The 104934-nt window shown below is 44.7% G+C and overlaps 5 protein-coding genes, 2 long non-coding RNA genes and 1 pseudogene across 64 annotated transcripts; 3 read left to right on the top strand and 5 right to left on the bottom strand.

Moving 5' to 3' along the window:
* Positions 1-10618: 10618 nt before the first annotated feature.
* Positions 10619-15912, bottom strand: LOC100425071 (polyunsaturated fatty acid lipoxygenase ALOX15-like; annotated as a pseudogene). The gene is made up of 10 exons (XR_013405862.1): positions 15885-15912; positions 15688-15721; positions 15149-15338; positions 14714-14915; positions 14335-14416; positions 14134-14256; positions 13639-13754; positions 13278-13438; positions 12162-12305; positions 10619-11022 (listed from the first exon to the last, which is right to left on the bottom strand). The product of XR_013405862.1 is annotated as a polyunsaturated fatty acid lipoxygenase ALOX15-like (transcript).
* A 547-nt stretch (positions 15913-16459) lies between these two features.
* On the bottom strand, positions 16460-20380 carry C16H17orf100 (chromosome 16 C17orf100 homolog). Its single transcript, XM_077970178.1, has one exon. It carries the CDS (start codon positions 20090-20092, stop codon positions 19715-19717), a length of 378 nt encoding a protein of 125 aa, XP_077826304.1. The 5' UTR covers positions 20093-20380; the 3' UTR covers positions 16460-19714.
* MED31 (mediator complex subunit 31) lies at positions 20377-28627 on the top strand. The gene is given in 4 exon segments (NM_001194236.2): positions 20377-20504; positions 21291-21368; positions 21649-21745; positions 27724-28627. Coding segments are annotated over 4 exon segments (396 nt in total). The 5' UTR covers positions 20377-20476; the 3' UTR covers positions 27917-28627.
* Positions 24486-31351, bottom strand: TXNDC17 (thioredoxin domain containing 17). 18 transcript variants are annotated; one of them, XM_077969281.1, is made up of 6 exons: positions 31140-31351; positions 30533-30614; positions 30049-30124; positions 26088-29416; positions 25733-25942; positions 24486-25684 (listed from the first exon to the last, which is right to left on the bottom strand). In XM_077969281.1, exons 1-4 carry the CDS (start codon positions 31282-31284, stop codon positions 29348-29350), a joined length of 372 nt encoding a protein of 123 aa, XP_077825407.1. In that variant the 5' UTR covers positions 31285-31351; the 3' UTR covers positions 24486-25684; positions 25733-25942; positions 26088-29347. The 18 variants fall into 18 exon arrangements, with proteins under 18 accessions (XP_077825407.1, XP_077825405.1, XP_077825404.1 ...); XM_077969279.1 differs by having other exon boundaries at positions 25733-25971; positions 26116-29416; XM_077969278.1 differs by having other exon boundaries at positions 25733-25990; positions 26136-29416.
* Positions 31352-31668: 317 nt separating this feature from the next.
* KIAA0753 lies at positions 31669-96045 on the top strand. Of its 40 annotated transcripts, XM_077970114.1 has the most exons (21): positions 31669-31722; positions 37066-37226; positions 39451-39576; positions 43467-44091; positions 47371-47477; positions 48231-48459; positions 48664-48726; positions 49179-49394; positions 51361-51571; positions 61696-61925; positions 63679-63845; positions 65366-65482; positions 66555-66644; positions 66882-66971; positions 73362-73440; positions 74857-74940; positions 78145-78330; positions 79436-79517; positions 83392-83512; positions 84018-84242; positions 94489-96045. In XM_077970114.1, exons 6-21 carry the CDS (start codon positions 48421-48423, stop codon positions 94604-94606), a joined length of 2118 nt encoding a protein of 705 aa, XP_077826240.1. In that variant the 5' UTR covers positions 31669-31722; positions 37066-37226; positions 39451-39576; positions 43467-44091; positions 47371-47477; positions 48231-48420; the 3' UTR covers positions 94607-96045. The 40 variants fall into 40 exon arrangements, 32 of the variants coding, with proteins under 32 accessions (XP_077826240.1, XP_014973884.3, XP_077826235.1 ...); XM_015118398.3 differs by lacking the exon at positions 39451-39576 and having other exon boundaries at positions 43915-44091; XM_077970109.1 differs by lacking the exon at positions 48231-48459.
* Positions 31926-35466, top strand: LOC144335294 (uncharacterized). The gene has a single exon (XM_077970102.1). It carries the CDS (start codon positions 32041-32043, stop codon positions 35464-35466), a length of 3426 nt encoding a protein of 1141 aa, XP_077826228.1. The 5' UTR covers positions 31926-32040.
* Positions 54623-56614, bottom strand: LOC144335300 (uncharacterized). Its single transcript, XR_013406051.1, has 2 exons — positions 56250-56614; positions 54623-55376 (listed from the first exon to the last, which is right to left on the bottom strand). It is a non-coding gene; the product is annotated as an uncharacterized LOC144335300 (long non-coding RNA).
* On the bottom strand, positions 71815-74332 carry LOC144335302 (uncharacterized). The gene is made up of 2 exons (XR_013406053.1): positions 73630-74332; positions 71815-73575 (listed from the first exon to the last, which is right to left on the bottom strand). It is a non-coding gene; the product is annotated as an uncharacterized LOC144335302 (long non-coding RNA).
* Positions 96046-104934: the final 8889 nt, after the last annotated feature.

The raw sequence follows: 104934 nt of genomic DNA, 5'->3' as shown, positions 1-104934 counted from the left end.
TCAATGATACCTCTTGGTGTAGTTGATGGTGTGTGACGACATGGGCATGTGTTAGTTCAGCCTTTCTCAAAAGTAAAATAAAAATACACATGCGAAGTCTTAAAACATGCCTGTACCCTATGATGTAGGAATCTAAGCTAAGAGAAAAATCAAATCAAATTGTGGACAAAAATTTACGCATAAAGATGCTGACTTTAGTATGTTTTGTTTTGTTTTTGAGACGGAGTCTCACTCTGTCACCGAGGCTGGAGTGCAGTGGGGCGATCTTGGCTCACTGCAAACTCTGCCTCCTAGGCTCAAGTGATCCTCCCCCCTCGGCCTCCCCCACTCCAGCCCCCAAGTAGCTGGGACTACAGGTGTGAGTCACCATGCCCAGTTTTTTTTTTTTTTTTTGAGATGGAGTCTTACTCTGTCCCCTGGCAGGAGTGCAGTGGCGTGATCTCAGCTCACTGCAACCCCTCCACCCCGCCGAGTTCAAGCGATTCTCCTGCCTCAGCCTCCCAAGTAGCTGGGATTACAGGCGCCTGCCACTGCGCCCAGCTAATTTTTGTATTTTTAGTAGAGACAGGGTTTCACCATGTTGGTCAAGCTGGTCTCAAACTCCTGACCTCAAGTGATCCGCCCACCTCGGCCTCCCAAAGTGCTGGGATTACAGGCGTGAGCCACGACGACTGTCCCAAGATGTTTACTTTGGTATGTTTTTATATCCTTGAAAAACTGAAAATATACATGCCTAACATTTAGGTAATAGTAGTTAAGGTGTGTCAGCTCAAAAGACTATTATGCAGTCATTAACAGTGTTTTTAAAGACTATTTCGTTATATTGAAAATGCGTATAATCTGAGGTAAATAAAGCAGATACAGAATCACATATAATGTATGATCTCAGTGATAATAAAAATATGTGAGCATAGAAAAGGTTGATATTGAAATAGAATAGCAGTTATCTTTGATGAACTGATAGGAGGATTAATATTTTCTCCTTTACAGTTTTCTGTATTTTCCAAATATCCCAGAAACAGGCATGCATTACTTGTATAATTTTTTAAAAGCTTAACGTTAAAGTGTTAAATAAAATGAGAGGGTAGGGTCGGGTGTGGTGGCCTGTAATCCCAGCACTTTGGGAGGCTGAGGCAGGTGGATCACGAGGTCAGGAGTTCAAGATCAGCCTGGCCAATATGGTGAAACCCCGTCTCTATTAAAACATAGAAAAATTAGCTGGGCATGGTGGCGCACACCTGTAGTCCCAGCTACTTGGGAGGCTGAGGCAGGAGAATCACTGGAACCCGGGAGGCGGAGCTTGCAGTGAGCCAAGATCATGCCACTGCACTACAGCCTGGGCGACAGAGCGAGACTCCGTCTCAAAAACACCAAAAAAAAAAAGAAAGAAAAGAAAAAGAAAAAAGGGAGGGTAGAACTTTATGTCAGAGTTCCCTTCTGGCTATAATCAATTTACTATTCTAATGGGCTGGGACCACCCACAGGGGCTGAGAGAACACTGTAGAGAGCCCTCAAGACCTGCCTGTCTTAAAGACAAACAGCAACAGGGCAGGTCCAGAGCCTGGAGTCAGCAGCTCACTGACCATGAGGATTCACCAAGTACATCTGCAGCGTTCCCTTGAAGCCGGCAGCCTTCCTAAAGTCCATCTGAAACTTTCCCAAGTGTTGAAGACTCTTCAGTGCCATCGAAAGTGGGCAGTGTGAGAGCCCTGCTCTGACCCTGCTAAACCATGGGGACTTGGCGGCCCCCTGTCCACCTGGTGCCAAGTGGGGTTTGGCCTGAGAGGTGAGCTCTTTCTGCCACTTCAGGTAAGGGACTCGTTGGAGAAGGTAGGCAGGCTGAGCCATTTTCACCTCCGTGGACCTCTCTGCTGTCCACACATCTGGACTTTGGGGACGCCACTCTCTGGCTCTTTCAGACCACACATCCCCAACGGCCAGGACACACAACACTGTCTGGTGAGTTGTCCTGAGGGTGGGGCATCTGGAACACTTCCTAAGAGGGAGTCACTGAGGGACAGCCTGCTCACTCCCAGCTACTTCTGGGATCTCAGAATCACTGGATCCAATCCAGCAGGTCAGCCCAGGTGAGGCTACCTGGAGAAAGGAAAGGGGCCTTTGGTGAGGCCCTGGTGGAAGGAAGGGCACCATGTGAGTTTACAGAGGGAGCTCCCCAGGGAGGGAGCCCTTGGAGGCAGGAGCCTAGAGCCCTGTGCTCAGAACCCTGCGCCCAGCCTCTAGTCTGCGGCTTGTCAGGGCTTGGCTAGGACCTCCAGGAACCAGCTCCACGCCTGGCCAGTTAGAAACCAGAGAAAGTCAGAGGAATCAGAGGGCTAAGACACTGAGACAGACAGGCTTAGAGAGATAGTAAGAACGACAGTCGGCGGGAGGCAGGCAGAGGTGTGGGGAGACACAGGCTGAGAAACAGACAGTGCCTGAGACAGGGCGGAGAGGCCCCCGCGAGGCAGACTGTGCACATCAGCACCTCCAAACAGGCTGCCCCTCACAATCATCAGGGAACGCAAATTAAAGTACCCCTGATGTGCCATTCATTTCGCACCTACGAAATTAGCAAACATTAACACAATTATAATGTCTCATGCTGTTGAAGCTGTGGCGAAACCAGCTTACACACACTGCCAGTGGCAATGTAAATTAACACCGCCTGTTTAGGGAAGAAATTGGGCAATACGCTTCCCGAGCTATGAAAACGTTCATACCTTTTAATGTGGTGATTCTGCTCCTGGAAACGTGTTGTCAGGAAGTCATTCGACGGAACCATGAAAGATGTGTATCTAAAGACGATGAGGGCAGTGCTCTCTGCTATATCCCGTGGGCTCCAGTATGGCCACCATGAATATTTTTTAAAACAGGGAATATTAAGACTATAGGCTGGGCGTGGTGGCTTGAGCCTGTAATCCCAGCAGTTTGGGAGGCCGAGGTGGGTGGATCACCTGAAGTCAGGGGTTCGAGACCAACCTGGCCGACATGGCAAAACCCCGTCTCTACTAAAAATACAAAAATTAGCCAGATGTGGTAGCAGGCGCCTGTAATCCCAGCTACTCAGGAGGCTGAGGCAGGAGAATTGCTTGAACCCGGGAGGTGGAGGTTGCAGTGAGCTGAGATTGCGTCACTGCACTCCAGCCTGGGTGACAGAGAAAGATTCTGTCTCAAAAAAAAAAAAAAAAAAAGACTATATAGTATAACATTTAAGGGTTCTTAGAATATCTGAAAATAAGCAGAAAATAAAACCATCTTACATTAAAATTAATAATTCCATAAAACAGCTGCCTGAAAGCTCAGGGCAGCCCCACCCTTGCTGGTCTAGGGTGAATGGGTCTTGATTCCCGGCTGGCCATACAGACACTTCTGTCTTCCCACTGAGGGGCCTGCCCTGCCGCTCCCTGTCTGGAGCCACCCCAGTCATGAAGCCTAATCCGCAGACCTCAGACCGGTGGGGAGACAGGCTCAGCAAAGCCTGCCCACCTGGCCAGCTCATGGGGGGTGACCCTGGGGAGTCTGAGTGGTGCTCACTGAGTCACATCTGCTGAGGCGTGACTCTGATGTCACACCTACAGAAGCCAAACCAGAAAGGGAAAAAAGAGATGGTGGGGTTGGGTCTTCCTTTAAGAAAGGGATACAGTGATTCTGCAAGTTCTGAAGTGTCTTGCTAGTTGCAAGCACAGCGGTCTGTTTAAGCTAGCTGACGTCTGGACTCCCAGCTGGCGCATCACCGGCTGAAGACAATTTAGAATAGATTGAAGGCAAAGGAAGAAGGGATCCTGGGGTCACCCCTCCTCCACTGCCCCGACAGTAGGCACGATCTCATGCTAAACGTGATCGTCCAGTTCTGCATATTCCCCACCACTGTTACCCATCACAGAAGCTGGCACTGAACGGGAACTCAGTGAATTGTGGGTGAATGAAAAGGTGAGAATTTGACATATTCTAAGACCACGTAGTATAATGACCATGTAGTATGAATGGGTACGTGTCACCAGACAATTCCATGTCTATCCAAAGCCTGTCTAGCTTTCCAAATGTGCCCTTCATTGTGTTCTGGGGATGCTATGCCCCTTGGCCTGCCCTGCTAACTGCCAAGGGGAGGCCCTTCCTTACAGAGGCCAAGAACATTCAGGGACCGTGCCCAGGTCCAGACAAGCCCAACCTTGTTCATTTGCTCCACGGATAGCTACGGGACACAAAGAGGCTTTGTGACAGGCCTGCCCTTGATGTGCTTTCAATCTCACGGGAGAGACAAGAGTAAACAACAAAGAATCATTCACGGAGTGACCACATGGGTGCTATAAAAACAGGCGGCAGCAGTGGGGAGTGAGAACACCCAGGAAGTGGGCTCAGAGTCAAGGACTGGGCAAGTCTCCTTGGGGAGGTGGAAATGGAGCAGGAATTTGAGGACAAACAGGAGTTTATCGGACAGAAGGAGCAACTGAGGTCAGGGGCAAGTGTGAGTTCGCCTCAGCCTTCCCCAGCGTCTCATCAGTGAACCACTGGCAAGAAATTCATCCCGACCTTTCCTTCATTCATTCATTTGTTCCTTCCACCAACACTTACTGCATTCTGGCTCTGCGCCAGATGCTGTTCCAGGTTTGGGGATATAGGAGCAAACAAGTCCAAGTGCTTACCCTCCCGTGGGGAACACAGATCATAAACAATTAAGCAACGAATAAATAATATCAAGTCCCATTTTAGTAGGTGCTATAGAGAAATAGAAAAGGTTGACCAGGCACAGTGGCTCACACCTGTAATCCCACCACTTTGGGAGGCCGAGGCAGGCAGATCACCTGAGGTCAGGAGTTCGAGACCAGCCTGGCCAACATGGTGAAACCCTGGCTCTACTAAAAATACAAAAATTAGCCGGGCATGGTGGTGCATACCTGTCATTCCAGCTACTCAGAAGGCTGAGGCAGGAGAATCGCTTGAACCCAGCAGGCGGAGGTTGCAGTGAGCTGAGATTGTGCCACTGCACTTCAGCCTGGGTGACAAGAGTGACACTCCGTTTCCAAAAAAAAAAAAAGAAGAAGCAGCATTTTACTTTTTATTTTATTTATTTTATTTTTTTGAGATGGAGTGTCACTCTTGTTGCTTAGGCTGGTATGCAATGGCACAATCTTGGCTCACTGCAACCTCTGCCTCCTGGGTTCAAGCTATTCTCCTGCTTCAGCCTCCCGAGTAGCTGGGATTACAGGCACCCGCCACCACAGCTGGCTAATTTTTGTAGTTATAGTATAGACGGGGTTTCAGCATGTTTGTCAGGCTGGTCTCGAGCTCCCGATCTCAGGTGATCCACCCACCTTAGCCTCCCAAAGTGCTGGGATTATACGCATAAGCCACCGTGCCTTGGCCTAGAAGCATTTTAGAAATAGATCAGAAGAAGGGAAAGGAGACTGGGCAAAGAGATGATGAAACCCTGAACTAGGGCAATGGCTTTGGGGCCAGTTTCAAGAGACAAAGCAGGTAGATCCCCTGGGTTGACTTGTATGGTGGGGACAGCAGGTAAATGTGAGAGAAAAGTCAAAGATAGTGGCGGCTTCTACCAGGTGACTGGGCAGATGGTGTCCCTCACTGAGGAAATGCAGGCCGATGTGTGTGGGAATGTGGCCAAAGTTACAGTGGGGAGCTGGGGACATGGGGCAGATGGGCATTTTGGATGCTCTGAATAAAAGATAAATCTAAGCTGGGCATGGTAGCTCACACCTGTAACCTCAGCACTTTGGGAGTCTGCAGCAGGCAGATCACGAGGTCAGAAGTTCAAGACCGGTCTGGCCAATATGGTGAAATCCTGTCTCTACTAAAAATACAAAAAATTAGCCAGATATGGTCGTGTGCGCCTGTAATTCCAGCTACTCAGGAGGCTGAGGCAGGAGAATCGCATGAACCTGAGAGGCTGAGGTTGCAGTGAGCGAGATGGCGTCATTGCACTCCAGCCTGGGCGACAGTGTGAGACTCCATCTCAAAACAACAACAACAACGACAATGAAACTAATTAATCCAGAACAAGATGCTGAGCCCATGAGAGGTTGGTGCTCAGGATAGAGGCCTGGGCGAAAGGGATATCCGCAGTCAGGCAGTGGCTAAGGCAGAGGAAAGGATTCTGGGGACCATTGACATTTGCTGGGTGTGGGGGAAAGGGAGAGAGAGTTCAGGCTTATGGAGAAAAACAGAGGAAAAACTTCTGAGGAGGAGGGAATTTTCCCCAGAGCCAAATGCTATAGAAAGGTCAGAGAGATTGGGGGTCGAGAAGAAGCCATTGGATTGGGAACGGGAAACTGCAAGAAGTTACATTGGGAAGGACAGATTTGGTGAGGCTGCAGTGCAAGGACAGGGAAAAATGATCAGGACGGGGATGCGTGAGCAGCGAGTGTAGACGCTTTTTGAAGAGCCTGGGAAATAAAATGAACTATGGCTTAGGGTGTGCAGGGTTGGGCAAGAGGCAGAGAAAAGGCAGTCCAGTTAGGGCAGAGGGGAGATGAGACATTTTTGTTGACCTAGGCAAGGGACCAGGAGGAGAGGGAAAAGCTAAAGACTCTAAGGAGAAAGCTGTGACCCAGGGACTTCCCACTGCTTCCTTCCCACCCCTTCAAACTCGGGCTACCTGGGACCCCCAAGTTTCCTGTCCAACGCCAAGCCAAATGTCCTCTGTGGCACCTGCCCTCGCAGTGGGTGCCCAGTGTTTGTTGGCTCTTGCTAAGAAGACAGAGTGCTCACCATCACAGGGCTGCCTCAACTGTGAGAATGGTTTCCCTGGAGATCTGACACAGACGTGGCACGGTGTTGGGGTTTCAAAGGGGCTTTGATGGATATGGTTTCCTATGTTTATCTGTAAAATATTTTTTTTTTGGATGAGGTCTCACTCTGTCACCCAAGCTGGAGTGCAGTGGTGCAATCTCGGCTCACTGCAACCTCCGTCCCCCGGGCTCAAGCAATTCTCCTGCCTCAGCCTCCTGAGCAGCTGAGATTACAGGTGGCTGCCACTGTACCCGGCTAATTTTTGTATTTTTAGTAGACATGGGGTTTCACCATCTTGGCCAGCTGGTCTTGAACTCCTGACCTCGTGATCCACCTGCCTCAGCCTCCCAAAGTGCTGGGATTACAGGTGTGAGCCATCGCGCCCGGCCAGATTTTATAGTACATTTTTTAAAGTCTTTTTTTTTTTTTTTTCCTGAGCTGAAATCCTCCTAGCTTTTCACCATTTGATTCTAGTTCTGCTCTTGAGGCTGCCTCTGACAAAGACAGCCCTTCAGATAGCAGAATGGTGTCTACCCATTCTTCCTGTCTTAGGCTTGAATATCCCCTGCTCTTCCGATGGCCTCCAGGGTTTCTCCTAACCACATCACACCCTCAGTATCCTTAGAAGTAGATACAGTAAGTAGAAGACTAGGCATTTATTCCTCTTGTACCAACAGTGGCTGGTGGTTAAGAGCATAAACTCTGGAGCCAGCTGGCCTGGGTTTGGATCCTGGCTCTGCTTCTTCCTAGCCAGGAATGCTGGGTAAGTCACCTAACTTTCTCAATCCCCAGCGTCCTGACCTACCTCATCTAGGTGCGAGGAGTGCATGAGTCAGTACATGTAGAGTGCTGCCAACAGTGCCTGGGGGAGACTGAGAGCTCAGTGTGTGTTCGCTGCTCTTCAATATTAAAGCTTCAGGCCAGGTGCAGTGACTCACATCTGTAATCCCTTTGCGCTTTGGGAGGCTGAGCCAGGCGAATCACCTGAGGTCAGGAGTTCAAGACCAGCCTGGCCAACATGGCAAAACCCTGTCTCTACTCAAAATACAAAAATTAGCCGGGCGTGGTGGTGCACACCTGTAGTCCCAGCTACTCGAGGGGGCTGAGGCAGGAGAATCGCTTGAATCCGGGAGGTAGAGGTTGCAGTGAGCTGAGATCACGCCATTGCACTCCAGACTGGGCGACAGGATGAAGATGGTTTTACAGGACCTTGGCTTAAAAGTAACTAGACACAGCCGGGCGTGGTGGTTCACGCCTGTAATCCCACACTTCGGGAGGCCGAGGCGGGTGGATCCCTTGAGGTCAGGAGTTTGAGACCAGCCTGGCCAACATGGCGAAACCCTGTCTCTACTAAAACTACGAAAAGTTAGCCGGATGTCGTGGCGCACGCCTGTAATCCCAGCTACTCAGGAGGCCGAGGCAGGAGAATCACTTGAACCTGGGAGGCGGGGGTTGCAGTGAGCCGAGATTGCGCCACTGCACTCCAGCCTGAGCAACAATAGTGAAACTCCATCTCAAAAAAAAAAAAAAAAAGAAAGAAAGAAAAATGTAACTAGACTAACTAGACACCTGAAGTATCCCCAGGGAGGTGAAAAATATCCAAAGACAAGGATCCAGCCTGCGAATGGCGACTGGAAAGTGGCTGCGGTCATATCACACAGAGAGTGCTGCGATGCCCAGGAGGACGGGGTACTTGTGCCCTGTCTCTTTCAGAAGCTTCAGGCCTGGCTTCAGGCTTCCATCCTGCTTGGCATTCCCCTGCGGTTTCCAACTCCTCCAAAGTCCAGCCTTTGCTGCTGTGTGGGGATTGTCTGCCCTCTACTGTACATTGTCTGTCATGGCACACGCTTGACAGATGGCCAGGAACTCAAGAGGGGGCGCTCACTAATTGGGAGACGCACTTTTCTCCAACTCTTTTGACCATGACTCCCAGAAATATATTTTACACTGTGATTCCAAACAAAAAAGTTTCACAAAATAATTTTTACCAACCAGGCACCATGGCTCACGCCTGTAATCCCAGCACTTTGGGAGGCCGAGGCAGGTGGATCACCTGAGGTCAGGAGTTTGAGACCAGCCTGGCCAACATGGTGAAACCCTGTCTCTACTAAAGATACAAAAATTAGCCGGGTGTGATGGTGCGTGCCTGTAATTCCAGCTACTCGGGAGGCTAAGGCAGGAGGATTGCTTCAACCTGGGAGGCAGAGGTTGCAGTGAGCCAAGATTGTGCCATTGCACTCCAGCCTGGGCGACAGAACAAAAATCCGTTTAAAAAAAAAAAAAGTTTTTTCTATATCAGTGAACATTACCTTGCACACCAGCAGTGGCCTGCATTTCTCACTTTGGGAATCACAGATTAGGAGATGTGTCCAAACACCTCATTTTACAGTGGGGACGGTAAGGCCCAGTGAGATGAATTCACTTATCTGAGGCCACCTACTCATCAGAGTAATTTCTCAGTCAATGGGAAGAAACAGGCCGGGGCAGTGGCTTACACCTGTAATCCCAGCACTTTGGGAGGCCGAGGCAGGCGGATCACCTGAGGTCAGGAGTTCGAGACCAGCCTGGCCAACACTGTGAAATCCCGTTTCTACTAAAAATAACAAACAAAAAAAAATTAGCTGGGTGTGATGGCGTGCACCTGTAATCTCAGCTACTTGGGAGGCTGAGGCAAGAGAATCGCTTGAACCCAGGAGGAGGAGGTTGCAGTGAGCCGAGATGGTTCCATTGCACTCCAGTCTGGGTGACAAAGCAAGACTCCATCTCAAAACAATAAAGTTTAAAAAAAGAAATGTATTGTCTTAGGCCACTCCTGGCCAAATGCTGTGCTGAATCTATTAGTCTTAGGACTTTCAGAGAGAAGGCCCCACACGATCATCTCCTCGGAGCCCGGATATCAGGGTAGAGGCACCTTGACAGAGCCATTCTGAGACCTTCCTAGGTCATACACATTCTTATTTTTGGAGATCTTATTTATGACGCATACTTTATGCACATCGGGACTTAGTCTATTTTGCATTGCTCTAAAGGAACACGTGAGGCTGGATTATTTGTAAAGAAAACAGATTTATTTGGTTCACAGTTCTACAGGCTGTACAAGAAGCATGGCACCATCCTCTGCTTCTGGCGAGGGCTTCAGGGGGCTTCTACTCATGGTAGAAGGCGAAGGGGAGCAGGCATCATAGGGCATCATAGGGAGAGAGCAAAGGAGCAAGAGAGAGGGGAGCAAGAGAGACGGGCAGATCACCTGAAGTCAGGAGTTCGAGACCAGTCTGGCCAACATGGTGAAACCCCGTCTCTACTAAAAATACAGAAATTAACTAGGCATGGTGGCACATGCCTGTAATCTCAGCTACTCGGGAGGCTGAGGCAGGACAATTTCTTGAGCCTGGGAGACGGAGGTTGCAGTGAGCCAAGGTCGTGCCACTGCACTCCAGCCTGGCTGAGAGAGTGAGACTGTTTCTAAAATAAAATAAAATAAAATAAAATAAAATGTTCTTTTCTATCTAACACAATGCAACTATTCTTCATAGAAATAAAGATGCTATTCGTCTCTCCTTGAGAAAAGAGACACACAAAGTCGCAAAAGTCACTGCATCCATCTCTGGGAGAGAGTAGTAATATTCATCTCTGAGCTATGATAATTACTCCATAAATGGAGTTGCCGTCCTGTCTGAATATTGTTATCTAAAAACTAAATTGTAAAGTTAATCTTCCACAAAATGTATATAAAATAATGAGGAAGAGACCTCCAGCTGAACTGAAGGAGCTGGATTTACCCTCTTGCCTGAAGTAACTGAAGAAACAGACAAAAGCGGGCCCCATAATTGCCGCAGCTTACTGCCTGGAGAAAGCTTTCCAGCTGCAGAGTAGGGAGGAGCAACCCTGGCAGAGTCCTATCATCTTCCTGAGTTAAGGAGACAGAGAGAGCTGGCAGTACTGGGAGGCCAATACAGCCAGAATAGACAGGGCAGCATGCTGAAATTGAGGGTGTTGTACAGAAAGAGAACTCTAGAGAAATCAAGTATTCAGCTGAATACAGGAGAGAAGGGGATAAGGTGTTACCTTGAAGATAGGATGTATTGATGGCAGGCACCTCATGGTGGCCACAGCAATGACCTCAGCCATCAAGCATCCCCTCAGAAGATGAGACTGCAGCTCATGGAGCTGGAAGCCAGAGCTGAGGACCCAGCATTTGGCTAGAAGCCAGACCATTGGAAGATCCGTGGGGAAGAAAAGGGGAGGTGGTGGGGATCCTGTGCTGGGCAGTTGGAGCTGGATCAGGGACAAGGTGTGGGAAGAGAAGGCATGAGTGCTGGGCACTCAGCGATTCCTGTCCCTCCTTGCATGTTAACCTTGCCGTTCGTCCTCCAAACGTGTTTCGCTTTCCCCATCTCACTGCTGCCGCTCCCTACAGCTCCCATTTCCTCCCCTCCCCTTCCTACCCGCTCGGTGCATTAGCACCCTGCAAGCTGCTTTGCCTCCAGCATTCTGCAGAAACTGCTCTTCTGGTGCCGCCTCCAGCCTCCATTTCCCCTTTCAGTCCCCACAGTGTGGAAAAGATTCAAACCACCTGCTTCCTTCATCCCACACTGTTTTTTCGAAATCTCATCTTTTGGCCCCACCTCTATACAAATGACTGAATCTCTTGTTCTCAGCTGCCTGCTGGACAATTTAAATGTCTTCCCATTACCTCAACATTGGCAAGACAAAAGTCTCCCGGGGCACCCTGTTCTCTTTATTGGTGCTATTTCTGCAGGCACCTGGCCTGGCTCCCTTTTCCCCTCTCCTTGATCTCCCTCTGCACTCGCATCCACCTGTCCTCTCCATCCTGATAATCACCACCCACATCTGAGCTCCCCTCCTCCTGGGGTCAGTGCTGGGGCATGTTGCCCCAGCCCCTGTTTCTAGCATCTCCCCTCTCCAACGCACCCTGAACACCACTGCCCACACCGTGTGCCCACAGCACGTTTCATCACAGCCTTCTCCAGCTTCCCACCTCATACTCCTTAGCCTGGCTTAGTCTGGCCCCAGTGCAACAGTCCCCTAGGAATCTCCTGACTCCTCTACCTCAGCCTCTGCCCAGTCTCTCTTGCCACTGAGGACTGGTCCTTCCTCTCCCTCCTGCTTGTCTGAGACCTGGCCCTCCTCCAAGGCTCATGACATCCCACCTCCCCTGATCCCTCCTGGGCTATCTCTGTCCACTTCCTCAGTCCCAGAGTCTGCAGACTGGCCCCAAGTGTCTCTCCAGCTACACTGCAAGGCCTTCGAATCAGAGACTTGGCGCATTTCCTCCTTTGGGGTCTCCCCGGTGCTCTAGCTCAGCGCCTTTGCAGATGGTGCTCAGTGAATTTCGATAAGGGGCTGAGCTAAGAAGGCTGGAGACTGGAAGCAGAAATCTTGAGTCCTCTCACCTGGATGACCATGGGCAAGAGTTTCCCATCAGGTTGCAGTTTCAGCATGATTAGAGGGGCAGCCATGTGCTGCTGGCTACAGAGAATAATGTTGGCCTTGATCCCATCCAGCAGGGAGAAGTCAGCTTCAAACAGTGTGCCTCCCTGGGTGGGGGGAAGAGGTCAAGGGCTGCTATCAGCATAAAGCATCTTCTTCCTACTCTGATTCCTCCGAGGGGGAAGAGAGAGAGAGAGGAGCTAACTTGTCTCCATCACCTACTTTGTTCCAGGTAATGGATCATGTGCTTATTCCCTCATATCATTGTTTTTTGTTTCTGAGCCAGGGTATAACTCTGTTGCCCAGGCTGGAGTGCTGTGGCAGGATCACCACGGCTCAATACAGCCTTGACTTCCTTGGGCCCAGGTGATCCTCCCACCTCAGCCTCCAAATAGATGGGACTACAGGTGCATGCCACTACACCAAAAATTACAGATGCTAATTTTTGTACTTTTGTAGAGACAGGGTTTCACCATGTTGCCTAGGCTGGCCTCCAACTTCTGGGCTCAGGTGATCCTCCCGCCTCGACCTCCCAAAGTGCTGGAATTACAGGTGCAAGCCACTGTGCCCAGTCTTATAATTTTTATACATAGTTGAATGAGCCTCAATTGCACAGAGGAAGAAACAGATAATCAGAGAGGTTGGGTATTTTGCTGAGGTCACACAGCTTACAAATAGCAGAACCAGGATTCACATCCAAGCCTGTCTGCCCTGGAATCCCATGAATTTCCTCTCTCTTGTTCCGTGTCGCCTCCTGATTAACAGCCACAGCAGTCTGACCCTGATTCTCTTACTCTGCACACTCCCTGAATCCCTAGCACCAAGGGCCAGTCACGTTTCTTCATTTGACCCTGTTTCTATCAACCATTCCACCTTGCACGCCCTCCCTCCGCAGCTAGTCTCATGTGGGAAGGAGGCCGAGCCGCTGAGCTTCTCCAGGATCCCTCAGGACCTCTCCTGCAGAATCCCGCCTTGCTGGCTGGCAGCAAGCCCGGCCCAGAGTGGTCCCGCAGCAGCATCATTGACGCTAGCCCACCCCACTGCACTGTTGAGCCTCCTCGGGGCTCTGATGTCCGTACCTCCAGCTCCTTCTCCAGCTGGGCCTGCAGTTCCTCCATGCCTGGAGGGAACACGAGGCGGGCAGGAAGGTGAGCGGAGAGCCTCAGCACCATGGGGTTGGCGCCGTTAAGAAACTGGTACCCAAATAAGGCATCCTCCTTCCAGGAGTCCCGCACGCGCTCTGGGGAAGGCAGTTGTTTAGCAAGTTGTGGGATCTGAGCTCTTGGTCCTTCCAACCCCACCAACCATGCTCCCTTGACTCCAGCCCACCAGAGGGACCCCAGTCTCTGGTCTCCACACCCTGCTTCTTTCAGTTCCCCTGGGTTGGGCGGGATCTGGGGGTAAGGGTCCTGGGAGACATATTGGGGTGGGTGGACTGACCAGCCACCTTGCTCTGGCCACACCAGAAAATCCAGTTGAAGTCATTCAGATGGCTCCAGCAAGTCAGATCATTATTTTATTTTATTTTTGAGACGGAGTCTTGCTCTGTCACCAGGCTGGAGTACAGCGGCACAATCTCAGCTCACTGCAATCTCCACCTCCCGGGTTCAAGCAATTGTCCTGCCTCAGACTCCCCAGTAGCTAGGACTACAGGCGCGCACCACCAAACCCAGCTAATTTTTGTATTTTTAGTAGAGACGGCGTTTCACCATATTGGCCAGGATGGTCTCGATTTCTTAATGTCATGATCTGCCCGCCTCAGTCTTTATAGGCATGAGCCACCATGGGCAAAGGGTTTGAGCATCATTCTGAGACTCCAACATGACCACCACAGGCACCGATCTTGGGCCAGTCCAGTGCAGTGCAGCCCATAAGCCCCTTGGCTTCCACTAGACCAGGACATCTCTCTCTCACCCAGCCTCCCCTTGCTCTCACCCCTTGGCCAGTGAAACCTCAAAGTCAACTCTCTTGTCTTCCAGAAATCACTCATCCACAGGGAGGTCACTTAGTTTCGTCCCAGCCACACTCAGAATTAACCCATCCTTCCAGTTTCCCCACCTGTGGGGCGGGAAGGAAATCAGGCGTGGGTGCTGGAAGCAGCAGCAGCTCACGTGGGGTCAGGGGAGGAGGGCTCACCGGTACAGCTTCCTTCTCTCTTCCAGCTCCTTTTCCTGGTGTTTCTGGAACAGGCCCTGAGGGTCATTGCCCACAGTGCGACCTAGAAGGGCAGGGGAGGGCTTGGCCAGTGACTTTTGGTGAGATCCTCTTCTCGCCCCTGCCGGGAGAGCCTCATCACCCCGTCCTTCTGTGTGGCCTCTCCCCGCTCAGCATCACGCCCCTTCCCCAGGCTCCAGCCACTCTGTGCCAGCTGCAGCCACCGCCCCTTCGACACCCCCAAAGACCCCGGCCCTCCAGGTTCCAGCACCTCCATGCTGCGCTCTCTTCTCCACAAGCGCATCCCCCCAGCTTCTCTCGCACCCCAGAGGCCTTCTGACACCCCCAGCCCCGCGGTCACCGGTGCCTTCGGGCAGGCTCAGGACGCCGTCGCCCTCCACCCAGCGGTAACAAGGGAACCGGACCTCGTCCCCGTCGCCGGGGCCCTGCACGGAGATCCAGCTGCAGAACCAGGCGTCGTCCTGAAGGAGGTGCCGTTTGCGCAGCTTCACAAACAGCAGCGGCCCCAGGTACTCGGGCACTTCCACCTTGACTTCTGTCTCCTGCGGGCGACATTAGAGGCTCAGCCCCGGCGGGGACGGGCGGGAGGGTCACCCGGCTGAGCCCTGCTCCTTCCAGAGCCCACGCCCTTCCTTGGAGGCTCTGAGAGAAGGAGACGTATCAGGGTCGGGGGACTGAGCCAGAGAGAGAGAGGGACCGCGCCGAGCAGGTGGCCCCAGGACTCCGTTCTGAGGGGACGGGGACGGCAGGTGGGAAGGTCCGCACCTGCTCTCACTTTCTCCTCCCTGTGGTCGTTGACTGTGCCAAGCGCTGAGCTGGGCCGGCGCCGCGCCTTGGACGAGCGCGCTGTGGAGCCGGGACGCGCTGGTGGCAATTCCTGCTGTGCGACCACCCCCTGCCCCCACCCCGCCCAAGGCTGAGGACCTGCAGGGGCCCCACCGGCCTGGGGACAACCTCCCGGAGACCTGAAGGCGGAAAGGGCTCAGCCAGGGAGAGTGAGAGAAAGGGAAGGCAGGGGAAAGGCGCGCCGGGCAGAGCAAGCAGCGGGGATGGGAGGGCGCGCAGCACCTTGGAGCTGGAGCTCAGAGCCCAGGTGTGGGGAGTCGGCAGGTCCGGAGGCTCTCGAAGGTGGCGCCAAGGGCTTTGGATTTGGTCCCGAGAACAAGCGGGAGCCATTCGAATGTGTTAAGCAGGGGGAGTGAATTAGGGAGAAATCATTCTGGCTTCAGAAGGGCTTGGAAGGTCTGCAGCAGAGGCGGCGAGGCCGCTGGAGGTTTGAAATGGCTTTTACAATAGAGAAAGCGGAGGACCTACGACGGCTCTGGCGACCAGTTTCCAGACACCAGAGCTGTGTGGAATGAGGGGCGCCCAGGGGCATCCCCTTAATTCCAAGGAGAGGGAGTAGCGGGAACATTTATTGAGCGTTTACTGTGTGTCACCAACTGCCCACCACAGGGAGGAAAAAAGGGAGGAGGGAGCGCCTTTCCACCTTCTGTGCCCCGTCCCCTCACCATGGAGTCGCGGGGCAACCCGCTCCATGCGCATTTTCTTTCTGGCTCCCTTCGCCAGCGACGCGGGAGATGATCAGGGTCTAGAACTGACTGCACCGGATTCTTGTTTAGAGGGACGTGAAGGGAGGGAGGAGGTGCGGGTGACACCGGGGGAGGCAGGAGGAGAGGGCTGGGAGGTGGGAAGAGGCGAGGACCTCTTTCGGGCATGTTCCTTTGACGTTCCCTGAGACAGACATCCGGATTTGGGGATCTGGGAGAGAGCTAGAGCAGTGATGGGAATTTGGGGTTTCGCGGAAGAAAAAAAGTAACAGGACCGGGTAGAACACCAGGTAGATATGACATGAGATATGACGGGAGGTAGGTCGGGAAATCGAGAGTGCTCTCCTGTCTTGACTCCCCACCCCAGGTGATAAAGCCCGAAAGGTCAGAGATCCAACAGCGCAAGCGGTTGAAACAGTTTTTTAAAATAGAGAAAGCGGGAGGACCCACGGCCGCTCGGGTGACCGCTGAGTTTCCAGACAAGGGAGCTCTGGGCAGTGAGGGGCGCACAGGAGCATCTCCCCAATTCCAAGGAGTTCAGGTAGCCGGAAATTTTATTAAGCGCTTTACTGTGTGCCACTTGCGTGTTTTCTGTCCAAATCAGAAAAGGATTTGGACAGAAAACAGGCAGGAAGAAGGAACCAACGCCTGGTACAGCAGGCAAGCGAGGCAGGGGTAGGACTTATGCACGTGTATGCAAGCCTGGATGGCTGGGAAGCCAACCTCCATGTAAAGGCAAGCGCGGTCACACAGATACACACACACGCCTCACAAGCTGGATTGCAAGAGAGGGTGAAGTGGGCGAGGAGACCCAGTCAGCCGTGGCATTTGAGGAAGGTACATTTAGGCCACCGAAATTCATTCCACCAACTTTGCACACTTGTCTTCCTTGTGCCACGCTCTGGGACTCATTCCTTTTGAGGGTAAAAGTCTCTGCCTCCCTGGGCTCCTGCCCCACAGGCGCTCCCACAGCCCGGCACCGCCCCCTCGCCATTCCGGAGCCAGCGCCAGCTGAGCGGGCCTGGCCGGAGCCACCGTCCCCTTACTTCTCCATGCCTCGGGACCCGGAGAGGGAGCCGTGGTTTCCGGAACTTCTCACACCCCTCCAGGCTTTTCCTCTGTTGGGCAGGTGACGAATCGGTGTCTTTGCTTGTTATGGCCCCTGCCATCGCCATGGAGACAGGTGAGTAGCGCTCTGAGCCTGGAGTCTCCGAAGACAGAGCTCTCCTTGTCACAGACCGCTTCTTCCGCTTCCCCGGGGCCTCCTTCCAGGCCTCACTCTCGGCAGGGTTAGTATTTGGACAGGGAGGAGAGAAGGCTCTTGTAGCATCTAGAAAGGCTAAGGTACTCTGCAGTTTTGCTAATTTGGTTTGTTCGCACATCTTTGCTATTCAAACACGACCCCACCAGCTTCCCAGCATGGGTGAGACTAAGGGAGAGGACTTGTGTCTTAAAGCATGTCCTCCTTGTGTCTTAAAGTGTGTCCTTGATTGGTTTTCTGCTTCTCATATGAGCTTGCATACGTTTGAAATATCGTCGCCAGACTTGTGTATCATTCTGCTACTTGTGCTTCTTACATATGATATGCTCCATCATCTTTTAGGCTCTTTGGAGTCTCTTGTTCAGTTTGCATCCTAAGTTTTTCTTAACTGACTCAGCAGGTAGCTTTTGCAAAACTTAATCACTGTTAACAATTGTTACAATGCATTATTAAAATAGGGGACGTCACAGTTATTACAGCCTACCTTAGTGATCACTGTTAAAATTCCTACACAGTGGCCCACAAGTGGTAGGTATTGTGTCCGATTTGTGCTGCTGTTTTCTTTAATGATTTCTCTTTACCTTTAAAGTCAACCCTCTTCCATGACTGTTTCTTAGGTCTCACTACAATCCTGCTATGTAGAAGTGGCATGCTGTCCTAATGGACCATGCTCTAGCTTTCCAAGCTGCTAGAACTGTGTTTCTCAGCCTCGGCACTATTGACATTTTGGGACCAGTGATTCTTCATTGTTGGCAGAGGGAAGGGTGTTGACCTGTGCACTGTAGGATATGAGGTGGCATCCCCAGCCTCTACCCACTAGGTGCCAGTAGCACCTAATGTGCTACCCACTCCCCCTAACTTGTCTACCAAACTAAAATGTCTCTAGAGGTTGCCATATATCCTCTGGGGTCAAAATCACACTTAGTTGAGGACCACTGTCCCACATAAAATGTAAATGGCATCATATCATTCCTCTGTTGAAAACCCTTCAATGTTTTCCTATTGACCTTAGAATAAATCTCAAATTCCTTTCTGTGGCTTAGAAGACCTTCTGTGGACTGGCCCCTGCTTGCTTCTAACTCCTCCCTTCAGTTCTGCTTCCATGTCTATATAATCGCCTCTCTCTCCCTCCAGCCACACTGGCCTTCTTTCTGTTCCTTGAACATTCAAAGCTTGTTCCCTTCTAGCTTTTGTATTTGCTGTTCTTCTGCCTAGAATGCACATGTTCCAGATCACTGTTCATTCACACATATCTCAGATTAAATGTTACCTAATCAGCAAGGACTTCCCCGACCATTTTATCAAAAGAAGCCTCTTACTTCCATTCTCTATCACATGACCCATATATTTCCTTCATAGTGCTAATCACAATAGAAAATTGTCTCGTTTTGTCATTGCTTGTCGGCCTTTTCACCAGAGTGTAAGCTCCACTACAGCTGGGACTTTGGTTTTTTTTACTGCTATAGCCCAAGTTCCCAGAATACAGGCAGTCCCCAACTTAAGATGGTTTGACTTATGATTTTTCGACTTTACAATGGTACAAAAGCGACCAGGAGAAATAGTACTTTGAGCACTCATACAACCATTGTTTTTCACTTTTAGTACAGTATGCAATAAATTACATGAGATATTCAACATTTTATTATAAAATGGGCTTTCTGTTAGATGATTTTGCTCAACGTTAGGTGTTCTGAGCATGTTTAAGGTAGGCTAGGCTAAGCTATGATGTTTAGTAGGTTAGGGATATTAAGTGCCTTTTCAAATTACCGTATTTTCAACTTACAATAGTTTTAATGGGAGGTAACCCCATTGTAAGTGGAGGAACATCTAGTACCTGGCACAGAGCAGGTTCTCAATAAATATGACTCTTCTCCATCTTCTTCAAACCTCAGACCAGGTTTCAATGGCCTCCTCTCACTTTCTCTTCTAAGATTATTTTTGCTTGCTGGTGGGTTTACTGTCATTTTTAACTACATCTAACCTACCTTTAAAAAGTGTATGGATGGGAGTGCCAGGTACAAAGACTTAGCATAAAGAAAACCACCAGTTACCTTGAAACATAAACAAAGGCCATTAATAATTTATGAGTCTGTTCCTTGCCCCTCAAGTTTCTAGCAGGCATGGAATCATTCCACAGGTCATGATTTCAGTTTGGTCTCTGTTCCTAAGGGGTGAAGGTCTTCTGAGGGCTGTGGATCCCAAACTCACCTGGCTCAGAGGCTCAAACAGCCTCTTTGTCCATCAAGCCAATTTAGACAGCATCCTGGGCATGAAAATCTTTTGTGCTGGCTTCAAGTGAAAATAGTTCACTGGGTCAAAAGTAGGCTGGTCCAAGACGCAGGATGGTCAATAAACGTTGGCTGTGTTCAGAAACTGCGGCTTGGCTGTTTCTTCCATTGATTTATGGTTTGTTTCCATGAAACCGAAAATGATTGGTCCACCTGGCAGCTGGCTGGCTGGCTGGCAACTGGAGGCCTTTCTGTCCTGGCTGAGGGCCCTGGCCCCTTGGTGGCCTTTGGGAAGCAGCATCTCATCGGGCCGGTTTTTCGTTCTGGCGGGCGGCCGGCTTGGCCCGCGGGGCTGGGCTCTCCGCGCAGTGCAGAGCCGTCTCCACCCTCAGGGACGAGGCCCTGATGTGGCGGGACGTCGTTTCCGTGCGCTGCGAGGAGGATTCCACGTGCCGGGAGGACGCCTCGAGGATGCCAGGGAGCCGCTTCCCCAAGGGGGAGAGGGAGGGCCCCTCGCTGCGGCGCTGGGAGGTCTCCACCCGCCGGGACGACGTCTCCACGCGGTGGGACGAGGTCTCCACACGGTGGGACGAGGTCTCCACGCGGACTGTGGACGTCTCTGTGTAGCGGGTGGTCCCCACCCGGGGAGAAGACTGCTTGGCCCCTCGGGCTGAGGCCATTCTGCCGGCGTGAGGGGGCCAAGGAGGCCTCGGGGCACCCCCCAGCCCAACGGTCACCGCAGGCAGAAGAGAGGAAAACTACGGTACTGCCATAGCCGGGAGCGCCACAACACGATGACGTGGAAACACCATGATCCTTCCAAGGCTAAAAACACTGGGCTCCTGCCCCTCAGGCGCTCCCACGGCCCGGGCCCCGCCCCCTCGCTATTTTGGAGCCAGCGCGGGTGGAGCCATCCCAGGGCTGGCGGGATGGGCGGAGCCGCCCGGCCCCATATCCCACAGTGCCCCGGGACCGGAAGAGAGAGCCGTGGTTTCCGGAACTTCCCCCGCCACTCTGGGCTTTTGCTCGGTCAGGCTGGTGGCGTTTTGGTGTCTTCGTTTGTTATGGCCGCTGCCGTCGCTATGGAGACAGGTGAGTAGCTCTCTGATCTTGGAGTCTTCGCAGATGGAACTCCCCTCGGTCCAGACGGCTTCCCCGTGGCCTCCTTCCAGGCCTTACTCTCGGCAGGGTTAATATTTGGACAAGGAGGTGAGAAGGCTCTTGTAGCGTCTAGAAAGACTAAGGTACTCTTTGCAGTTTTCCTAATTTGGTTTGTTCGCACATCTTTGCTATTCAGACACCACCCTACCAGCTCCCCGGCGTGGGTGAGACTAAGGGAGAGGACTTGTGTGTTAAACCGTCTCCTCCTTGATTGGTTTTCTGCTTCTCACATGAGCTTGCCTAAGTTTGAAATATCGTCGCCGGACTTTATGTGTCATTCTGCTACTGGTGCTTCTTATATGCATACGCTCCATGATCTTTTAGGCTCTGCGCAGTCTCTTGCATCCTAACTTTTTCTTAACTGATTCAGCACGTAGCTTTTGCAAAACTTAATCACTGTTAACAATTGTTATAACGCATTATTAACATAGGGGAAGCCATAGTTGTTACAGCCTACCTTAGTGATCTTAGGAATTCTCCGTTTGTGTTGCTGCTTTCTTTGATGATTTCTCTTTAATTTTAGAGAAACTTCTAACTCCTTTTAATCAGGGCTCCGCTTTTCTTAGATTTCGAAGAAAGGTTTATCTCCCCCAACTCCCAGTTTAGGAAGACCATCTCGGCATTAGTCAGGTTTCTTTATTGCTGTTTCCTTACTACAAATCAGTATTATATACAGTGACCCTTACTTTCCATGATTTTTGCTGTCTTGTCTCCTAGATGATGCTGGAAATCGACTTCGGTTTCAGTTGGAGTTGGAATTTGTGCAATGTTTAGCCAACCCAAATTACCTTAATTGTAAGTTGTTAAGCACCTCATTAAATTGAGTAGCTACTAATGATTTCTGACAGAAGAGTTGCAATTCAAAATAGTATCTACTTTTACACATTCTCAATTGAATGACATTACACTTATGCTGGTATATAGATATAATTGCGCACTGGGATTTGTGTTTTGAATTCAATGTGTGTTGGTGGTGGGGGTTTTATGTAAATAGATCCTTTACATTAGGGGTAACAAAGCATAGTTTAAAGATTGGTTTGACCTACAGACATTTTTTTTTTTTAATGCTTTTCAGTTCTTGCCCAAAGAGGTTACTTCAAAGACAAAGCTTTTGTTAATTATCTTAAATACTTGCTTTACTGGAAAGACCCAGAATATGCCAAGTATCTAAAGTAAGTTTAATTTTTATAATCCTAAGCATGTGTATACTTTATGATATGATAGATTTCTTCGTTTCACATTGGCAAAAATGTATTTGGAATCTCTCCACTTCTTTTCGTTGTCACCATCTTAACACAAGACACTCTCATCTCTAACTTGTATCACTGCAGTAATCTACTCCCTGGTTATCTCTGCTTCCACTTTTACCTTCCTGCCCCCCCCCCACCCCAAACCAAACCAAGCAAAACAGCTTTCTACACAGAAACCAACTTAGTCATTTAAAAATATAAATCAGAACACTTTACTTTCTTGCTTAGAACCTTTCCATGACTTTCCATACCATGCAGAATAAAATCCAGTCTCTTTTCTTGGGCTAAAGCCCTATATGATCTGGCCCTGCCTTGTCTGACCTTGTCTTTCACCACCCTCCCCATCTCACCAGGTTTCTGGTCCCGAAGAACTCACAGTCTGTAAATGAAGTGACATAAGCCATGGGCTGAAATTAAAAGAGGGTATCTGTAAGGAAGGTGTTTCTGGGGTTATTTGGAGGAGGTGATGTTAACCTGAGTCTTAGAGTTGCTATCTTTTATTTAAGGCCTCTTATGTGCCAGAAACAGTGCTAAATGCTTCATATGCATTAACTCATTTATATATATATATATATATATTTACCATTCAGGTCATTCAGCGACACTTTTGTGTTAAGGCTTACTGAATTGCAAGAAGCATATAACCACAAACCTATTCCCTTTTAATGATTAAAAAAAAAAAAAAAAAAACACCTTGAACTCATCCCTGCTTTGTCTTAAGCAGGTAGAAAGCAATAGTGAACCTTAAAAAAAAAAAAGTTTGAGAGGAAAATGTTTCAAACTTGTTTCGAAGTCACTTTTCTGTGTCCAATAACAATTGACTCACGAAGCATATACATCTTATATTGCCTTCAGGACCCTTTGCACCTTTTCTGGCTTTTTATCCATTTAATAATCCAAAGAAAAGACTTTTAAGAAAAATAGATTTCAACAAATGTTGTATGTATGTAGATTTACAGACTCAGTGTTGGAAGCCTTAGCCACCAACAAGTTTAATCTTACCCAAAACGTTGCCGAGAGATGGTCATCTACACTCTGGAGGTTTTCACTGAGCCCATGTTACTCTGTCAGGGACAGCTGATTTGATTGTTAGCCAGATGTTAGAAAGTTATTCCTTATATTGTGATATAATGTCTCTCCTTGTAGCTCTAGTCTGATTGTAGTGTTATCCTTCATCTATCTGCAGTCACATGAAGTCTATTTGTCCCACTACTGGTGACATTAATTTTGATAACTTGGTTGTCCCTGGATTGAGCTAGAACCATTCTATACCCTCTTGAGGACAACAACCTTCCAGATACTTACATTCAAGAGAGATTGCAGATTAGCCCCTTTTGGGCATTTTATTCAGTCTGCAGAAGATTTTAGTTTTTTTTTTTTTTTTAATACTTGCCAACATTTGAAGATCAGAAAGTTTTATATAACAAATGCAGATTTCCCGCTACTCTTTCAAATCTGGAAGATCTAGTAACCATAGATCTTAATTCTCCCAAGTCAACAACTGGCTGAAGCTGAGAGCAGCTGTCACTACTAGCTGCTTTCCAGCTGGTGGAAGGGACACTTTCTACCACTTGGCCTGCTTCGTTGGTAGCCAGTAGGTGTCACTATAACATCTCTCTCCATCTGTGTTTCTCAACTACCCTCAGCCGTTGTGCCGTGGTGTCCCGGAGTTCAGGTTCCCTCCGCTGGATGTTTGGCAGTGGTACTTTATGCAGTTCAGCCAGGAACTAAACACAGGCCTTCATGTGTGGTCAGAGTACAGTGGGCCAGAGGTCCTTTCTTTTCTTCACGTGGACATATACCTTATGTTACTTTTGAGGGTGGGGGTGGGAGAGGATCACATTGTTGACTTGCTGGGAGCATTACGTCAATTAAAATCCTTCAGTTATTTTCATCAATGTTCTCCCTATCTTGTTTATTTTTAAAAACACCGAATGTGGAACTTCCCTTTTATACTGCCGCTGTTTCATCTTGTGGACATGTAGCCTATCAGAGTACGATTCTTTACTGTCATCTAATGTATTCTGATGTAATCACTGCATGTCTGAATTCTAGTTACTGACTAAATGCTGCTTGAGACCATTCTCTTGGTTGTCACATTATTTTACAGTTGAAGAAACTGAACCTTAGGGAGGTTAAGTACCTTGTTGAAGGCCACCCGGCTGGAACTTACATCCTGGTTCATTTTAACTACTAATGCTGTCATGAAAGGGAGTTAGCCAGGGCAGGTGTGAATAGAGCATTCTAGCATAAGCAACCAACAATTAGAGCAACTGTGTATTTTCATTGCGTAGATAGCAAACCTTTAATGTCTTGGAAGTTACTATCTTAGAAGCATGTGTTAAGCCCTCTATTCAATGTGGTGTTCACATCATCAGCATTGGTTTCATTTGGGAGCTTTTTAGAAATGCAGAGCTCAGGCCCCACTCCAGGCCTAAGGAATCCATCAGCATTTTAAGAAGTGGTTCATATACACATTAAAGTTTTAGAATCATTGCTGTAGTATCCTATTTTCCACACTTGAGTCATTTGCATATCACTTGTGCAACTTTGGCTTTATCTGCTTTCTTCCTGAAGGGGGCCTGCCTCCCCACACCTGTGGTATTTCTCGTCAGGCGGAGACCAAAGACTGAGAAAAGAAATAAGACACAGAGACAAAGTATAGAGAAAGAACAGTGAGCCCAGGGGAACAGCACACTCAGCATGCGAGGACCTGCACCGGCGCCGGTCTCTGAGTTCCCTCAGTATTTATTGATCATTATTTTTACTATCTTGGTGAGGCGAGTGTAGCAGGGCAACAGGTAGGGAGAAGGTCAGCAGGGAAACATGTGAGCAAAGGAATCTGTATCATGAATAAGTTCAAGGAAAGGTGCTGTGCCTGGATGTGCACATAGGCTAGATTTATGTTTCACTTTCCACAAACATCTCAGTGTAGCACAGAGCAACAGAGCAGTATTGCTGCCAGCATGTCTCACCTCCAGCCACAGGGCGGTTTTCTCCTGTCTCAGAATAGAACGAATGGGAATGGTCGGCTTTACACTGAGACATTCCATTCTCAGGGACTAGCAGGAGACAGAAGCCTTCATCTTATCTCAGCTGCAAAGAGGCCCCCCTCTTTCACTCCTCCTCCTCAGCACAGACCTTTTACGGGTGTCGGGCTGGGGGCTGTAAGGTCTTTCCTTTCCCACGAGGTCATATCTCAGGTTGTCTCAGTGGGGGGAAACCTGGACAATTCCCAGGCTTTCTTGGGCAGGGGTCCCTGCGGCTTTCTGCAGTGCATTGTGCCCCTGGTTAATCAAGAATGGAGAATGGCGATGACTTTACCAAGCATACTGCCTGCAAACATATTGTTCACAAGGCACATCGTGCACAGCCCTAAATCTATTAAACCTTGATTCAATACAGCACATGTTTCTGTGAGCATGGGGCTGGGGCTAAAGGTACAGATTAACAGCATCTCAAAGCAGAACAATTTCTTAGTACAGATCAAAATGGAGTTTCTTATGCCTTCCTTTTCTACATAGACACAGTAACAATCTGATCTCTCTTTTCCCCACACTTCCTATATTTTAATGTATTTTAATTGTCTCAGTTAGTTTTTGTCTTTTCAACTTGAAATAATTTCACTTACAAAATAGCTGGAAAAATAGTAAAGATAATTCCTATATTTTCTTCACCCAGATATTCCAAATGTCTAACACTACAATCAGCAAAAATCAGCACATTAATATTGTTACCTAATCTACAGACCTCACTCACATTTTGCCAGTTGTTCTGCTGGGGTGCTGTATGTAGTACAGGATCCAGTCTAGGCTGTTGTCCTGCTGGGGTGCTGTATGTAGTACGGGCTTTAGTCCAGGCCTGTTGTCCTGCTGGGGTGCTGTATGTAGTATGGGCTTTAGTCCAGGCCTGTTGTCCTGCTGGGGTGCTGTATGTAGTACAGGATCCAGTCTAGGCTGTTGTCCTGCTGGGGTGCTGTATGTAGTATGGGCTTTAGTCCAGGCCTGTTGTCCTGCTGGGGTGCTGTATGTAGTATGGGCTTTAGTCCAGGCCTGTTGTCCTGCTGGGGTGCTGTATGTAGTATGGGCTTTAGTCCAGGCCTGTTGTCCTGCTGGGGTGCTGTATGTAGTATGGGCTTTAGTCCAGGCCTGTTGTCCTGCTGGGGTGCTGTATGTAGTATGGGCTTTAGTCCAGGCCTGTTGTCCTGCTGGGGTGCTGTATGTAGTATGGGCTTTAGTCCAGGCCTGTTGTCCTGCTGGGGTGCTGTATGTAGTATGGGCTTTAGTCCAGGCCTGTTGTCCTGCTGGGGTGCTGTATGTAGTACAGGATCCAATCTAGGCTGTTGTCCTGCTGGGGTGCTGTATGTAGTATGGGCTTTAGTCTAGGCCTGTTGTCCTGCTGGGGTGCTGTATGTAGTATGGGCTTTAGTCTAGGCCTGTTGTCCTGCTGGGGTGCTGTATGTAGTACAGGATCCAGTCTAGGCCTGTATGTTGCATTTTGCTGTCACATCTTAGTCTCCTTTCATCTCAGTGGTCTTTTCTTTTCCATGACTGTGACAGAAATGATTTTGTATCCTTCATGTATCTGCAGTCACATGAAGTCTATTTGTCCCACTACTGGTGACATTAATTTTGATAACTTGGTTGAGGGTGGTACCTTCTAGGTTTCTCCATATTAAGTTACTATTTTTCCTTATGTATTTAATAAGTATCTTATGGGGAAATCCTTTGAGACTATGTAAATATCATATTACATGCCCATTTTAGCATCTTTTGAAGATATTTGTTTGAAACATTTTTTACTGTGGTGATTTTCGAATTCTGTCATTCTGCATTTATTAGTTTGGAATTCGATTGTAAGGCAGTACATTCCCTTGTTTTCTATTTATTATTTTATTAAAGAAATTTACATCCATTTAGTATTTTATCCTGTGAATTAGAATTATGTATTTTCTTGCTCTGAGTATTCTAGATTTGGCCATTGGGAGTCCCTTCAAGTTGGTTCCTGAATACTTTTGATCGTCCCAATAATTTTTAGCACTTTTTCTTCTGGCACTACGTAATGTTCCAGGCTCATCTTGTACTTTCCCTCTCTTATCCCTGAATCACCCTTTTCTCCAAGGAAACCTGCTCCTTGGATACCACAATCTGGACATTGTGTGTTCATTAGTACCACAGTGTCATTGCTTCTAGGCCCTCTCAGTACACAAAGCTCAAGAACTCTATGTTTGTATGTGTATCCATGCACACATGTATACATCTGTTTATCCTGTCTACCTATATTAAAAGCCCTAAGTACATACTAATGTTTTCAATACCAGCTCAGTAACACAGGATTCATTCTAGCCTTTTTCCTTTCCTTGTCGAAATTTGGCTGTCCTTATCCACAGTATATTTACTTGTCCAATCCTAGAGTATATCTAATTTCAGAGTTGGTATATCCCTGTGGACAAGAAGAGTATAATGTATGTGCATAGTTCTCTTTCAAACCAACTCACTTTTAAATGAAAGTTGTCTTTTTATCACTATTGATGGAAAAACAAAGAACTATCAATTAAACACAGAATTAGTAAAATATGTTCATGTTCTTCACGTTGGAAACCACTAGAAGGGAATAGCATGGTTTGTCCCTACATTTTCACTCTGCTTACCAGTTACTGTGTTGTGTGGTCCTGAGCAAGTTTAAATTTAATCTTTCTGAACTTAAACCTTCTCACTTTCGAAAATATTGCTGAACACTGACCTTTGATGACCAATCAGGGAAAACACCCTATGCTGCCAGTGTGTACTAAGTTAAAGAAATGGTAGGCTACAAGATCATTTTTAAGAGAATAACTTAATTAGACCTTGGCATTATTTACTTAAATTATGTTGTTCATTTACTTATAAACTTAAACCCAGGTACCCTCAGTGTTTACACATGTTAGAGCTGCTCCAATACGAACACTTCCGAAAGGAGCTGGTGAATGCTCAGTGTGCGAAATTCATTGATGAACAGCAGATTCTACATTGGCAGCACTATTCCCGGAAGCGGATGCGCCTTCAGCAAGCCTTGGCAGAGCAGCAACAGCAAAATAACACATCGGGAAAATGAAAAACCGGATACAGATGAGGCTCTCAATACATGTATATAATGTATTTCTTTTGTACAGTGAAGACAAAAAATGAAAACTCTTCCTATCTACCTTTATTATGGTAGCCCCTAGAACCTTTAGTGTGCTTTTTAATCCAACTTTTTATTGTTAATAGACTATTTCTTTTAAACCTGAATTGGTCTACTTTGATTTCCCTGTGGATTTGTAAGGTGTTTTCTTTTGTATGCATTTAGCATAATCAGCTGATTAAGAATGGAAAAGTTAGGTGCTTTAGACCAAATGAGGCACTGGGGCATGGGGTAGGGGTGGGCCACCAAGTATACTGAATTCTAAGGCTAGCTCTTCCTGACATATAGTAGCGCAAGGCCATCTCCTGGAACCTTACTGTCTCTCAGATCAACTACTCTACCACTCTTATCTATGTAGTGAGAGTAGCGGAGTCAGTGACCTCTTTAAATCACAGGATAGGAACTGCATAAAGGTTCTCAAATTCTGCAGGACAGGAAATCCCTGTATTACCTGCTTTGCAAGGTGGCTTTAAGAATCACTGTGGCCTCATTTGACCTAGTCATGGCAGGACAACTAGTGGTTAATTACTAATTGGACTCTTGACTTTAGAACAAACATGAGGAGCCTCAAATACTTGTGCTCATTTGGGAAAACTAACATTGATTTGGGAGGTACCACATACCAGGTGCTATGTTAAGTGCTTCCTTGAATTCTCATTTTATTCTCAGAACCTTGTTTACAGAAGAGAAAACTGAGGTTTGGATGGGGCGGGTAACTTGCCTGTGGTTACACAGCTAGTAAGTGGTAGAATCAGTGTGACTGACTCCAGCTTGGAGTTCTTCCCACCACTGGGTTACACAGTCTCTCCAGCCCCTCGCCGCCACCTGCCTAATCCCAAGTAAAGCACGTTGAGAGAAGCCACAAAACGAACTGCCTCTAGTGCTCAGGGTCGGTTTTTTCATGAACAAAACAAAACTGCCTGAATTAAGCAGAGGCTGGATTAGAGGTAATATGCTTCCCTCAGTGGTGAGGTTAGGTTCTACGTTCCAAAATCAAAGAAGGGGTTTCAGGACTATCAGTTGCTTTGCAGATGCAGAGAATTTAAAATAAAAGATCCTGATCTTTTGAAAGATTTGGAAGGTGTGCTCTGCGCCTTTAGGAGTTTTTAGGTATTTCCGTCACCTTCAATGATACATTCCTTTGAGCCTTTACTGCTACTTCTGAAGACTTGTTTATATCTTAAAAATATCCATATATTACAGGCAAACTAAAGGTTCATGGGCATTTTAATAGCACCCTACTGTTTAGACACATGCCAGTTTTTTAACCTCATTTATTGCTAACATGTATTCAAAGCAATATACAGTTTATTGATACTAGAACAAATCAGGAAATCAAGACATGATTGCCATCATAAAATCTTAATCTTCAGAGAACAACATTTCCACCAGGTTGGCCTGAAGACACTCAGATTCTACCAGTTTTTGAGGCTGTAAGAGAAGAACAGTCAAATCTTCACTACTCCTATAAAACGTTATTAGGAGTGGAATAGGTTCTGCCTTGAATGACACTAATCTTTGAACACAGAAATTATGCAATTCAGAAACTATCAACTAGTTATAACAAGTTTTATGAAAGAATCAAGATATTTGCTGTAAGATGAATCACTAACATACTTGGCTGAAGAGACTTAAACCCCAAATACCATGAAGCTCCACAGACTAAAACAGGAAACAGCAAGCCCAGTGCCCTCTTCTTCCCCTCAACTCTTTAATTTAGGATCCCAGGGGCATGACTGAACTAGAAGAGGTGCCCTTACTTTTTAACCAGAATTATGAATTAAATAGAAAACAACTGTTGATGCCAGTGTTTTAAGGAATTATGAGTCAACCTACTTTCTGGCTATAGAATTTTTAAAGAGTGACTTAACATGAAAAAGACCTAATAGCTAGATATTTACATTATTAGTGTATTGGGATTGGCCATAGGAATGGACTTTCAGCAGCACTCTCAACAGCAATGGAATTGAGATAACATGCCAAGATCTTTTCAAATCTGGATCCACAGCAAGTTAAAAGTTTTGACAGTGAATTACAGGCCCAGCATATTTAAAGATACTTACTGTTCCATACTTAAGTAGTGTAGGCACTGCTGTTACTTTCAAGTTTTTTCTGAAGTCATTATTTGGATCTTTCCAACTGTTCCAAAAGAAAAAGTGATCATGAAAAAAATTTACTTGGTTTATTACGGTTTGCCTAATATTTGACATATTCCTACATTTAATTTTTTAGTAATCACTGTTCTTGCAAACACTTAAAAAACCTTGTGGACTATGGCTTAATTTGTTAATTACCCTGTGCAAAGTTTTAAAGTGTGACTAAGATATAAAAGTAAAGCCAGCTAAGTTCTGAGCTTACACCAGACCAAATTCGTTGAATTACCCTTACTTAATTCAGGTGGGCATTTTAAATTTGTATTTAATAGCTTCTAATTGTTGTGAGACATTGCCTTATAACACAGAAACTGGGTGCGTGTCCCTGAGGCCCTTCCCGCCTCAGTTTGCAATCTGTGCATGTCTGTGAAGTAGATTATACGTTGCCACTTACTAAGGCTTTTCTCCTACTTGGCAGTAGATGAACACACATCCTTCACTGATGTGCTTCAGCCCCTCTCGTACGACTGGTTCAGCTTTAAAAAAAGTTGAGATAAAATAATCGCACGTCAACTCCAGAATCAGGCACTGATAAACAGTGTTCTTTTCCCCTTCCCCCAGTCTTGGTAAGTACTCAGACTTTAACCTGCAGCTAACTGAAGCGGTCAGCAGAAGTCAGGTGTTCACTTCTGGTCTTAGAGCCACGTTAAGGGTAAGGACCAAATCCCAGTCCCGATTTGCCCCCGCACCACCGCGCCCATAACAATGGAAAGCACATGTATTTGCTGACCAACTCACGTATCCTGTAAGACTCTAATGGTACTGGGGGAGTGAGAAGTTTTAAGGAACTAGATTCCAAGATCATCCGGGTTAAATGGTAAAAGGAAGAGCGCTCTTGGCAGGACGGCGTAGAATTTAATAGGAGTTGACATGGGGACAGCTTAGATTGCCCCGCGGATGTCTGGAACCAAGACTCTGCCTCTGCTAAGCCCCCTTTCTGGTCGTAGGTTCGGCCTTCCTGCCATTTCCATTGGACAGCAGCCCCCGAATCCCGGCCTCACCCTGCACGCAGTCGGGGCACCAGCTTTTCCCTCCGGCGTCCTTAGAACCCGTAAAGTAGGCGAAAATGGTCTTGCCATTGTGCTCTTCCACGGCCCGGTGGAACTCCTCGAAGCCGGACACGCTCACCTCCTCGTAGCGGGCCATTGGCACGACGTGCAGCAGCTGCTGGAGGAGTGCACGTCTGGCTGCTGCAGGCGGGGCCCACGTGGGCGGGGCGAGGCTGTTTCCGGATGGGCGAGCGGGCGGAGCTTGCGGAAGCCAGCGCCGCTGAAGAGTACGGGAGCCTCTGAGGACCACAATCCATCCGCATGGCTTTCTGCTCTAGTTTCTAAGATTTTTCTGCGCTCGCTGCACTCCCAAACCCAGGCGTCTACCCTAATCTAGTCCCAGCTCCGACCCCATGGACACTGGCTGCAAAACTTAACGCCTGGCAACACCTGGATCCTTCAGTAGTTCGGCGTCTCAACGGCTCCCAAGCCGCCCTGCGCCTGTTGCTATGGCGACTGGGCGGGCGGCCGGAAGCGCGGCCTAGTTGGGGCCCCCCTTGCCCGCTTCCCGGTAGCGGCGCCTCGCCCCAGCCAGGTGGGCTCGGGATGGGGCTAGGGGGGATTCTGGGAAGCTGCTTTGAGTCATGGACCTGGGGGAGAGGAGATCTGACTCGGAAAGCTTTTGTTGTTTTGTCCCCCCAATTACCTTTTCTGCCGTCTAGGCTTTAGGGGGGCCTGGGACTGGGGGCGGGTTCCTGAGACTGGGCGGGGGTGGGATGGGTGAGGGGCTAGGAGGGAGAAAGGCTGCGAGGCCGGAGCTGAGTGTGTGAGTGCCTGTGTGGAGCAGCTTAGGGAGCGAGGTGCTAAGACAACCCAGGGCCGCGGTAGCGAGGAAGGGAACTGCTCTGGAGCTATGAGCCGGGCGACTGGCCGTGGGGCCTTGCCCAGGCTGCGCCGGGGAGAGCAGGCGGCTAAGATGCCGGGTCGCTGCGTGGGGCCCAGCAGGTCGGGGCGGGGAGTTCGGCGGCCGTGGGGGAAGAGACGGGGCGCAGGGACGTCCCGGGGCCGTGGTGCAAGGCGCCGGGCGAGGTCCTTGGAGTGGGAGACGCGCTGTGTGAGTGCAGAAAGGGCGCAGGGCTGTCAGCGCCCGTGGGGGACGAGACAAGCGGCGGAGACAGCCGATGCCGCCGGGGCGAATGAGGCTTTGGAAGCTCCTGGCCCCCCAGGCTCCATCGAGGCTGCAAGGGACCCTGGGGCTGTGTGGGTGAATGGGGCTGTTGGGGAGCCCCAGGTGGTGGGGCCTGCCGGGGCTGTGTGGGTGACCGGGTCTGGGGAGGAGGAGGCCGAAGATAGGAGTCCCCGGGGCTGCGAGGGAAAAGGTCGCCCGGGATCTCTGGGCCATGAGAGCATTCTGCACCTGTGGCTGAAGGTGCAGGCTATGAGGGCCGCCTCGGGATGTGGGGAAGGAAGTAGAGTCGAGCTCCATCCCGTGCCTGTCGGAGAGGGACCTGTCGAAAGGGGTGTTCCTGGCCGAGCTTCCTGGGTAGAGACAAGCCGTGGTGGTCTTACAGGGCCCTGGGTGAAGGGCCAGGCAAGGGGGATCCCTCGGGCCCCCTCAGGGCCTACAGTTCTGGGCTTAGGGGCTGCTTACGAGACAACCTTAGGCTTCTGTGGACAGGGACAGGCTGGGAGGATGCCTCCTCCTGTGAGTGTGCCTGGGGCTCTGGCGTCAGGTTCTGAGATGGCCCCGCACCTGTGGAGGGGACAAGCTGTGGGGATTCCTGGGACTGGGGAGGAGATAGGCTATGGGCTTGTCCCAGGCCCTTGTGAAAAAGAACAGGCTGTGGGCGAGCCTGGGACCGTGGGGTGGCCTGGGGCTGTGGGAGCGCCCAGAGCCGTGGAGGGAGAGCTCGGCTGCGGGGGTGCTGCAGGGCTGTGGGGGAAAGGACATTCCCCGCAGATTCCTGGGGCTCTGGCACATGAAGCAGTCTGTGGGGCCACCCCTGGCGTATGGGGGAGGGGACAGGCCATGGGGGTGTCCGATGCTGTGGAGGAGGAGCCTACTTCTGTGGGTGCCGCAGGTGTGTGTTACAGGAGACAGGCTGGGGAGGAGACAGACTCTGTGGGTATGCCTGGCCCGTGGGGCACGGGACACTCTGTTGGGGTGCCCTGTGCTACTGAAGAGGAAACTAGATGTGGAGGTGACCCAGGGTTCAGGGAAAGGGGACAGCCTGTGTGGGTGGAGACAGGCTCTGGGGGTGATCCAGGGTCACGGGGAGCTGCACAGACTGCAGAGCCATCATGTCCTGGGGAGCAGGCAGCAGGTTCTGGGGGTGCCCCAGGCCTGTGGGGGATAGAACAGGCTACAGGGGTACCCAGGGCCTTGGGGAAGGACACAGGCTGTGTGAATGTCCCAGGACTGTGGGGAGCGGGACAGGTGGTAGGGGTGCCCCAGGCTGTGGTAGTACCTGGAGCCCTGGGAGAAGAGCTGAGCCACAGCGGGGCCCTGGGCCTGTGGGATGGACAGCAAGTTCTTGCGGGGCCCCCAGCCGAGGCAGTGCCTGGGCTTGGAGAGGAGACCTGTGGTGGGAATGTCCTGAGCCTGTGGGAAAGGAGGCAGGCTGTGGGGGAGCCAGAGAGTCTGGGGCCTCCAGCTTTAGGGGTCCCTGGGTCTGTGGATCAGGAGGCTGGCTGTGGAGTTGTTTCATGTCTGTGTAGGAGGAGGCAGGCTGTGGGGGTGTCTGAGACGGTGGGCATACCCAGGGCAGCAGATGTGGCCCAGCACAGGTGTGCCACAGCAGGGGTCCCCGTGGCGCTGGGTGTGCCCGGCTCTGGAAAGGCGCCTGTCGGAGTGCCCGCTGCTGTGTGGGCGTCTGGCCCTGTGTGTCAGGAAGGCAACTCCAGAGACATTTGGAACCTGTGGGAAAGGGCTCGGGCTGCCAGAATCTCTCTGGCTTCAGGGGGACCTGTGGCTCGGGAGGAGCTGTGGTCTGGCGGGGAGGATTGTGATTCTGGGGCCTTCTCCGGCCCATGGGGAAGGAGACAGACTATTGGGGTTTCTGTGGCACCTGAGGGGCCTGGGCTTGGGGAGGAGACTGACTCTGGGGGTATCCCAAGACCTTGGGGATGGAGACAGAGGGTAAGGACTCCTGTGGCCACCGAAGTGCTTCTGGCCCCTAGGGCGCCTGGTTCTGTGGAGCTGGAGCCTGGCTCTGGGGGCTTCTCAGGCTTGTCGGGGAGGCAGCAAACTGCAGGAATGCCTGGCACTGTGGGGCTGTCTGCAGCTAGTGGGGTGCCCGTGGCTCCCAGGGTGCCTAGGCCTGTGCAAGAGGAAACTGGCTCAGAATTGTGGGGCAAAGGAGAGACAGTGGGTGGACCTGCAGATGCCAAGGGTCCCACAAGGATGGAGGTGCCCACCTCGACCAGGATGCCTGGGCCCATGGGGGAGAAGACTGGCTCTGGGGGTGTCTCAGGCTTGTTGGGAGGCAGACAGACTACAGGAGTGTCCATGGCTGTGCGGCTTCCGGGGTCTGTGGGGGAGGGGACCCTCTTTGAGCGTGTCTCTGGCCTGTCTGGAAGAAGGCAGACTGCTGGGAGGCCTGTAGCTGCCAGAGGTTCCATGGCTGTGGGAGTGCCCACAGCTCCTGGGCTCCCTGGGCCGATGTTAGGGGATACCGGCTCTGGGGATGACTGCTCAGGCATATGGGCAAGGACACTGGCCACTGAGGGGCCCACAGCTGCCAGGGTTCCTGGACCTGTGGAAGGGGAGACAGGCTCTGAAGGTGTCTCAGGCCTGTGGAGAAGGAGACACAGTGGAGCCATTCCCGAGGCCGGGAGGGTGCCTATGCCTCTGGGGGTGCTTGCAGCTGTAGGAGCTCCCATGGCAGGGCGCACACCTGCTGCGGTGTGGGTGACTGGGTCCTCGGGAGCAGAAGCGGATGTGGGTGTCTCAGGTGTGACCATGCTGAGGAGACAGTCCACAGGGGGAGTGGGGGCTTCAGAGGATGAGACAGGTGGTGGGAATATTCTGGGACTGGCCGGGAGCAGCCAGGCTGTGGGGGCATCTCACACTTATGTGCCCGGGACCAGGTTATGGAGTTGTCCAAGGTCTGTGGGGGAAGAAACAGCCTTTGAGAATGCTCTAGACATGTCAGGGACAAGAACAGCTGTGGGGGTACCCCCAGTTTCAAGAGAGGAAATAGGCCTTGGCCATTTCAGAGACCACCTACAGCCAAGTGGGAGGAGGCTGGCTGGAGAAGTGTCTGCAGTCAGAGTGAGAGGGAGCAATTTGGGAGAGAGTTATGTGGGGGAGGCTAGATTGAGGGGGGCGTTCCAGTAGTGTGTGTAGGGAAGAAGTTGGGGCTCTGTGGGAGGGAACAGGTTAGGGGGAGGTTCGTCCTGGGTTGTGGATGAAGCACAGGCTGTAAGGACATCTCGGCATGGGGGAGAGAGGGTTTTTGTGGAGATGCACCAGGGTATGTAGAGGGACAAATTGGGAAGTTTCCTGGAGCAGTGGGAAAGGGCCAGATTGCAAGGAGAGTCCCAGAACTTTGTATAGGGGGACAGTTTAGGGCTGGGTGTCCCTGGACTTTGTGCGTGTGTGTGTGTATGTGTGTATGTAGCATCACTTGAGGCATCCTGGAACTGTGGGGATCACCTAGTTTTTTTCTAGTGGAGAATGGACTGTTTGGCCCTTGGCACCTAGAAGCAGCCAGGGGAAAGTACTGACCATTCAGAAGTTGCAGATCCCTGGGCCCCATTTCTGCAGACTTCATTCTGCAACTCCAGCCGCGCAACCTGTGCCGATGTCAAGCCAGTTGGGATTGCCTCGCTCGTTTGCCTCCTCCCGTCTGCTTTTTTCACCGTGTGTCTACAGCCTTAGACATAAGGACTCTTAGAAGCTGTCTTTATATTCCTAAGAAGTATCTGTCTTTAAGCAAGTCTAGTCTGCAAATTTTGGATTTATTCAAAAGCTTAAATTAGGGGTTTTTTTTTAAACCTTGAATTTCCCAATTGATTTACTAGCAGATTTTTTGAGAGAACAAATTCCCCAGGGATTTAAAACTAGTCAGTTCACAGAAAATCGGCTTAACAAACGCTAAATCGTGTACTACGCTCAAAGCACTTTGTTATGGGAAATAGAAGAGCAAGACAAGTCCCTTCCCCTCAAGGTGCCTTGTCTGGCTGGGAAGATGCGACATACACGTGTGAAATAGGTAAATAACAGTATGAGACAACACTATACATGATCAGTATGTGAGTGGCAGGGATAGTAAAGTCTATAATGAGGCCTTCAGAGTAGGGCCAGGCAATGATAAGGGTATGGCCCTTGACAGCTTACCGAGTGCTTTCATATCTGTTATCTTGTATACCTATATGTAGGGTGGGGGAAAGATGGGGAGAAATGAAGATTGAAAGAGATGATTCAGCTCTCCAAATGGCAGATCCTGGCTTGAATCAAGGAATTCTGATGCTACAGGTTTACTTAGAGTCGTTGAGCGTTGTGTGCCTTTGGGCCACCCAGTAGAGTGAAGCATACTGCTTTCTGACTAGTATTAAGACTTGTTAATATAGACTGCGTGTCCAGAAACCACCCTGCTGGGACGTGCTAGTTTACCATGGCAAAGCTCTGTTTTGGGAATAACGTCTTGCTGGAGACCTTTGAGATTTGAAATTTGGAATGGAAAGGGATCAAGAGATTATTATTAAAATAGTAAGTGTTCCCCTATTTTTTTTTTGAAATTGGGAACTTCCGAAGTGCGGTTGTGTTTATAAATGGAAGAAACTGTCATTTACCTGTCTTTAAGCAATCACTCTCAGTATGAGGTTGCTATTGGCTACTTCTAGTATATTGCTACAGGCACATGGCACTGTGTTTTATCTATTCTCTTCCCTTGTTTGAACGCTGTTGGTCTGAAGTGGCTTTGCTTCGTTTTAGGAATGGTTTTAGGGAAGACTGTTGCCTGATGACAAGGCTGTCACTATTGTTGTGTACTACCTGCCATGATGGGACCAGGCCAGCCAGCTTCCACCTGTGTTCATCTAGCACCTAGGACCCAACTTGATGGGAGGAGTGATCCCACAGTTCTTCAGACCCAGGTAGTTCTGTTTTTGCCTGATTTTTTTAATTAAATATTTCAAACATAAAGAAAATTTGAGAGAAAAGGACAATGTAACACTCTTGAAATCACCTCCTAGATTCAGCAATTGCTGACAATTTTTTCTGTCGGTTTTTCTACCTACTCAACCATCTGTCTCTAAAATTTTTGCAGAATCACCCCAAAGTAACTTGCAGTCATGACACTTCTAAGTATTTGAGAATACTACTTCTAAAAATGAACTCTCCTACTTAATCATAATACTATTCTTAAACCTAAGAAAATAGACCCAAAAAATTCCCTGTTATCCAATAACCAGCCTTTATTCAGGTTTACTCAGTTGTCTCAAAAATGTCTTTTCCCCTAGCATTATATTATGAAAATCTTAAAAAATACAGCAAAGTTGAATTTTACAATGAACACCTAGATTCCATTATATTTCACTCATTTGTTTCATTGCATATCTGTCACTCAGTCATCCCTCTGGAGATCCATCCATCAATCCATCTTATTTTTTGACACATTTCAAAATCAATTGCAGACATGAATACCCGAACTACTTCCGCATGCATATTGCACATTAGAATTCACTCTGTTTAGGGCCGGGCGCAGTGGCTCACACCTGTAATCCCGGCACTTTTGGAGGTCGAGATGGGTGGATCACCTGAGGTCAGGAGTTCGAGACCAGCCTGACTAACATAGTGAAACCCCTGTCTCTCCTAAAAATACAAAAAGGTGTGGTGGTACACACCTATAATCGCGGCTACTCAGGAGGCTGGGGCAGGAGAATCGCTTGAACGTGGGAGGCGGAGGTTGCAGTGAGCCGAGATTGTGCCACTGCACTCTACCCTGGGTGACAGAGCAAGACTCCATCTCAAAAAAGAAGAAAAGAATTCACCCCATTTACTGATTTTTTTCTTTCAATATACATATTATATCAGAAATGGTGTAATGTACACATTACAATGTGTACATCTTTTCACATTTGCTGAGTTTTGACAAATGCATACATATGTGTAACCCATACCTCTATCAAGATTCAGATCATTTCTATTATCCTAAAAAGTTCTCTAAATGCCCCTTCCTAGTCAGTCCCCACTCCTCCCCTCCAGAGGCAGCCACTATTCTTATTTTTTCCATCACAGATCAGTTTTCTCTGATCTAGAACCTTATATAAATGGGATTTTTTTTTTTTTGGTGTTAAGACTTATTTCACTAGCTGTAAAGTATTTGAGATCCATCCATGTTATTGCATGTATCAGTAGTTTATTCCTTTTTAATCCTTTTTTCTCATTCCGTAGTATAAGTATACCACAGTTTGTTTATCCATTCTCCGATTAATGGATACCTGGGCTGCTTCCAATTTGGGATTATTATAAATAAAGCTGCTATGAACATTCTTATACAGATCTTTTTATGAACATGTTTTCATTTCTTTTGGGTAAATACCTAACAGTGAAATTGCTGAGTCATGGAGTAGGTGTGTATTTAGTTTTATAACAAACCACTGGACCTTTTTACAAAGTGGTGGTACCGTTTTACGTTCCTGCTGAGAATGTATGAGAGCTCCAGTTGCTCCACATCTTTGTCAACGCTTGTTGTTGTCTTTTTAACCATTCTGGTGAGTGTTTAATAATATCTTATCGTGGTGTACAAAGAAATTTAAAAAAATTTTTTGACATAATTTTTTGACATAAATTTCAGAATGAAATTTAAATTATGAAAAGTTGCAAGAATAGTCCACAGAATTCCTGGATACTCTTCTCCCAGATTCCTCAAATGCTAACATTTTGCTACATATTCCCTCCTTCTCTCTCTCACTATCTCTGTACACACATATATTATTTTCTAAACCATTTAAGAGTAAATTGCAGGCACGGTGCCCTTTTACCTCTAAGTATTTTTTTCCTAAAAATAAAGAATTCTGTTATATAACCATAGTACAATTATCAGAATCGGGAAATTAACATTAAGTGAATACTATCAGTTAATCTACAGACCTTACTGAGATTTTGTTAGTTGTCCCAATAGTGTCCTTTATAGCAAATGAAAATCCAAGATCATAACGTGCATTACATTGTCATGCCTCTGTAGTCTCCTTTAGTCTGATTCCTGGGTCTGTTTTTATGTTTTGTGACATTGATTTTTTTAAGAATATAGGCTAGTTATTTGTGGATTTTCTCTTAATTTAGATTTGCCTGATGTCTTCTCACAATTACGTTCAGGTCATGCACTTTTGGCAGGAGAACCACTGAATGATACTGAGTGCTTCTCAGTGCACCCTATCAGGAAGGACATGCTGCCAGTTTAGTCCCAGCACTAGCGGTGTGGACTTCCATCATTTGATTAAGGTGGTATCTGCCTAGTTTTTTCATTGTAAAGTTACTCCTTTGCTTTTTGTAATTATTTGTCTTGGAGACGATGTTAATGTCTCTTTAACACCTCAAACTTTCACCAACTACTTTTAGTATTTTTGCCTGAATCAGTTTTTTATTATGATGGTTGGCAAATGGGGATTTCTAATTTTACTCTTCCTTCTACATTTACTTGTTGCCTTACTACTATAAGGAAGAACTTTCCCTTCTTTTCCTAGTACTTACTTACTTAGTTCAGCACAGACTCAGTATTATTTTTTATTCCCATTATTTATTTTGTTGTGCAGATATTTATTTTGATGTTCAAATGGTCTTTGATTTAGCCAGTGAGAGCCACTTCGAGTTGGCCCCAGTGTCTCTTTGACGTGATCTCATCCGTCTTTGACCACTTTATGGTGTAAAAAGACACTCCAAGGCTGGGTGTGGTGGCTCATGCCTGTAATCCCAACACTTTGGGAGGCCAAGGCAGGAGGATCATTTGAGGTCAGGAGTTCAAGACCAGCCTGGCCAACATGGTGAAACCCCATCTTTACTAAAAAATACAAAAAAATTAGCCAAGCATGGTGGTGCACACCTATAATCTCAGCTACTTGGGAGTCCGAGGCAGGAGAATCACTTGAACCCAGGAGGCAGAGGTTGCAGTGAGCCAAGATTGCACCACTGCACTCCAGCCTGGGTGACTCCGTCTCATAAATAAATAAATAAATAAATAAATAAATAAATAAAAGCTGTTCCAGGCTCAGCTTGTCTTTTCCTTGTCCTGGCCCTGGAATTAACCGTTTATCCAAGGAGACTTTGATTCTTCAGTGGAGAATGAAATTTTAAAAATCACTATCTGGGGCTGGATGTGCTCCTTGATACTGTTTTGTCACTGTTTCTAGGCCCTCTCAGAGGACAAGTAGGAAATAGATGTATACTTGTGTGCATATACATACATGTACACACATTCATAAATGCACATCCATACTCACATATCTGTATGTACACTTTCTCATCTGCTTCCCCTTCCTTCCTTTCTTTCTTTCTCTTCCCTTCTTCCTTCTGTTTCTATGTATCTTTCTGTGTCTGTCTGCCTAGATGTTTGTATTAAAACTCACAAGTTCACACAAGTACTTCCAATTCAAATCCAACACTACGTATTTCCAACTCCCTTGTCCAAGAGCATGAAAGCTGGCTCTCATTATCCACAATATATTTACTTTTTTGCTCAATTCTAGAATGTACAAAAAGTCGTTTCTGAATTGTAATCTGTGTCTCTGCTCAAAACGAAGCCTGCAAAATTAGAGTTCAGTATTTGTTTAGAGTACATTTGTCTAAATTTAGCCTGATGGCATATAGTCCAAATACTATGTTCAAAAGTTACTGGGGTTAATTTTTTTCATATTCACTTTTTAGCATGGTTATGTTATTTATCTGAGATTCAGTTTGGTTCATTGGTTTCTGTTGGTATTTATTTGAGGGTTTTTCACTATCCTTAATGGATTTTTTTTCCCTTCCTTTCCTTCTTCCTCCCTGCGTTCATTCATTTCTTTCTTCCTGTCTCTCGTGTATATGTGAAACATTAACATGGTTCCAAATATACAAAACGATATATTCAGAAAAGTTATCTGCTACCCCATTCCCTCTGTCCTTTCCATCCTATTTCTACCGGTTACCTGTAGATAACTAGTCTCATTAGTCTCTGATTTTTGTTTTCTGTTTCTTTTTGCACAAGCCATTCAGACGCATATATATTTTCTTGTGTCTTTTTTTTATATGAAGGGTAGTATATTATAAGTATACTTTTTGCACTTAGTGCTTTCTGCTAAACAATATATTCCAATCTCGCCACATTAATTCATAGAAGTGTCACAGAGATCTTCCTCATTTTTTTTTACATCTTCGTTTTACTGCATTTTGTGGATAGACTATTGTTTATTTAGCTACTCTCCTCCATGGGGACTCAGATTGATTCTAGTAATTTACAATTACAAACAATATGGCACAGAGTAACCCTATACATATGTATTGTTGGCGGTGTATCTGCAGGGTAAATTCCTAGAAGTGAGACTCCTGGGTCAAAAGGTAAATGTGACACTTGTCCTCCAAGTTGCCTGCTTGGGTCTCTTTCAAGAGTCTTTTCTTTCTTTCCTGCTCTAAAGCTTTTTAATTAAAAAAAAAAAAAAAGTGATGAATGCGTGTGTTTTTGTTAGCGATTGCCAAATTCCCTTCCATAAGAATTATGCCAATTTGCATGACCACCAGCACCTCTTCTGTGAGGGTGCCTGCTTCCCACTGCCTCACCAACAGCGTGTATTACTATACTTTTAAATTTTTGCTAATCGATTGGGTAAGAGATGGTATTTCCATGTATTTTTAATTTGTGTTATGAGATTGAACATCTTTGTACGTACCTAAGGACCTTTTTTTTGGTAAATTACTCATATGTTTTTCCCTGTTTTTATTGAATTTTGATCTTTTTATACTTCAATAATTATAATTATTATTATTATTTAGACCGTCTTCTCTGTCACCCAGGCTTGACTGCAGTGGCTCGATCTCGGCTGACTGCAGCCTCCACCTCCCAGACTCAAGCAATTCTTGTGTCTTAGCCTCCTGAGTAGCTGGGATGACAGGCGTGCGCCATCACGCCTAGCTAATTTTTGTATTTTTTTAAGTAGAGATGGGGTTTTGCCATGTTGGCCAAGCTGGTCTCAAACTCCTGACCCCAAATGACCAACACTGTTCATCAGTCTATGTACCTTTCAGATGGTAACTACTTGTTTTCTCTTTAGTGAGCTTTTTAACTACTTTTAAAAAATCTGAAATACTTTCCTGAAGTTTTGTCACAATGGATTATTTTTAAGTGACCCTTGATGGCTGTGATTATATAAACACATTGATTGTGAGAGCTGGGGAGGTCATCTCCAAGGTCAAGGCATCACAGGACTGGGTTCATTGAATTTGTAGGCATGGATTCTCCTCATGCTATTGACCTGTCTTTGACAGGTTCATTCTGGAAGACCTAAGGAGGGTACATATTTAAAGCCTTAAAATTGTTTCTTTCCTTTAAACTGATAATCCCAGAACAGATCATTTATCCTAACGAAATAATTTTAAAAGGTTAAAAAACTAAATGCATGGAGATATTAATTGAGGTAATAGTTCTATTAGTGGAAAAACTGGAACAATCTAAATGTTTAATAATAACATTATAGTTAAGCATGAAAAGACCATTCATTGGTTTCAGAAAATGCAACAATGACAAATAAAAACTGTAGGGATATGGAAACATGCTTATGTTGAAGTGCAAAATGAAACAAAACTTGTATTTATTACGAGGAAAACTGACAAAAACTTGAGCCTGTGTAAGAAAGCATAAGTAGACTGTTTCAAGTGAGGTACACTTAGGGGCAGGGTAAAAGATGGATCCAGCCACCAAATGAAGTCTCAGGAAGACTTATGAAGAAGTATTATCAGATGGCTTGGGTCTATCCATGGAACAAATTTTAAGAAAGCTCCAATGGGTTATATTGGTCACTTGCTGGGGCCTGACATTTTGAAATAGGACAGAAGTCCATAACTGGGAAATTGAAGGACTTAGTGGTTGCTGCTTGAAACTTTCTGGGTCGACTTTTAGAAGTGGGTGCCAGTATGACATTAGTAAACAGAAGGATAATAGTATGGGACTGGATGATTGTAGGATAGAACCGGGGTATGTGATGAACCCAAGGGTGTAGGAGAGTGGCTGTGTCTATCAGTAAAATAGAAAAATGCCTCTTAGCACTAATGATCTCGTGGTGAAATTTTAGAAATTTGGTTATAGACATGTACCAACTGTGCAGTATGGAATTTTTCTGATGTCTGCTTTTATTTGCTTCTTAAAGAACCAGCTGCAGTTTAATAGGAATGTTCCTGCACATTCAAGCAACTTGGCAATCCGATATTCTTGCCCGCATGCCATTAGAATTGAAAAGCTGAAGCACTCATACAATGAATCATACCATTGTAAAGATGCAGATTGTAGAGTTGGTCCTGACCTAGGCAGTTCAGTTTCATTTTCTGTCATATCAGAAGAGAGACTTAGTTATGCTGTCCACCTAGCCAGAAGAGATGTGAAACGAAGACAATTTGAAGAACATATAAAAGAACATCATCTCAGAAGTCAGCCTCAAAGCTCTCGGAAGTGTGGACATACTAAGTGTAAAATACCTGACCACAGGGTGGAAAGGAAGGAATCAAAGAGTCAAGCAGCCTGTCAGTGCAGCCACCAGCCGTCCAAAGTAGAAATCTCCAGCTCGGGTGCCAAAGTATACCTTTACTCATCTCATCCAGGCCAGTCAGATCTCACTGTGCCAAATTCACCACCCACCCGTGATCCGGGACTTCAGCCTCATCCCAGGACGGGTGACCACAAAAGCATAAGTGAACAGAAAAGCCTGTTAGAAGTCCAGCGACTCCAGAAAGAACTGAGCAGTTGTATCCACAGAATTGAAGAGGTAACGAAAAAAGGTGAGAAAAATTAGATTCTTTTCTTCGATTTAAGGCTGTGAGTATGGGGTAGTTTAAATGCATTCCTTGAGGACCCTTAACCCCTACAGCAGTTTCATTCCTTCCTTCTGTGAGTTGGTTCACTGGAGTGTGAGCACTCAGGACAAGACAGTTAGGCTTAGAGTTTGAACAGTGTCTTCCCCCAGCTCCTCTTTCCAGCGGAGGGACATGAAAGAACTTTTTCACTGTGGCTGCCCTTCGAATGTGCACTGACTGAGGGCCCAGCCTAGGAGGTGGCGTTAATGTTGGCTGAACCTTAGGTCTTCTGGGACCTGAGTGCAAATTATCCTATAATGTTTTCCCTCTTCTGGGAAAATTATTTTTCGATTTGCTCAAAAAAAGAGCATAAAGTATTTATATTATAGGTAAAACCAGTTCTCACTTGGGCAGTATTTAGGTGAGTACACACCAGTGACAAGGGAAGTTGTGGGTATATGTGTAAAATGAGCACAGGGTAGGAAGGAAGAAGTTTAATCATTGTATATGGTTTTCTGCAGTTCTGCAGTGTTCTCAGGGCCCTTGCATTTCCCTGCTGAGTAGAAGACTGGTTCCATGTGGAGAATTTGGGGTTACCATAACTAACAAGTAGGGAATCAAGCCCAGCTTTCAGACTGCAAGGGGTATGGAGTTGAGCATCAAAAGAAACTGTTGCGCTAGGGCAGTACATAGTCTAGAATTATTTTTTGCATTTTCAATTTAATTTATGCATATGTACATATATGCATCTTATGTAAAGAATTTAAGGTACTTTAAGAAATACTTGTGATTGAATGAGATAAAACAAAAATGCACATGACGACATTGTGGCAGATGAAGCAAAAGGAAAGGAAAAGCATTTACTAGGGATGAGTCACAGATTTGCTTCCGAGCTTCCTAGGAGCCAGCTAAAGAGGGGACTTCAGTCACTTGGAGAATTTACAAAGTCTAAGACGGAAAAAAACAATTGTGTAAGGAAAACAGTGATTCCACATATTAAGGCCAGAAAGAAATTTCTCCTGCAGGTCTTCTTCAAGAGTGTGCTGTATAATATCATGAACAATTCAAAAACATTCCAGTATAAAAGTAACAGAAATGTTGTGGCTTGTTTCTCTTGACATTCCTTAGTGTCAGCCTGTGGCATGGCCCCCTGCACACTTTGGTTGAAGCCCTGCGAGCAGGGGAACAAAGCCACAAGGCGCACTGCTCCGGTGATCTGGCCTAATACCGGGGAGCTGTTAGAGGGGTGATCTGGCCTAATACCGGGAACTGTTAGAACAGAGCTTTCAAAGCCTCTGTGGGGAAGGACTGGGTTGGTTTATTTTATTTACATACATTTTCAGTGTGTCATAAGTCAGTACTTTGTGAACTATAATAAAAATGTCACGGTAGTGGCAAACTGCTATGGAAACACGTAAATGTATGCTTTAAATTTCTGTACCTAACCTTTCATGGACGAATAATAGTTTGCGATGGCCCCTGGCTGCAGACCCCCTTTAAAGTAGCCCCGAAGGCCCATTTGTGCTTCCCAATGCTGCTTTGTAGATAGCTGCAAGCGCTGCATCAGAAATCGTCTGCAATGAGCCTTCAAACCCCCCACCTAAGCCCGTTCCATTTGTGTTCGTATAAGTATGTGAATCCGGATTTCCTCCCTACCATGCAGCCCAAACGAGATGAAAATAATTAGAATATAAGGTCTCATGAGACTGCATCTGTATGTACAACTTCTGACTTCAGATTTTTGCTTTCTTCAAAACAGCCTTATATTCTTTGCATTGTTTGATGTTTTAAAGATTAAATATGAAAAATTTGAACTTATAAAATACACTTTTACTAATTGAAGATTCCCTTTTCTTTGATAATTGGACTATATTGGAGTTTTGTATAAGAATTTGTGTAAGTGTATTTGGAAACCACAGCCTGGAAGGAATAGATAGATTGCATCTCCTTCAGGCAGTTTTCCAGAAACAATTTCTTTGAACCAGTCTTTTGAAGATGTAGAGCACCAGTGTGTACAAGGGTATGCTTCCTGAGAAATGCATGAAGACTCTAGGCACTCAAATAATTTTAAGACTTGCTATCTTAATATGTTAGAGAAAGGACTTGTCTTTTGAAATCAAGATTAAGGCTGGGCATGGTGGCTCACACCTGTAATCCCAGCACTTTCGGAGGCTGAGGCAGGCGGATCACTTGAGGCCAGGAGTTTGAGACCAGCCTGGCCAACATGCCGAAACCCTATCTCTACTAAAAATACAAAAATTAGCTGGGTGTGGTGGTGTGGACCTGTAATCCCAGCTACTGAGGAGGCTGAGGCATGAGAATCACTTGGCCCGGGAGGTGGAGGTTGCAGTGTGAGACTGGTAACAGTGTGAGACTCTGCCTCAGAAAGAAAAAGAAAACAAAAGATTATGATAAGATGCTATCTTAGTATCTTTTTTTTCTTCTTCTTCTTCTCTTTTTTAAGACAGTCTCATTTTGTCACCCAGGCTGGAGTGTAGTGGCACAATCTGAGCTCACTACAACCTCCACCTCCTGGGTTCAGGCAATTCTCCTGCCTCAGCCTCCCGAGTAGCTGGGATTACAGGTGCACACCACCACACCTGGCTAATTTTTGTATTTTTAGTAGAGACAGGGTTTTGCCATGTTGGCCGGGCCGGCCTCGAACTCTTGACCTCAGGTGATCTGCCCGTCTCAGCCTCCCAAAGTGCTGGAATTACAGGGGTGAATCACCATGTCTGGCCAGGATTTCTCTTTTGAATTCGACATTTGATTATTCTCTATTAAACAGCAAAGAGTAAAGACCATGTTAAGTGTCTTTCAGGACATATTTAGTGGCTGATCAATAGGCATTTATTAATATCTTCTTTACATTGTAAAACTAATCTTGCTAAACATAACAACAGGCCAATAAAAAGTTTTTGAAAAAATAGCAAGAATAACAGATTTTGGCTCAATATAAAGAATTTTAAAATAGTAAGAGCTGCCTCATAGTGAAATCGTTGTCCAGTGGGAATTCTGGCTGGAGGGGAGCTTGATGGAGTAAATGCCTTCATATCCCTTCCATCTCTCAGTCAGTACACAGTACCAGTTACTGCTGGTTTCTTGGCTGATGAAAAATGAAATTTTGTGTTATGATAGCTTCATTTTTTTCTTAATAAAACCAGAGATTTTCAACTTTATTATTTCTGTAAGTAATCGAAGTCTTTGTAAGTTTTAATATATGGTTTATAATCCACTTTTGGGGAAAACTATTAATATTTTCAGGTAGACTAGAAGAAGCTTTGGATCCAGATGAAGAACGTCGAATCCGTGTCAGGAGACAGGAGCAAGCTGCTCGCTCTGCCCGAATGCTCTACGTGCTCCAGCAGCAGGTGTGAAAAGTTCAGGGAGAAGTAGGGCAGTCAGCCTTGTGTACTGCTTCCTTAGAGAGTCTCCGTTTTCCTTTGGTCTCAGAAAGATGAGCACTGGAGTATCCCATATGAGTTCTGAGAGATTTGTGAGGCTCAATTTCCTGAACACATGGGCAAATAATTCTCATTCTTTTTGTAATCTCTGTGTGTGTGTGTGTGTGTGTGTGTGTGTGCGCGTGGGTGTGGCCAAACTCCTTAAACAGTGGTTCTTGACTTTTTGAGGTCATAGACCTTTGAGAATCTATTAAAAGCCTCTCCTCCCCACCCCCAAGATGCTTATACGTTATATAGCACATATTTTTGCATAGGAAGTCAGGTGGATCAGTTACCCTGAACCCTTGGTCCTAGCTGTGGACCCCAGTCTTAGAGAAAAGGGACCTTGTTTGTTTCCCATCTATTTCATGTTTATAATGTATAGAAGCTTGTAATAGTAAATAATTTGGTAAACAGCAAAGAGTAAAGACCATGTTAAGTGTCTTTGAGGACACCTTTAGTGGCTGATACACAGGCATTTACATTCTTTACGTTGTGATGGATTTTAAAAAAGTGTTTGTTGTGACTTTCATGCCTTATACATTAGTAAGCCTTTTACTCATTTCTGGTCACTGAAGTCACATGTTAGCCTTATTGCTTGAACCAAAAACTGTACTTTTTCATTGAAAAGAGCATGCCTGAGTTAGGTTTTGCACTGTATTCTTTTGGGTTCTATTTCAGTTCTTATTCTACACTGCTGCCGTAGAGATTGCTCTAAAACATGAATCTTACCATGTCAGACCTCTGCTTCAAAGACTTTAGTGGCTCTCTGTAACTTAGAGGACGAAAGCTAAACTCTTCAGCGTGGCGTGTAAGACTTCACGATCCGGTCCGCCTGCGTTTCCAGAGTCACCTCCACCTTCACTCCTTCATGTTAAATTCCTATTACACTGGGGACCAAGGGATGAAGGTGAACACTGCCTATTTACCATCTTGAACTGGAAACCAGTAACTGTTTTTTGGGTACATGAATGAAGAGCCTTTTTTCATTTTCAAGTGACTTGAATTAATAATGGTTATATTTGGACAAGATGAGATATATCGATGTATCCTTTTCTACAAAAAAGATCCATGGAAAGGTATGAAGTTTTCTTTTTTCCCCTTTACAAAACAGGTAAAAGAAATCCAGGAAGAATTGGATAAATTGAGTCCACATAAAATTAAACACACTAAGAAGGTATGCTGCAATTAAATTATTTATTAAATTATTTATAAATTAAAAATATTTATAAATATGAATATTATAAATTACTTATAAATTACATTTCCCAGTGTTTTGTTAGTATTGTGTAGGGCCCTCTGCACTAATGTTATTTTCAGTACTTGTAGAAACCTGTTAGTGAGGGAGCGAGCACTTTAAATATTCTGAATATGGTTGCCTTCCAAGGAACAGGTTCTAAAAAACAGATTTTTATTTTTGTTGCTGCTGGTGTAAGAAATTGGGAATAGTAAGGAAAAGACTGTCACTGGAAAACTGTAAACTTTAAACTCACTTTACTATGAAAAAGTTTTCACAATAGAAAGCACTTTATACAGAAAGACGACAGGCTGTACATATTCTTAGAAGTTGGGTGATTGTTAGCAAGTTCTGAGTATGGAAATGACTTCTCTCATCTTGTTTATTACCAGTCATGGGCAATGTCTAAGCTGGCGGCTGCCCATCGAGGAGCCATTCGGGCCTTACAGATGTTTGTCACTCAGTTTACTGACCGAGGGGAGCATCCACTTCCTGCTCGGTGTAGGGAACTGGGCAGCCTTATTCGCCAGCTTTCGCTTTGTTCTGCCAAGCTGGATGCGGACCCTTCTGTTCCTGATGTGGTTATAGATATTCTGCAACAAATTGAGGTATGGAATTGATTTCAATTTTTGTTAGAGGTGTATCGGAAGTAATGCTTACTATTACCTAGTTTCGTTAGGATTTATGGAGAATACAAGACAAAGCCATTACCTAGTGAATTAAAAGCTTTGCAGAGGGCAGAAGAAACACTTATTTTTATTTTGTTATTTTTACAGTCTAGTCTATGTTATCGTATTTCACTACTTCAAAAATTGGTGACTTGAATATAAAACATATAACAACTTTAAACCAGGTTCATTAACTAAACGGAATGTGCCATTCCCTGGCCCATGCCATTTGAGAAAAAAATGTATTAGCATAGAAAAGGAAACCAGTAAAGCATTCTTAGATTAGAATATCAGTGTTTAATTTAGATGGATTTTAGAAAAGAAGAAACACTTAAAGGTACAGTATATGGAATCAGAACCTTAAATCTTGTGATATAGCTAGAGAGTTCTAGAAATCACAACTGGCATGCATTAGACAGGAATTGATAGTGTTCTTGCTCTTGTATTTCTCTAGATAGATGAGATCACCTATAAATCAGCGTGGACAAATCCAGTAAACTTTGTTTTGTTTCTTTTTTCACTGGTGACAAAGATACCTCAATTTTATAGCTCTCTGAAGTTTGCATGGTGGTACCATATAATTTTGCCATTTGAACCTGTCTTTGGCAGTATGCTTTGCAATGGGTTTTACTGCTGTTGTACGGATTAAGCTTTTTTAGAAAAGCAAAAGTTGGAGAGATGACAGTTATTTTTCTTGAGAGCTAGAGATCAAATTCTGTCTTCTGACTCCCATGCTAGTATTAGTTCCCCTACACCATATATTTTCATCCACAAATAGAAAGGTGATCTTTATGTTAGTGTGGCATAGTAAGCTGTTAGCTGTAGAAGAAAGGTGGATAGTGGAGAGAATTCTAGACTAAATGACACTCCGGTTCTACCACCATTAACCAGCTCTCGGTGGTCTTTAAGGCCCCTTCTGCCTTCACAGTTTCATTGTCAAGCAAATATGATTGTGATTTTCATTGGTTGCATTCGTGTATATAGAGCTCACTGTGAGGAATGCTGTTGACAAATGCAGACCTTAGAATTTCAGGCCGCATCTCAAGTCATGTGATGCTTTTTTAACATATCCATAAGAAACGTTTATTGGCCGAAATAACTTCATTTAGAGTACACATCTTCATAATCCTAGAAAGGATCTGAAGAGACTCTCTAGTCCCTCTTCTACATTGTGAGCTTGAATAAGAGTACCTTTAACATAATGTTTTTTCAACAGAATGTTTATCTCCCCTGCTTTTCAAAATGCAAGAAATGGGTTATTTTTCCTGTTGTGGCCCTACACCATCTCACGGTGTATTGTCTTACTATGTTACTACTCTCTGAACTAAATCTTCCTGACTGTGTTCAGTTGTCCTTAATCTGTACTGACCAGGTGGAGACTGGGCCCTGACTTCCCAGTAATGAATGGGTGGGAACTTATTAGAGGATATGCCTCTTTTTAGGAAGGTGAGACACAGATCTTCTACTCTTATTGACCTATTAAGTATTCTTTAGTTCATGAAAATGTATGTTAGATATAGTATGTGTGTCCACTTGAAAGACTATTTGAGTTTATGAGATTTTTGTTGATGATTAAAATGCTTTTGAAGCAGATGGGATAATGTTCTGAAGACTATTGTTAATTTCTAAAATGATGATCCTTTAAGATTTGGATGCCTTTAAAAGTAGTCATATTCGTTATGTCTTTGCTATTGGCTTTAGTGAGCTACACATCTGAAAGTACTTGCAGAAATTGTTATTAATTAGATATCCTAAATAATAACGTTTTTTAAATTAAGATTATATTAACTGTTAGAGATAGCCATTTAATAACACATTTCCCTGGAGTCCTTATTTTCAATTTTGTGATTAAAAGTCGTACTTTTCTGAGATAAACTAAGAGAATAATTGATTGTTTTTGTGGCAGGCTTTGGAATCTCTCCTGGAAAAGAAACTGTCACCAAAAAAGGTGAAAAAATGTTTCAGTGAAATTCGGAGCAGATTTCCTGTTGGTAGCCAAAAGGCCTTAGAGAGATGGCCAAGTATATCACCAAAGGGTGAGAGGAGGCCCCTCACAGCAAAGGGCACATGCCCACAGGAAACAAGTCAACCTTCCATGGCAAAGCAGCTTCTTGCCGGTATGTGTCTTAAAGTGTTTGTTGCAAGATATTTTATTCATTACAATTATCTGTGCTGTAACAGTTACTGCACTGAGGGGAAAGTCAGGATTTAGGACATAGCCCACAACAGATGAACTTTAAGTAGGATCAGTAGATAGCAACCAAGATGCTCCCTCAGGCTGGAGGCTGGAATATTCTATAGAGGAAGGTTGAGAAAGTAACATTTCCTTTTGCTACATCATAGTGTTTGGGCTACCCAAGGCAAATTCCCATAGAGCTGGAAGTTAGAACCCTACTTTAAAAAAAAGTTTATTTACAATGATAGAGATATATACACACACAGAGACACACACATACATTATATATATATATATATTTTTTTTTTTTTTTTTTTTTTTCCTCAGATAAGTTTTTGTTATTCTAAGAAGTGGAATTGTTAGGTGATACAGTATGCGCATTTAAACAGATACTGCCAACTTGCCCCTTAAAAGTGGGCACACATTTATGTCTTGACTAGCGGTGACATCAGTATGTATTTCCACTCATCTTCACCAAGTATGTTATATAAAAAAATTTTGAAAGCTTTCCAGTCTCAGTGGACAGTGGCATCTTCTTGTTTTCTGTTGCATTTCGTGATTCCTGGTGAGGGTTGTCGTTTCTTCGCATGCTCCTTAGCCGTGTTATTTCCTCTTCTGTAATTTGCCTGTTCATATTCTGTATCCATCTCCCTGCTTGGTTTTAAGTGTTTTGCTTATGGATGTGTATGTTAGGATACTGCATTTCGTTGGTCTGAGGTACACATTTGAATGCTCCTGAAATCATTATTAATTGATGACAACTTGTAGTTAATTGTAACAGTTTAAAATTGTAAACATTTTAAACATTTAAAAATTCCTGGTGAGGTATAAAATACTGATGTGTCTTATAATTGATGTTTTAGATTTGATGAAATATGGGACTTTGTTGGTTAACTCTTGTATTTCTCTAGATAGATGAGATCACCTATAAATAAGTATGGACAAATCCAGTAAACTTTTTTTTTTTCTTTTTTCTTTTTTTAATTAAAGTAGAACATACAAGTTGGGGGCGGTGGCTCACACCTGTAAACCCAGCACTTTGGAAGGCCAAGGCAGGTGGATCGCTTGAGCCCAGGAGTTTGAGACCAGCCTGGGCAACATAAGTAGACCCTGTCTCTACAAAAAATGCAAAGGTTAGCCAGGAGTGGTGACTCACGCCTGTGATCACAGCTACTTGGAAGGCTGACACAGGAGGATCACTTGAGCCTGGGAGGTGGAGGTTGCAGTGAGGTGAAATTGCACCACTGCGCTTCAGCCTGGGTGACACATACAGATAGAAAAGTACACAAAATAATGTAGATTTATAGCTCAATTAATTACCAGAAAACAAAAACATCTGTATAACTGCTATCCAGGTCAAGGAATAGAACATTACCGGCATCTAAGAAGTTCCCCTTTGAGTTACCCCTTCCAATGTTTATCTTCTTCATTTTCCCCAGATTATTCTGATTTTTTTTTTTTTTGAAGTGGAGTCGCACTCTGTTGTCCAGGCTGGAGTGCAGTGATGCGATCTCGGCTCACTGCAACCTCTGCCTCCCGGGTTCAAGCAATTCTCCTGCCTAGCCTCCTGAGTAGCTGGGATTACAGGTGCGCACCACCATGCCCAGCTAATTTTTGTATTTTTAGTAGAGATGTGGTTTTACCATGTTGGCCAGGCTGGTCTTGAACTCCTGACCTCAAGTGATCCAGCTGCCTCAGCCTTCCGAAGTGCTGGGATTACAGGCGTGAGCCACAGCGCCTGGCCTATTATTGGAGTTTTTAATTGTTTTAGAGTTCTGTATTCAATCTACTTACATTTAATGAGATTAATGACATATTTGAACTTTTTTCTGCCTGATTTTATGTTTCATTTGCCAAAGTTTTTTTCTTTGTTGTAATTTACTACATTAATCAAAATTTTATTTCATTTTTTCCTCATTGATTTGAAAGTTATATTTATCAGTCCAGAATTCAGTTGATTTATTTCTCAATCTGCCACTATTCTGTGGAACCTAAATAATTGAGTGTTCCACTTCTACCACAAGTGTAACTGTAAGAGACAGGAAAAACCAAACTGTTTTTCCTACTTACTTAAGACTGTCAATACTTCACCTCTGACACCAAATGAGTAGGGTTTTGCCATACCAAACAATTCTCCAGGGGACACCAACTGGGTATCCTGTAATTCAACTCAGTCCTGACACTGTCTCCCTGGAATTAGAGTCAGATACCACGGGTTAAGGTTCAGTCCCATAAGACAATCCAACTTCAGACACCAGTCACAAGTCCCAGGTTGTGACCTATGCTTCTGAGTGACAGGCTATAAAATTGGGGCTTCCTTGACCCCCTCCTGGGGTTTGCTAGGATGGCTCATAGAACTTAGAGAAACACTTTACTTATGTTTACCCATTTATCATAAAGGGTATTATGGAAGATACAGATGAACAACCAGATGGAAGAGATGTGTAGGACAAAGTGTAATATGTGGAAGGGCACAGAGCTTCCATGCCCTCTCCAGGGGAGCCACCCTCCAGGACCCCCCACATGTTCGCTATCCTGGGAGCTCCTCAAACCCTGCAGTTCTGGGATTTGTTTTTTTCTTTTTCTTTTTTTTTTTTGAAACAGAGTCTCGCTCTTGTTGCCCAGGCTGGAGTGCAGTGGCGCGATCTCGGCTCACCGCAACCTCCGCCTCCCGAGTTCAAGTGATTCTTCTGCCTCAGCCTCCCGAGTAGCTGGGATTACAGGCATGTACCACCTTGCCCGGCTAATTTTATATTTTTAGTAGAGACAGGGTTTCTCCATGTTGGTCAGGCTGGTCTTGAACTCCCATCCTTAGGTGATCCACTCGCCTCGGCCTCCCAGAGTGCTGGGATTACAGGCGTGAGCCACCGCACCCAGCTAGTTCTTGGATTTTTATGGAGACTTCATCACATAGGCATGATCGATGATGAACTCAATCTCCAGCCCCTCTCCCCTTCCTGTAGGATGGAGGATGGGACTGGGAGTTCCAAGCTTCTAATCATGGCATGGTCTTTCTGGTGACCAGCTCCAAGAGTCACCTCATTAGAGAAAAAAAAAAGAAAAATGCTTCCTTAGCCAGGAAATTCCAAGGGATAAGACCTCTGTGTCAGGTACTGGGGTTAAAGACCAAATATTAGGAAAAAAAGATGAACCTAGCGCCCCTATGCTAGGGAAATTAGAAGGGTTTTAGGAGCTCTGGGCCAGAAACTGGGCTCGAGACCAGATATTTATTTTTTATTATATTACAGTAAAAACCTAATTTGTTCATTTACTATTAGATATTTATTCACTTTAATGGGATGTTCGCTCTCCTTCGTTGGTAGGCAGGTAAAACTAATATAGTGTCTTCCTTCTAATTTAGAAGTCTGCCTTTGCCAGCCTTTTCCTTGAGGGTGGGTATCAGATTTATTTGTCCTTACGTCCTCTATGATGAGCCCAGCATCTGCCACATAGTTAGGCACTTAAGTGCTTGTTGAAAGACTCTATGAAGAAATGTAATTGAATAAGAAAAGATTTCTGAGTAGCAAATCATAGTAACTTGAGTTCGGGGTGCTAGGGAGCTCATTTTGATAGACTGGAGGAAATGGAGAGAACATTCCAGGCCAGCACACAGAGAAGTGTTTGCTAAAGGAGTTAGAAGATTTGAGGTGCTCATCAGCTGACTAGTGAAAAATGGAGACCAGTTTCAGAGAGAAGCTGGAAAACCTGCTAACCTAAAACTCATTACAGGAACAAATGTAGGAAAGCTGGGAGGCAGAGGGGAGAAATTTGGACCAAGGAGACCTAGATTCTAGGCCCACCTCTGCCAGTTTGTGAATCTGGGTTGACTTAATCTGTCTGAATCTTATTTATTTATTTATTTTGAGACATAGTCTTGCTTTGTCGCCCAGGCTGGAGTGCAGTGGCATGATCTCAGCTCACTGCAAACCCTGCCTCCTGAGTTCAAGCGGTTCTCCTGCCTCAGCCTCCGGAGTAGCTGGGATTATAGGCACGTTCCACCCTGCCTGGCTAATTTTTTGCATTTTTAGTAAAGATAGGGTTTTACCACGTTAGTTAGGCTGGTCTTGGACTCCTGACCTCAGGTGATCCACCTGCCTCGGCCTCCCAAAGTGCTGGGATTACAGGTGTGAGCCACCGCGCCCGGCCTGAATTTTTTCATCTATAAAATGGGAAGGATAGTCTTTGTGTTTTGTGACTGACTTAGTTGTTGTAAGTGGCAAATTATCTAGTTGCTAAATGCTGTAAAAATCTAAGGTGGCATTTTTAGTTTTAATAATAGCACTAAGTTATTAAGAAAAGGCTAGATTATGTTAGGCATTTTCTAACTAAGGAAACAAATCTTTGGTGGCTATTTTAAAAGGAGTTTTGGGCCAGGTGCAGTGGCTCATGCCTGTAATCCCAGCACTCTGGGAGGCCGAGGCTGGCGGATCATGAGGTCAGGAGATCGAGACCATCCTGGCTAACACGTGAAACCCCGTCTCTACTAAAAATACAAAAATTAGCCGGTATGGTGGCATATGCCTGTAGTCCCAGCTACTGGGGAGACTGAGACAAGAGAATGGTGTGAACCCGGGAGGCGGAGGTTGCAGTGAGTCGAGATCGCACCACGGCACTCCAGCCTGGGCGACAGAGTGAGACTCTGTCTCAGAAAAAAACCAAGGAGTTTTGCGTGGCTATAGAGAAGTAAACTTCAGTTGTCTGGAAAACGTATTTATGGGGAACAGCTCTATGGTCCCTGACAAGGCAGAATGAATGGGACTTACGTGGGACCGAAAGCCAGAAGACTTGGCTCTGCCACTCCTTGGGAACCTTGAGTAAAACACTTAAGGTTTTGGTAGCCCTCCTAGTTTTATTTTATATTTGTTGTTTTTTCTTGTTCTCTGGATTTCAGAAGGTTACATTTTCCTATTTCTGTCTTAGGTATCACTCTACCCAGTTCTTCCATTCTGATTTCCTAAGGTCTTCTCTTCCCCACCCACCCCTGAAAAAATACCCTGGGGAGCCACTGGGATGGAAAACCCTCCCTGTGTCCTCTTCACTCGGAGTATACGCCTGAGCCTGATTTGATCAGCTGTCTTGTGATTTACATCAGAGTTGGCTGGTGCAGTTTTTTCGCAGCTTCTGAACTGTTCTTGCATTGGTTGATTCCATTAGTGTAACTTGTCAGCGATGAGGATGGTGGCTCCCTTCCCACTACCAGCAGTATCCTCAAACTCACTCCTAAAACTTATGCTGTGTTTACATGCTGATTTATGCAAATCATTACTGGAAAGGTATCAGGACCTACAGTCAGAGTTGCTTTGATGTATATAAGCTTGGGAGTTAAATAAATTACAGACCAAGGATTTTGGATTTTTTTTTGTTTTGTTTTGTTTTTCTGTTGAGACGGAGTCTTGCTCTGTTGCCTAGGCTGGAGTGCATTGGTGCGATCTCAGCTCACTGCAAGCTCCACCTCCTGGGTTCACGCCATTCTCCTGTCTCAGCCTCCTGAGTAGCTGGGACTACAGGTGTCTGCCACCATGCCCGGCTAATTTTTTGTATTTTTAGTAGAGATGGGGTTTCACTGGGTTAGTCAGGATGGTCTCGATCTCCTGACCTCATGATCCACCTGCCTCCAAGGATTTAGTTTTACCATTCTTTTCTTCTGATTTATATTTCCTTGCTATGTAACTTCTTTTTTTTTTTTTTTTTTTTTTTTTTTTTGAGATGGACTCTCGCTCTGTCACCCAGACTGGGAGTAGCTGATACTACAGGTGCACACCACCACACCCAGCTAATTTTTTTGTATTTTTAGTAGAGATGGAGTTTCACCATATTGACCAGGCTGGTTTTGAACTCCTGATCTCGTGATCTGCCCACCTCGGTCTCCCAAAGTGCTGAGATTACAGGCGTGAGTCACTGCGCCCGGCCCCTGTGTAACTTCTGTAGCTTTGATAAGTACCTAATTAAAGGATGTAGTGACAGGAAATCTGACCCTTGACTGACTGTTAAAGTAGTCCGAATGTAGTTTTCCTTTGTTGTGAAATATTTAAAATATACAGAAAGGAATAAAAAGAATAATATTGTATATCCACTACTTAAATTTAATAAATTTTAACATTTTTGCTTTAATTACTTCAGAATTTTGTTTCTTAGAAATAAAATACAGCACAGGTTGAGCATTCCTTATCCAAAATACTTGGAACCAGAAGTGCTTTGGATTTAAACATTTTCTGGATTTTGGAATATTTACTTTCTACCTACCGATGGAACATCCCAAACCCGAAAATCTGAAATGCAAAAGGCTCCAGTGAACATTTCCCTAGAGCATTATGTTGGTGCTCAAAAAGTTTCCACTTTTGGAGCATTTTGGATTTTGGATTTTTGGGATTTGGGATGCTCAACCTGTAGTCCCTTCTTATCCAAGGGGATACGTTTCAAAACTTACCCCAAAGTGGGATACCCAAAACTGAGGATAGCACCTAGCTCATTTGCTGTCATTTGGAACACATTTCTGTTCATGTCTTCCAGCCACTAATTTAATTCTTTTTCCATCCTAAGTATCACTCACTATGGCCATAACTTGTCAGTTTGAGGTGTGACAACAAAACTAGCTTTGAATTTCTTTTTCCTTCTTCACAATTTCACGAAAAGAAGATTCATTCTTACTAGATTCAGTAATAGCAGCATATGATTTTTTTTCTCTTTCCTTATTAAGTGGAGAACTTTACCTTTTCGCTGAAAGGGGACGTTTTCCAGCTTCTTCAGCATATCTGAATTGCCAGCATCGCTGTAGTTGCTCTTTGAGGCCATTGTGAAGGCAAGTAAGGGTTACTGGAACACAAGCACTGCAATACGAGACAGTCGTTCTGATCGCCAAGACAGCTGCTAGGTGACTAACAGGCAGGGAGCGTCTACAGCATGGATACACAGTTTAAAACTTATGGGCGGGGCGCGGTGGCTGACGCCTGTAATCCCTGCGTTTTGGGAGGCTGAGGTGGGTGGATCACCTGAGGTCAGGAGTTCGAGACCAGCCTGACCAGTATGGTGAAACCCCATCTCTACTAAAAATACAAAAATTAGGCGTGGTGGCACACACCTGTAATCCCAGCACTGTGGGACGCTGAGGCTGGTGGATCACTTGAGGTCAGGAGTTTGAGACCAGCCTGGCTGGTCTTATAAAAATATAAGACAGGTCTTATATTTTTAGACCTGTCTGTACTAAATATATAAAAATTAGCTGGACGTGATGATGCACCCTGTAATCTAAGCTACTCGGGAGGCTGAGACAGGAGAATTGCTTGAACCTAGGAGGCAGAGATTGCAGTGAGCCGAGATCGTGCCACTGCACTCCAGCCTGGACAAGAGAGCAAGACTCCGTCTCAAAAAAAAAATAAAAATAAAAAAATAAAAATAAAACGTATGAATTGTTTATTTCTGGAATTTCCCATTGAATATTTTTGGACCCAGGGCTGATGAGGGGTAACTGAAATTGAGGAAAGTGAAACCGGATGACAGTACAGTTGGGGCCCCTTTTGTATTTTTCTCCTCATTCCATTCTCTTTCTCCCTTACTAGAAGTTACTATTGTTATTATATTATAGACCCATTCTGTTTTTACATTTGTACTGCTTGTGTATCTGTCATATATAGTATTGTTTTATGTAAATATCTTACCGTATGCATCATTTTGCAGTTTGCTTACCCCCTCCACTTATGTTTGTAAGGTTTTTTCATATTGATACATTGACACATGAATTCTAATTTATTAATTTTACTGCTGTATAGGTTTCCCTTAAATGAATATACCATAGTTTATTTCTCAGCTCTTATTGATGGATATTTTGGTTGTTCCCAGTATTTTGCTTTTATAAACAGTGATGAAGTGAAGTGAATATCTGTGTTCCTGGCTTCCTCTGTCCACATGTTAGAGTTCCTTTAGGCTGAGTATATACCTAGGAGTGAGCTTGCTGGGTTGCAGTGTACAGGAATCTTCAACTTTACCATAGCAATCAAGTTGCTTTCCAAAGTAGTTGGGGAATTTACTGCCATGCTAGTAGTCTGTAAGAGTACTTGTTTTTCCACATCTTTTTATGGATTTAAAATACCTCATTGTTTGAATATTTTTGATTCTAGTGAAGTCAATCATCTTTTCCTATTTTTATTGACAATTCAGATTTTCTGTCTAAATTGCCAGTTTCTATCTTTTGTCTGTTTCTCTATTGGATTGTTTATTTGTCTTATAGGTTTGTAGAAGTTCTTTATATAGTCTGGATATTGGTCCTATGTTAATTATACACAGATCTACTTCCAGACTTTGGCTTGTCTATTGACTTTAAGGATGTCTTTTTGTCAAATGGAAGTTGTAGTTTGGTTCAATTAAGTTCAAATATGTCAGTATTACATTTGAGCTTAAGAAAGTCACTTCTGCCCTGGTGTCATACTGATTGTCTCGTGTATTTTCTAATTAAAGCTTTAAAGTTTTCTTTCCACATTTAGGTCTTCATTCCATTTAGACTTTAAGTGTCCAATGCGAGGCAAGGATTCTGTTTTATGTTTTTCTCTACGGATGCTAGTGGTCTTAGCACTGTTTTTTGAACAGTGTAGTTCATACTCACTGAGTTATCATGCTGCCTTTGTCACATCCATGAAGTCTCATTGATTTCTGCCTGTGTTTGCATCACTCCCACACTGCCTTTAATGTTTTCTCACTAAGACTTTATCTTTGGTCAAGTAAGACTGCTGCCTCCACCAACTCCCCACTTCGCTGGTTGTTCTTCAAAGTTATTTGGGCTATTGGGATTTTACTCTGTATGAATTTTGGATCAACTTATTTAGATCCTTGAAAAAAAATCTGCTAGGGCTTTAATTGAATATGCGTTTGAAATTATGGATTATTTGGGGGGAGAACTGACATCGTTATGGTCTATTCATTCATGAAAACAATTTATTTAGACTGTCTTTCATGTCCTTTACCCTTTAAATTTTTCTGTAAAAGCCTTATACCTCTGTCATTAGATTTCTTCCAACATGCCTTATAGTTTTTGTTGTCATGTTAATGAGATTTTTTTCTCTTATATTTTCTATTAGTTATTTTGATATGTGGAGATAATACTGATTTTCTGTTTTCATCTTCTTATATCTGGAAACCTTGCTGACCCCTCTTCTCAGCTGTAATAGTCTTTCTGTACAATCTCTTTGATTTTCTGTATTGTCTCATTTTCAAATAAAGATAGCTTTATTTCCTTTCCCATTGCAGGTTAAATGTCTTATATGGAGTTCAGACTTTATTCTCTATCAAATTAGGACCCATGGAAGGTTTTGAGTATAGAAGTGACATTTATTTATTTATTTATTTATTATTTTTGAGATGAAGCCTCGCTCTTGTCCCCCAGGCTGGAGTGCAGTGGCGCCTTCTTGGCTCACTGCAACCTCTGCCTCCCAGGTTCAAATGATTCTCTTGCCTCAGCCTCCCGAGTACCTGGGATTACAGGTGGCTGCCACCACGCCCGGCTAATTTTTGTAGTTTTAGTAGAGATGGGGTTTCACCATGTTGACCAGGCTGGTCTCGAACCCCTGACCTCAGGTGATCCACCCACCTCGGCCTTCCAAAGTGTTGAGATTACAGGCGTGAGCCACCGTACCTGGCCAGAAGTGACTTTTAAATATTACATTTGAGAAGAACAATTTTGGTAGCCAGAAGACAGTGTGAAGATAAACAAGAGATCAGTTAGGAGACACTGTTATTCTAGTCACAAGATACTGCAAGCCTGACCTTGGGTAATAGCAAAAGGGAAGGAAGGGCAGAGATAAATGTAAGAGCTATTTTAGAATGAGGATCAAAGGGACCAGGTAAATGAGTAAAGATGAGAGCGAAGATTCAGGCAGTCAGCCGTGATACCTAGGTTTCTGCTTATAAACCCGCCGTAATATTCATAGGAGGAAGAACAGTGTTGACAACAAAACGTCTGCTTCTCAGCAAGGCTAGGATAGATATTTGGAGCCTATCTGTGTATAGCTAATCATTCTCAGAGATTTGATTTGAATAGCATTTTCCTCAGTTCGTTCTTCAAAAATCTCCACGTAGGTAAGTACCAGCCTGCTGCGGAGCTTCCGGAGGCCCAGAGGTTGCAGAGTGAGCTTGATGTATTAGATGCGGATGTCCTTCCGGAAGAAGGACCATTTATTCTAGACCAAAGTGCGAGCTTCAAAGACGAGGTGTTAGCCGTGGCAAAAACAAAAGCAGTGAAGAAGCAGCCTGTGACTGAGAATGTGCCATTTAGGAAGAAAGATACACTGGCGCCAGCACGGCAGCAAGTATGAAATCGTTCCTTTCTTTTGGCCCATTCGTATTAATCTGACGTTGTCAAGGCCACAGAAACTGGTATGCGGTGGAGCCAGTTCTCAGGCAGCTGGATGCTAACAGTCCTTGAGTCTGGCTATTTAAGTCGTTCATATATTTTACAAAACATAACAATTTTTAATATTGTTACTAGAATAGAGAATTCTTTCTATTCCTGCTTTGGTAAGATCCTAACTAATATGATACCAATATCCTAATTGGGCAGGAGATTTTAAAATTCAATTTTTTTCCACTTCTGATTTGGAAGTGTGATATTTGAGGGGATTAAGATTTGGTTCCTGCCGGGTGTGGTGGCTCAGGCCTATAATCCCAGTACTTTGGGAAGCGAGAGGATTGCTTGAGGCCAGGAGTTTAAGACTAGCCTGGGCAACATAGTGAGACCCCATCTCTACTAAAAACAAAATTAGCCAGGTGTGGTAATTCATGCCTGTAGTCCCAGCTATTTGGGAGCCTGAGGCAGGAAGATCACTTGATCCCAGGAGTTTGAAGCCGCAGTGAGCTATGATCGAGCCACTGTACTCCAGCCTGGGCAGCAGAGTAAGACCCTGTCTTAAAGAAAAAAAAAAAAAATTAGTTCCTACTGAAGATAAATATCGATGAAGAATAATTACTGCATATTAAAAGGGCATCCTAGGGTGAATGCTTTCTAATATGGCTTTGGGAGCCAGCAGGGTACAACTTGGTTTAAAACTACGTTATATTTTAAACTTCTGTTTAAAACTTACTTATGGCCCTATCAGTGGAAAACTGGCCAAAAGACCACCTCCTGGTCGAATACCCTTATTGTATTAGTGACATTTGGTGGCTTTGCCCAAAGGCTTCTGTAGCAAATCTGTTTATTTTCAGGTGGCCTCCGAAAAGGAGAGTTAGCACTTATCACAAGATATTGACAGATAATGGATTAGGATCAAGTCTGTTTCTTCCCAAACTTCTATGGCAGGGGGCGGCCATGAATCATCGAGATGTCAAGGTTGAACCTGTAAGAATTCAAATGGGAGCTCTTCTCCAGAGACAGAGCCTCATTCTCGATAACATTTTTTAAGTAGCTGTATTCATTCTATTTAGACCTAAGGCCCAGAGAGGTTAAGTATTTTAACGAAGAATGTTTTACACATTACTTGAGCCCAGAAATTCTAGACCAGCCTGGGCATCACAGTGAGACCCTGGCTCTCCAAAAAATAAAAAATTAGCCAAACCTGTTATTTCACATGGTATCTCACACCTGTGATCCCAGCTACTCAGGAGGCTAAGGCAGGAAAATCACTTGAGCCCAGGAGTTTGAGGCTGCAGTGAGCTATGATCATACCTCTGCACCCCAGCTGGGGCATCAGAGTGAGACCCTGTCTCTTAAAAACAAAAAAAGAGAAGAAAAAAGAAAAATAATTTAACAATATGATACGAATTTTTTTTGTTTAGGAAACTAATTGTAAATAAATAAAAATGTATTTTATATATTGTTTATATGTTTAAAGGTGTCAGGCAGAGCCAGGGATTTCAATTCCACACCCTCCACCCCGCCCCCTACCATGATTGTTTCAATGAAATTTACACCCTCCCCCAAATTTCTGCCACAGTGCTTTCTACTCAGGTTTTTCTGAATTGATACATGAATAACATGGAGAACTTGGAGCTTCAGTGAGTCAGAGGTTGAAACCATAGTTTCTTTGATACTTGTTTGGCTTTATAATTCTTACTTATCTTTCACAGGGACTCCGCAAAGCTGAAAGAAGTAGACAAAGCCAAATTCACAGTAAAAGCAGAGTGCAGCAGACAACAGTTTCATCCAGATTAAAAATGAACCGGCAGCCTGTGAAAGACCGCAAGGCACCATGGATACCCCCAAACCCCACATCGCCACCAGCGTCTCCTAAATGGTATGTGAAAACTCAAGGGACCATTTGTGTATGTGATTCTCTTTTTCCTCCACATATCAAAGGCAACCTATAGCTTATAAGGAGCAAATGAAGTAGTAGCCTTAATTTTTTCCATTAAACAGAAATGCTTTTTTGGGTGAGTCATACATGAGAAGTCTTTGTCTGGAAGCTTGTTGGTTCCTTCTTCTGCCTGACTGTGGTTGGAACACCCTTCTATGGGCCACCCCAACACTGGGACATGTGTGATTGTATGGAAGATGGTGGGCTTCCCTTCACTTGTCTCTTCTGCCAATAGATTCTAGTAACTTAAGGCCAGGGACTGTGTCTTTTTTATATTTGAATGTCCAGTGCTAGGCACATAGTAGGCATTCAGTAAATCTTTGCTGAGTAAATAAATATATTAAAATAATTCTAACTCCTAAGTCAAGATAATTATGAACTATAAAGCCATATAGATCTCACCAACACTGTCTAAGCTGCAGGGAGCAATTAGGGTAATGTTGACGTTACTGTCTTGTCATCCCCATTCAGAGCACATTAGAATGAGAAGCTGCCATTCCACAGGGTTAGAGAGGAGAGGAGCAGGGTCCGGTTAGGTGGAAATAATCTTTGGGGAAATCGGTTGAAGATAAAGGGGAGCTTGTTTACCGTGAGACAGTAGTTCTTGAAAACACAATGGAAAGGACCAGGAGGTGGGACGGAAAAAAGGAAGAAGTAAAAAGCAGTGATGTCAGGGGAGAACAAGGGAGAAGATGGGTGATTGCAGGGTTCTGTCTTTGGAGCCATCAGAAGTCAGGGTGAGCAGCCCGGTGGAAGAGAAGCTCCCTAAGATTCCAGGTGAATGTGAAGGAATGGCTGTGCTCATCCATCCACTCTCATTTTCAAGTTAAGGAAACAATGTTTAGAGAATTTAATGTCTTATTCATGTAACAGCCAGACCTAAAATCAGGTCTTCTGATTTCATAATGTGCTTTTTTTGTTTTTATTACTCTATTCTGTTTTCTGTATTTTTGTATACAAGTATTAATATGGAGATGTACATTCAGTTGGTAAGCTCAATGGTTGAAGTTTGTATTATAGACCAAATGTACAGTGGACTGTCTTTTAGAGTGCATGTGTGGTGGGTAGAGCAGGGTGGGTGAGGCTTCCAGGCTCACAGTGCTGTTGGGCCTTATAAAGATACAGAGTTGCCTTATAATATGAAATGTAATTAGTGATCCAAATCTATATATTATAACAGAGTTTTGTTGACACTCACCCAATATTCTGTAATTGATCACTGTTTCTCATTTAAAATGGTGATGGCTTCTTTGAAGCAAAGAAGAATTTCTCCCCTTTGACACTGCACCTGAGTGCAGGAGGATCTTACTTTTCTTCACATTCAGCTTCTACCGTAGGGCCCCGTGCTACAGATCACCATTAATTTAATGCTGTTGTCGTCTCTGAGCTGGCACCTACTTGGATGAGTCATTGGATACAGAGCGAATGATGACAAAGGTATGCTTTTCTATTTTTTTCAGTGCCGCATGGCTAAAGGTGAAATCTAGCCCCAGAGATGCCACCAAAGAGCCTCTCCAGCCAGAAAGTCCTCAAGAGGAAAGTCACCTGACAGGTGCTGTTGAGCACGAAGCAGCCAGGTTTGTGCTGGTGTTTTTCAGATCTTTGAGAATTAAAGAGCTCCTTTTACATAGACGTGGAAGTGATCCCTTTCTTCTCTTTCCTGTGTTTAAAGTTGGTTATTTAAAATGTAGATTATTTTTAAAAATAGAATACATAAAATGTAGTTTATTAAAGTTTTCAGTCAAACTATGTAGCTTATAGTGAGCTCTTCTATTTTTTCTTATTCATTCATAAATTATATATGTGTCAATTATATATCAGTTGCTAGTTTTGTATATGACACTGTTATGAGCTCTATGGAGATTTTAAAAAGGGCAAAAAGGCCATAATCCCAGCCCTTGCTTATTTATAGTCAATAGAGAAGTTATGTAGTTAACTATAATTTAAGATAGAACATGGTATGTAACCTAGGAACTGAGAGAGTTTAGAAAGGGGAGAGCGTTACTTCTTGCTGCAGAGGTCTAGGCTTCATGGATGCAGATGGAAATTAAACTAGGACCAGAAGAACAGGCAGGATTTCAATATGGGAAATGAGATGAGAACATTCCATAGGAAGAGAGCAGTGAAAACAGGTTTCTCTGTATTCATTTGGCTGAAATTGTTCTTACAATTATGGGAAAGTAAAAATGAAAGCAGTCCATTAAATAATTTGACAATATTCATATATCCAAAACCAAAGGAATCAAAGCACTTTTACATACAACAGAGTTGTTCACAGTTAACTTTTCCTTTTTGTTTTTATTTGACTTCACTATGCCTGTATGGCTCCTGGGGGCTCACTGTTGGTCTAAACTTGAAGGTATAGCAAGGGTTTTGTTTGAGTCTAATAAGAAACCCTAAGTACAAGTGATAGCTAGTTTTCTTGAGAACCTTTGAGACAGGTTCTCATTGCGTTGTGCATCAATGTCTTTTGACATGGAACACGTTCTAGAGAGCTTTAGGGGTACGGAGAGGTTATGTTACCTACTGAGTACCTTAATAGAGCCAGGATTGGTGCTCTGCAGGGATCCTGACTTCTGGTCTGTTTCTGTGATGATGGCACCCTGCGGTGTCGAGGCAGAATTGGTTTGACTCTTGACTGTCTGCTAGGCTCGCTTGGCTTGATGCTGAAACTTCCAAAAGATTGAAGGAACTAGAAGAATTAAAAGCCAAGGAAATTGACAACATGCAAAAACAGAGGTAAATATTTGCTCCTGAGGCAGGAAAAGGTAAGCAGGCCTGTTCTACATCTCTATACATTATGATAAATAGAGATTATTTAGGCCTAGCTACACTCCTTATGTGTGTTGGCTTTCTGCCTCCTTAAAAGACTGTGAAGTCACTTAAGAAGCCAAGTGGGGAGCCAAGACTGGAGCTCAGGGGAGTCCTTACTCTGCCTTGAGGTGAGTTGGGGTGACTCTTGATACTGTTCTCTAGGCTTGACTGGCTTGATGCTGAAACTTCTAGAAGAACAAAGGAACTGAATGAGCTCAAAGCCGAAGAAATGGATAGACTCCAAAAATTGAGGTATGTGTTTCCTTCTTAGGAAGAATAGTGGATGTTTGCCTGTTCTAATTGATCTAGATCTAGCAACCAACCTGGACTGTTAAGGCTTAACTTCATTACATGAATGAATGAATACTTGCTTGTCTACCTGTATATTATACCATATTTTTTGCTAGGAAATGCCTGTTTTGTGTGGAGTTTGGAGGAGAACTGAAAAAAAATATGTAATTGTGGAGAAGTTCTGTCTGAAAGATCAGAGTCTTATGTGTATTTGTTTGGACTGCCCTCAAAGGTACTTTTCTCTAGCCAGATGTCAGCCCTTCCAAGGGCAGAAGATGAGTATGATGCACGTACATATTCTGCTCATATGAATCAACATATAGCTACTTTAGTTTCACGTGTTAGCTTGAATGCAGGCTATGGTTTTCAAATGCGGTTCCCTTTTTCTGTTCACTCCATAAGTGTTTTCAAGACTGTAGGCACTATCGGAGTAAAGAAGCTTGTTAAAAGATTTAGTCCAGCTGCTGCTGCAATTGCCTCATTTTTCCAACTCTGATAGTTCACCCTATGCTCACATTAACAGAATACTCTGTGAAACCTGTGTGCATTCTGTCACCGTTCATGATGTAGTGTTCAGTCTCAGGTTAGAAGGGCTGTGGGTATATCGTTAGAAGGCCAAGACTTTTTGTCTGTCGTAAAGATTTCAAGTCATACAATCCCAGAATCTTGGGATTTGAAGGATCTTTTCCCCGGAGCTGATGCTTTTGGCTCCTCTCTACTATCTCCACTGAGGAACTGTCCAGTGTATTTACACACACCCTCTGTGATGGGATAGTCACTACTGTCTGAGGGAATCCATTTCATGGTCATTTATCGCTAAGAAGGTGTGACCTTAGGCTGTGCTGAAATTTGGTTCTCTGTGACTCTTACGCACTTGTCGTTTGGGCCATACAGCAAAAGCTTCATCCTCTGTGTCCCGTTTATTCCTCTGTGTGTTTTTACTTCAAAAATTAAACATATCACACACATAGAAGAACATACTAAATGCACATATGCAATCCAAAATATTACAGAATGAACATCCACGCACCACCATCGTAAGCCAAGAAATCAACCATTGCCACTGCTACAGAAGTTTCCAGCATATCCCTCCTCAGTTGTATCCCCTTTCCCCCTAGAGGCAGCCACTGTCCTGATTCTTGTGTTGATTTTTTCATTAGTCTTCTTCATAAATCTGTCATCTATGTGTGTATCCCTAACAATATCTTGTTTAATTTTAAAAACTGAGAAACAGGCACAAATCTAACTGAACATGCAAAGGGGCAGTGTTGCTGGTAGTATCAGATGAAGACTCCTAGGGGAAGACAGGTTGAACAGAGTCTGGATCCTAATCTGATTTGTGCTTTCATGAGAATTTGTAGGTGCCCCACTCAGGAGGTCACTGAGCAGGGTCAGGAGTGAGTCCTGCACACACAGGGCGTCCTCCATCTGGAGGGCCTGTCGGTGAGCCAGGTCCATTGGACTTCGGGAGGAAGCCTTGTCAGGAGAGGGGCTGCGCTGTAGTACACGGCTTCTCGGCTCGCTCTGGTCAGCTACTGTGGGGATGGGATGAGTGTCCTTAGCAGACAGCAGGTCTGCAGAGAGCAGCAGAAACTTCATCAGCAAAAGGGCAAGACAAGCCAGGAATCTAGGCTTAGACCTCCCATCTCCCATATTGTGTTGTAATCTTCTTCAGTTTACTTGCTTGTTTTGATGGAGCACGTGCTATTGTAACTGCTTCTTTTTTTTTTTTTTTAATTAGAGACAAGGTCTCACTATGTTGCCCAGGCTGGCCTTGAACTCCTGGGCTCAAGTGACCCTCCCGCCTTGGCCTCCCAGAGTGCTGGGATTAGGCATAGGGCACCACACTCTGCTTAATTTAGCTTCTTGAGAAGGGATAATGGGAATAAATCCTTTCAGAGCTTTCAAGTCTGAAAATGTCTTTGTTTGCTGATAAACCTTACTACTCTCATATTTGCTGGTAGCCTTACTGGGTATAGAAGATTATTTTTATTGGAAATTTTTAATTAAACTCCTTACTGTGAGGTAATCATAGAGTCACACGAAGACCCAGTTTCGCCAAATGGTAGCCTCTTGGGAAAATACATCTCAGTACTACAACCAGGATATTAACATTGGTATAGTCCAGATACAGAACCTTCCCACCCCCAGGAGCCCTCGTGTTGCCACACCTACTTCTCTCCTACCCCCATTCACTGCTTGGCTAAATATCTCCTGGCAACCACTCATCTGCTCTCCCTGTCTATAATTTTGTTATTTCAAGAGTGTTATTATAAGTGGAATTGTGTAGTATGTAACTTTCAGGGACTTCTTTTCTTTACATCATTCTCTGGGAATTCATGGAGCTCATCACATGTATCAGTGGTTCATCCCTTTTGTTGCTGAGTAGTATTCGTGGTGTGGATACAAACAAACCGTAGTTTAACCATGTACCTCTTCAAGAACATCTGAGCCTGTGGTCCCAGCTATTTGGGAGGCTGAAGTGGGAGAATCACTTGATCCTGGGAAGTCGAGGCTGCAGTGAGTCACGGTCATGCTGCTGCACTCCAGCCTGGGCAACAGAGCAAGACCCTGTCTCAAAAAAAAAAAAAAGAACACCTGAGTTCTTTCCAGTGTGGGGCTATTACGCATACAGTTTCTGTAAACAGTAGTGTACACATATTTGTGTGAACGTAAGTTTTCCTTTTTTCCTGGATAAATGCCCAGAGGGCAGTTGCTGGGTTGTGTGCTAGTGGTGGTTTGTTTTGTTTTCTTCCAAACTGCCATCCTGTTTTCCAGAGCAGCTCTGTCTGTTCCCACCAGCAGTGTTGGAGGGATCCAGTTGTTCCGCATTTCTGCCCACACTTGGTGTGTCATTCTGCTTTCCTGTAGGCGTTCTGATGGGTGTATAGTGACCTCTGAACATCTTTTCATGTACTTGTTTGCTCTCCACTCAGTCTTTGCTGGCATGTGGCCGTGGGTTTTTCTGCAGTGTTTGGCTGCAGTCGAGCAGTTATTTTCTAAGTTTTCCATCTTTCTAGACTGCCCCTTTCTTGGTTCTTTTGATAGAGAGAGCAGACTTTATTTGCATTGGAGACTTCTTTTTTGTCTGTGCCTATTGGTGTTTGGGTTGCCGGCTTCTCCGGTACCTACTCTGGGATATATGAGGCAAAGAGAAATCCCAGAGAACTCACTGCTCTGTCATTCTTTTGGTCCCAGTGTCCCGAGGTGATGTGCCTTCTCTACTTCTCTCCAAGTCCTCTTAGGTTTGCGTATATTTAATGTCCAGGATTCTTAGTTGTAATTAACAGGAAGAAGAGGGGAAAGTACATTTTTTCAATCTCTTCAGAAGCAAAAATCTGAGCATTTCTGCTCATCGTCTTATTTCCAATGAGAAATCAGAATTGCTTTTGATCCTTCTCTGGAGACTCACAGACTCTGCATGATAGGACTTATTATGGATGTGTTTTCATTCATCAGTAGACCTTTCAGTCTGGCAGTTTATTTCCTTTAATTCTGAGAAGTTTTCGTGCTTTATTTTGTACTTTTTTTTTTTCTTGTCTCTGTTTTCTCTATTCTTTCTGAAACTCCTGTTCTTTGATATTGGACTTCCTTGTTTGGTCCTCTGATTTTCTTATCTGTTTCTTCCTGTTTTCTTTCTCTCTTTCTCCTGTTCTACCTCCACCCCTACCCTCCCTCAGTAGGAGATTTCCTCCAACTTGAACGTTTAACCTATTGAGCTTGTGATTTCTGCCACAGTGTTTAAATTTTAAAATTTAAAAAATGTTGAGAGCTCTGTTATATTCTCCAAATATCTCTTACTCAGTCGTCTCATATCCTTCTTTATGGATACAGTGCTGTTCTCTTTCTGAATATATTTACACGTTTCCCCTGCCTTTTGACCTACATAATCTTTTTCTTTCCCTCCTCAGATACCTAGTAATCTTGGCTATCTTCTCATGTTTAAATGTAGGGGGAGTGATTACTGGTCAAAAACAGAGTATGTGGGTTGCCATTTGTATTGTGGTTTTTTAAATAACTGTTTCTATTGTGGTATAATTTACATATAGTAAAATGCAAAGAACTTAAAGGTACAGTTCAATGAATTTTGACAAATGTATGTCCCTGGGTAACCAAAACACTAATCAAGATAGATAATTTGTACTTCAACCTAGAAAGTTCCCACATGTCCTTCTTGGTCGTTCTCTCCTCCACACCCCCATCGCTCACAGAGGCAGCTGCTTTGATTTCTTTTACTGTAAGTAGCTTTGCCTGTTCAGACTTTATATGAGTAGAATTATCAAGATCTACCCCATTGTGTCTGGCTTCTTTTGCTCAAGAAAATGTTTGCAATTCATCCACGTTGTGTGTGCATCAGCATAGTTCATCCATATTAGTGCAGAGTAGTATTCCATTGTGGGAATACACCACATTCTGTTTGTTCATTCTCTTGTGAATTGACATTTGGGCTTTCCCATTTATAGTTAGTATGAATCAAGCTGGTACAGACATTCCTGCACAAGGCTTTTTGTAGATATATGCTTTCATTTCTCTTGGGTAAATGCCTAGGAGTATAATTTCTGGGTAATAGGATAGGCAGTTGTTTAATTTTATTAAACGAGCCATATACATTTTCCAGAGTAGTAGCATTTTTTACTCTCATCAGCAGTGCATGCGAATTCGTTTCTACTGGTTTCACACCCTTGCTAACAATTGAGCTTGTCAGTCTTTTAGTGATTCTGGTAAGAATGTGGTGGGATCTCCTTGTGATTTTAATTTGTGTTTCCTTGACGAATGATGTTGGGCACCTTTTCTAGCGCTTATTGTGAAGTGTTGGTTCAAGTCTTTTGCCCATTAGAGTTTTTTTTAAGTGTTGATTTGAGTTCTTTGTATTTTCTGGATATGAGCCCCTTGCCAGATATGTGTGCAGCAGATATTTTCTCGTAATACTGTGGCCCACCCACAGATCTTCGTAATGGTGTCTTTTGATGACTAAAAGTGTTAAATTCTGATTAAGACCAGTTTATCAATTTTTCTTTTCTGGTTAGTCATTCTTGGTGAACTAGCTAAGAAACCATTGCCTATGTTAGGGTCTCAAGGATTTTCTCTTATATTTTCCTTTAAGTGCTGTATAGTTTTACGATTTATTCTTATATCTGTGATTCATTTAGAATTAATTTTTGTTTATGAGATGAAATACTGATCAAAATTCATTTTCTTTAATGGATATCTGGCTATTCAAGCACCGTCTGATGAAAGTAACACCTGGACTATTTGTTAAGGACACTTAGATTGGTCTTCAGGTCTTTCCTTTGGCCTGGGTCAGACTGCCCGGAGAAGTTTTCTGATCTTTGGCCCAGAGAGTAAGAATCAGGATGTTGCTATCCTAGGAGCCGAGCTGAGGAAGGGGGCTGTGAGTCTAATAACACAGCATTCAGCCTGCATACGTGACCCCTGCCTCTTTTCGGTATGGTACCTACAGCCTCAACTGTGATTGGGTGCCCCTAGTCAAGAGACCCTCACACAGAGAATGAGCCATCAGACTTCTCCTAGAGTTGGAAAGAGGCGGCTGTATAGTGTGTGAAGTAGGGAAAGGGATCTAGGAGTCTAATTTCTCAAACGTCATTTGGCTCTTCTCGTCAGTTTTTAAACCACCCCCTCCCAGCTTAGCCCAGGCCTAGACGTACCTGGTACTACCAGTCGTGTGCCTGGTGAAGTCAGCAGTACAAATTGTGTGGGTTCTAGTTTTTCCCACTACTGGCCTTAGAAGTCAACTTCCTGTCTATGGCCATACCACCCTGACTGCACCCGGTCTCGTATGATCTCGGAAGCTAAACAGGGTCGGGCCTGGTTAGTACTTGAATGGGAGAAGTCAACTTCCTCAGTTCAGCTAAGTTAGTTATCGCTTTTGTCCTTTGTTTTCCAGCACCATTTTTTTCTTCCTTATCCTTGTGGGTGTAAAGCTAACTCTATGGTTGTTTTAGTGGAATTTGGAGAGGGAACAAAATTAGTTTCTTTTGTTCAGTTTACTATCCTCTTTAGCTGTTAATGGCAACCATTATTTTTTTAAAGTATACTCAGTGCCTAACACACTTCAGATGTTACCTAAATCTTTGTGCCTAAAGTAAGGCCTAGGACCAGCACTGTCACATCACCTAAGAGCTTGTTGGAAATGCAGACTCTCAGGCCTTACTCAGACCAGCTGAATTGGAATCTGCATTTTCACAAAATCCCCAGGAGATTAGTGTGGCCATGAAGGGTTAGAGAAGCTCATGGTCATTTTATCTCCCTTCACCTGGAGTGGTAAATAAATATGCAAAATAGGATATTTTATTGCCTTTGATTTTAATTTTCAATTTTATTTCTAAATAGTGTTTCTGCCACCCAGTTAGCAGACAAGGTAGAGGAGGCAGTTCTGGATCGTTTGAAGCCTCTCTTGATCAAGGCCCAGGTAATCTAGTTCATTTCATTTGGTTGCTTTTTGGAAGTTCTAGATTTAAAATGAGTTGCTACAGAGGTTTCATTGATCCTTTATAGGGCTAAGTGTCTCTGTGGCAGCTGGAAGATACCCCCAGACCACCACACACTACTGATGTGCCCTCCATTGTGGAGAAGGGAAGATACCCCCAGACCACCACACACTACTGATGTGCCCTCCATTGTGGAGAAGGGATAGAGATAAAGGGACAGGGGGAAAGTCCTCCTTTTGAGAAAGTTGAGATTTTAGTTTGGGAAACAAGTTGGGATTGTAATCCCTGTTCCGAATGAAATAGATCTGTTGGTGAAGTCAGTGTTCCAATAGCAGCTTTCACTCGAATACTGTGTTTTTTCACCTCAGTGGTTTGGAATGATGGGCTCTATTTTTCCAAAGGAGAAAGATGTTAGGACAGCTTCTGTGCACAATCCAGTACTTTCTTGAGGATGAAATTATAGATGGTATCACCAAGAGGTTGTGCCATCCTCCCATAAGCAGTAAGCTCAATTCTATAGCCAGACCCTGTAGATCCACCCTGTAAATAGAAACAAACTTGTGTGTATGACTAGATGAGGCCACAGAAGAAAATTGTAAATTTAAATGGGGTGAATGACATTCGGGATCCCTAAACAGGCCACTGAACTTCTCTATTCTTAGAGAAATGTTGAGTTTGTATTAGAGTCCATGGAAATCTCAGTAGCATAGAACTAGGAAGACTCTTAGAAATCAAGTAGTCGGCCGGGCGCGGTGGCTCAAGCCTGTAATCCCAGCACTTTGGGAGGCCGAGACGGGCGGATCACAAGGTCAGGAGATCGAGACCATCCTGGCTGACACGATGAAACCCCGTCTCTACTAAAAAATACAAAAACTTAGCCGGGCGAGGTGGCGGGCGCCTGTAGTCCCAGCTACTCGGGAGGCTGAGGCGGGAGAATGGCGTAAACCCGGGAGGCGGAGCTTGCAGTGAGCTGAGATCTGGCCACTACACTCCAGCCTGGGCGACAGAGCGAGACTCCGTCTCAAAAAAAAAAAAAAAAGAAATCAAGTAGTCTTGAGCTGTAGACTAGCTGAAAAAAAAAAAGAAATCAAGTAGTTCAACTTCCTCATTTGATCACTGAGGAAGCTGTGGAACAGGGAAGTTGAATGACTTGCATAAAGCATGCAGCTATTCTGACAGTGTTTACAGAGTTGAGGGAAGAAAAAGGCTGGAAAGCCAAGATCAACACGTGGCATTTGTTTCCATGAAGACAAAGTGCTTGGAATTGCTGCAAAAAGTCTAATATAGCTAAAGCTGATGAATCGTTCCACACAAGTTATTCTGGTAATAGAATTCATTTGTACTAATAGGAGCTGTAAGTTTTTATACTCCATGAATGTATTTGTCTGTTTTAATAGAGAGTCAATTCTGCTACAGAAGCACATACTCATTTGAAGGATGGCTCGTCAGTAAATACAGCAACAGCCCAGCCTGCACAGGAGGTATGCGTTGTGTGGTGCTGGCATTCTGGTATTATTGCTTGATAATGTCTTTAGTTGTAATGGAAATGAAATACAGATTACTTTGCAAACACTCGATTATCCTGCTCGAGAAGTATGAATATTATTTTTCACATTTGGCATGTTAATTCTTCCAGTGTATTTTTAGTATTTAGACTTAGGTCAGCCTTGCAAACAGGGCACAGAAATCTTAGAGCCACAGGTTTGTGTTAGTGGCTCTGTCCCTCTGGATCACAGAGTGTCGGTGCCCTGTGTGGCCCTGAATGTTGATGGCCTGCGGCAGAAGAATGGCTGCCCTCATTTCCTTTCATTCAGCCTAGTTTCACTCATTACTGTCCTAATTTTCTTTATACTTGGGGCCTAATATTTATTGTTAGGCAAGCATGTTTTGAGTGCCTAATATGTGACCAGTATCTGGCCTAGTAGAGAGAAAAAGGTGGCCCAGGAAAAAAATGAAAACATTTGAGAAAAATAAAAACACATTTTCTTGTTGTCCACTCTGTACTCTTCCTCTGGAGGACCTGTTTTTAATATTTGTAGAAATGTTTCTGCCTTGCCTAGACTTAGAGCTGCAGAGCAGAAGGTGCAGGTTACATCCATTTAATCTTTGTGGAGTTTAGAAAGATATTTATTGCTTTAATTGCCCAGAGCAAGGAAAGGAAGCTTCATTCCAACTTCCTTCTTAGGTTTCAGAGCAGAAGGAAATTGGAATGAAGCTCCATTGGCCCAGTGACCTTAGGGACAGGAAGAAGGTAGATTTCAAGAATGTGTCCCTATTCTGATTTTTTTTTTTTTTTTTTTTTTTTTTTTTTTGAGACGGAGTCTTGCTCTGTAGCCCGGGCTGGAGTGCAGTGGCCGGATCTCAGCTCACTGCAAGCTCCGCCTCCCGGGTTTACACCATTCTCCTGCCTCAGCCTCCGGAGTAGCTGGGACTATAGGCGCCCGCCACCTCGCCCGGCTAGTTTTTTGTATTTTTAGTAGAGACGGGGTTTCACGGTGTTAGCCAGGATGGTCTCGATCTCCTGACCTCGTGATCCGCCCATCTCGGCCTCCCAAAGTGCTGGGATTACAGGCTTGAGCCACCGCGCCCGGCCCCTATTCTGATTATTAAGCAATATTTCAGCTGTTACATATTTTCATAATCTCTGTGATTATGACTTTATCGTTCCAAGGTTTTATGACATAATCTGATGTGAGGTGAGGCTTCTAAGACTGAAAGCTGAAAGTCAACATTTGGCCATTACAAATTCAACTGTGTTATGGCTTGGTGTTTTATGCAGCTTGGCCACTAAATGATATATATTTTTTTTCTAGAGGAATAGTGAGGCTAACATTTAACCCAGAGAGGCCACTCCATACTGCACTTTAATATGAAAGGAAAATGAAGTGACTATGAATTCTGGCAGTGAAATAGACATGTTCGAGTATACTAGGAGTGATCAGCCTTGTATATTGGAATTATTTTGTAGGCATTACATGATGTTTAACACAATTTATTGAAACAGAAAAGTAACTCTCTAGTATTTAGAATGCTGGGCTGTTAAATAGCAGCTTCACTGCAGAGTATTCCAGGCAGCACCATCAAGAGTCAGGGTTTACAAATTGAATGAAAACAAACAAAAGCAAACAAACTCATCAAAGTTGGCATGGTGAAGGAGAAAACTGTTTTTACTATGTTAACTTACAAAAGAGCTGGGAGACCTTGAACACAAATTCTCTGTGTACTCATCTTTAAAATGGAGGAAACATTTGCAAGTAAAATACAACTCTCTGTAGATTTACTTATAGGCAAGATTTTCTCTCATATCCAGAAAAAGCTCTTGTAAAGGTACCATTGTAACATATCTGTCTATTGCTGCTACTATTGTCATTAACTAAACTTGCACATTAAATATATATTTTTCCAAAATGTATGAGTTATGTTAGAATTAAAAGTTATACATGCATATGGCCAAAATTTTAAATAATTCAGAAGAAGTATATGAAAAGTTACACCTCCCCAGAAGCAGGTGCCAATTGCTGTTCTATATTCTGCTTCTTTATTTATAATACATTTTTGTGCTCTTTTTGTATCATTGCATTGAGACCTTCTTATCTTTTTTGATGGGACATAGTATTTTTGGTGGTCCATTCTTTATAGATGGAAAATATACACATGCAAGCATTATCGGTTGTCTCTGATTTTTTTGTAATTTTATTATATTGGTTATTGAGTTTGATTTTTATTTCTTTAACTTTGATGAAGGTTGGACATTTTTTCATATCTTTATTGGCCATTAACATTTTCTTCTGTGAATCATTAAAGGTTTCTTAAATTGCTGTAGCTGTAACCATTCATTGAGTGTCTTATTTCATGCCCAGCACTATGCTAAGTGTCTCAACATGCAAGCTCTTATGAAATCCCTACAGCTCTGAAATACAAGATTATTTCCATATTACACATGAGAGGATTGAGGCCCACAGAGGTCGAGTAAACTTGCCCAAAGTTGCAGGCTTATGAGTGGGCAGAACCAGAATTTAATTCTAGAAATATTTCATCCCATTGCCTGATGTAATTAATTCCCCCAGCAAACATTCTTTACAAAAGCCTCTTTCAGGGCAGATTATAAACATGTATTCAAATCAAGAGAAATACAGAGCATGTAAAATTGCTTTGGAAACTGGAAAGTGCTTTTTGAATGTACAACATAGCAGGTCAAGAAAGGCTGGTATAGCTTTCCCAGACGATAGGTATGGAGTTTCAAAGACAAAGAATCCTGAACTTTGTGATGTCATATGAACAGAAGTTTTCACAGAAGCACTGCACCAAAAGAGAATCGTTACATCCTCTGGAATGTGTGACGTGTAAAATATTGGACATTCTCCTGAATGTAGCAAAAAGAAGATATTTGTTCTACCAACTGGAAAAACAGATGATAATGATAATTTACATGGACAATCATGGTATTACTTGGTTAATGCTATCATTTAAATGACTGTGATAAAAATCGTTCTGATTGCTTTTGATACTTACTGACTTAGGAGAATCTTGTTTTACTGTAGAAACTCTGCCATTTGGATCTGTGTGCTGTTGGTTTATTACGATTAACGATAATTTTCATGTTTTTCTGTTTGCATTATATTGTCTTCCCACCCCTAATCCACCCCACGCCTCTCCTCCCCACCCCACCCCACCCCATCTTGTAGGTTGCCGCTGTTGATTTTGAATCCAACAACATTCGTCGGCTTGATGATTTTTTGGAAGATTCTGCCCATGAGCTCTGGGCTGTGACTCATGCTAAGATCTTGGGGTCTGAAACCTTAGCCACCGTTGAGGACAGCAAGGATAGCCCAGATCTGGAGATCATGATGCGCAGAATGGAAGAGATGGAAGTAAGGTCTGGGGCCCCGGGTCTGGTCCGCCGCTAGGGACTGGCTTCTGCCGAGTGCAGTTTCTCCTCATGCCTCTGCAGCTTCATCTGTCAGAGTCACACAGTCCCGGTTTTAAATCCCTGCTCTATTGCCAACTAACTGTATGACCTTGGTATTGTCAACCCCTCTGATAAGTAGGGAGTTTTAAGGATAAAAAGAGGCATAGAGGATTCAGCACATTGCTTGCCATGTAACCCAGTAAGCGACCATTGTTATTATCCCCCTGATACCACTGATGTGTAATTCCAGAAACTCTGAGACCAGGGCCCGGGCCCACAAATGGAATCATAGACTTTTGCATCTGTCAGCTTGTACGTACTATTCAGTTGCCTCCTCTTCCCAGCTGTAGTGTGTGATCCTGTCAGATCACAGATAATTTTATCTTCTTCAATTTCTGTGATACTGCTTCACCCACTCTAACCCCTGGATTATTCAGTGCAGGAAAATGAGGTACAATAAGGAAGTAAGTGACATGGCCAAGGTCACAAAAAAATCCTGGCAGAGCCAGAACGAGAATCCAGGTCTCCTGACTCTCAATTCAGCATTTTCTTTTTCATTGCACCATGATTAAATCTAATTTCTGCTTTGCTGCTAAATAGAAACATTAGAGGAAAAACAATTTTTCTGGGGGGGATTTGAAAGTTTCAAGAATGCAGTTTACCCCAGTCTTGAAATCTCCCCTTGGCAATAGTTGTCTAGGCCTGGGGTGCTCAAAACAGTAGCCACTAGCCACAGGCACTTATTAAAATGCAAATTAATGAAAATTAAACACACTGTAAGGAGTCAGTAGTTAGTGGCTACTGTATTGGACAGGGCACTTACAGAACATCTCCTCACTGCAGCAGCTTCTAGTGGCCAGTGCTGGCTAGACTGCCTTTATGCTAATCGCTTCATTTTATTGTAGACTTTGTCTCATGAGCTAATTACTTCCTAGCCTGACAGATGCCCATGTCTGGCAATACGTCCGTATCAGTTGTTTCTGCTGAACTTTTACATCTTTACCAGTTCTGGTTTGTAATGAAACTCATTTTTTCTCATAAATTAAACTTTTTTCTTTTTTTTAAAGAAATACCAGGAGTCCGTTCGTCAAAGATATAATAAAATCACATATGCTGATCCTCGTCTCTGGATGCAGGAAGAAAACAATGGTGAGTGTTTCCCCCATGTTTCCCCTAACATTTTATTCTGAAAAATTTCAAACATACAGAAAATTGAAAAACATGTAAACACTCATATACTCACCTTCTAGATTCTACAATTAGCATTTCACTCTCTTTGCTTTGTCACGTATCTGTTTATCCCTCTATCCATCCATCAGTTCATCTTATCTTTGCATTTCAAAGTTGCAGATAGTAGCACACTTTACCCCTAAAGTGTGCTTATTATCAACTAGAGTTTAATATTTACTTATGGCTCTTTTTTCAAGATAAAATTTACAGATGATAAAATGCACAGATCCTAACTGTGCTATTTGCTGGTTTTTGACAACTGGATAACATATCTGTTATGCAAACCCCTATCAAGATATGGAACATATCACCTCAGAAAGTTCCCTCATGCCCTGCCACGTAGGCAACCACTGTGCTTTCTGAGTTAGCTTTGATTGTCTAGAGTTTCATATAAATGCAGTCATATGACGTGTACCCTTTTGCCTAGACTTCTTTCAGTCACCATAGTGTTTTATAAATATATTTATGTCATAAATATATTAAATCTGTGTTGCTTATTTCCTGTTGCTGTTATTAACAAATTTAAGTTTGTAACAAGTTTAAGCTACATATTTGGTGGCTTAAAGCACAAATTGATTCTCCTATAGTTCTGGGGGCATTGAAATGAGGGTGTTGGCAAGTTCATTCTGGAGCCTCCAGGGAAGGATCTATTCCTTGTTTCTTTCAGCTCCTAAATTTTGGGCTATTAGGAATAAATCTGCTATGAATGTATCCATGTGTATAATTTGTGTGTATATCTTAAGTTTTTCTCTTGGATAAATACCTAATAACAAACTTGCCAGATCATAAAATTAGTTTGTGTTTAACTTTATAAAAAATTGGCAAATCTTTACCAAAGCAGCCTTGTTCCAGTTTCCTACATCCTTGCCAACATTTGGTGTCATCAGTCTTTTTCGTGGTCACCATCCTGGTGAAGGTGAATAATGATATTTAGAACCTTTTCAAGTGATTTTTTTTTTTTTTTTTGAGACACAGTTTCACTCTGTTCCCCAGGCTGGAGTGCAGTGGTACAATCTCGGCTCACCACAACCTCCACCTCCTGAGTTCAAGCGATTCTTGTTGCATCAGCCTCCCAAGTAGCTGGGACTACAGGTGTGCGCCACCACGCCCAGCTAATTTTTTTGTCGTCAGTAGAGACAGGGTTTTGCCATGTTGCCTTCAGGTGACCCACCTACCTCGGCCTCCCAAAGTGCTGGGATTCCAAGTGTAAGCCACCGTGCCCAGCCTCTCAAAGTGCTGGGATTACAGGCGTGAGCCCTCTCACCTGGCCCCTTTTCAGGTGATTATTAGGCATTTGTATATCTTCCCTTGTGAAGCGTCCAGAATCTTTTGTCAGTTTTTTTGGGGGGTTGCTTGTCTTTTTGAGTCATAGAACTTCTTTATGTATTCTGGGTACAAGTTCTTTTCCAGATACATGTTTTTGTTTGTTTTGTTGTTTCTCTAAAATAATTTTAAGGAGATAATTTACATACTTAAATCTCACCTTTTTAAACTGTACAATTCTTTCGTTTTTAGTATATTTGCATAGTTGTGCAACTAATTCTAGAACATTTTCATCACTCCCTGTTCTTCTTTCTCCCACCCTGGCAGCCACCAGTCTACTTAGATAGTGGTTTTACAAAACAATTTTTTTCCCATGGAAGAAAAATGGGCTCAGCTGCTTATTTCCAAAATGTTTCATTATGAACAGACATTTTTAATTTTGATGAAGTCTAACTTATCAATTCTTTCTTGAGTGATTTTTGCTTTCTATGACCTAAGAAACCTTTATCTACTCCTAAGTAGAGAACAGAGTCTCTTGTTTTCTTCTAGAGGCTTTATGGTTTTAGTTTTATGTGTAGGTCTATGATTGATCTTGCATAAAAGTTTGCCTATGATTTGAGGTAGAGGTTGGGGTTCATTTTGGTTTTTCCTAATGGATGTCCATGTGTTCTAGTTCCATTTACTGAAAAGACTTTTGCTTTTCTCCTCCACTTTTCAAAATGTATACATTTGTATTTGGGCTGCAATGGCTAGGTTACTGTCACCACTTTGGCTGGGAAATGTTACTCAAATTCTGTTTGACTTGTGCTTATCAGTTACTGCCTTACTCAACAAAAGGAGGAGAGTAAAGTGCGGTTAAACATTACCTCTAAGGAATGTAAGTGCCCTGAGTACTCCCTCATGAAGACAAAAGGAAATGGGGGATGGAAGGTTTACCACAGCAGCCTGTGTCACATGTCATCATGTAAAATAGGACTTTGAGGTATTGTGTTAGAAAAAGTACTCTCCCTCTCAAATTCTGACCAAAAGATGAGCCATCTAAACAAAACACGAAGGTGTTGCCTTTTGTGTGCTCTCTATTTTCAAGTGCTCTGTGCTTTACTCCTGTTGTTCTCTCTTCCCCCTCAATCCTCCTCCAGCCTCCATTTTCATCCTCATATAATAGTCAAGCCATTCTTCAAGGCCGGGCTCAGTGATCCTGCTCGGCCTGTGCTTTCCCTGGCATCTCTGCACTGGAACTTAGCTCCCTTCCTGGCCCGTGAACGCCCATAGCACTTTCTGGCGTGTCCTACCATGTGTTCAAGGTATTTGTGAAGGGGTCTGGTCTCTCTCAACTGAGCCACAGATTCTTTGAAAGCAGAGAGGTTGTCATTGTGTGTTCCTCACCGTGCCTAGAACGGGACTGGCCCAGCAAGGGTCCTTTTCATCATTGTTGAGTCAGCCCTGGGCATTTTAGCGTCTTTCTGTGTGGAAGCAGAGGAAAGGAAAGTGTTGGAGGGCAATTCGTTTCCCTGATGGTTTGGCCACTGGCCATAAAGTTAGGTTGCATCATGTAGAAGACAGTCTTACAGAGAACTTAGTGTTCTCTGTTTTCAAGGATGATTTAAATTATTAGTCACTATCTGTGACTCTGCCCAGAGTCTAGGTGTGCATTTAAAAGGAGCTCTCTAGGACACTAAGAACTGAAATGAGGTTTTGGACACATTCTGGAATCATGGAATTGTTGTAAGTCTCGTTTCTGGTTGTTCTGTTTGTTTAACTTCATCACAAAACCCAATTTAAAGTGATCTTTGCGTTGTGCAGTATCTATGTCTCTTATCCCCTCTGAGAACAATTGAAAATTGGATTGCACTCTCAGTAATAGTTTTACAAAAGCTGACTTATGTCATACTTCTGTCTGACAGCAAGAAATCATAAGCATGTAAATGTGACCCAAGTCGCTTGACATATAGATGCTCCCTACTTCAGAGAAGGACAAATTTTCTTCCTACACTTGAAATACGTTTAAAATTATAAATAATCTGAAACTCAGAAGAGCTGTCAAGCCTGCAAGTTATAGTTAATAAATTAATGTTTTGACTATCATCATGCAGATTTTTTCAGCATTGCCCAGAGACAAATTAAATCCACTAATTAAGTGTTCAGGTGTGAGTGGTTTTTTTTTTCTCTTCTTCAGTAATCAAAGCATTTAAAGGTTAAAAAACCCAATTGCGTAAGACGCCTTGAGTAGTGGGTGGCTGGGTCCTAATGGAAGCCATGTAGCCTGGGGCTTTTCATAGACCTCCTTAAGAAACCTTCCTCAGAGCAAGTTCATTATTTCTTAACACTGATTCCACATTGGTTTCTTTGTAACATAGAAATTCACCTCTGCATTTAAAATGGGCGTTTTCCCATGGCCCTGCTAGCCAACCCCATCGTGCCTAAGAGATGTCCATGTAACTTGCTCTCAGGTTCTTGGCCACTAGGACGGCTCTAAAGTGGACACCAGCTGTTCTTTATATGCAGTGATTTTATGACCCTCCTTTTCTAGACCAAAAAATCTCAGCAGTAAGTGAAAAGCCCCCGTCTCCTCATCTAATCAGAATCACGAAGACAGTGGAGCGCAAGGATCCAGCCGTGAACATCATGTTAGAAAGGCCCTGTAATGGCAAGTAAGTGGCAGAGACACTTTTGATTTCATTCTAGTTGGTCACCTTTGATGTTACTAGATTTTGAATTCCTGCAGTTCCCATAAGACAGAGAGAAATTCTTCCTTTGAGCAAGATCTTGCCAAAGTCCAGGGTGGCTGAGTAAATAGCATGTTTACAAGATGGGCATTGAATGTGTTGCATCTTGAGGAGCTTTTCCATGTTCAGTAACATTTAGCTGTTTTTTAATGTGGAAAGCATCACATCAGTACATGTAGGTTGTAGCAATATGCACTGCACGATTTGCTTTAAGAATGCTGTTGTCAAAGGGACGGGTATTCCCACTGTGTTGAGGGTTGGTTCATTGAAAAGGGGGAGCAATATATGGTGTTAGGATGTTGAGTTTTGTTCATTGTGAGAAAGAGAAATCAAGATGAGCCTTTGGCTATCAAACCATGAGGGTAAATTAACAGTTTAGCCTTGCTTACAGATGATCTTGAATGCTTTCATCACTTTTATTTGTTCTCAGTTCCCTGGATGAAAGTGTGGGAACAGAGGAGGGATCAGAGAAAAGAGAGGCCCCCCTTCTCTCCCTTGCAGAAGATTCTCAACAGAAAGAAGGCCGAGCTCCCCTCTTTGTCCCACCCGGTATGCGGCACAGCATCGGCGACTACTGCAGTCGTTTTGAGCAGTACCTTCGGATCGTATCTCATGAGGCTGTAGGCTCCTTCAACCCGTGGCTGATAGCTGAAAGGTCAGTGAAATGTTACGGTCTTCTGTTTAGGAACCAAGTGCGAAATTGTTGACTTAGAAAAGGCTGGAGAAAGGATTAGTCAAGGTCTTATTCCATGCTTTGGGGCCCTGGAGTTGCAGTGGTTGTTCTTGGGCTGGGAGACAGGCTTTCTATTTTCAGACACAGGGAACCGTAAAACAGCATGGGTGGTGCCATCCACAGGGGTGCTCTGCAGCCTCCTTTTCCTAGGCAGAGGGTCCCAGTCAGCCCGGGCTGTCATCACAGAATACCATCGACTGCGTGACTTAAACAAGAACGTATTTCTCACAGTCCTGGAGGCTGGGGTGTCTTAAGATCAAGGTGCTGGCAGATCGAGTGTCTGTTGAGGGCCCTCTTCCTGGCTTGCAGATGGCCGTCTTCTTGCCGTGTCCTCACGTGACAGAGAAAGGGAACTCTGGTCTCTTCTTCTCAGAAGGGCACTGATCCCATTGAGGGACCTCCACCCTCATGACTTCATCTAAACCTAATTATCTCCCAAAGGCCCCACCACAGATACTACCACATTGGGGGTTAGGGCTTCAACATACGAATGTGGAGGAAACACGGACATTCAGCCCCCAGCAATAGAAGTATAATACTCAGGAGTCAGTCAGAGCTGATTTCCTGTTGCTGTTAATGCTGATGTTGTCCCATCAGAGAACACAAAATATTCCTGGGCAGGAAACAGCCATGACTGTGGAATCTTCTTGGTGGGGACAAATTTGCTTTTATCAGTAGCAGGCCTCTGATTTTGCAATATTTTCTTTAACCCTTCTCCTTTCATTATGTGGGTAACATAGTTTTGTGGAGTCACAAAACAAGATCCTGTAGCTACTAAATTTTGAAGAATGGGTAGCCCTTTTTTTATGTACAAATAATTAAAAGATATGTGTAAATCTATTCTCTTTAAATAGGGCCCACATTTAAATTCTTCACAAGTTATCACCTTGTTACAAACATGCAAGATATTTTTCATCACTGAGCTAAGTAGTATACTATGATTACATTTATATAGTAGAATAGTAGTATACTATGATTACATTTCTTTTTATTTGCTACTTATTTTATATGTTTGTTAACTCTACCTACACAGTAGCCAGCCTCTCAATAATATAATTTTTGTCTGGATCAAAAGTATCAGTTAATCTCTGTGACTCAGCCCCACCCTTACTTTTTCTCCTGAGACCCCTTTTCCTCCTACCCGAGTCCGGGTGGCTGCTCTCCAGATCTACTGGATGGCTTTCATCCTGGGGCTTCCCTTCCTCATCACCCTTCATGTTCGGTTACATCTCCCTGTAATAGATGCCCTGTTTTCTGATGCCCTTGTCTTCTGCTTTCTTGGTTTACTCTCTTATTTTGATGGAGCATATCCTGCTTTGTGTATTGGAGGAAATTTCTTGAAACTTACAAGTGTGAAAGTGTCTGCCTTTGTACTTGATTGATGACTTGGCTGAATTTAAAATTACTGGTTTATTTTTTCCAAAGAATATACCTTCCTTCTTTTGTGGAGGTGGAGAAGGGATTGTCACTTAGCTGCCAGAATAGGGGTGGAGTGTGTCAGTCCAACTGCTTGTTCTGCAAATTTTCAGCCAGTCTCCTCATTTTCTACCCCATACTGCACTCTGCCTTCATGATTCTCAGCACTCTCACTTCCTGAGCCTTCATGATATTTTATAGGGCAAACCGGCTTGTTTTTGCCTGGCATCCCTCCCACCCCCCGCTTACAGACTCTTAGGTTTCAGCTCCCTCCATGCTGCTAAATCAGTTATGATTCTTCTGTGTGCTTTTATCTTCTGAAAGTCTTGGACATTTCACATCCACTTGTGTCTCTTTTTGTAGATGTATGTATCTGTGTATCTATTTTCTTGTATTTAAGTGGGATTTTGGGTGGGATCAGGGATAATCACTTGTGTTTAAGCCCTCAGGTTGACCCTGAAGTCCTGAGACTTCTCTTTGGTATATATCATAGTACCCTTCAAAGTATATAAGATGCTTTGTTCTGGTAGAGACACACATTTGTCTTCACATGTATTCTTAAGGATTATCTGGGAGAAGAGAAGAAGTAAACTCGACTTGCTTCCTTTTGTTAACACATGCTCCTGTAGCATATGTACTCATTTTCTTGTAACCTGTCCGACTTGCTTAGGCTAACCGGGATATTGGGAAATCCAAAAGCAAGCCAAGGAAGATAGACTGTTCCTGGTGTGTTCTTACCACCTGATCAAATGATACATTTTGTTCACAGTTGTTAGGTAAATGTAGGGAAAATCTCTCAGCCTGTAAGGAATAACAGGTTAAAATGTAGAGGACAGAGCTATTAAAATATGCCTGGATTTTTACAGTATTTTCCTCTGCTGTTCTTTGACCCCAAGTGACAGTGCATGTGAACAGTCTAGCTCTGTTTGGTTTTTATCTCTTCTTTTTTTATTATTTTATTTTATTTTATTTTAGATGGAGTCTCACTCTATCACCCAGGCTGGAGTGCAGTGGTACAATCTTGGCTCACTGCAACCTCCACCTCCTGGGTTCAAGCAATTCTCCTGCCTCAGCCTCCCGAGTAGCTAGGATTACAGGTGCTGGCTACCACATCTGGCTAATTTTTGTGTTTTTAGTAAAGACAAGGTTTCACCATGTTGCCCATGCTGGTCTCGAACTCCTGACCTCAGGTGATCCACCCACCTCAGCCTCTCAAAGTGCTGGGATTACAGGCATGAGCCTCTATCTCTTCTTTTTTAGTTTATGGTTTGAATATTCCAAAGATGAGAGTTATGTTGATCAGATCTTTAAAAAGCATCCAAAGACAGTTGACTTCATCTAAAGGCTCTTGGGTAAGGAGAAAGTTGAGTTTTTTCCTTTCTTTTAATGTCTTTATTCCTCATTATACCTGAAGAAATGCACTTCCAGCGATTAGCATGAGCAGGTGATATAAACTGAATGCAAATAAAAGAGTGATGCGGAAGGAAAGGCTTAAGGTGACAGTGCTTTTATTAAAAGCAAATTCTTAAGAATTACTGGCTTGAAAAACAATCAAGTGAATTCTGGTTGAAAAGGACAAATGAATGTATGTATTTCTCTTTACTTCCTATATCTCTATCCCACTATATGTCATTACAAGAATGAATAAAAGACATGAAACCATCAATGACAGCAAACAAGAAATACCAATAAGAGGCCGGGCGCGGTGGCTCAAGCCTGTAATCCCAGCACTTTGGGAGGCCGAGGCGGGCGGATCACAAGGTCAGGAGATCGAGACCACAGTGAAACCCCGTCTCTACTAAAAATACAAAAAATTAGCCGGGCGCGGTGGCGGGCGCCTGTAGTCCCAGCTACTCAGGAGGCTGAGGCAGGAGAATGGCGGGAACCCGGGAGGCGGAGCTTGCAGTGAGCCGAGATCGCGCCACTGCACTCCAGCCTGGGAAACAGCGTGAGACTCCGTCTCAAAAAAAAAAAAAAAAAAAAAAAAAAAAAGAAATACCAATAAGAATTTGGAAGCCATAAAGTAGTTAGACAAATGGTGACTGACTTAGCAGGCTAGAGAAAGCTAAGTGCCTAATGAGGAGGAAGGCAAGAACCAAGTTTTTCTGTAAAGAACATTGGTTGAGACTCAGGAATTAGAAGCATCAGATGCTTGTGAATGCATGTATGTAGGTGTATTGGGCCATTCTTGCATTGCTGTAAATACCTGAGACTGGGTAATTTATAATGAAAAGAGGTTTCATTAGCTCACAGTTCTGCAGGCTTTACAGGAAGCATGGTGTTGGCATATGATTGGCTTCTCGGGACACCTCAGGAAACGTACAGTCATGGCAGAAGACGAAGTGGGGAACAGGCACATCACATAGCAAAAGAAGGAGCAAGCAAGGGGTGGGGGAGAATGCCATACACTTTTAAATGACCAGGTCTCATGAGAACCCACTATCATGAAGAAGCACCAAACCATGAGGGGTCTTCTCCCATGATCCAAACACTTCCCACCTTGCCCCACCTCCAGCACTGGGGATTACAGTTCATCATAAGATTTGAGCGGGAACAAATTATACAAACTGTATCAACAGGTGAGCCAGGAAATAGGAGGCTTGCTTGACATTCTTGTTCTTGAAAATGAGCAGACAGCTGAGATGACCAGACATTTGATAAAAGATACGTAGGCTATTATAACAGATAAGCACTCTGAGGAAGCAAAGCAGACAATACAGTGAGAAGAATAAAACATTAAAAACAGGCTAGAATTAATATTCTCAGAGAGGTAAGTGAAACTGTTATATCATGAAACAAGAACAGGATACTATAAAAAAGGAACTTTCAGGGAATGAAAAGAAAGTTCTTAGAAATTAAAAACATGATGGCTCAAGTAAACTCACTAGAAGGATCCAAAGAAAAAAGTCAAATGTTTCAAGTGGTAGAATAAAAAGACAAGAAACTAGGTAGTAGAGAAGAAATATTTTTAAAATTAGAAGCCTGTTCTAGGAGATTCAACATCTAAATCACTGGAGTTCCAGAATGTGAGAAAAGCGAAAAAGGAGCAATGGGAAATTATCACAGAAATGCTATAAGAAAATTTCCCAGAAGGCTGTCTTTAGATTGAAAGGGTTCATCAGTTGTCCTCTTGTGAGTGAGTGAAGGAATAAATGAATACAACAGAACAGAACACACCATGGCACATCATTATGAAAAGGAAATTTGAGCATCTCAATATAAGGAAAAGAAAGATGGCAAAAGATTCCAGAGGGTAAAAACTGTACACATTCAAATAATCAGAAATGAGAATGGCATATTGTTTTTAGTAGCAACACCAGAAGCTAGAAGATTTTAGAGCCTACTTCCAAAATTTAACTTAGAATTATGTGCTCAGATAAATTATCAATTAAAGATAAGGGCAGATAGAACAGAAACATTTTTAGGGCTGGGTATGGTGGCTCACATCTAATCCCAGAACTTTGAGAGGCTAGGCGGGAGGATTGCTTGAGCCCAGGAATTTGATACCAGCCCAAGCAACATAGTGAAATTTCATCTCTACAAAAAATAGAAAATTAGCTGAGCATGATGCTACATGCCTGTAGTCCCAGTTACTCAGGAGGCTGAGGTGGGAGGATTGCTTGAGCCCAGGAGGTCAAGGCTGCAGTGAGCTGAGATGGCACCACTGCACTCCAGCCTGAGTGACAGAGGGAGACCACATCTCTAAAAAAACCAAAAACACATTTTCAGGTGGGCAAAGTGTTTAAAAATTTAGTTCCCATGCTACTGGAAGATCTAAATTACCAATGCAAGATGTACATTAAGAAAGAGGAAGACTTGGGTTTTAGTAAACTTAGACTTCACAGTGGAACTTCCAGAAGAATGGCAAAAGCCTTTCCCGGATAAGATTTTTCAGTGAGCATAGAAAAGAACTAATCCAGATTAGAGTAGTGGGACAGAATACTCCAGCAGGGATGGTTCCACAAGGGGAAAAGCAGAACGGGGAAGATTAAAAAAGGAAGAAGAAAAACAGATACTTTACCTATAATGTGTTGGAATGTAGTGGAAGTACCCTTGTATTTCTCTCGCAGTTTAGGTATAAATTAGTGATAGGAATATAGAAAGTGAAGCAAATATAAAAACGAGGTAATCACTTCTGCTCCTAGTGATGACGCACTTGGTAATCTGGACCACCTCTCCCACTGAGGATAACTTTTAATAGAAAAGCTGTATTAAAAATAAAACCTATATTCTTGAAGGCATCAAGAAGTTAACTAGGTAATGAAGAATAACTGGGCCAGGGTCCTGGAGAAGACAGAGCCCTGGGGAGGTTAGCCCTTTGTTGAGCACTGGGTAGCCAGTTTGGAGGGAGATGAGCAGCACTTCTGACAGCCTTTTCAGAACAGAGGACAGAGGCTGGAATCAGAGGACAGAGGTTGGAATTCACGGGTTGCCAAAGTGGGGTAATTGTCCTAGTGAACTTTCCTCACTTTTAATTGGGCCCCCAAAAGATTGCACTCTGGAAGTACAGGTGACCTGGATATAAATAGGCCTTCTCAGGGACTCCACTCAGCATCAAATTATCTCAGACTGGATTGAGGTGATTCTAGATTGTTACTGCCCCACAGGTACCACACATTAGAAAACATGAATTTTCTCTGGAGGAAAATAACATCATCTTAGGAATCAAGTTATTTCTACGATTGTCAAATACGCGTATATGGTGAAAAATAACCAGGCAACAGAAAGACAAGACAATAACAAGAACAGACCTATAGCAGATACAAATATTAGAGCTATCAGACACAGACATTAAAATAACTGTGCCTAGTGCATTCACAGACATTAAAATAACTGTGCCTAGTGCATTCACAGAAATAAAAGACACAAATTAGAACTTCAGCATAGAACTGGGAACTAAACAAAATCCAAATGGACATTCTAGAATGAAAGATAAAGTTTCTGAAATGAGGAATTCATTGGTTGGGCTCAATAGCAAATTAGACACAACAGAAGAAAAAATTAGAGACTTGGAGCATAGGACAGAAGAAAATATCCAGAGTGATTCCCGGAGACACACAAAAAAAGATGAAAAGTGAAGAAGAGAGGGAAAGGGACATAGAGGAGGTAAGAAGGTCTAACATGTTGTTGGAATCTCAGGACAGGAGAGAGAGAAAATGAGTCAGAAACAACATCCCAAGAGATAATGGCCGTCAATTCCCCAGAGTAGCAAAAGACATCAAGTCATAGATTTAAGAAGCTCCAAAAACCCCAAACAAGAAAAATAAAAAGAAATCCATACATAATAATTACTGAAAGATCTCAGACAGAGAAAATCTTAAAATCAGCTGGAGGAAGAAAAATCAAGACAAGCAAAAACAGTGGAAACTGGAAGACCTGGCATATCTTTTAAAATTCCAAATGAAAAGAACCACCAGTCTGGAGTTCTAAGCCCAGTGAAAGATACATCAAGAGGCAAGGTGAGAAAAGAGTTTCCTAACAAAGCTGAATTACCAGTAGACCTTCACTGTAGGAAATATTAAGAGTATTTTGGGGGCAGAAAGAAAACAGTCACAGATGGAAGATCAGAAATATAGGAAGGCATGAATTTTAAAAATAGGTAAATAGGTGGGTTAAAGTGAATATTGGCTGTATGAAACAATACTGATGTTTTATGGATGCGCGTGTATGTGTACTCACACATTTAAAGTATACAGTAACAATAGCATGTAAGAATGTAAGGAAGGGGATAAATTTCATATTCTGAGGTTCTTGCATTGTATGGGAAAAAGGGTAAGAATGTCAATTAATGTTAGACGTCAAGTCATAGATACTTGTAATCCAGGGTGGCCACTTAAAGAATCATAAAAGTGTGTGTAATGTCCAAGTCAGTAGAGAAGAACAGATGTAGTTTAAAAATTACAAAATCTAAAGGAAACCAAGAAAGAAGAGAGAACAAAGAGCCAAATGTAGAAAATACCTATTATTTTAGAAGCATAAATTCAAATATATCAGAATAACATTAAAGGCAAAAGGACCTTACATGCCAATTAAAAGACAAAGGATTGTCAGATTAGCAAAAAAAACCAAAAACAACCGGGTGGGAATGGGGTAGAAGGGATAGGAGATGGGGAGTGAAACTTATCTGCATTTACCATTTTTGTGTAACTCTGACTTTTGAAACCATGTTAATGTTTCTTATACATCCCCTTTAATCAACAGGGATGGGAAGGGGGCCTTAAGTCGAATACAAACAGAAACATGAACCTAACTGTATTTCAAATAAATAATATAATCACACTAATGGAGTGAAGCCTAAATAACTTTTGAACACAGTATATTGACTATACCTCTGGCTAAAGACAAAAAGAACTATAAACACATAACTGGATTCTAGTTTGTAGGTTTCTTTTACACAGTGGCATGGGTTAACAGTTCTAAAACTACTTTATATTTTAGGATTGGTCCAATAAGTAAGTACATTGTGAATAATGGGAGCAAGGTTTCTAGGGGAAGGTTGGGATGAATATATGGTTTTTTACAGATGTAGAAATAGATACAGGATGTTTCTTAGTTTGTCTGCTGAGAAGGCCCAGAAGCAGAGGTGCCAGTAGCAATGAGCACACCTGGTACCCACATCTTGGTTTCTAAATACCATTCTCCATGAAGAGGTACCCGGGCTTCTTGGAAGAATGGCTGATTACAAGACTGGGGCTGGAAAAATGTAAGATAAGCCTCAGACATACTGTGCTAGAAAGGAAGTGCTCAAAGGATGGGGACATGTCAAGAGTTCACAGGAGTTCACAAGAGCGCCTAGTGGCCAAATCCAGGACATTTTCAAGCATCAAAATAAGTAATAATAGTAATGGATTACAAACTATACAATAAAATAAGACCAAACGATAAGGCCAAACTGATAGGAATGAATACATAAGTAAAGGAGAAGGGAAAGCTTTCATTACAGTAGAATGCCAGCTATTAAATGGAGAAGGAATGATGGAAGTAGAAAATCCGTGTTTATCAACCCTGTAGTAATTGATTTAGGCGAGTTTGATGAGAAACAGGAGTTTATGTAGTCTCAAAGTATCTCCCTCCACTACACCATTAATTACAAAGGGAAAAACAGTAACTTTACAAGGGAGAAACCTGGCAGACATCACCATAACTCAGTAATGCAAAATTCACTGTCATCATTAATGAATATCAAATAGATACCATGGTGCACTCAAAGGACACACTGTCCTTCTGGGGCATCCCTTTCAAAAACGTATGGCCTGAATCTGATCTTAAGGAAAAAAACCAAATTGAGGGACATTCTCCCCGCCCCCACCCCACCCCCACCCCCAAAAAAAGGCCTTTACTCTTTAAAAAATGTTAAGGTCATGAGAGGCAAAGAAAGACTGAAGAACTATTTCAGATTACCGTAGACTGAAGAGCTATGACAACAAAATGCGACATGGAATCCCGGACTGGAATCTTGGACTAGAAAAAATTTTCTTTCGAAGGACATTATTTGAATGGTTGGCAAAATTTGAATAAGGCCTGTAGATAGATAGGCCTGTAGAATAGATAATAGTTTCGTATCAATGTTAATTTTATAATTGGTATAATTGTACCATAGTTATTTAAGAGAATGTCCTTGTTTGTAGGGCTACTTGGGAGATATGAAACCTGCACCGTTCAGAAAATAAAGGGGGGTGTGTGTGTGTGTGTGTGTGTGTGTGTGTGTGTGTGTACAGGGAGCACCCGTGCAGAGTCCCCTAGTATCCTGCCCTGTCTCCTACAAGAAGGCACACCCCTTTCCTCCGTCGGCCAGTCAGGCAGCTGTTAGAGGTGGGGCTAGGTTGCAGCTGGTTCATTTCTGGTCGCCTCTGGTTTCAAACACATTGAGGATGAAGTCCATCCTGTGTATGTTTTAGGCCCATCCCTCTAGCAGGATTTTGGGATCTAAGCACCATCGCATCCTTCTGTCTAGGAGAGCAGGGCCTCTTACCTTGTTTTTCTTCTTCAAAAGTATCTTGGCCGGGCATGGTGGCTCACGCCTGTAATCCCAGCACTTTGGGAGGCTGAGGTGGGCAGATCACGAGGCCAGGAGATCGAGACCATCCTGGCTAACATGGTGAAACCCCGTCTCTACTAAAAAAATACAAAAAATTAGCTGGGCGTGGTGGCGGGCGCCTGTAGTCCCAGCTACCTGGGAGGCTGAGGCGGAAGAATGGCGTGAACCTGGGAGGCGGAGGTCGCAGTGAGCCGAGATCCAGCCACCGCACTCCAGCCTGGGTGACAGAGCGAGACTCTGTCTCAAAAAAAAAAATCTTGGCTGTTCTTGGCCTTCTGAATTTCCATTTAGATTTCAGAATTGACTTGTTAATTTCCACAGCTGAGTAAAAGAATGACTCCCATACATGGCTGTATATACCTTTACTGTATTTTATTTTATTTTATATATTTTGAGACGGAATCTTGCTCTGTTGTCCAGGCTGGAGTGCAGTGGCGTGATCTCTGCTCACTGTAACCTCCACTTGCCAGGTTCAAGTGATTCTTCTGCCTCAGCCTCCTGAGTAACTGGGTTTACAGGTGTGCACGCCACCACGCCTGGCTAATTGTATGTATTTTTAGTAGAGACAGGGTTTCACCATGTTGGCCAGGCTGGTCTCAAACTCCTGACCTCAGGTGATCCACCCGCCTCGGCCTCCCAAAGTGCTGGGATAACAGGCGTGAGCCACTGCGCCTGGCCTTGTGCATACCTTTGGTTGTGTTGTTTGTCTTCCAGCTTTTCAGAAGAGCTGGTAGATGAAGCTCTGGGTGCCGTGGCTGCTGAACTTCAGGATATGTGTGAAGATTATGCAGAAGCCGTGTTCACCTCAGAATTCTTAGAGGCTGCTACATAAAGGCTCTCCGAGGCGAGGCCCTTTGTCTCACACTGGAGAAGGGATGGCACTACCCTTTGTTTTGGCCCACAGGAAATTTTCATCCTCAGCTGTGCATCCAGGCCCAGAAGGTGCTGCCCACGGAAAGGAAGGCAGTGCCAGGGAGGTCATCCTCACTTTGCATTTTCTTTTGTTATGGCAATGGTTCTAGAAATGTATGATGCAATGTATTATACTTACCGGTGCCCAGGAAACACGACTTGATGATGGCAATATTTTCAGAATGTGTACTTTTCCTATTGAAATATGATGTTCATTCCTCTGGCTCAGTTTGGTGATGAAAATGTTTTGAAAGATAATCGATACGTATATTTCACACACGGATTCAGGTTGCTTTTGAACCCTTGGTGGCATTGATGCCAACACAAGTGCAGCTACTAGCTGGTCCCATCGCCGGGCCCCTGTTTTGCATCTTTGGCGATTTCCTGTCAGGACCTCTGGCCCTACTAGGCTACAGACTCAGGGAGAGCACAGTTTGGCTATGCTGCCAAACCTCTGCTCTGCTGCAGCTTATTACAAACAGGAGCCCCCCACCCCCACGCCCACCCCCGGTTGTCAGTGCACAATAATAAACACACATTTCTTCAATGTTCCATTCCTAGGTGATTTTCACATTTTTAGTTCCTCAGCATATTTTATTGCTGTGTTTGACACAATCTGGTATAAAAAACTTTCTCTGGATTCAGAGGAAGTTTGAGGAATCAGGAGAGGCCCAGGCCTTCTCTGTGCCTGGCTGAAGGTACAGAGCTCGCCGTGTCTCCGATGAGGTCAGAAGTGTCTCTATTTCATACCACAAAGGAACTCCGAGTGGGAGTAGAGAACAGACGGGTGGCGCGGAGACCTCTGCGTCTCCCCAGAGAAAGGAAGAAACTTAAGAACCGTCGTGGCCTGGTCCTCCAACATCTTACAGATCATGTTTTCCAAGAGAAAAGCCTGTGTTTTCAGAAACTCTGCATTCAGAAAAAGAAACACAATGTGCATAAGAATCAGGCCACTGCCTGGGAAGACTTCCTCTCAATTCCTAGCCTGAGGCTCAGTGAAGGAAACGTGCAGAAAGAATGCCGGAGACGCCCCCAGGGAATAAGGGAACTCTTTATAGCCCGTCCAGTGCTGTCATCTGGGATTTTTCTCTGAAGTACGAGAATTTCAGGTGATTTAAGCTGCTTGATCACACTTATTTGTGCAAAATTGATTTTCATTTAATGTTAATGTTTTCCTGCTTAATTTTATATAACTTCAGAATGTAAAGAGCTTCAAGGTAAATTACAAGGTCTTTCAACTGGGGAGTTAAATGTGTACACTTGAATTAATAGGAGCACCTGTCATTGCTAGTATAAAGTAATTTGTGTGGCAGTTTGTACTGTGCTGATTTTTAAAAATAAACCCAATATTTTAAAGTATGTGCCTGTCTATTTGAAATAATTTACATCTCCCTTTTTTCCCACAGGCAAAGTGAAATGTGATTTACAGAAACCATTGAGAATACTTTTATATGTGATATGAGTATAGTGGATTATTTGCCACCCCTTCCCACCGAGAAAAAAAAACAAATGACAATGAAAGCTAACATTTATTGGGCACCTGCTAAAGCGTTGCTCTCCAGGCCCGCCATGTAGTGACTTACTTCATCCTCACCTCATCTCTGTGAGGTGGACAGCATCATTGTTCCCATCGTATAGATGAATAAAGCGAGGCACAGGAGGAGATAATTTGACCAAACAAACTTTGAGTTCACCTGAGCACCTTTCCTTATCTTCCTGCCTTTCCCTATCCCCACTCAACGTGTTCTGGACACAGTCCTCTGGAGCAGTCCCTTTCCTCACACTTCTGCTGCAGCCCATGTCCTGAAAGACCGAGCCCAGGCTTTGCCTTGGTTCAGGATCTTCCCACTCTCTCTCCTGCTCCTCCCACCAGGCGGATCTGCCCTTCTCTGACTCATGGGTGGGGCTTCAACCAGCCCCAGTGTCCAGGTGTCGACTTTATATCCCTAGCCCATCGCAAACATCCGCAGCCAGAGCATTCTCCAAAGACACAAAAATATACTGCAGGAAATAAACATTTTTATTTGAAAATGGAAGCTAAATCCTTAGAATATAAAAGTTCCCATTTATCGCCTTGGAGCCAGCCCAGACATCTAGAATTTTTGTTCTTCATGAACAAGGGCTGACCGTACATCATTCTGTAATTCCCTTCAGCTTTCTCCCAAACTATTCGTGTACTATTTTCAGAAGCAGAAACACACGAATTCAGTGTTTTTGTGTTGCATAGGCCATCCCCAATGTACAGAGACATGAAAATGCACTCCAAGCACTCCACCGCCGCAGCTTGACCACACAAGATTTCTGTCTGTTTCTGTGCTTACCTCTAGACTGTTTAGCTCCTTGAGGGCAGGGACCCTGCCTAGCTTGTAGTTGGTGCTCAGTAAATTCTTATGAATTAATGAAAGGTGAAGGGCAGACTGATTGATTTTATACAGGGGGGTCTGTCACATAGTCCACAGAAATTTATGTTGTCCTTTTGTGATCCTGAGATAGAATGCCATTGAGAACTATAATTCCATCTTAGAGGTACTGCTGCCATTGCAATTCCAGCTCAGATGGCAAGAACTTGCTTCCTCCTCCTAGAGCAGGGGATGGGCCTCAACCTCAGGCTGCTCCTGACTTTGAGTGAGCCTTGGCCAGAGTGCTCCTGGGGACTAGGCTGGGGCAGCCCAGGGACTAGAGAAGAAGACAGGAGGATGTGCATGGGAGCCCCTTTCCTCTCATGTTCTGTTACTATTTCAGCACTGTGATCCCTTCTCCCTCTGCCCGCTGGTGCTGGGGTTTGGAGGAGAGATGGTGAGGAGAGAAGGGCTCTCCTCTCTCCACTTCCTCCCTGGGCTCACGGTTCCTGCTTTCCTGAAGGTGGTCTGAGTGTGTGTGTGTGTTGGGGGAGGTGGAGGCATGAACTGTACTGTGGCTAGTGGGTCTGAAAGACAGGAGGAAGGGCCTGAGGGAAGCCCCAGGGCCAACAGCAAGGGGAAAGGTCCAAGTCAGAAAGTCCCCCGCGCTCTCTGTGGCTGTGTAGGTTTCCATCACGCTTCTGTGTTTGTGAGAGGAGCTCTCTTTATTTTGGCAACGTGAGACAGTAGTGAGAATTCCCTGCAGAGCCTGTAAATCAGGGGTGTCCGCATCATCATGGGCTTGTTATCACCACAGAAGTGCCCTCTGGAAGGGGCCGGCCTGTGAAAGGGCTCCCGGTTCTCTGGGCTCTTGGAGAGCCGCAGAAGGGCAGTGGCCTTGCCCCACTCAGTCCGTTCATTCAGGAGCCGAGATCTCAGGTCTGTTTCCACACTGGCATGTTGACTGAGCCCAATAACCTGGGCCTGGATTGGAGGGGCTTCCGCCTGACATCCTGTGTACTTCCTATCAGTCCTCAGTAGGGGCCCCAGGAAACCCCAGATAGGGACCCTAGGCTGGTTGTCAGGCCCAAGTGAACTCAGGCAACAGACCCAGTAGGGTCCTTCCCCGACCTGGAGTGCACAGCTGGCTTCCAGAGTCAGGGCTCCCCTCCCAGTTCAGCTCCAGTGCTGGGTTCCCCTCTTGCCAGCCTGCCCAGGGCCTTGCTCTGCCCTCCCCAGTCTTCTCCCCAAGCCTGCACCTGCCTTCCCAGATGACCCTTTTATCCTTTATCTGCTGCTATCCCTGGAGTCCCCTTAGCTGTTCTCGTCCTCATATACCTGGAAATCCTTTCCTTAAACCAGACCTCCAGTCTTTTACTGTCTTCCCTGGCTCACTTTCCATCCATCCAACTGGACTTCTGCCTGTGGCCTGGAGTTAGGTCCATCCGTTCCCACCACCGAGGCTGCCTCCCAGCCCCCAACCTCGTCACGGCTGGCTACTCCCCTTGGGGAGTCCAAGCCACTCGCATACTCTGTCCTCTCTCTCCCTGGTGTTGTCATTTGTTCCCCATGACACTCTGGGCCTCATAGTTTTATCCCTCCCTCCACTCATTCCAACACCTCAAAATCCTTTCTGGAGAACCTTCAAAGGTCTTACCCAGTAATTTCTGGAGCATCTTTACACTATCTCAGGTGAGACCCCGTCCACCTCCATGTCCTCATTTCTAAAACCCCTTCTGGTCACCGCTGGCCCTTTGCTTTCACTGCAGCCCTCCACCCTGTCCCCTTTTAGCCTCCCCACTTGGGATCTCTCATCTTGTATTGCTCTGTGGCCTCCTCCATCCCCACCCTTCCTCTCTGCCTCCCTCCCTGAATTTAGTCACGCATTTCCCTTCTGCTCTGCCTGGCTCCCCCAGAATCTCCCACCCACACATCGTTCCTCTGTCTTCACTGTGGGTCTTGGCCAGGTCAGCCTGAGGCCTCTCACTCCTGAGCTGCGGAGCCCTGCAGAAGGTCACTGGGCCTGTGTCCCAGAAGCCCACAGCACATTCCCGCCACCTGCCACAGGGAGGCCCCCAGCGCTCCAAGAGAGCTCTATCCATGCCTGGCAACTCTTGTGGACTGGGGAGAATTCTAGGGAGACTTTCAGCTCTGAAATGCTGTGATCACGAGGGGCAGGAGCATTCAGATCCCAGACATGTGGGCTCTGCCATCTGCCCCACAGCCCCAGAGTTCCCTAAGCCTGAGCTGAATTTGACACTCGTTTCTCAAGTGCACATGGGAAGCAGGGAGTCCAGGGAGCCACGGAGATCAAACTGGCCACCAAACTTGTGCAGCCACCATCCTATATGGCCCTAAAGACCTCCGGGGGGAGAGTGGCCTCTCCAGGGCCAGGCTCAGTAAGAGATGTGGCTTTTCTTAACCATAATTAGCCAACGCACTGCTTCTGGAGACTTACTAAAGGTCAAGAGAAGTTCCTTGAATGCTTTGAACAACAGCTCACCTATTCGCTGGCACTTCAGAATTTATAAAATGCGTTTACGTATATTCTTTCCTTACGTCACTGTAACCACTCCTGTTTTGTATACCAACAGTAATTCGGCTCATTAAGAACTGAGCCACAAGTTAAACTCCTGTGTGATTTTCGTGCCTTGGTTTCCTAATAGGTGAAATGGGAATGAAAACATAGCACCCACCCAAGGTTTTGGTGAGGATTAAGGGACATACCCATGAAACCACTTAGAATCGCGCTGGGCAGACAGTAAGTGCTCAATAAATGTTACCTATTAGACTCCCCACTGAGAACCTCCTAAGAGGGAACCTTTCAGCTTCTTCGCACAGGCTTGGTTCCGAAGCGTGTCCCTGGCCTTCTTCCACCCATTGCGCACTCTCTCCTGCTCACAATCTTGTGCCTCTCCTCGTCTCGCCTGTCACACCGGACACTCGGCAACACTTTTCCTGGCCTGGCCTTTGGCTGCCCTGAGTCACACACACACCTGGCTTCCCCCTCCAGTTGGTCTGCCTGGGCTGCCTCAGATGGACGCCCTTGCTCTTGGGCTTCCGGTGCCACCAGAACTTTCTAAACTGGACCACGTCCTTATGGGGTAGTTGAAGTATTAGCCCCATTTTACAGATGAAGAAACTGAGGTTTGCAGAAATTAAGGGGCTTGCTCCATGTCACGCAGACACGGGGACAGGGCCAGAACTCAACCTGGATCCTTTGACTTCAAGTCTAGTAGCCTTTCCATTCTGCCACACAGTTTGATCTTTCTGCCAAGTAGATGATTCTTAGATGGCCTAGGAAATCTTAGCAGATGTCAAACATAAGGGCAGTCTCCAATTTTTAAAAAATCAGCAAATATTTTCTGTGGTCCCACTCTTCGCCAGGCACGACGGTACTTGGTTCTGGGCGTATAAAGAGGACTGACATACCTGTCCTCACTTTCTTTTTTTTTTTTTTTTTTTTTTTTGAGATGGAGTCTCGCTCTGTCCCCCAGGCTGGAGTGCAGTGGTGTGATCTCAGCTTACTGCAACCTCTGCCTCCCGGATTCAAGCGATTCTCCGACCTCAGCCTCCTGTGTATCAGGGATTACAGGCGTCTACCACACCCTTGCTTCACTTTCTAGCACGGCCCAGCACAGTGACCAGGTCAGAACTGAGCTGTAGGCTCAGTTTCCAGCCACTCCATCAGGGTCTGCTTTCCTGAGCCCCTACACTCCTGCCGGGGCTAGAAACCCTGCCCACAGAGTAGCGATCACCCCACTGCTTGGGTGCTATGTCCTAGGTGCTTTATTTACGTCACCTCATCTGAATCTCACACTAGTATTGAGATACAGAGTATCATCCCATTTTACAGATGAAACGGAAACAAAGCAAAGTGCAGATTTTCCCTTCTGAAAAGTGGTTGTCACCGGGTCTCATTACAGATTTGATACTCTTCCCAGCATACTGCAGTGCTGCTCCCTGGGCCCTGGCATCCAGCCTGCTGCTGGCCAGGCCCTCCCGTCTCAGAGTCTCCTGCCAGGAGCTGGGGCTCTGCTCTGAAGGCACAAGTCAACTAGCGGCTGCATGCTGTGCTGTGGTCTCACTTGTGGCCTTGCCCACCGGGCCCAGGTGACTGTGAATTGGATGTGCCAGTACCAGCCCTAGCCTGGGCTGCCTCTGGGCCGGCTGTGCCCATGCAGTGCTGTTCCCCAGATGACTTCCTGCTGCACCCAGGCCAGCCTCCGCAAAGCCAGCATCCCCAGTGCTCCTGTCTCGTTTCCTCCCCTGCCTCCCAAAGGCAGCATTCTCAGGCAGCCTCTCCCCATGTGGTGGCAAAATGGGCCCAGCAGCCTCAGCCTGATGTTCTTTCTATTTAGCAATCACAGTAGAAAAGAAGAACCCGTGATCCCCAAGAGGGCCAGCCAATGCCCCTGGGTTACTGGTCTCTGCCTCTGATTGGCCCAACTTGAGTAACAAGCCCATTTCCCAACGAATCCCTATGTTCTGATTGGTCACATGGGAGTCATATGTCCACCCCCAGAAAAGAGGACAGATCAGCATCATTTTAGCTAGTGAACATGGGGCAGGCAGCTCCACCGAGGAAGATGGGGGCCCTGTACGTGAAGCGGAGGGAGTTGACGCTGGACAGGCACAAACTGCCACTGCACATGTAAAAAGCAGCATGCCTGGTCATAGACAGTTTTCAATTTGCATTACCATTCATTTAAGGTAAACTACACACTACAGAAATGCAGAGAGGCCGGGCGCGGTGGCTCATGCCTGTCATCCCAGCACTTTGGGAGGCCGAGGCGGACGGATTACTTGAGGTCAGGAGTTTGAGACCAGCCTGGCCAACATGGTGAAAACCCGTCTCTACTAAAAATACAAAAATTAGCCTGGCATGGTGGTACACACCTGTAGTCCCAGCTACTCAGGAGGCTGAGGCAGGAAAATCACTTGAATCTGGGAGGTAGAGGTTGCAGTGAGTTGAGATCGTGTCACTGCACTCCAGCCTGGGTGACAGAGTGACACTCTGTCTCAAAAAAACAAAAAAAAGAGAAAGAAAAGAAATGCAAAGAGAGTTTAGACACAGACCTTTTCAAAGCAGAATAAAAACAAAGCGGGAGGAGAGGGAAGCTAGCGTACTGTGGTTGTACATTGAAAGGGGCGAGTCACTGTTAGTGAGGGTTGTGGTTTTGATGGTCTTCATGGAGGAGGTGACATTTGAATTAGGCCTTGAAAGATAGTTGATGCTCTTTCAAAGCATGAAGTCTTGAAAGTGGAGGACATGCGTGTGAACACAGTGTGATGAGACAGCAGAGGTGCTGGTGGGATTTACCAGAGCTGATAGGTCCACACAGCCATCTCAGCCCTACACAGATGAGCAGGAGAGCACCCTGTACCTGAGAAGGCTGAATGCATTGGAGGCAGTGAGGAGTGGCCTCAACAGCTCATTACTCCACCAGGCAAAGAATTTTGTTCAGCTTCAAGGAGATGCTCTTGAGTAGGAATAGACAATGTCCCCCATCCTGTCCTCCCTCCCTCCCTTTGAAAGCAAGACTTACCTCAGATTGCCCTTGCTCACGCTTTCTAATCTTTATTCTGTTTCTAAATGGGGGAGTCTACCGGGAGCCCCAGGCCCTTGCCAAGTGCTCCATCTGTATTTAATCAATCCCTCCTCTGAAATCCAATCCGTCATAAATTCCAGCCGTACAATAAATGTGCAGAGAGGTCTGCAGGCATGGGCTTTTATAGTCAAGGAGAAGCAGCACTGGTGCCCAAACGATTGAATCAAGAACAATGGGACTCCGAGAGAGGTGCGTGCAGGAGGGGCAAATACCGGAGGGCGAGCGGCTGTGCCCGAGAGCCTGCTGTTCTTGGCCTGAGTGTGTGCCCTCCCAGCAAGCCGGGCACGTCCTCTGCCCGCCTCCCCACCTTTCTTAGCTCTTGGTAATGGATTTTATATCTGCTCAGTGTGATGAAGGCGGCTTGGCAGTTCTCAAAGACCTACAGAAATCTCCTCCCGACCCTCCAATGAGAAGCCGGCAGCCTTCGTCACCCTTGTGGGTGGCTCTCTGGCCAACATTTACTTTAATGTCAAAAAGAAATCCCAGGCATGGGATTTGAAACAGATGCGGGGCTGACTGGGCAGCTGGGTCTTTGTGAGGACAATCCGGGCAGGGCCTGGGGGCCTGGGCTCTTTCTGTCCATGTTGATCGTGGTCTAACCTCTGGAGGAGCAAGTAGTGGACTCCCCATTCCGGGCTGGGGCCTCGGGCTGGCATGCATCACTTGTGACCTGCAGCGTGTGTGACAGAGGCCACCTGGGCATGAGTGGGGGGAGCTGCTGGCTTGGCTGCCAAAGCTTTTAATTAACTCAGATAATTGTTCACAGCTTTAGGCATGAACAAGCCCCAGGCTCCTCACACTGACTTAGGGGGCCTGTTTCCCATCCGAACAAAGGAATTGACTAAAACTGGAGTTCTTGCTATTTTGAAGGGTCAGGACCCCTTTAAAAACCTGGACAATGCTGTGGACCCTTTCCTCAATAAAGACACACACAGGGGCCGGGCGCGGTGGCTCACGCCTGTAATCCCAGCACTTCGGGGGCCCGAGGCGGGTGGATCACCTGAGGTCGGGAGCTCGAGACCAGCCTGACCAACATGGTGAAACCTCGTCTCTGCTGAAAATACAAAAATTAGCCTGGCGTGGTGGCAAAAGCCTGTAGTCCCAGCTACTCAGGAGGCTGAGGTAGGAGAATGACTTGAACCCGGGAGGCGGAGGTTGCAGTGAGCCGAGATCACACCATTGTACTCCAGCCGGGGCAACAGAGCGAGACTCCATCTCAAAAACAAAAAACAAAAAACAAAAACAACTATCTGAAACAGTTCACGTAGATAGCAGTGTCCTCGCCACAATGCACTTTCCAATCTCGGAGGCAGGCAGAGAAGGATTTACTACCCCTTTTTCTGTGAATGAGAGCAAAAACCCAAAGTGGAAACAGGTCTCACAGGAAATCAGGAGCAAAACTGGGATTAGACCTAAGGTCCTCTGATTCCCAGTCTGGTGCTCATTCGGCTGCATCACTGTTTCCTCTTGCTTTTTTAGCCTGTGTTCCCTTTTGATGCATGAAAAAAACCCCAAACGAACCAAAACAGAAAACGTCATCCCCCCACCCCAGGAATGTCCAATAACTCTTCCCCAGTATGTGTGGAGGGGAGCAGGAATCCACTTCCCCAAGTGGAGCCTCACTGCATCTTAGGCTCAGAAGGCTTTTGTTAAGTATTACTTTCTATGGCTTGAAATAGAATGTCAAGAAATAGAACTCTGAAAATCATGGCTGTTCTTACTTCCTGAGTATGAAATACTGCAATGTCGAAACATTGAAAAGCACACAGCCTGCGGCAGCCCCAACAAAAAAGCACTACGGGAGGACCAGCAGCCTCTTCCTCCCCGGGAGGCGGGGGAGGGATCGATATGGGAGACCCCCCCAACCCCTTCTGTGCAGTTTCCTGCAGAGGATGTTCTCACATCCTCATGCCGGGAGGAGTGCTCATCACAGCTGGCCAAAAAGTCCCTCACTCACACACCCCTACATAAAGGCAGCTGCACCCTTCTGGAAGTTTCTGGAACCCTTAACTTTGGCCGGGGTCTCGGGGTGAGTTCTGGGGGAATTCCTGGGTAGGCGTGATGACACAGCCCCTACTGTTGAAGTCATTTGGAATTTGCAATCCCTCACGAGAATTGTCCAACCCTCAGAAGTCTATTGCACTCTCCATGCCCTTGGAATATGGTTATGTGGATACAGAGCCCTGCCTCCCAAGACAGGACCCTCCAATCCTTGTCTCCCACACCTGGAAGCTGGGGCATGCATGTCCCAGGTTTGCCTAATCATGCTTGGTTGGAATGAATGATTCAAAACTGAT

This window comes from Macaca mulatta, chromosome 16 (assembly GCF_049350105.2).
Source record: "Macaca mulatta isolate MMU2019108-1 chromosome 16, T2T-MMU8v2.0, whole genome shotgun sequence".
NCBI lineage: Eukaryota > Metazoa > Chordata > Mammalia > Primates > Cercopithecidae > Macaca > Macaca mulatta.
This window is presented reverse-complemented; position numbering and strand designations above follow the sequence as displayed.

Excerpts from the sequence above, each read along its gene's own strand:
- C16H17orf100 (XM_077970178.1), bottom strand. The coding sequence starts at position 20,092 with ATGGCCTCAGCCCGAGGGGCCAAGCAGTCTTCTCCCCGGGTGGGGACC.
- KIAA0753 (XM_077970105.1), top strand. The coding sequence starts at position 37,131 with ATGATGGGACCAGGCCAGCCAGCTTCCACCTGTGTTCATCTAGCACCT. Across the intron at positions 44,092-47,370 it reads TGAAGAGGTAACGAAAAAAG|GTAGACTAGAAGAAGCTTTG; the intron begins GTGAGAAAAATT and ends TAATATTTTCAG. Across the intron at positions 49,395-51,360 it reads ATATTCTGCAACAAATTGAG|GCTTTGGAATCTCTCCTGGA; the intron begins GTATGGAATTGA and ends TTTTTGTGGCAG.
- LOC144335294 (XM_077970102.1), top strand. The coding sequence starts at position 32,041 with ATGAGCCGGGCGACTGGCCGTGGGGCCTTGCCCAGGCTGCGCCGGGGA.
- TXNDC17 (XM_077969281.1), bottom strand. The coding sequence starts at position 31,284 with ATGGCCCGCTACGAGGAGGTGAGCGTGTCCGGCTTCGAGGAGTTCCAC. Across the intron at positions 30,125-30,532 it reads CAAGTAGGAGAAAAGCCTTA|TTGGAAAGATCCAAATAATG; the intron begins GTAAGTGGCAAC and ends CTTTTGGAACAG. Across the intron at positions 29,417-30,048 it reads CACTACTTAAGTATGGAACA|CCTCAAAAACTGGTAGAATC; the intron begins GTAAGTATCTTT and ends CTTCTCTTACAG.